This window comes from Trematomus bernacchii, unplaced genomic scaffold (assembly GCF_902827165.1).
Source record: "Trematomus bernacchii unplaced genomic scaffold, fTreBer1.1, whole genome shotgun sequence".
In the NCBI taxonomy this organism is placed as follows: domain Eukaryota; kingdom Metazoa; phylum Chordata; class Actinopteri; order Perciformes; family Nototheniidae; genus Trematomus; species Trematomus bernacchii.
In genome coordinates this window covers 2,274,035-2,418,213 of record NW_022987513.1, presented here as the reverse complement: position 1 = coordinate 2,418,213, position 144,179 = coordinate 2,274,035, and the positions used below count along the sequence as shown (strand labels likewise).

Sequence of the window (144,179 nt, the reverse complement as noted above, 5' to 3'; positions counted from 1 at the left end):
CCAGGTTATCATTTAACTGGGAGTGGAATTGAACTCAGCCCGCATGAGAGTGCGACTCTCACAGCGGAGAGGGGAGAAAGTGACAGCTCTCCTCCGGCGCGTCACACCCCGCGGGGCGGTGACAGCCCTCTCCGTGATACAGTTTTTAGACATGATGTCAGCTGGTCACGTGGTGATCGCCCTGGGTCTCCTTCACTTGAGGAGACTCCAGAGGTGGTTTATTCGCCTGCGCATCGACCCTGTGCGTCAGAGGAGACGCATGGTGTACATTCCTCCTTCCGTGGGTTTGGTTTTAACCTATTGGAAAAATCTCCACGTCTTGTCAGTGGGGGTGCCCCTGAGCAGAGTGACGTCACACACCGCAGTGTTCACAGACGCATCTCTCGCAGGCTGAGGAACGTGCATGTCGCAGGCAGGGGGGGGACAGTGGCCGGTTCATATGTCTCTCCATATAAACGTGCTGGAATTACTCTCCGTATGGAGAGTAATCCAGCATTTTTTCGCCCCGTTGCGGTACAATCAACATGCGTTGATTCGAACAGACAACAAAGCAGCGGCGGCCTACATAAATCGCCAGGGAGGTGTACGATCAGCGCAGCTGCTTCACACACCAGAGCATCCTACACAGCCAAATGGACAGCGTTCCGTTTGACATGTAGGGAAAAGCCTGGACCCCGTTACGGTCACCCTGCCTCACGTGCTGTCGTTCCTCCAGCTGTTGCTGGACAGGAACTGGCTTATAGCACGGTCAAAACATATGCTGCTGCCATTTCATTTTGCCACGTAGGTTTGGTGTCAGCACGGTGTTAGTCACCCTCTGACAAAACGTTTTCTACGGGGAGTACAGAGACTCCGACCTGTGTCACGCGCTTTGGCGCCTCAATGGGATTTGGCTTCAGTGTTACGCGCACTGAGAGAAGCTCCATTTGAACCTTTAGATCAGGTCCCCCTAAAAGTTCTTGTCAGCCAAAGTAGCTCTGCTCTTGGCTCTGACATCAGCTAAAAGCGGTGAGTGATTTGTCTGCTCTCTCTGTGGCTCCGTCATGTCTCCAGATCCAAGGAGATGGCAGCTTAGCTGTTTTGCGCCCTAGCCTGGTTTTTATGCCAAAAATTATCACAGCTCTCTTTTTAGATCAAGAGTGATAACTTTGGAGGGTTTTTTTCCTCCTCCTCACACATCAGAGGAGGAAGCCACATCTCATCTCCTCCGTGCCGTGCGCGCGCTGTCATGCTATACGGCATGCGCGGCTGTGTTGCGCAGTTTCCAGCGTCTGTTTGTGCATTACAGAGAGCGCTCAATGGGGCAGCCTCTGTCTGCACAACGCCTGTCACACTGGCTGTGTGAGGCTGTGTCACAGGCGTATGTCTCCTCTGGGGCGGATCCTCCGGAGAACATCATGCGCACGGCACCAGAGGAATTGTATCAACCTCTATGGTGTTGCACGGAGGACCGACAGTGGAAGACATTTGCACTGCTGCTTCTTGGTCTTCCCCCTGTTCTTTTATTCGTTTTTATTTGAGGGATGTCTCCCATTCCTCTCTGACACACTCAGTACTGAATGTCCTGTCAGAGTGAGTAATGTCAGGGACACAACTGTGTGCCCTCTCTCCTGCCTGTCGGCACTCAGAGAGCTGCCCTGTTTCCTCTCTTTTTTCGTTGTAACAAGTGGGACTTTGGTCTCTACTTTTTATAACGACAGGTATTCACCTTCATTCCCTCATGGAGAATATTCATTTTAAATGCTACATTTCCAGGGACTGTGATGCTCCATTACGCATGGCGCAATGGACATGGGTTATTAAATTGAGTAGGTGTGTTTTTTGTGCTCCTGGTAACGGACGGACCAGTGGGGCGTGGACTACATCCTGCTTCGCCCTTAACCCAATAGCGATAGCCTTAGAGGGCGAAGCCTTATACGAAATAGAACTGGGGTTACGTATTGTAACCCAGCTTCTATGAGTATAGGCGCAGCCCTCTAAGGTTCGGGCCCCACTGGCTCCGTGAATAGCTGAAGAAAAGCTGTTGGCGTGGGAGCAGATGGTCGGGCCTACTTCCTATTTATACGGAAGTGAGGCCGTAGGTGAGGCCCACGTCATAGGTGGGCGTGGATTAAGTCTGTCAGTGCTGCACACGTGCAGTGGGATTACCCAATAGCGATAGGCTTATGGCGCAGTTCCACTGCAGCGCGGAGCTCGCTTTAAGCGTGCCGTGTCGTGCCGTCCCCTTTTTTGGTTGTGCTTCCACTAGGCCTAGTTCCGGCGCGGCACGGCGCGGGGCCACTTTTTCACCTCTTTTCTGGCCCTAGAAAATTGTGGTTCTATCGGGGCCAACAAACAGTGCTGAGTCGGGCTGAGTATGCTAAACTAGAGAGAGGAGCGCTGGCAAGAGGGCTAGAACTACAACAAGATGGACATATTTGACCGTGATTTAATTGTAATACACGTTTCAAAATGATGCCGAAGTAACAACATACTGATACCGGTTAGTAAAAACCATGAATTAATGCTTTGTCAAGTCTGCAGACAGACGGCAGGCGAAAAACCTTTTAAAATTCGTGTTTTTCTAGATGGAGATTGGCTAAGCTAACGCAGTATATGCCCCGACCGTCCACACTCACAACAACGGCCTATACAGACATAAATAAAGCAGCGACTGTATTCACCATGACACAGGCAGTCTGTGGTGTGTACTTGTTTAACTTTTGTCGAGTTTCTGAACATATATAAGGAGCTGTGAGCTCTGAGTGCTAACAGCTAACGGCGGTGTTGTGTTTCTGGATTTCTCATTGAAGATGACGTCACGGCTCCGCCTACACTGCGTTACTATAGTAACTACCCCAGTTCCTAAACTGTAATGGAAGCGCAGCATGAAGTGAGTCGGCCCTGTTAAGGCCCAACGCGGCCAAGCCGTACCGAGCCGTACCGAGTGTGGCCGAGGCCGACCGTATAGTGGAAATGCGCCATTAGAGGGCTGCGCCTATACTCATAGAAGCTGGGTTACAATACGTAACCCCAGTTGCCGCTTGTAATTATGCCTTTACAAGCTTCAAAGTTGTATTTATCATCTGAATTTGGAGAAACAAGTTTAATATTCTAAAAGCCAAGACTTTGTTTATTTGAAATCAGATGAAAACAAACTGTCACGGACCCTGCCGTGTTATCTATGATTACTATACGCTTTTCATTCATAATTTCATCGGGAGGGAGGGGGAGCGGTGCTGAGGAACAGCAGAGTGCGGGTTGACAGGTGTCTGTGTTGACATTCCCCTTATTGTGGAATAAGGGGAATGCAGAGACAGGCTACAAGTGTCTTAGGTTCAAGTTAGACAACTAATGTCTGGGTTAGTGTTCATGACTTCATGTTTATGTCATCTTAATGGTTAATCTCAATGCACACACATTTTCCGTGCTTTCCAATAGTTTAAAATAGTTTTATTCCACTGTTAAATAACCTGTTCAATACAAACATGCCACTTGTAAAAATTAAATAACATTTCTGTGAACTGATATTTGTTTAGTGAGCTTATTAGAGGATGTTCCCTGAAAGATTGTAAAATGTCAATGAAGATGTCAGACTTAGTATATTTGTTAATAATTACATACAACACATGGAATTTGTGTGTGTGTGTGTTCCAAGTGAATCTGCGGCCCCCTAGTGGCCAGTACATCAATTATGTGGCCCCCACCACCATCAAAGTTGCCCATCCCTGCTGTAGCGAGTAAAACTCTAACACAGAAAAGACCTGTCTATGCTGCCCCAAAACGCCTCGTTGGAGATTTCTCATTTTCCATTGTTTGCTTCCTGGGTTCTGTGACGTGTGAACACCCAAATCAACAACAAATTACCGGATTGGCCCAAATGGACCAATCCGCGGAGCACCTCACACACCAGGATCCCTTGGCTAACTAACAGGGAGTCCCAATTGACTTGCATAGAGCTCCCTGAACGCTGGTAATAGACGAGTTGGGATCGCTGAGAAATGCTCTCCGTAGAGCCATTCTCACAGCGTTATAAACCTTTTTCTTACTCAATATCAAGCCACACTTATTGTTTTTACTTCGGCTGTGAGTGTTTGTGTGTGCTCAGGATGAGTTTAGCTTGTTCTCGCTGTATTGCCGACCCGGAAACCTGTCCGCTCCTCGCAGCAGTTCGCAGCAGCAACGAGCAGCAACGAGCAGCAACGAGCAGCAACGAGCAGCAACGAGCCTCGCAACGTCCCGACCAATCAGAGCACACTGGGCTCATAGGGAGGGGGGGGCAGGAGCTCCAACAAGCCGTTTAGGACAGAGAGTGAATACCTGGTGAATACACATACTATACAGAGATGCTGTATGAGAAACCAATGTGATTTTGGAAAATTGCACAATTTAAATCTATTCTAGTAGACCTCAACAATGGAAATATGATCAGTAGAAATGGCCATGACATGGGACCTTTAAGATCATACCTGCAGTTCTGCACTGAGCCACAAGATGGCAGTTCACCCTCAGTCTTCTGGGAGGATTGAGACATCAATTTGAAAGTTTATTCTCATCAGTGAACATGATGCAAGGATTTTCACAAATATAAACCTCCTGTTACTGGATAGTGAACTACGCTGTAGTTTAAAAAGTTATATTATGCGACTTTTAGGTTAATTTCCTCCAGCAAATTCTCAGAATAGAATTTCAGATTGATCATCAGATTAGAGAATGGCTGTACATGACCAAAAATTATCGCACAATATTAAATATAGTGATCAGTATGCACTAAAATGTGTAAAATTGCCTAAATCCTACCGGCCCACATTTGTAAGTGTTCCGGCCACTCCCTGGAGGGGTGATGGATAAACAAGCTCCAAAGCGTAAAGGCGTTTTTGTATAGTTTGTGTATAGAGAACCGCAGTGACGCGTCCTAAAACGGATAATCTCCACATGTCTACCCTTCTTTTATAATTTTCTAATCATAAATCTAATCGATAGATTTATGATTAGAAAATTATAAGAGATGGGTAGACATGTGGAGATTATCCGTTTTAGGACGCGTCACTGCGGTTCTCTATATGAGAGGCCCCGCCTTACATTTTCCGTCACAGATTTGGGGAAATTGGTCCGTGCGCAAAGCATTGTGGGGATTTTAAGACCGCGGAGTCTACTCATGTGCAGCCTCGATATTTCTCCAAACGGAGTACGCCGGGCTCGGTAGATTTCCAAGTATGCTGGAGATTGGAACAGTACTTCGGCGGCACTCGATGACGTAGTATGCTTGAAATAGTGGCTCTGGAGCAGCTTTACTCGCGATTGAGAAACACCCACTGTCTCCTAAAAATTACGTTCCCACAGAACTAAACTGCATTCTCAATTACGTTTAGCTAGAAACGTATTTTCTCCCACATTACGTTTGTTATGAACGTATCTCAAATACGTTTATTTTCTACATATCTTCTAGAAACAAATTTTCTCCCACGTTACGTTTGTTATGAACGTATCTTAAATACGTTTATTTTCTACATATCTTTGCCATTTATTGTCTTGCTTATAATAATGATAATAGTCATTTATAAATATCATTTTAGAGCACACATTTGAAATCGACGATCGGGCTCGATATATGGTTAAATTAAAATCAGTAGGCGAGGCTGTAATTTCGCCAGCTGTTACTCTCATGAGCGAGGCAGAAAATAATAGTTTTAACATGCCAAAAAGCTGCTGTGTCGTTTATTGCACCTCAAACATTAAAACAAATCCAGAGTTACGTGTTTCTGTAAGAAAGGACAGTAACAGAAGAGCTCTGTGGCTTCAGGCTCGATCGCCGTTCAAATGACAGCGTTGGTTTCCCCAAAAGTGGGCGGGGCTGTAAAGTGACGTAGATTTTACTCTCATCTATTATTCAAAACCATTCTTTTTATTCTAACGTAAATTACATGCCAGTGTTTTATCTTTTTATTTAGCGATTTGTTTTTGCACTGGGAATGTTTTCACATTGAACCGGAAGTATGTCACTTCACTTTGTCTTCTTCGTCCCTTTTACGTTCCAGACAATGCATGGCTCAGCGTAACAGACTGAACAGCGACCCCATGTGTGTCTACATTGGAATTACATCTTCATTACTGAAGGAAAAATACTTTACCTAGTGTTTGTTAACTGGGTTTTTAATGCAGTTGGCTTTTCTTAATGGTTACAATATTGCTATGAGTTACAGTATATCTGAAGCAAATTATGTTTCTGAAGATGTGTAGTCAATTCCACCCTTCAATGTAGCATAAATGTGAACTCTCATTACAGGAACAATACCGGAAACAGATGTAGGAAAGATCCTCAGCTTGCTGATTGGATGTTTTAGCCGCAATGCACGTTGGGAGATGGTGTTTATGCGATGTGAAATCCGAAAACAATAAAATAATACTTTATTCCAGTGTTCTTGCTTTTCTCTTTGGAAGTCATCACATAACGGCATTGTAATACACGGTTCGGCTGCATTAAATATTACACATCTGCCGTAGTTCTTTATTCATAGAGCCCTGATGAGAAGCAGGCGCGCCGGATTCATTTTAGAAGTGGGGGGGCCAAAAAAGTGCGTGTGTATGGCCCAATCCCAAACCACGCCCTACACCCTACACACTTCCCCTCCGTGACGGAGTGAACTCCGTGGAGTGACACATGAGGCTCCCTCCTGTCAGATGGAGGGAGTAAATACAGCGGCAAGCTTTGGGACAAACTCCCCTCTCTCCGGCAGATACAGGAAATGCCGTAACTGTATGTAACAACGGTTTCAAATCAGCATCTCTTTGACAAAAAATGTAAATTAATAACTAAAATAAAACTCCAAACATCTTTAATTGTCTCTTTTAGTTTTAAACCTGATGTTTATAAGCTTCTTAGTTTTTGCAACAGTCTGTAAATATACACAACTTTATAAAATGCACACATTTACCTTTTTCTAGACTAAACACAGGTATACGATCCTAAGTTAAAAAAAATATTAGGTTGGATGTCGGGTTAGAAACTGCAGACAGCGCAGTTGCTCCATCATTCCACTTCCCTTTTCCTGCTCAATACGCTGTTGTTTGACAAGCTGTATGTTGACTGGTGTTTGACTGAAGAAAGCGCACTTTTTTTTAATACACTCTCTGTGGAAATGAGACTTTTCGTGGCTGTCCAGGAGGCTTGGGCACTTTTTCCAGTTATTAACTCAGGTATTAACAAAGCTATCATCTCCACATTTTGAGAAAGTTACAAGCCGTTTGACAGCAGCAAATCTGCATATTTCACAGAAGGCCCGTTTAGTGGTTTTGCAAAGAATTAACCACTCTCTGTTTTTGTACCATTCTGCGTTGAAGTACCTTTCTCTTTGCCCAAATAATCTAGCGGTCTCCTTTTTGTCAACAGTTAGCTGTACAGCTTTACCCGTCTCAATGTCCCGACAACAAACCTCCATGCAGTCGGAACCAGCCTGTTTCGGTTCAACGATGGCGGTGGCGGCGGTTTTGACAGACTCTGCGGCCGCAGAGCTGCTGCTTTTGGGTTTATCTGGCTTCGCTGGTTCTATGATTGAAGAAGGTCCAGGCTCCGTTGATGTGGATGTCAGGGATGTGACCTTCCAGTTGTTAAATTTAAGTTTAGATTGACTGTATTTAGTTTTCTTCTGCGCTGGTTCTTCTGACATGTTTGCAAGTGTACAGTATATATTATTTATATCTAGGTTAACGGCTGACACACACAGAACAACGTAACAAATAAAGTAAACAACGTAAGAAATAAACAAATCTAAGCTTTTTTATTGGTTGTAATTTACATGGATACATTTGAATGGTGTGACAATGTCCTATTTGATTGGGTTAAAATGTACATATACTTCCTGTTATGTCTGCCTGCTTTATTTTACCTAATGCAAAGTGACCTGCTCCATCGAAATCAGTCGCATTGACCCGAAGACACATTTTGAGTTGTATACACTGTTGGAAAGAGGAGATTCCTAGCTTTCTAATAATATCAGGATTGTTGTTGTACTCCAAATATTAAGCAAAATATGTCACATTATATAATGACTGTTACAGAGTCATTATTTTGAGAAAAAGGCCTTTAAAGTTTCCTCTTCTCTGGATCGATCTGATCAGTGGCGAGCCGTCAGGGCCCTCTAGGCCCTCTGTGAGGGCCTAAGATATTTAAAAAAAAAATATTTAAAAACATAAAAAAAAAAAAAAAAAATTTAAAATATATATTTTTTTAATATTATTTTTGTTATATTTTTCATTAGTTTTACCGAAAAAAAACTTCATTTAATTGTATTTAAAATAACATTTCCAAAGAAATAAATCCTTCGAATCTGCCTGTTCAGTCTCTGTTTGAATGTGAAGGGTTACATGAAAGAAGCTCGTCTGGCCCTCTCTGCGATTCACAGAGGGCCCGCTATAGTAACTGAACGAGAGAGTAATGTCAAATGACAGTACAATTGACCAATCATATCTTCCCTCTAAATGGGTGGGTTTTATTATCGCGGACTTTATGACAAGTTCCGCCCGCTGTGAAACGTTTCTTGTTTCCATAGCAACAACAACTTCCTGTCAACAGCGTGAACTCGCCTTCAAAATAAAAGCATGCCAAATTACACTTAAGACATACAACTGCAACGAAAGTAACAAACACAATGCAATATCATTTTCAATGTCAAAGAACACAAATTGGGTTCACAGGTGTTGTTTTGTGTGGTAGAGGGTCGCTGTCATTGATGCGTTTTGCACCCTAGGCCGTTGTTTTGATATTCCGCTGAAGTATACGCTGTGACGTAATAACTATTTTTTTTTCTTTTTTTCGAGGGAAGGAGTGGGGGTCAGAGGGCCTAGGTATAAAGCTCACGGCTCGCCACTGGATCTGATTGATTATTAGCGGAGCAAATGATCAAAATACTACGGAGGGAAGATATTTTCGTTTGGATTACTGGTCTGGGGGAAGCCCGTGAGTGTGTGTGTATACGTGTGTGTGTTTGTGTATTTTTGCGTTTGTGTGTATTGTGTTTGTTTCCCGGGGAAAACACTCACGAGAAACACCGGCTGTTGTTATGCCTGCTGTGACGTTAAGTTACTCCGTTCTCCACTTGTAATTATGCCGTTACAAGCTTCAAAGTTGTATTTATCATCTGAATTTGCCGAAACAAGTTTAATATTCTGAAAGCCAAGACTTTGTTTATTTGAAATCAGATAAAAACAAACTGTAACGGACCCTGCCGTGTTATCTATGATTAGCCTACTATACGCCTTACATTAATAATTTCAGCGGAGGGAGGGGAAGCGGCGCTGTGGAAGAACAGAGTGGCGAGTGAGAGGCGAGCTGTCATCTTCCCTTTACAAGCTTAAAAAATGCCTGTAGCTAATGAGATTGAATATAACAATAACAAATAACAAAATATACACAGCTATATCAGATTTTAGATGCGACTTAGAGTAGAGGGGAATTATTGAAACGGGATTTGTACAGTGTTCCGCGGCATCCGCCACTGCGGAAATGTGGGGCAGGGCTGAAAAGTGGGGAGGCCAATGGCCCTCTGGCCCCCCCGCTTCCGGCGCCCTTGATGAGAAGACTTCTGGACAAACAGGAAGAAGTGCCGCCGAAACTGAATACGTGACGTGGATCATAAATATATCAACAATTACACAATATCTTACATTTATTTTCACAAAATACGTCTCCTTGCAGTATCAATAGTAATTTGGCTGACTTTTATATTTGATCCAATTGGTAGATAGGTTATATTTACACCATAACGGTGCACAGCTGATAGAAAAGGACTTGTAGTTTTTAAAGATATTACTGATTTTCTTTGAATATAAGAATGTAAATACTGAGTTGAGAGAATAGTCAGGGGTTTTAGGTGATGGGAGACACATCTATGGAATCAGAATTTCAATAGCTTACCATTAAATGACGGATATACCTTTCTGTCTGTGATGTTTTACAAATCAGATATTAATGTGTAGAAGTAAAATATGAGAAATAGTATAGCAATATCCTGTAAAATTATGTAAAAACATGAATAAAACTACACATCTTCAGATGTTATACATACATAAATGTCCTACACTAATAATACAAAGTTATTATTAGTATGCTGTGTGTATCTTGTGTGCACCGCCTAGTGGTTAAAGCACGTTATTGAATTATTTTTGTTGAATAATGTTATTTTTGTTGAATAATGTTATTTGATGAAAAAAATATTAAGAGTACATACTTTCATAGGGGGAAAGTAGAAGGTCAATGATAGAAATATAGAACATAAAAAATCAAGAAGATACTGTAAGTGATCTCTACAATAAAACAGTTTAGTGCCGGATGTAAAAAGATATTAATATGAGGATGTGCAAAACAGACAAACTAATTAACCTTTATTAACACATTAAAGAATGCTTTAGGTTAAGGTCTTCTTTTAAATAAGAAAACAGCTTTGGGGGTATCTACAGATAAATATTAAGCCTGACAAAGTAGCCTACTTAAAGGTAGGGTAGGTAAGTTTGAGAAACCGGCTCGAGATACACTTTTTGTTATATTCCACGGAATTCTCTTAACATCCCGATAGCAATGAATATCTTAAGTGCTTTGACAAAAAATCCATAAAAAAATGTCATCTGTGGAAGCCGTAGTACTGTAAAAAGCACGACCAATCATTTTAGCCGGCCCGGCTAAATAACTGGATGGCCTACCTGCCTGTCAGCCTTCCATCTGTGCACAAACTTATCTCGTGCCCTCATTGGTCATGTGCGCGTTCGTGTGTGTTGGAGGAGGGGCTCTATAAGGAAGTGGCAGATTTTCTCCGGTTGTGTATTTTCAAATTCTAGCGATCTCGAGCCGGTTTCTCAAACTTACCTACCCTACCTTTAACGTCTAATATATTGCTTTCCTGCAATGTTAACTATGTTGAAGCACTTATTTTAACTGATATTATACACATTAATTATACTCTTATGTATGTAGATACTAGATAGTATAAGAAATGTGCAGAATTTGACAGTTTAATGGTGGAGGTACACACATATTGATAGATGTCTTGTAATGCACTGTTGAGGAACCTGTGACCCAAGTTTTTCATTCATTGCATAACTACACCGTAGTTGTGTATATGATATGTCAATAAACCTTAGAAAATCATGAAATCTTGAAAGGGATGTGCAAAATAGCCATTATATACAGTTTTTAATTAACTATTAGTAGAGAATAACGAGTAATGAATATACTTTATAGAGATCTGCAGATAAAGGTTTAGTCTTCTCAAGCACCAACTATCAAATATCTCTCCTGATTGTTTGCACTTGACAATCACCTTTCCCTGAATTTTACTCAGGTGTAACTAAAGTCTGATTTAAGGGTTGTTTATATTTCACATCATTAATCAGAATCTGCAAAGTAACTAAAATAAATGTAGTAAAAATACCAGGTTAACCTTAAAGAAAGCCCTCAGGATTATAAAAGACCCCCATCACCCCAGCCACAAACTGTTCTGTCTGCTGCCGTCTGGCAGGCGGTACCGCAGCATCCGGACTAAAACCACCAGACTCAGGGACAGCTTCATCCCACAGGCCAGAAGACTATTAAACACCTGAACTTTGAAACAACATCCATAACATTCATCTGGCTGATACTTAGAAATTATTTGTCTAATATATCATATTCCAATCACTTGTATATAGACTCGTATTGCACTATTTCACTTTTTACTATTTTACTATTTTTCTTTTTGTATTTACTTGCACTATTTTTTCTGTGTATCTGTTTTATTGTGTTGCACTGTTGGAGGAGCCTGTGATTTTTTGTATAAAAAATATTTGTTTCTCCGAATCGAAGGGGAAAAATACAAAAGTATTGTACACAATTTAAACCAATCAATGTTGTGTAATTAACAAGGATAATTTGGTGTTTTTGAGTTGATGAGTAGTGCAGATATCACTGTCAAATCAATCGACAGTAAAGAGAATACTTACTTCCGGGTGTAAAATCCTCCGTTATCCAATGGGAATGGACGCTCACATTGCCTTTGAGACTGTGTTGAAATTACACCCTCGCCTACTGATTTTAATTTAACCATATATCGAGCCCGATCGTCGATTTCAAATGTGTGCTCTAAAATGATATTTATAAATGACTATTATCATTATTATAAGCAAGACAATAAATGGCAAAGATATGTAGAAAATAACCGTATTTAAGATACGTTCATAACAAACGTAACGTGGGAGAAAATACGTTTCTAGCTAAATGTAATTGAGAATGCAGTTTAGTTCTGTGGGAACGTAATTTGTAGGAGACAGGGTTGGCAGCTGTGGAGAAGAACGTGTTACCCACATTCTGTTACTGAGTTTAGGCTAGTTAGCTAGCAGGTTTATTGTTTTGGGTGCAGTCACTTTTGCCTCCACTTGCTGTTCAAATAAATGTTGAAAGAAAAAGTAAATCTGTTTACAGTTCTGTTTCATATGGGTGTTGAGAGATGTATCCATAGATTTAGTCCCTAATTTTGCTCTCAAAGTGCACCAGATTGATGCATTTAACTTCAACATTTAAAAAAAGATCTTCCTGGGGGAGCATGCCCCCGGACCCCCCTAGAGGAGGTGAGGTCCACCACCTGCCCACACCCCCTGTTAAATGGTCTCACCCACATTGAGGATGCTTCCTACGCCCATGTTTTATTCCATGTGTCAAGTCAGGCAAATTGGGTCCAAATGTTATTGCATCAATGATCTGTTAACATTAAAATCACTAAATATATGCTGTAACTATTTTGCTCGGCAACTCAAGGGCTCAGGTAATGTGATTACTATATGAATAATGGTCCAAAATAACATAAAATGCATAGGTTTTTTTGTTAAGTAACATACGTTCCTCACCGGCCGGCCGATACATGCCACGCATTAAGGGCCTGTCTGTCAATTAATCCCCGGGCCACTTTTTCCCCCCAGTCCGCCCCTGCATGCAGCTCTCAGTTTGTCACAGTATATCACTTTAGTTTTGCAGTACACTTCATACTGCATTTCTACTTGTGGTAACTAAATTACAAATGTTTGAATGCAAGTATTTTTGGTCATTAGATAGTGCAAGGTAACTTGGCTGTAGCAAATTCAGTTAATTCTTGTTAAACAATCGGACCATCTCTTTCTCAACAACAGGGTGGTGGTGTTTTCTCATCTCCCACTTCCCCTATATGTGTGGTATTATGGCCGGAGAAGGGTGTTGAAATGGTTCACACTTTGAACTGCCACTCAGAGATAAGCTGCCATGAGTCTCACTGTCTGAACACAGAATGACTCAGGACTTCTGTAAATATCTGTCCTCTCTTCTTCTTCAGTTTGTCAGCACTCTGAATTTATCCCTCGACCTTCAAGACCTTTCATTTATATTATTCTTAAAATGCCAAATAGTGTTCTAAACCTCACGGGTTTTGTCTAATGAATTCTCAAACATGTCACATATCACTATATCAGATTTACTACATAATTATTATGTCCATTAGAATCTAAGATTGCTATCTTGTATTTTGTCTTATTTTAAATGGTGGTTATCATCAATACCAGTATATTGCAACACCCCTCACTTGTTGCTCACAAAATGGCATGAAAAATGCAAACTGTGCGCAGTCTAAGCGGGTAATAGTATTTTTAAAAGGTAATCTCCCTAAATTCAGTTTGAAAGGCTCAGGCCTCAATATTTAACTTAATAAATATGACCATAAGACTATCTGTGCAACTTTAACTTGTTGCACAGTATGTGAACTTTAAAATATCAAGACAAAGGTGTGCCACATAATAACCGAAAGTTATTTCACAAAATATCTGATCACCCACATGCAAGACTGATTATCCTATTTTAAAATAGCACAATAGTGCCGCTCCACTGGTTCCCAACCTTGGAGCCAGGAGCCAACACCCCAATTTAGGGTTGCTAATGCTACACATGGGTTGTGGGGCCTTCTTTTTTTTGATAAAAGGTATTGGACAACTTTAAAGAAAAATGCACACAGTAAGCCCATATCTCAGGATTTTATTTATTTCGGTGAAAACATTTTTTAAAAACATTTTGAAGATTTAGGATCAGTGCACAGTGAAAAGCTGCAACACACGATGCTGTGCTGCAACACACAGCTCAACATGATGCAACATCCACAGGAGTTCATCCTGAGAGATCGCTTTACACAACAACCTGCAGAACTACATTCACTATTCAGGTCAATCGTATAGTTCTAGTATAGTTTTTTTATAAAATATGTCACTTACTAAAGGGTAGTAGTAAGCTTACTCAATTTTAGAGAAAGGTTGGGAATTATTAGTGTGCTACTACAGTAACTATTGTATATTATACTGTATACAAAGTAAAGCAAGGCAAAACACAAACTCGTACGAACCAAAATCCATTCAACAACGTCAAGAATCTCACAAAAACTAACAGAAAAAGTAGAACCTAAATGCACACAGGACTAATCAAACAAACAAGACACACAAGGTCAACACAATCGGGTAATCAGGCAGGAGGGAACACAGAGACAGGAAGCAACAGACAAGACGAGGGGTGAACACTTTTCAAACTAAAACAGGAAAACAAAGACAGATCTAGACAGGACAAAATAAAACACAGACAGATCGTGACACATACTATACTATACTATGCTATTCTACACTTTACTATATAATTAACTATACTGTAAACTAGAATATACAATACACAACAATACTATAACATACTTTACTTTACTATAATAATAATAATAATAATAATAAATTCAATTTATAAAGCACCTTTCATTGCTAACAGCAATCCCAAGGTGCCAACTATACTATACTATGCTATACAATTCTACACTGTACTGTACTGTACTATACTATACTATACTATACTGTATTATACACTATACTATTCTATACCCTTGTATTATATACTATACTATTCTGCACTGTACTGTATTATACTATACTATTCTATAGTAAACTATAAATAATATACTATACGTTTTTATATAATACTATACTATACTATACTACACTAGAATATAATATACTATAGGTTGTGAACTCAAATATACAATACACAACAATACTTTACTATACTATACTATTCTATAATATACTGTACTGTACTTTACTGTTCTGTAAAATACTGAAGGCAAGGCAAGTTTATTTTTACAGAACATTTCAACTTTGAAACCTTCAAAAACAACCACTATAGAGGCAATCAAATCCAAATGAAACAGACACAGCTTTCAAATACAAGGATACAAGTAACAGTGCTGTGTAAACTGTACAAACAGTTAGCATACAGTATATCCAGTATACAGAATGTTCAGTATACAGTATATCGAGTCCCTCTGTGTTAGAGAACCTAACCTACAGCAGGGTGGTGTCTGCAAGGGGAAGTCCAGAGAGGGGAAGTTACAGTGTGCAGCACATTCTGGCTGTTGCAAAAAGTACAACGGTGAGGCAAGAAAAAGTGACTTTGATAGAGTTTTACTTGGAAAAACAAGAGTCCAGACATCATAAAATAATTGCATGGACTGAGTCCTGGTTGGGCTTAATACGTAGGCTATTAGGAAATGATGTTGTGTCCAATAAAAAAAAATGAGTTTGAACATGTGGAACTAGTTTTCATCGCCCTGATGCGTGTAGCTTTGCTGCACAGGGGGGCAAACTGACAGATGGACCATCAATCAGCAGGCCAGACGCTGATGCTTTTCTTTGAAGCAGGAAGTAGCCGATGATGGCCAGAGACGGCTGATAGCGCAGGAGGAAACATGGCCTAAAATTTGAAAAAGTATGGCTAACATTGCCGTTAATGGAGGTGCAATACCAAGAATAGACCAGTTAATTTGAGCTCATACTGTAGTTTTAACACAAATCTTAAGATGAAGATTTCAAGGGCTTTATTGTCATAGCTACAGTGTAGTTTTGGCAATGAAAGTCATTGGCTTAAGACACACACACACAACAAGAAGTAAGTTGTGCAAGAAGAAATAGAAATAAAAATAGTGCAAGAGAATGTAAAATGAAATACTGAACATTGGAATATATTTAAATTAAATGAACTGTAAAATGCCATTAAAACTCTACACCATCTGATCTGAAAGGTTCATTCTCATGTGACTCTATACAGTTCCTTCAGCACATTCTGTACACAAATAGTGAAAACACATCAAATGCCACAAAAGACGAATGTGTCTCAGCAAACCATTATCTCCAAAACTGTGAGCCACAAACGGCATTTCACAATCATGACATGTTGACACTTCATTTCAACATATTTCCTGAGCTCTAGCTTCGCAGTTATCTTCCTTGTTTTGACTTCCTCTTTGCAGCGCTCAATGGTCAAACGAGGTGTTTGTGCACAGTGTCAACAGTATGAACTCCTGAGGGAGGAAGAAGCACACGGACTCTTCTGCTTCAAACACTCAGGTAACACATCTGAATCTTCTCTCTAAAAGACATTAGAGCTTTGTGTAAAATATAAACATGCTTTTTGACTTCTTTAATGTTTGTTTGCTGCAGGTTGTTTACTCCACAGAGCCAGTCTTCCCCGGATCAGGCCCCCCACTTAGTGTATTTGACAAGCTGAGTTTGACACTCTTGTTTCGCTGAGTGTCAGTTTGTCAAATACCCCAAGTGAGGTGTCACTTTTCTCCAAATGTGACCAGTCCTAGGACCCTCCACAGCGGGGGCTACCACACCAAGGAAACTGAAAACACCACGGAACCCTTTTCTTGTGAAATTTGAGGATCTGGAAAAGGAACGAGGTAATAGGTTCTGATAGTGGGGACACGCAGAGTCACCGTATCATCTGTTTAACTATTAGTTATTTAGTAAATAATGCAAATGACTCATTGTTTTTAATTGTATCCCTTGAGAATCCTAAAAGGTTCAGTTGATGAAGCAATGAAAGCTTCATACAGATGTTTGAGTAAATTAAAGCCTAACCTTTAAACCCAATTTTGTTTTTTCAGCCATTTTATTTCTAGGCTTTAAGCAGAGTCACTAGAAGTCTCAGTTGAACACGGCACGTATTGTTATTCTCAGGACATGTAGGCTGCTTTTTAATGCCATCATTTGTATGTTTGTTATGCATTCTCAGATGTTTTTCATTTTTAAGTGTTCTGAAACAATGTTCATCTAGAGAGGTTAAAGTTGGGTTGTAACTATGTTGCTAAAAACTAATGAAAACATTCTGGGTTTGATAGTGATCTGTGGCCAGTGATGCAAACATGGAACTAAATGTCTTGTATTAATCACACACGTGTCTTGTGTTAGGAGAAATCCATGTACTAGAGACATGACCCACCTTAAAAATATGATTGCCCATCTGTAAAGACTGGCAGGCTTTTTCTCTTACGAATCGTTGAATGAGGATACTTTTATATTTGAGGTATTTGCTTAATTTATTTTTTGGTTTTGCTAAATGTTTTTGGTTCAGCCTTGATGGAAGTTTTCTTTCCCTGCCAAAATGTGAGAGCAACTGTCTTTTCAATTTCACGGGGAGCATGCATAAGGGAAGAGAACAGCCAAATCAAATATACAGTGCCTCGTGTTTCTGCTGAAAAATACTCATAGATAACTCAAAAAAGCCAGGTTTAAGTTTGTTGTTCCTTCAGCAAATAAACGTTTTATTTTGAAACGCTGTTAAAAAAATTGTATTTGATGGCAAACTGGTTTTTCTCTGGAAAACGAGAGACTCATCTCAATTACACTGCCCGATTAAATAAAGATTTAATACAATAATAACAAATAATTCAAGGCTATGTGAATTGGTGATTGTAATGCAACACTTGTGTGTGTGTGTGTGTGTGTGTGTGTGTGTGTGTGTGTGTGTGTGTGTGTGTGTGTGTGTGTGTGTGTGTGTGTGTGTGTGTGTGTGTGTGTGTGTGTGTGTGTGTGTGTGTGTGTGCGTGCGTGCGTGCGTGCGTGCGTGCGTGCGTGTGTGTGTGTGTGTGTGTGTGTGTGTGTGTGTGTGTGTGTGTGTGTGTGGGAGACTGCATATTGTATATTAGTCTAATATATGTATATACAAATATATTATTGATCTTAATTGCACTTTGACAACCTCTGTTCCAATATTTGGTATAGTGATGTTTACCTTGAACTTGAATCTAAAGTTTAATGTAGGCTATGTATGATCAGCCACAATGCGTCTACAGTGTATAATAAAGATGAATGAGGTGCTATTTTTAGGCCAATCTGTGATCTCTCAAGGGTTATAACGTGTCCTAAAGCTTGCAGACAGAAGCTTATCATCCAATCTTACAATCTTACGCTTTGCATTTCCTGTTCCTGTGAGGCTGTTTTGTAGCCATGGACTGTTTATAGCTCCCAATGAAGCTTTTTAGTCATAAATGCTTTTAAAGGCATAACATCCCATGACACATACCACTAATATCGATCACTGTGTTCATGCCAACTATTCATTTTGTTTAGATAGGCTGCTAGTAGTGGTGCAAGTCATGTGCACGATGTCATGGTTGCAGAAATAAAAGCATTCTTCCTCTGCTCTGTCATGCATGTTAGGTTTGTGATGTTATATTTTATTTTCCAGATTGTTGTGTGTAGCAGGTACAGGGTTAGTCGTTAAGGCAATCAAGTTCAAGTTTGGTGCAATACATCTCCCTATATCTGCAACTTCTGACAGAACGGCACATAACGTCAGTGCAAATAAAGGACAAACGTCGACAAATAAATAAATGGGGCGAACCCTGCGAGCTAGTTCAGGCAGTCAACTCGAGCACTTACGCTGCATTCATACATAACGCCCCTTGCCACTCTACAACCAACCAAACAGAGTCTCCTTAATATGCCGCTCTATTTAACCTGCCAGATATCTCTCCATGCATTGCTTGCTGCTGCTATTGCTGCAGCTACTTCCACGTCGCTGCTGCTTGCCTGCACCACCACCACCCCAGCTTCCACCCCAGCTTCCACCTGTAGGCTCGGGGGGTTAGTTATTTAATCATCACTCATCGTGCTATGTATATCTGTGGAGTGATGAGGCCCGAGCCTAGACGCCAAACTCAACTATATGCTGCTTCTAATAAACATGTTAAAGAAACACGTGAGTTGTCTGACTGAATTGTAACTGTTGTGAATTCCCCTGTGCTGCTTCAAACACGGCCCCCTGGAGGACTGATAAACATGACCTGCCTGTTGCACAAGGCTCCTGGTTGGACAGTGACAGCAGGTGTGATCAGGTCAGAGGATCAGATAGAGACTGACAGAGCAGACAGACTGACAGCAAAGTGTCTCCAGTCCTGCTCCCCTCATGTGTCTCTGACAATGTGAGTTTCCTTTTGGTCTTTATTGTTTAATGTATGCTACAACCTTTTATTTTAATGTATTTCACTTCATCTATGACTTGATTGATTTGCTGTATTATTTGTATTATATATTGACATATATGTATTCCTTTGTTTCTTTGCCCCACTGCAGAACTCTTTTATTTGAGGCTCTTAAAACCAGCACAATATTAGTTTAAATCATTTCATTAACACTTTTTACAACACCAATGTCTTTAATGCATTATGAACTCTTAGAATGCATTCATATAATATTCTTATTGCACTTTATAATTATATTAATAAGCACTCAAAAATATAATGCTTTTTCACTTTACACTTTATTTATAAAAATGATAGCAATCATATAACACATACGAAGGATTATAATGACCTATAAGTATCAAAAAACGTCATAATTGCTGATGTCTTTATTACTTATAATTAGAAAATATGTTACTTTCAGCTATTTTTAAAGTAAATTAAAATATATTTTAAGTTAAAGAAAACAATGACCACTTAGAGTAAATTATAATCCCACATGAGTACATTATTACAGTGATAAGGAATTAAAAAATATGTTTTTGTTGATTTATTAATTATTCTTTTAATGCTTGTGAATGTGTAAGCATGCTATAATCATACAGTGCTCTAGGTATGTTTTAATGTATGTCGTATCCTTTTCTTACATGGGGTCATATAAAGTGTTACTGAAACAACATATAGTACATTTCCATATAGCATAAGAATTAGGCTGACCTTTTAGTATTTACAGTATAAGCTGCACAGCTTTCTCCCAAGACTCCTGCCTCCTAGTGACCTTTAGTGGCTGCCAGGTGGAGATGTTCAAAGATGGTGGTCGGGGGGAAGAGGGTCATCAGTCATCGCCATTGATCGTGAGAGCGTGCGTTTAGTCATGGATTAAAGTGTGGGGAGTTTTCAGCCTCTGATCTTTGAGGTTTTAGTCAATAATTATTTCCATTTCCTTTGCCGTGAGCATAGTTTTTATCCCGACAGTTATCAATGGTGACAAGATGCCCTGAATAAATGAAACCAGTCACTGTCTGCTTTGTGACTCACATTGGTTAATTTAGCACAGACTCAAGAGTTATATGTGTATCTCCTCTATTCACTCCATGCTTATTTTCAGATATATTTAGTGATCTAATTCAGGAATGTGGCCAATTTGGCCCACAGCTGGGTGCAGGAAACCATAGTCATTTATTTTAAACTGCCACTGTTTACAGCTTCTTCTTCTTCCTGTCTTCTTCCTGTCTTGCTGTAACTCTACCAGTAAGTGGTGGTAGAGCTCCATTCTTTCATGTGATCCTACTGTATCATGAGGCCAGTTTCACATTTCAGACTCTGATATTGAACACCTTACACACATCTATACTATTGAGTTTTTGGAGACATTTATTTTTTAAGATAAATTCAAATCTACAACTTATAGTAGAGCAACACTACCACAGCACAGGCTCTATTACACAATTCATCTCTCATAGCAACAAAGTAAGTGTTAGTGTGGGAGCAATGTACATGTTTGTGTTAAATGATTCATTTACTATGATTTAATCATCTTTTGTTCTTGCTGTTGTTATAATGTATAATGTCTGAATGATTGGTAACAGTGACACACAGGATAAAGTTAGTTGAGATACTGCAAGAAATATTCTAAAATGAATTTGAGTGAGGAGCTAAAGCAGGGGTGCCCAACCTTTTTTGAACCGAGAGCTACTTTTAAAGTTGCCAGTCTGCCGAGATCTACCAGTCCAAATAGAGAGGTGTAGCCATTACTGACAGCCTACTACCAGGTAAATACACACTTCTACTTGTATAAAACTGACCTTTGTACGATTACTACTTCATAAAATACTGCAGATCCTTTATTTTACCTATTTCTAATCTACACACATACAAGTATTTAACTGAAGTTACACAACAGTGTTGTTGATACAGAGTTGGAGTTTATTCACACGTCACAAACTACAGTGGGTAATGTTTTCAAGAAACATTGAACAGTGCTGCCACATATGACACAGGAAAAAAAGAATAGACTCTGAACCCTTTCTTTGCCATTATATAAAAATAGTGCACTACAAAAGTATAAATTAGGCTTACTAATAAGACAACGCAGATCTGAAGCTACACAGGAATCTGCTGCCGAAGTGCAATAAAAAAGACAAAATTAATAGAATCAAACATAGATAGATGGACTTTGAATTGGAATAGATACAAAAATAATCATCCTCCCAATCGGAGTGAAAATTATATATTTTGGGCTTTTTTGCTTCTGCCATAATTGCGGTCTTGTGTGTGTGCGGACTGTCACTCCTGTTGACACGGACAACGTCAGCGAACTAGTGCCCACTGCCCACCAGCCACGCCCCGACACATGGGGTCACGCCGGCCAATCACAAAGCTTTGATGCGTTCAAGTGCATTATTCTGGCACAGGAAGATTATGTTATAGGATATTAACGATAAAACAGAATATTGTTGTTCTATTTTTAGACACATCTCGCGATCGACTGGGAATCTCCCCGCGATCGACCGGTCATCGCGATCGACTGGTTGGGCACCCCTGAGCTAAAGGGATGTCCAAACATAAAACTATTCAAAAAAAGGTATAAAGACACAATTCTCACAAGGTACAGGGATGAAATTGCTAAACCATAACTGTTTATATTCTTGTTTTGTATTCTATTTATGAATTTGTGTTTGTATGTACATATGTATATATATAAATATATAGAGACCATTCTCCTAATTTGCCTGTATATATTATATGAATGATTATATAAATTATTCAAGATTATAAGTATACATTTATATTGTATGTTAACATATATTAAGATGTAAAAAAAAAAGGGAGAAGGGGTCGGATTAAATAAGTGTAAACTTCTTCCGACCCCTTTTCGGACGTGTAATTAGCGAAAGCTTTGTTGTTTATTAATATCAGACAATGATACTACAGATTATTCAATTATTAATTAAATGTTTCGTTTTGTTATTGCATTCATTTGTATAGTACTGTATCATGTCTGTATCACCTTTTGTTTCATTTGTATTTTCTTTAGTTTTACACGCTCGAAAAAAATAAAATAAACTAAACTAAACTAAGGTAATTGCGTTGTGTTAGCATGTGGTATCCAGTGTACAATAAGAAATGATGCAATGCATTTGACTGTTTATCACATTTTCAGACAGTGCTTTTTTTCAATGCCTCATAAGGACTCCAGGTTTCAACACTGGGGTACAAGCATTTGGAAAAAGATCACATAACACAGAATTAACTTTGGAATAATTAACAATAGGAATTTGTAATACACTGCTCTGTTTTTTATTTTATTTTTCTACCGTGTTAAATTAATGTACAACCATAACCACAAACATATAAAATAAATCTATGCATCGCAATATGAAGACATAAACTGTGTCTAACTATTGGCAACTTGCATGTTATTTACGTTTTTACACATACATTTGCTTTGGCAGCAGGAGCATTTGCTATGCTCTTTTTAGTTTCCTCTTCTTGTTCTATTGTCTTCTCTACAGTCTTCTGTTTCCACAATACTTTCCATTAAGCATCACAATGGACAGTGATTTAGTCTACGTAACACTTACATTTACTGTACTTACTACAAAAGACTGAAAGAGCACGCTCCAAAATAGATCCCTATCTTAAAAAACATTGTCTGTTTTTCTGCCGAGGTAAAGTTTGCCACAGTTTTCTGAGATGTCAGAGACAGTTGTTGGGAGTGAATCCTAGAAATGGCCTTGGTAACAGGAGATTTACATGTGTTGAAGTGGCCTTCAGCCCCATGCAAACTCAACACCCTGAGTGACTGCAGGGTAGCCCTGTGCTCTGTTCTGCTGCTGCCTCCCTGATCATGCTAACAAACACACAAGAGGTTTATTAATAATAAGGCAACGGCAAGGCATTGTGTGGCACTTTATGCTTATACTCTCAGTCTCACTAGATCACATCACAATGTGTCTGTCAGAAAGTGTGAAAGGGGTTACTACCATATCATCAAAGAACTATAAAGACTATGGTAGCTCTTCCCTATTATATTTAATGTAAGGATGTGATCAAAGTCAAAGTCAACTTTATTGTCATTCTTTCAGTTTGTGAGTACAGACAGAGAGATCGAAATACTGTTTCCCACAATTCCAGAGGAATAAAATATAAAAATATGTATATACATAATATATATACACAAGCAAAAGACGCATTTATACATATACACATTAAAGACACAGCAATCAATAGATACAAAATAACAGTCACTTCAAAATCTGTGAAAAATGTACATTAGTGCAAGACTGTCCATAGCAGCGTAAAAAGTGTCTGGTGATATGATACTGCATCCTCTACTAAGAGAATATCTTTTTTTTGGCCAATTACACTTGATTAGTCTTCTAATTGTATATACATTTATAGATAGTCTCCCCATTATTTTAAGTGGTGATCAGGAAAAGGCAAGAGCTTGGTATCTGTGACATTTTTTTTGCAGAACCAATCATTTATTTTAGTATGAGCAGTCAGTAACGATGGAGGAGTTCCCCACCCTGCCCCTCTCCGCCTGCACGAGGAGCCTACATGCTCTTTATTGTAATGGTACCCACACCTCCACCCCTTTCCTGCTGCTGAGCCTGGCAAAGAGCTGCTGATTCAGTTTTACAGTGAACATTGAAGTCTGGTTTGGATCAGCCTTCAAACAGGGACAGAAACAGGCTGCAACAAACAGAGAGGTCTGCAGACCACCATTAGCACCAGCCTGCTCACCCTGCAGACGTCCTTCTGGATGGAGGGGTAAAAGAACACTTCCTTGTGAAGCAAGGGCAGGGGAAAGTCTTTTATTTGCAATGTCAAGTAAAAGTAAGAAGCAACCTTGAAATTCAATAGGTTATTTGATCCAGTGCCCTTTGAACTCTGTAGTATTCCACTATTGTCTTGTAGTTAAGAAATGAATGCTGTAGTCGGAAATGATAATCATATCTCTCCATAGCAAATGTAATGATAAATGAACTGAGAGGTCTAACACTCTGGCAGATGTTGAACCTATTATCAGGCATTGCAACCTTAAGAAAAAGTGTAAGACAGTCCAGGTGTTTAAAAGGGTATTAGGAAATTGGTTGCGATTGTTTAAAACTTAATTTCTTTCTTTCTATGGATTAATCAATATTCAGATTATATATCGCTATGATTCTACACATACTGATACAGTTGGTTATGAACCTTTAAAAGTTAGTTTACAATCCGCCAAAAACACAAAATAACATAAAGGGATGCTTCTGACTCCTGTAACTTTAAATAGCCACATTGACATTTGATATGACATTTGTATCATGTTAACTGCTGGCTCAGGAAACTCTGATGTTCTGGTGCTGTAAGACTGCTCTCTTTAACACTGTGGAGGCCTTTTGACTGTTTTTCCCATTATGAACAAATCTGTACAATTTGCCTATAAAAACAAATAGTTCATAATTTATTCAGCCTTTGCTGAGCTGATTAAATTATATCAAAACTTGGATGGATTTAAACGTTATCAATCTTGATTAAATTAAGATTGTGGTTGTAGTTATTGGACCACCTGACATGTTTTTATTGCTGGCATTTATCTTTTCTTAATTATCCTGGCGGGTTTATTGTCTGCTCCTTCAAATTGGATATGCATATCAGTTCAGTTTTCAAAATCAGATTTTTTTCAGTTAAGGATTTAGCCAAGTTAAAATGTGTTACAACATATCATTTAATTAAATCATAGTTGTGCTTTGTGAAACATGAAGAGGTTTTATAAATGTAATGGAGCTGAGCTAACCAAGAATTATTACATTTTTACATTTGTATGTGTTTTTTAAAATATTTTTCTAGTTATTGTGCTTTTTATCATGTTTTTAATTATTGTTTTATTATTGTACTCCCATTGTGTTATTTAATATGTATTGCCTGTACTGCACTTTGGTCAACTGAAGGTTGTTTTAAATGTGCTATACAGTATAAATAAAGAAAGATTGAGATTGAGATTGAGATAAGAGGTACACTTTTTCTTAAAGATAACTAATTATTTAGATTTTTAGTGAATCAAAGTGATTTCCAGATATTGTTCGTCTACACATTTTTATCGCTGCTAATTAATTTAACCTCTGAACAGAAAGTGAGCAGATGATGTCCCTGTTTGTCCAGTACTGTGGGTTTTTGTCCATGCTATGTTTGTTGTTCCTCACTGATAAAAACCAGTTAGATAAGAAAGGAGCTTCAGCACATACACTGCTGTACCTGTCACTACGCCCTACTGTACCCATCTCTACGCCCAAAGTGAGTCAAGCCTATAAGGCCTGCCTATAAACCAATAAACTGAAACTGTCTTTGCATGCACCACCTCGCCCTGTTATGTTGACAAGTGGATAGCTAATAGATGTCCCTTTTTAAAAACTACATTTGAATGAAACTCTCTTCAGTTAATTCTTGGAAGTTTCCTCAAGTTTCCTCAAGTGACCCCATGTGGTCTACATGTGTGACTTTAAAATGTATATAAATATCTGGACAGATTACCATTCAATTTAGTTCATATAATCATCCTCCTCAGGATGAATTGCAAATAACTTTGATGATGCCTTAACCTTCAACTTAGAGTGATCCTCAGGTCAAACAAATATGTATGTCCAATACTTTGGTTTTCAATACGATATGGAATGATACGATACGATAATACTTTATTGTCAGATAATGTCTGTGATGTTTCTTGCATGACAGCAGCTTCAATTGCAACATTAACAAGGACACATACCAAGACAAAAAACAAGGAAACATACAATTACATGTTACTTGTTAGATGCTTTTATCCAAACCAAATAACATACTCAATACTGTGGGCAATCCCCACAGGAGCAATTTGGGGTGAAGTGTCTTGCCCAGGGACACAACAACATGTTGACTGCAGTGGGGTTTGAACCTGTGCTCCCCTGATCTGAACACCAATGCACTAATCCACTGCGCCACACGCCTCCCTCACTGAAGTGAACTTGCTCAAGACCCTCTTAATCGTAGCATCCTGTATCTTCGATTTGATGGTAACAACTTGTAGTAACTGGTCAAGACATGGTCTGGGTCAGAGATGATGTTGTGGGCCAGCCTCACAATGTTATTCATTTATTCGACGAAACACAGCATACTGATCCGCAGTGTGCAGCCGAGCAGCACACTTCAAGATGAACGCCTTTGCCTCTTTGACCATATATTAGCAAACCTAACTTAACTCAACCGAGGCTGTACTATGTGTTTAGGGATTGTTGAACATTTCATCAGCTTATTGATATTTGAATTGTGAACATTAGTATTAGCAACTGTAAATACTGTATGTATACATGTTAACTAAACATTTTTCGTATTATACTTGTAAGAACTCTTATCTGTTGCTGCTTCCTTCAAAATCAAACTCAAAACAAATCTCTTCGCATCTGTCTTCCTTATCACCTCGTTTCCATTTTCATTAGCATCACTTCTGTCTGGTTTTACATCCACATCTTGTATCATATGGCACTACTTATGTTGATGTTCATAATGTTTTTATCATTTTTGTGCTATGATATTTGTATTTTGTTTTAGTTTTTGCTTTTGTTGCTTTTGTGATCTGTAATACATTTTGATTTGATTTGCTTTAACACCTGAGTTTCCCTGGGGATCAATAAAGGTGTACCTTATCTTATTTTACCTTATCACAGCCGACTACACAAAGCTGCCATCGTTGGTTGCAGTCTTCTATAAAAAAGGTAGTCATTTTCAAAACAACTGGTCACTGTAGTATTCAACAAACACTAATCATACGTGTAATGAGTCATGAGCTAGTGAGTATTTATGCAAATATTTATGGTATCTTGACTATGTATTGGATTGAGTCCAAATTAACTACAGTTTCACTCACAGCCAAGAAGGAACAAGTCATGTAACTTCTGCTTTAATCGTTTTTGAAAACAATACCTTTTATCAGGCTTTCATGAAAAACGGAGAAGTTGACGGGGTGGGTGGAGCTAGTGGTGCTAGTGGAGCCTCGCAGCGGCGATACCACACTAATTGCGCCGCATAAGCACATAGGCATTTGAGACGCATTTGCGGCTCAGTTGAGGCTACCCCCGCAAGATGAGGCCCCCTCCGCAAGGTGAGGCCCCACGCAGTCTGCATGATCAGCCTGTAGGGAGGGATGGCCCTGTGTCAACACATTTCACGTAATTGTATTAGGTTAGTTGAAAGCAATAATATTAAGTTGAACCTAATATTTGTTATTTAAACCTAATATTATTGCTTTCAACTAACCTAATACAGTTATGTGAACTCTGTTGACAAAATACATTGAATTAAAGTCAGCGTTTCATCTTTTGTGTTAACAATAGGAAACATATATCTGCAGGGGAAGCAATCTTTACACAGATACACCATAATGTTTTTGTGAATCATGTTAGTTGAATGTGAAAGCTCAAAGAGAGACACATTTCTAAGCAGCACTTATTTAAGTGTTAACATGTTATATTGCAAACTTAGTGAGGCAATGTTGCATGGATTAACTCATGCTCCTGTAAAATGTGTTGAATGTGCTGGAGTGATACATTTTCTTTTCCCCTCATTGTCTTGTGTTGGCAATAGTAGAATGCAACACATACAATTTGCCAAATAGGTTGATGTTTCAGGGAAGGAAACCTAAGCACTGCCTTTCCTACTCAGTGGTTCAGCGTGACCCAGTTCATTGTGGATGTTGCACTCTCAATGTCACTCTGACTTGTGCTTGGAGGAGCCCAGCATCCTTTTGGAGGAGACTGATGATTGAGGTAGAAACATGGTTGAAGGAGGATTACTTGTTCCCTGTCTGTTACTAAAAAAGTTATTCAAATAAAAACATAATTGAGCTCACATAATTACTTTTTCAGTGGCAGGCTGAACATCATTAATACGTTCAGTTACAGTATAGCTCTTGCATTGATACTTAACTGAGGAAAATAATTGTTTCAGGAGATGATATTGGATAGGTATGTCTGAAAGCTTAACCATTGCCAGGTAAGAAGAACAGTTATATCTCAACAACTCTTCCTTGAAATGCCGACAATATTCATTCAATTTCCTTTTTAAACCGAATATTGTAGGCATTGTGAGTACCAGGGTTGTATTTGAGGTCATGAGACTTGCCAAGCAAAGTTTGGGAAAGATGAAGTTGTTTATATAGCTGTCAAATGGAGAAAGCTTGGCAGGAAACCGGCTGTCTTTTTCTGGGCTACTGCAGAAATATGGCGTTCCTCCATGGAGAGGACCCGCACCCTAGATATAAAGGGGTCCTTACACACCAATCCTGAACATCACACATGTGTGAGCTCTATCATGGTTAGGAGTTCCCTTCATTTTGTATGTTATGTTTATTAAAGTCAAATTAAATATCCCATATCAAGATATCATAATAATAATATCTGTTATCTGTTAATGTTAGCTGTTTTATTTAGAGAATGAGGACCATGCTGCGACAGCTAACATTAACTAGCTCTTCTCCTGTCAATTCCAACAGGGATCTGTTGTTCTCTATAAGTAGCTCTATCAGAGACCAGTGCATGCCTCCCTGCTGTCGGGCCTCCCTGACCTTGGTAACAGAAGCCCATAACAAAAGCTTATTATGGGCTCCAAAACAATACTAATATTTACTGTACACATCAAATGAATGCAGTTTTGTTCAGTTAATGACTCAAATGAAAGGGTGGGGGCAGGGGCGCTGCAAAACACTCTGGGGGCCCCAGGCAGAAGAGACTTCTTTGTGTGTGTCCTTCCTGATCCGACTTTAACCCTCTTTTAAACCAGACCTTGGTGTTAAAAAATGTTTACCTATGAACCACTTCAAATTATGAATGTTTTTCCAGAGTGAAAATAATAGCCTCAGGTGAAGGGATGCAGGCCTACAGAAAAAAGGTGATACAGCTGTTGCTAATGTACGTTTTTTGTAGTTTTCCATATGATCCCTGTTAAATCAAAACGGACTTCTACTACTAGAGATAGTTGATTAACTCCCAATATGTAAAAATAAGATAATCGGAGGGAGAGTGTAACCCTATATTTTGCTTTAAATGAACTTATTCTTATTAAAAGGATAATGTTAAAAATCATTATTCCTGAAAAAAATCACAATTACCTAATTTCAAACTCCTTTGAGAATGACACTTAATAGAGGACTGGATTAAACTTTTAGACTCATTACATTACATTACATTTAGCTGACGCTTTTATCCAAAGCGACTTACAATAAGTGCATTCGACCAAGAAGATACAAACTAGAAGAAAACAGAATCATATAAGTACATCAGGTTTCATAGAGCCAAAACATTTCAAGTGCTACTCAACTAGCTTTAGATAAGCCAGTCCTTTGTTAGTATATAAGTGCTTTGTTAGCAATTCTATCGCTGGAAGTGGAGTCGAAAGAGATGAGTTTTCAGTCTGCGCCGGAAGATGTGTAAGCTATCTGCTGTCCTGATGTCAATGGGGAGCTCATTCCACCATTTTGGAGCCAGGATATCAAACCGACGTGTTTTTGCTGATGGGAACTTGGGTCCCCCTCGTAGTGCTGGTGCAGCGAGCCGTTTGGCTGATGCAGAGCAGAGTGCACGTGCTGGGGTGTATGGTTTAACCATGTCCTGGATGTAGGAAGGGCCAGATCCATTCACAGCATGGTACGCAAGTACCAGTGTCTTGAAGTGGATTCTAGCAGTTACTGGAAGCCAGTGAAGGGAGCGGAGGAGCGGTGTGGTGTGGGAGAATTTAGGAAGGTTGAAGACCAGACGAGCCGCTGCATTCTGGATGAGCTGCAGAGGTCGGATGGCACCAAAGGTCGCGTTAACCGAAAGGAGATGATATTGTTTCCAAACCTAACTTTGCCGTACAAATCATTGAAATGTCTGTGAGTGCTTTACGCTGTGCTCTTCCCCCCCCCCCCCTGTGAGATGACGAGAGCCTGGACCAGAAGTTGTGTCGCTTTCTGGGTCAGGAGGGGACGTATCCTCCTGATGTTGTAAAGAGTGTATCTGCAGCAGCGGGTTGTGGCAGCGATGTTTGCTGTGAAGGACAGGTTGTTATCTAGGGTCACACCCAGATTCCTTGCAGTCTGAGTCGGGGAAACAATAGAGGTCGAATGCAGCAGACAGGTCCAACAGGTCCAACAGGATGATGACAGAGGAGAGGGAGGCTGCTTTAGCCGTGTGCAGTTCCTCAGAGACAGCGAGGAGAGCAGTTTCTGTGGAGTGACCTGCCTTGAAACCAGACTGGTGCGGATCCAGAAGGTTGTTCTGATGGAGATAACAGGAGAGTTGTTTAAAGACAGCGCGTTCAAGTGTTTTAGACAGGAATGGGAGGAGAGAGACAGGCCTGTAGTTTATAACATCGGACGGGTTGAGAGTGGGTTTCTTTAGGAGAGGGTTTACTCTTGCCTCCTTGAGACTGTTTGGAAAGTGACCAGAAGTTAGAGAAGTATTGATGAAATGGGTGAGAAACAGTAGAATATCAGGAGCGATAGTCTGAAGGAGGTTTGAGGGGATAGGGTCCAGAGGACAGGTGTTAGGACGGGCAGAAGTAATGAGGGTAAGAACCTCACTTGCAGAGAGAGGGGAAAAGGAGGTTAGTGTGTGGGTGAACGGTGGGACTGGAGACCCAGCCGTGAGTAAAGGTGAGTCAGAAAAAGAAGAGCGAATATCATCAACCTTTTTTTCAAAGTAGTTAACAAAGTCGCTTGGAAGAAGGGAGGAGGGGGAAGGGGCTTTGGGGGGTTCTAAGAGGGTGGAAAAGATGGAAAATAGTTTTTCGGGATTGGAATAGGAAGATTGGATCTTATCTTGAAAGAAAGTGCTTTTTGCCTGAGAGATCGAAGATGAGAAAGAGGAGAGGAGAGATTGATAGAGTAGGAGGTTGTCAGGGTGTTTGGATTTCCACCATTTCCGCTCAGCTGCCCGAAGGATGGTTCTATTAGCACCCAGTGCATCATTTAGCCAGGGAGCAGGAGGGGACTGACGAGCCTGCCGAGATGTGAGAGGACAGAGAGAGTCCAGAGAGGATGAAAGAGTCGAGAGGGGAGTTTCTGCAGCAGAGTTTGGAGGCAGGAGTTGGAACGAGTCAGACGAAGGGAGGGCTGAGAGCACCGATGAGGTAAGAGTAGAGGGGGAGAGGGAACGAAGGTTACGGCGGACAGGTGCAGAGTTAGAAGAGATTAGTTTGTTATGTTTGGAAAGGGGTAGAGAGAATGATATGAAAAAGTGATCCGAGGTGTGGAGCGGGTTTACAGAGGTTGAAGTCTCCGAGAAGTACAGTGGGAGGGCCAGTTTCAGGGATGTGTGAGAGGAGATGATCTAATTCCTCCAAGAAGTCTCCCAAGGCGCCTGGTGGACGGTAGAGAACAACAATGGTTAATTGTATAGGATGAGTTACAGTAACGGCATGGAATTCAAAGGTGGAAGGAGTGAAGTTAGGCAGTTGGTAGAGGGAAAAGCTCCATTTGGGAGAGAGCAGGAGACCAGTGCCACCTCCTCTGCCAGTGGGTCTGGGTGTATGGGTGAAGGAATATGCTGTGGAGAGAGCTGCTGGGGTGGCTGTGTTGGATGGAGTAATCCAGGTCTCAGTGAGAGCAAGGAAATCCAGAGACTGCAGGGAAGCGTAGCCAGAAATGAAGTCAGCCTTAGGAACAGCTGACTGGCAGTTCCACAGGCCACCTGTAACTAGATGTTGGATATCAGTGGAGCATGTGGGATAGACGAGAGCAGGCCGGTTATAGCGATTAGGAGATGCCCAGGGCCAGTAATAATTGCGAGAAGACATATGAACAGGAATGGAGAATATACACATGTTTTTAGCAAGAGTGGATAGAAACACCAGCAATACTTAGCTAATTTAAAGTAGGATTTACCTCCTCTTTGACTCCCTCGTGGCTCCAATAGGACTCTATTGTCTTTGTCAGTCTTCGTCTGTCTGACGCTGAAGCTGACGCTCCTGGAAAGTGCTACACAATTCTAGAAGTCACCAGTTGTTATCCTGTCAAAATCGAGTTGCACACTGGGAATTTAGTGATCAGACTGAGAATTAAATACAGTTTCCAGGGGGAAATGGCCGCAGATCAGAGCTGATGGGCCTCAATCGAAACTGGCTCACTCCTGAGTTGTTAATGAAATGAAATGTTTAAATCAAAGTTAACCCTAGCAGCCAGTTAGTTCAGTTTTAAGGTTTCTGTCAAACTAATTGTCCCAAATTTCTGCCTGAACAATACTATAGCGGTTTTGAGATTAAAATCACAATTTCAATCAGATCAACTACAGAGCATTTATACAGATACACACACTTAAACAGAGAAGTCTAAACAGAATGTTACTCACACAATTCTAGAAGTCACCAGTTGTTAACCTGTCAAGATCGAGTTGCACACTGTAATTTCTCCTTACATACGTCCAAACTAACTGAATTCATTTAACAGAAGTCAACATCTCCTTTGCTCGTTAACAATTTTCATAATACATGATACAAAACATTCAGTTTATTGGAAATATGTTTAGGATGTCAAAGCAGGAAGGCAGTAGCCATTAGGTCAACCAGGAATATGATTTTAATATCCTGATGAATTGACTTTTATTTTTATATTTTAGTCATGCAGTTCAAGTTGATTTTTTAAAGTATGAACCGTGTGTTAGATGACAAAACAGTAGACTTTCTAATGCTTTCTTTTTCAGACCAAATTTATATTATATTTGACTTTGGTACAACATAGACCTTTTTTGATATGTTTAGGTGTTAAGAGTTATTAGCTCATATCCCGTGCTAAAAAAAAATTGAATTACTTATTAAAAAGTAATGAAAAAGTTCAGCTTGCTTTAGTTGGAGAATTTATTAACTGTATAATTTTCAGATGACTAAAAGAAAAAACTAAATTTCCCTGACAAAATTGCTCATGTTGGCATGTGTTTGTAAAAAAAACGGTACTTTTTTTTTTACTGTACTTACCGTTAGCATTGTTTGACAGGTTTGCATGTAACATCCAGGGGTCGTAAATTACATTTAGAATGTTTTGCATGCTAGGGCTTTCCCTGACATTCAACAAATGTGAAACAGATGATGGACCTTTTTGTTTTAGATGTTTTATAGTGCTGTAGTTTACTTGCCTTGCCTTAAAGATTTAATGTTGTGATTTTTTGTATGCACAGGTATAGATTTTGAGTTGGAAGAACAATGACACAGAGACATTTAGGTGTGACTAAAGCTTAAGTTACTGGGGTTCTTTTTTTTTTGATGATCAATTATGTTACACATTTTGTGTGAACTTCAAATGATATTTTCCTTTTAATAGATACATAAATGAAAATGCATCATTTCCTGTTAAAATTATTGCTGATTTGCTCTTGGATTTGGGGTTAACAAGGCCTTTAAACTGCAATTGTTTGAATAAACCAAAAGCTATAGTGTACTGTTAAGATCTGATACCCTCCATTTGATTTGACAAGGAAAAGTAGATCATCTCAAAAATCTCTCTGTGTAAGTGTATGAATTATGTTTAATCTTTAACATTGAAACCATATTTTAAATGTTTTTTACAGGTAAGATCAAAATGGAAATCTAGTCGTATTTTTCCTTATGTCTGCCAATAATACAATTGTTTAGGTAAACTTGGAGGCTTTCAAAATTACAAAACATATGGTACAGTACTTTGACTGTTTATATGGCAATTAACAACCTACTCCTTTCTATTTATCCATTTCCCCCCCTTCTTTGGTCAAATGGGCAAGAAGAGCTTTGTGTCTCAGAGTACACAGCTGAGACATGGCACATTTCTGACAACCATCATCACGACTGAGATTCAAATAAGACTGAAACTGTAAAATGTTTATTGATGAAGGTTGTATCGTCTGCTGTGAAGGATTTCTGTGTTATTGGAGTAGAGCGACCGGATTAAGATAAAATAATTTCCAAGAAAAATGAAACTCTTAGAAAAATGGAAATCATAATATTTATTAAATGATACTAGAATGAGAATAAATACGCTTTTTGATCATTATCTGACTGCCGCACAGGTGCTCCCATGGGATGTTGGAATAACAGTTACTGCAGAGTTGATGCCTGTTATGTAATACATTTCACATTGATATAGTAATTAACATTTATGATAACACTACAAATATATAAAGTCTAATTTTAACACCCAGTAACATGTGCTTACTTACAAAAATATTATGTTTATTCAGATATTTAAATAGATGTTTCTGAATCAACTTTCCTTCTATGCATTACAGTATTTTTTCGGTTTTCGAACAAGAACCTTCCTTGGCTTGCCCAGTATGATCATGTTAATCTGAAATATGTTGTTTTGTTTAAGAATTCCAGCAACCTGTTAACAGAAAAAAGTAAGTAGAAGTGGGACTTCAAATCAATCAGTTAATATGGATCAAGATAAAACTACATGTCAGCAACTGGGTGTAAGGAAATGTATTGATACTATTGAATATGATATAATGATTAGTCCTCCGACGCCCAGGTGATGATAGATAGCCTACACAAGGTCAGAAGAAAAGACAATAAGTTGTATACATTTTTCTATTCATTATTTTAGAGTTACAGTGCATCAATACAAAAAGTAACTTTACTGCAAAGTCACAAAATGATTCAATATGGCAAGAAACCATCTGGGAATTTGTGTCAGTATTGGTGGAAAATGTAAACTGTCAAGATCAAAAAGAGGGAACGAGGAATTCTTGACAGGACAACTGAGGCATAAAACCCTAAAAAAACAACATCAGATATGAGGCTTCTAAAAGCTTCCATTGCAATCTGATCCAATCTTTTTTGACTTGATGTAAGATCATAACAAAATAACATGTATTTATGTTTCAACAAACGGCATCATGTTACTGGCAGTATCCACTACTTTGGCCATTATTTTCCAAAATGGCAACATATTGAGCAACATCAGTGCATCCTCCATATCCTTTCTTCTCATCCATAATGTTGAATGTAGGCAGAGGTTGGAGAAGTACTCAGATCTTGTACTTGAGTAAATGTAGAAGTACCAGAGTGTATGAATACCCTGTTACAAGTAAAAGTCCTGCAATCAAAATATACTTACCAAAAGTAAAGTAGTGATTGTGCAGATTGGTCCATTTCAGAATAATATATATGATATGTTTTATAATGATTGATCATTAAAGTGTTCTCAAACCTGGTAAAGGTGCAGCTAGTTTGAATGACTTTGTATACTGCAGGGTAGCTTGTGAATTTACTCCAGGTGGAACTAAAGTCTGATTTAACACTTGATTATATTTCACATCATTAATCCCAATCTGTAAAGTAACTAAAGGTATTATATACATGTAGTGGAGTAAAAGTACACCATTTACCTCTGAATTGTAGTGGAGTAGAAGTACAGCAACAAATGAAAATACTCAAGTAAAGTACAAATCTCTCAAAAATGTTACTTTAGTAAAGTACTTGAATAAATGTACTTAGTTACTTCCCACCTCTGATGAAAAGTAATTACTGTAATGACATTTTCAAAACATGCTATTAGCTTTAGTAGATAATCTAGACAGAATACACACAAATACAAATAAAATACCCAACAAAAACGAATAGTTAAATTGATACATTCAAGCTGAGGAACATTGACAGTGGTTATCTAATGAAAATACATTATCCAGAGTGCTACAGCAATTAGTCCAAAAACTAAAAAATGAGTCAGCATGTGTGCACATCTGGTTCCCTCGTCTTGAAGTCAATGGGTTTTCTGAATGGGTTTTTAGTTAGTGCCTGAAATAAGTTATCAGGTTAACACAAGACTTATTTATGTTGTGTTTTACCATTTGATTTATGGCAGTTAATACCCTAAGTGAATTTAGTGAAATCATAGCTCTTATGTGTTTTTAAAAAGTGGCTAATTGAAAACACACTTATATTTTCTGGGATGACAATGCACACGGGAGAGCAGCAGAAATGGAATTTTTGGCATCCGGGAGGTGTTAAGTGTTACAAGCCACATTTTTGGTAAAAGAGTTCAACATTTCATAGGAGTCACACAAATGTGTTACTAATAAATGTACTTAGTTACTTTACACCACTCCATTTAGGCAATTACAGTACATACTGTGTACTTGAGATTAATATTGAGCAGGTTTGACATATATGTGCCTGGACAGTATAGCATGAGTTTCAACCAAGCTGTCAGGTCATTCCCTTGTTGTTGTCCACTCTTGAAGGACTGCAAGCACTATGAAGGTCATGAATGACTGCCAGACAGAAATATCCCAGATAAGAAAGCCCACTGCAACATTTAACACCAGCATTTTGTACTTTTTTCTTTCTTGCCAGATGTACTGCCTTGCTTAAGCCTGTTGCAATGACAGTCTCAAGATAGATTTCATAAGCTGTGCTAAGTGAAATGAACTTCTTAACCTGCCTCCTGATGTTAGTTCAGTAAATTGTAGACATTTTGCATGAATGGTAAAATGGCAATATTCCAATGCATGACATTCTAATGTTCCTTTTCTTCTGGCTTGAGCCTTGGCAAGACTTCACAATACTGTTGCTATTAGTTTTTTCTGATAGTATAAAAGGGCTTAATATTACCCTCATCCTCGAGCTGAAGGAGGGTGGAGATAAAGGCGGGAATGTGTGGGAGGGCTGAGAGAAGAAAGCAAGGTTCCTGAGAGGCAAAATGCCAAGGCTGAGACATTAGACTGTATCCTGGTGAAAAACAGGAAAATCTGTGAAAGTGAAAATCCAAGGTTACAACAGCATGGGGGGTTCCCAGTTTGGACTGACTTCACTGGGGAAACCTCAGACATCTTTAGCAAAGTGTTACATGATTAAGTTGTTACACAAACATTTTATTTATCCAGATGTCCCTTCATTCAACTGAAGGTAATGCACCTTAGAGAAACGAAACGAACATTGCTTTATCACAGCAAAATAAGGTTTTTCAAGTTTCACCTCCTTAAACTGGCCTGTATAGGGCCTCGTCTCTCGTCCTCAGGCTTAATGAGCTGATCCGACAGGCTGCACTGCAGAGATGGTTGTCCCGGACAACATCAAGGTGCATTTGGATCAAAAGGAAGGATCCTTGGCCTACATGTACTGCTTGGTAACCAGCCAAGGCTTGGTCACTTTAGGGATTTTAATGCGGTAACACCCTGAAACAAAGTGGCCCCAGGTTGCTGATATTATAATCTTATAAACAGCATCATATTGGAATAACGCTACCATGTGCAATGCGTAATGTATAGTATTTACTCATATTATTATTTCTCAGAAATACTGTCACATAACATCCATATATTTCAGTGATAGGTTGATGCTTAGCTAAGCTAACTATGAAACACTTTAACTGACAGGACTCAGGATCAACTGTGTACTGTAAGCAGGGCCGCATCTAGACAATTTGCCCCCAGCCAGAGAATCGTACAGTAGAAAAGATAAAGATCAATAGAGTATCCAAGGAATACACAATAGAATGGGGGATGGACACCACATCCTATAGGGGGGTCCGGGGGTATGCCCCCCCGGGAAGAAATGTTTGAAAATGTTAAAGTAAAATGCATCAATCTGGTGCACTTTGAGCATAATTACTACTAGACCTAGGGGGTACAACTCTAAAACACCCATATGAAAAAGATCGGTTTACATTTTAATAACCAAATAAGTATGTGAACATAACCAATAACCTACCATAGCCAATAACAAATAAATGTAACTCATTTTATTTTTGTTGTTCATCATATCTTATTTTACCTTAACATTTATTTATTTATGCATATTTCTTTATCTCTCCAGTTTTAAACGATATTTTTGGTTTACTGTGTCCTATAGTGTACATTGAAATGATTTCAAACCTGTTTATCCCAATAATTATAAAGGAGTGCCTTGGAAATATGTGTTTACATAAATTGTGATTGTGAAAAACCCACTGAGATAACTTAGACTAAAGTGAACTAGCCTATCTAAACACTCAGAGTCCTTTACCTCACTGAGCTGTAGTTATCAGCCTCTCAGTCTGACTGGAGAGGACTCTCCCTCCACATTATTGTAGAAACATCTTCTTCTTATATCCGCAGCTAGCACCAGATTATAATAACAACAGCGCCGGTACCGGTGCGCCCTTCTCTCTCTCCCTCGCTCGCTCCCACGCTCACTCGTCCTTTGGCTGTGAGCTGTGGGCGCCTGATAAGCCAACATCCCCCATTTTCATCACTTACAGCGCCCATCGTACAGGGCAAATGAAAAGTGTAACCGGGGTGAAAAGGGTGTTACATTTACTTAATTATGAATATTGTTACATCAAGGCCGAAAATTAGGATGAGCACCAACGGTCAACAAAATGTGTTTCCCTCCCAGAGCTACCAGCGCAGCGCCTCCCCAGATCTGGCGCCCTAGGCGAACATCTATAACGCCAGTGCTACGGGCTGGCCCTGCGTGTGTGGGTTTTTTGAGACTCCCCTGACGGTCACCCGATTCGTACTTGTAATCTTTTCTATCTATAGCCAATTAGATGTCTCCTTCATTCTAAGCCAATCACATGAGCGTGCCCCCACGAGGGTATGATTTATTGCGTTCATGACACTTCATATGTATAGAGTGGCGAAGTCCCTCCCCTTCCGGTGGACCTCCATGGGACCTTATTTCGGAAAAATTATGTATTGAAGTCAATGGAGAGAGAAAGATTATCTTTCGATCCCGTTTGAATTGTGCCACGAATTACACATATGATGTTTGTCAATTTAAAAGATAATTTTGCAAGTCAAAAAAAATAAAATGTGTCGTAAAACTGTGAAGTAACACATTTGTTTGTGTGAAACGCTCAATGAACTACATCTCTGGTCTCACAGAACAACACACGTCACCAAGATGGCCGTCACTACTGTCTTGTCAACAAAACGATTGACTACCCTCACTATCACCACAATGAAACACGTCCTGAAGAATGTCATGCAAAGCTGCCTGCCTGCCTTCCTTTGATTCTCTCTGAACTGCCTGGTCTTAATGTTTAATGTCAACCATTTGTGCAGATAGCATGAAGTAGAGAAGATCGCCGATGCTAGCGTTAGCGTTAGCATTTCTCCCCCGGGCATAAATTGTGTATTATAGAATGATCACACCGGTGACAGTACTATTCAAAGGGTTCACGAAATATGACTACTACTCTTACTGTTTAACATTTTGGGTTACTTAATGTCACTTCATGTTAAGGCTAATAAAAATGACAAGGCTGTAATGCTAACTAACGTGCTAGCTACTAGCTAGCTTGATCCAGACACTCCTGGTCCTTTCATCAGACGGGAAGCGAAAGAACGAGCAAGACCCATTGCTGGTATGATAACAACCTGGTACTAAGCACACAGGCATCTTGTTAAAGTTATCTTATCTTAGCCAGCGCCATATAGATAGATTATATCTATATGGCGCTGATCATCTCTTAGTGGAGGAAAACAATTGTGACATCACTTACGCGACTCTGGGATTTGTAGTCTTTCTAGTTGCGTATTTTTCATAGTCTTATATTTCAACAGTTTTACGACAAACTGTGACTTTTTTGACATGGAAATGATTTTTTAAGATTGACAAACATCATATGTGTAATTCATGGCACAATTCAAACGGGATCGAAAGATACGTTTTCTCTCTCCATTGACTTCAATACATTATTTTTCCGAAATAAGGTCCCATGGACCGGAAGTAGATGGGCGTGACTTCGCCACTCTATACACATTTTGCGCTGTCCGGAGCTGACAGGTCCATGGAGCCTGCCTGCAGGCGCTAATCTCAGGACCGAAGGACCTTAGTATAGTCGTCTTTATTTTTACGGTATTATTATTCAAAGATAAATAAGGAAGTGTGTGTTATATGAGATGGCAGAGAGGTTTCAGCTCCGATTATTAAATCAAAGAGGCTTAATGTTTTCGATTATATTATTTCACTATAGCTATGTGGACGGTATCAAGGTCCAATGTTGACTAAATTAATCAATAGGGGGTGTAACTCAAATACATGATGTTTTTATTTATATATATATTATTATTAATAATAATAATAATATAAAATATTGTATTTGCATGCATTACCTGTTCGGAAAGTGGCGCTGTACTGAGAGTGGCGATTTTATTTTGTAATTATATAATTATATAACACTTGTAATAATGGTGCGTTCACACCGGACGCGATGCGAATAATCGCTCGAGTTTCACGCCGGCTGTCAGCTGTGTTTACTCGCCTCATTCATCTGAGTCAGCTTCTCGAGCCGTATCTGGCCGTGCAACACTTATACTGTATGCTTACTGAAGCAGTGGCGGACTCCGGACTGGCCATCAGTACCGGCAGGGGCGGACTGGACATCTGAAGTTGCTTTGACAGGCGACAGTCAGAGGTCCACCGTTTCCCCGCAGCGAGGCTCCCCCCGTTGACAGTTCACTGTCTAGCACTGGCTTCGTAGAACAGGCCACTGATCGATTAGGCTAAGCTAACCTGTAGCTGCTCCCTCCACACTCACAACAACTTCATACAGACATAAATAAAGCAGCTGTACTGCCATACAGGAAACACACATTTAAAACGGTTTTGCCTGCCGTTTTTGTGTACACAACCATTCATTAATGGTTCAGAAAGTGGCACTGTACCTTAATAATATAAAGGCTTGTATTTGCATGTATTTCCTGTTCGGAAAGTGGCAATGTACTGAGAGTGGAAGTGTCCTGAGATTAGCGCCTGCAGGCAGGCTCCATGGACCTGTCAGCTCCGGACAGCGCACAATACGTACATGAAGTGCTACGTCATGAACGCAAGAAATCATACCCTTGTGGGGGCGCGCTCATGTGATTGGCTTAGAATTGAGGAGACATCTGATTGGCTATAGATAGAAAAAATTACGAATCGGGTGACCATCAGGGGAGTCTCAAAAAACCCACACACGAATGCACAGCGATCCATGCACAGAAAGCGGTTTGTGTTTGGAACATTTAGATTGTAAGACAAAGTGTTTATTTAATATCTCTGGCTAGCTATAGCTACTTGCTAACGGTTTAGCTTACCCCCGCGATTCAAAGTAACGTCAACGTAGCTGTAATTTATGCTTTGCTTACATGTTCGCATAACTTGGAAGTTTACTGACATTTACATACCTTGTTTACCTGGCTCAAGTGGTGGCTCTGGGGTTGTTGTGTGAGCCACCACTTGAGAATTGTTGTCTTTTTTAAGAAAAGATGTTCTGATGTCCATCTTCAAAAACTCTGAGTCCGACTGACAGTTTATTTTAAACATTGTCACAGCTCACAGGATAGTACCTGTCAGCCAATAAGACAGATGTTTATTTCCATTCAACTCTCTGGTTGGTCTGGTGTCTTGCCTCTGTTGCATTCACTGAACACGGGAAATTACAATCCTGCCGTCCTCATTGAGAGAGGACTCCTCTCTAGTGTCATGATGAGGTTCAGGTAAAGCACGGTTAATGTATTATATTATTGACTCAATAATATGTGACCTGCTCTATCGAAATCAGTCGCATTGACCCGAAGACACATTTTGAGTTGTATACACTGTTGGAAAGAGGAGATTCCTAGCTTTCTAATGATATCCAGATTGTTTTTGTACTCCAAATAGTAAGCGATTTCGCTTACTATTTGTCACATTATATAATGACTGTTACCGAGTCATCATTTTGAGAAAAAGGCCTTTAAAGTTTCCTCTTCTCTGGAATCCATCGATCTGATTGATTATTAGCGGAGCAAATGATCAAAATACTACGGAGGGAAGATATTTTCGTTTGGATTACTGCTCTGGGGGAAGCTCGCGAGTGTTTGTGTGTGTATACCATAGACTGTATATATAAATGGACGTAGGGTCCGTGACGTCACCCATAGAATTCTGCAGAGTTGCCGAGAAGCCCTTAGTAGGCGGAGTCGGCCACTAACGGCTCGACAGTGACGTCAGAGTCTAACTCCCGCCTGCTCCAAATAAGGGCAAAGAGGCGGAGCCGAGGCGGGACCTGCTGCCTCCAGCTGGGAAGTAACAAAGCTGTGAGGCCTCCTCCAAACAGCATTATAACCAGACTGTATCATTAAAACTATAAGTACCAGTTCTAGATCCTTGACTTTAGACAAACAATTCAAAAGACAAAATGTATTTAAAGACCAATCTTTATTTGAAGGTGCCTCTTAACCTGAGATATTAGTTATACAGTAATAGTATTGACAATCTAAAAAAACTGAGCAACTCAACAGTCAACTTTATATTTCTTATTGTCTAAAGCATTTATTATTTTCATTTTCCCCCACTCATATTCAGTGTGGACGGATTGAGACAGCGTGGTGTCCAGAGAGCTGCAGAGACTTCAGGGAGAAACCTCCGTGTGATGGACGTCCTGTCTGTTGGTTTGGAGAGGACTGAGGGTCTTTCCTCTGCGAGGAGGACCAGGCCTGATGGAGGAGCCCATGCTGGGCATAGCTGATACCAACTGCACAGGCCTTGTCTGTCACTTTATTTGACTAAATGTGTTTACTTATACATTTAATAGGTTTACACCTTCTGTCCATATGTGCTTTTTTATTTAAAACATGTTTGATTAACTTTTGGTTCACATTTCAATAAATTGGATTTGTATTTGCACTCCTTTTGTCCATTATTCTTACTGAAAATGTTAGATTACACATTCACATCTGACTGAAGATTGGCCCCATTTATTTGTGACGTTGCAAACTCTGCGGTACAAGGTACAGGTGTTGTGAAGCTCATAAAGTGAGGCAAATAGAATTAATCAGCTGATGGAGTGTAGATGTGGAAATAGGTGCATTCGATCAGCTGACTTCACAATAAAAGTAGTTTCTTATACCCCTTTCACACCAACGCAACTCCGGTTCAAGCTCCGTGCTAGAGCTTTTCAGGTTCGGAACCGGTACTTCGGTTTAGCTCCGGCTCTTTTCACACCGCTCAGAGACCGAGTGGTGCTGCCGCTGCTGCGTCATGACGTCACAGTTTACGTCGCTGATTTTCTCCCCAACGGAGCTCACCTCACAACAACAACGGGCCGGGGACTGCGTTGCTTTTAATCATACGAAGCCAGATTAAATTAAATAACGACTTCTCCAACCTTATACTTTTCTCCAGAGTGCCGTGGTTCATTGTTTATTAATGTGTTTCAGCGGCATTTACCGACCGCTGCAGTGCTGCTGCTCTTCCACGAGTGTATTCTCCCGTTAGCTCCGGGTTAGCTCACACGGCTCTAAAGTATTCACTGTCTGACTGTCACACAAGCAGCTGATACATATCCCCAGTTCCCCTTAAGTGAATGTGTATTTTTCATTATGATTCTACTTGTGATAGTCGGACATGACAACCTGTGCAGCCCATGTATTGATTCCATCCGATAGCTGCTATAATAACAAACAAAACGTCTGCCTGCTCTCCACAATGATCAATAACAGCGAACGGATGGTCAAAGTAAGGTACAAATAAACAGAATCAGACGAAGCCTGGTTAGTGTTGCCTGACTTTATAAAGCGTGTTTCTTTTTTACAAGTGTGTGGTTGCGTTCTAGTCACTTTGCTCAGCACTACTGCTGGTTACAACTTTTATTTGCCGTACTCGCCTTAACTGTTAGCTCAGGTTAATCTCGCCCCCCTCCGACGTAAGCGTGACGTATGCGGTTCTTGCTTCTACACGGACAACTTTTTGGTGCTCGAAACGAACCGGATTCCGGAGTTTAGAGGCTGCTCCGCTGCGGTGTGAACAGGAAAACCCGGTGCTTTTCAAGCACCAGCACCGAACCGGCCCCGAAACACCGTTGGTGTGAATGGGGTATTAGTGAATGTCCTGTACTGGTCTTAAAATCTCATAACATCAGCTTTTAATTTCCCTCTTGGATGTTCTTCTTGACCCTCAGAGAAGGAGAAAATGTTGAGTCGTGTCTTTCAGGCATGTCCTTTCCTAACAAAAATTACAGGAAACATAAAACATATTATTGCAGAACAAGTGTGTTATTTATGAAAGAGGTGTGCTTGTGTTTAGGGGCTGTAGATATAATTATTTTGTAATTGTAATGTTTTATTTTATTTCAACAGTGAGCTACAAAGACAATCAGATTATGAATGAACAGTATGAAATTCATCAACATTGAAATGTATTTTATTATCAAAATAATATTTAACTGTTATCAAAACTTAGTGCAACTGTAGAAGCTTGCTCTGTTCTCTCACTGAAATCATAACTTTTACCATGTTTTTTACAGACAATATTGAGAGATAAATAGTAGCAGTTCTCACTAATAGCTTTGCCTTCAATACCTTAAATTAGAAAGCTGACAAAGTAATATTGCTTGTTAACATGTAACCCTTTGCATGGAAAAAACCCTCAACTTCACTGATGTGTAGGCAGTGGCGGCGCCAGGGTATGGCTGGGGTAGGCTACAGCCATACCAAGAAATGGCTTAGCCCCACCATAGCCCCACCATGAAAAGTGATGCAAATTCAATTAAATAATAAGCGAAATGCTAAATGTTGAGAACACGGATTGCGAAAATATACGGGTCGTGTCCACAGCACACAAACTGATCCTGCTGTAACAACAAGTGCACCTTACTGATGCAATATGGTTGAGACCATTCGGGCTTATGCTATAAGAGGGGTGCAAGGAATAGTCTAAGTAGTGGGGGAGTTTTATACACTAAAGGTGTGGAAATTCTCTGGCGTTATAATATCAGCGCGGCCGCGGTCAGATCAAAATGCCTCCGAATGCAATTTGAATAGACCTACAGCCAATCAGAGCAACGCAACGTTGGATCTGCGTCATGCCTTATTGATTGAGATCAATCGAAACCGCCATTCAGTATCCCCATTGGATCTTCAACGTGTACTATCATACGTCACGTTCACAGTGATCCCTTTTTATTTACTACAAGACAAATGTGCCGTTTTATTTCATACAGTTCCATTTTGATTGAGACAGGGAAATAATCTAAACCTCACGCGTGGCGTTTCACTGTCAAGGGGGGTAATATAGCGTGTATGTAATTACATTGCAAATACTGACTTGAGCACCACCACTGTATGGGTTAGCCCTACCATAGATTACCCAACAAAAATGCTCTGGCGCCGCCACTGTGTGTAGGTGATCTAGTATTTAGTATTGTTTAATGGAATGTATATCAGTGTATTAAAGTCAATACTTCATTTATTTAAACCAATATCTTTCTTGATTCTTTGTACAGTATGAAAAAAGAGTATTTGTACCTGTGCTGAACAGTAGCGTGGCGTGGGGAAAAATGTAGGGGGGGGGGTGGTCAATAACGTAACCAGATGAGTGATTACAGCGCCCGGTATCATTTTACACACATTTGTATCACACAGATGCAGGACTTGCACACGCCTGTTATCTAACCGACAGGTCCGCACGCACTCTCCAGCCGAAACTCTCGTTTTATTAATTTAAGCATTTTCTTATTAATTTATGCAGACACACCCCCCCCCCCCCCCCCCCCAAATGCAATACCAGCCGCTCAATGCGCAGTGCAGATTCGGTAATGATGAAAAAAGAAGCATTCATTCACAAAGTAAATCAGGAGACCTTTAAAGTTTTATGTACACATCAAAGTATCAGTAGGCGTGTATGAAACAGATGAATTCAAAAACAATTATGTACAGAAACATTTGCATGCGATAGTCCACCTTCTCTTCCCTTCCCTTTCTAACACACGGCAAGTGCAGCAACAGTCCTCGTCTCTGTAATTAGCTCAGTCCGTAGTCCAAAAGTAACTAAAAAATATAAACAATCTCATCTATTCAGGTGAAATCGCCAGCCGCCTCTGAAGGGAAGCCAGAGACAGCTGGCTTCCCTTGGCATGGCCCTGACCAATCACAGGTTGGCAGGGGCATCACGTGGGCACACAGCAAAGGAGAATTATCGAAACAAAACAAAGTGTTTTTATTTATTTATTTAAATTATAACTACAATCCGAAAAAACAGGGGAAGCCTGGCTTCCCTTGGCCTCCGGGAGAAAACGCCACTGGTGCTGAAGTTCACTGCTGTGAGGAGTCCAGTTCTGTCTCTCACTCTCTGGTCCAGCCTGTCTGCATCACCTGGAAACTTTAAACAAACAGATATATATGTAAAGAACCATGTGTACAAACATTATAACTTATTCTCTTCTGTTGAACATGTTGGATTGTGTATTGTCCGAGTCAGGGTCCTTTTTATTTTACTGTAACTTTGGAAGTTGTGTTACCAATGCTTACTGTTTATTTGATACCAATTTGGTAATGCAATTAATAAAAACAACAAGGTTTGGGTTCGTTCTTCAGATGACTGTGACGTTAACGTGTAAGCTCAATAATGAACTCCAGCTCAACCAACCATATTGTAATATCTAAGTAATCATCTTGAAATATGACATTAATAATTGTAATATACACACATCTTATTGTGAGGTTGATTTCACATACACTACTTCGACGTTAGCTTGTCTACATACTTGAGCATAGCCAATTTAAATTAACCTTAGCGATGCATACAGTTCCTACCTACATAATAAAATATCTCTCTAAGTTACAAGGATGACCTTATTTTATCAACCTCAAACAGAAGCCTTTTGTTCTACAGTACTATCTCACTTAACGCTTAACACTTGTCTATTTCATTTTAACCTTTATATATACAGTCTATGGTTTTAAGTTAACTTGGAGGATACGATTAGCATCGTTAGCACTGATGTAGGTACCACTCGCTTACACGCTAACCCAAGCCTTAACATTCATTACGTAGCTGATTAAAATCATAAACACATAAATAAAGTACTCGAATTTCACTTACCGCAAAACCGCATTCATGCACCGTCTGTTTTAACCGCAGAGCGAGTCACAATAGTCCGATATATAAGCATGAAGAACAAACAAACACGGCCGGGGTCAAGTTGTGTTCCCTGGATGAACTGAGCAGGCAGAGTCCCTGTAGCTTCACGGAGACGGAGCAGCTAGCAGAGAGACAAGAAGCTAACAGCAGCAGTCACTTGACAGAGCTGTCACTCAATGTGACCACGCCCTAATTTATGCAAAAAACTTTAAGACCTAATATAAATAAAAGGGTCATGTTAGAAAACAATTTACTCACAGATCCATAATCATGAAGGTGGAATCTAACTATATCTATAATAATATTTATTGGATCCATGGGTAGAAACATGTTTTTTTAGGCTGTAAAATTGGGCATTTTAACATGGGGGTCTGTGTGTATTGTGTTTGTTTCCCGGGGAAAACACTCACGAGAAACACCGGCTGTTGTTATGCCTGCTGTGACGTTTAAGGGGACCTATCATGCAAAATGCACTTTTGTACGTCTTTTATACATGAATATGTGTCCCCGGTGTTCCAGGGAACTCACCAAGTGTCAGAAAACACAACCCTCTCTATTTTCCTCCATACCCAAATCTCTAAAAAAGGGGCTGCAACGGATCTGATAAAAACTGATCCAGATTTGAACACTGTCCTGACGTCAGGACGGTGGCGCTACGGCTATTGGGCCAACTCCACCAATCAGGAGGAGACAGCCACTGCCATTGCCGTTCGAAAGCGCTGGAGACGCTGTAGTACATATGCCAGGCCTGTAAGTGGTGCTGTAGTCTGCCACAAAAGCAGCGAAGAAGACTTGGTTACCATGGTTACCCTTCTGTTTATTCTCCGCTGTGGCTTTCTTTCTCCCTCCCCGAGGCAAGCGTTTGCTCCCGCTGCAATGCAATCCCTCCCCGTCGAGGCAAGCACTGTAATTCTCTCCGGTTAGTCCACCAGCAGATGACAAACACCCACCTCTCCGCCTCTTCCAAGGAACGAGGGGACCATGCGGCAGAGTTTCAGTTTCAGTTTGTTTCGCAGGTCAAGATGTCCGTTAAAGTTTAAATCTTCCGGACAAAATTAGAAAAGTGCCGGTCAAAGGTCTTCTTTGTTATTTATTGAGCTTTAAAACAAATGAATAACGACTCTATATAATAAAACACGAGGACGGAGATCTCTTTTTCTCCCCCCTCTTCCGTATTTAACATATATTGCATCTTTTTATGCATTTTTCAGAAAAAGTGGTATGGTAGTGGTAGTGGAAATGGAACCCCAGTAATTACATGTATAAGCCATGTATTTAACATATATTGCATCATTTTATGCATTTTTCAGAAAAAGTGGTAGTTTGGTAAACAGTGACATCAACGACATGTTTGGTCTGTAAAATGCCCGAAAAGTAAAAGAATGGGAGATAAATATCCCAAAGTCTCCACATTTTATTATATTTGTAATGTGTTTCTGGTCCTCTTTCAGTTGAGACAGTGTAGATGAAGGATGTGTCAGGATGTAGAACTCTTGTGTGAACATTGGATAAAGCCAGGTTCATATTCTTGTTTCATGTTGTTGACATATTAGAGTCAAAGGTTTGCACAGAGCGAAATATCTTTGTGTTGCGCCATAAATCAGAAAATACTGCATTAAAAAAGTCATTTCCTGCATGTTCTATTGATAAAGTGTGATATAAATAATGTACAGGCTTTCAGATTGCTGTAGTTCACTAAACAGAGACATTAATGACATGTTTGGTGTTGAAAATGTCAGAAAAAGTGAAAGAATGGGAGATAAATATCCCCAAATCTCAAAATTGTATTATATTTTTTGTGTGTTTGTGGTCCTCTTTCAGTTGAGACACTGTAGGTGAAGGATGCTTCAGGAAAAGACTAAACACTGGATGTCTTTCAGTCGCCAACATGTGTTTTCGAGACACTGATATTAACGGGAAAACCCTGCAGGACTCAAATGCTTCGTCTCTGTTCCCTTAAACTCATTTGGGAGTGATTACCCCCGGTCTGCACGTTGTTTCTCTTTCAGAAACACAGGACTGTTTGTATGATGGGATCGCAGACACACTTTAAACGGTGTCCGCCAAAAGTTGAGTCCAGTGTCTATGTAGTGTCATTTTTATTTGTTATAGTTTGGGAAGATTGAAAATCGGTAGGGAAAGTCAGCTAAGTCAGTAGGCGGTAGAAACATGTCAAAAGCGGTAGACTACCGCCCATATCGGTAGGGTTGGCAGGTATGTATTTATCGTGTGATTTTGGAAATAAAAGTTTCATATTCTGAAAGCCAAGACTTTGTTTGTTTAAAATAAAAATAAAACACCCGAACCCCGAAAAACTATTTTTTTACACAAATCCACGTTTATTTTGAAATGAGCTGTTGCGACTTCCGACTGATTTCGATAGAGCGGGTCACATATAATACATGACTTTGAGAGTAGGCAATCTAGGCATATTAACAACATTAATTAAACATACTTATCACGGCGATGGTGTACTGAGATTATTTATTTTCATTTATTTTTTGCTAGGGGGCCCTTAGTGGCTGCGGGGCCCTAAGCGGCCGCTTATCTCGCTTAATGGGTCGGGCCGGCTCTGCGTTTATCGATTCACCATGTCCGTTAACATCCAGTACATCAGCAGAATAACAACCTAAAGCAGCATACATTTTACTTATCACATAATTGCCCAAATACAGTGTGAGTGTGGGTGTGCATGCACTCTGTCATAACTTAAGAAGTTCTAAAAATAATAATATTTTTTTTATATAACACTTGTTTTAAAGGTTCTGTTTGGTGTTGTTTAAATCTGTATCACTGTGAGGTCTAGTTAGTTTAATTTACTCCTGGGTACTATACACATTCATAAATGTATAGAATTTACAAGTAAAACCATGTCTCCAAGATAAACATTTGTGAAACTTTATATAAGGACCCTAACATGTTTGGTTACTTGTTTGGCCCTAAGCTATTTTATTTTATTTATGTTCACCCCATCATTTGCTTTGGTTTATATTGATCTATGTATCTTTTTCATTTAAAGTTGAATTGTTATTTGTAGAATTGCAACTGATTGAGATACTTTAGGTCAATGTGTTCATCATGTGCTTGTTTTGCCTGCGTGCTAATATAATTGTTTCTAGCGCGTTGGTCCCTCATGGCCACCGTAGTTTAGTGAGTTTGTTGCAGCATACAGACAACACGTAAATAGTCAACGTGGAAGCACCTTTATATATACAGCTATGGGAAGCACATCTCTCGTTGGCTGAAGCATCTAAGAATCTTACATTTGACAAATGAATGAATCAACGCCCTGCTCGCCTCTTATCAAATCTGCTGTGAGCGCCTCTGACTACGAGGATCTCACTTCAGGAGGAGTTAGTGACTCCTGTAGCTCCCCTGGGACCTTTCACCAAAACGTGTTTTTCACAAGGTGATAGTTGCAGAGACATTTGTCGTTCAAAGTCCAGTCTGTTGGAAGAGTACACACTTTAAGGGAAATTAGCCAAACTAACGGACAGTTTGCACATCACTTGGGGTGGATAGAACACACACGGGCGGTGAGCGCACCCAGCATGGCGCTACAAACTGAAGAAAGTCGGGGGTATGTAACTACAAACTCAACAGGAAACGATCTGGGCAGCCTGGAAGAAGCCGACAATGCAGACGCTAACATGTACGGCTCCGGACACGTTAATCCGCTAGCGGCCTGTGACATGGAGCAGTTCCGTCAGACAGCTGCTGCTCCTCGGGAGGAGCGGTCAGACGCAGACAGCCGTGTGGATGACAGCACCTCTTCTGCCTGCGCCACAATCTCAGAAACAGCCAGGGAGCTGTGCAAAGCTGTGTCCGTTTCTCTGGGACTGGCCATGGAGTCCGCTGACACAGGAGACATGGACGCTGCTCTCCATGACCAAATGCGAGGAGAGTATTTGTTCGGATCCCTGCCTCTGAACTGTCCCGGAGCTCAGGGGGCAGTGGCGGAGTACGCGCGCCATGACCGGCACTCTCTGCACGGCCAGAAGCAACTGGTGGAAATGTTCAAAAGTTCGGAGACTGACTCGCGCCTGCAACACCTCACCTCCACTCGGACATCTGCGGAGGAGCCACACTTCGTGCTGTGCGAGGCTGATGGCATTACTTCAGAGGAGATAGATCATCTGGACACGATGAGTGCAGCCTCTTGTCCTTATGCCACAACTGCGCCAAACAACTTGGCACACTTCGGACACGCAGCCGTGGAGCGACCGTGCCGAGGCTACAAGCCCCCCGACGAGGAGAGAGACTTCGGGGAAGCTATGGAGAACAAGTTCGGGGGTTATCAGCCAGACCAATACAGCGTCAAAGTGAAATGTGAGGACGGGGAAGTTGGCCGGGCTCTGTGGGACAGTAATTACACTTTTAATGAGAAGTACAACTCGCAGTGTTGGGGCTCCAGGCCGTGCATGAACGCGCACAGCACAGGGGCCAACACCGCGTTCATATGTCATCCATACGACAGGAGCGCCGTGCGTCCGGAGCCAACACCCGAGCAGTGGCAACCGGGCGGGATGATGAGGCCGCCGTATCCCAACTCCAACTACATGAAGCCGGAAGTCGGTGAGTGGCTGGATGTCGCCTACAATGACACAAGGTGAGCTATAACAATGAACATAAAAAAGACGATATTAATAGGTTTATATTACATTGTCTTTCTTATTAAGTGTGACTTTATGCCATTATTAATGGAGCAGAGACGGGTGAGTTTCTCTGACTTCTAGAACATATTGCACTCTGATCTTAATTCATTCATGCAGGTGTCCAATGTGAACCGTATGTGTGACCTTAATCTGATCCCAGACATGGGCATCTTGAGTGTCTCCTGTTAAGTAATCCCTACATACATTATAACAAAATAGAATATTTACTCTATCATCATCTTAACCCAACTTTAGCACAAATTAAAAATAATGTAGTCTCTCCTCGTGCATTCTTATTTTATTTCTTCCTGACAGATATTTAAGGTCTTCAATTTTTTTGTTTAATTTAACAACCAAATGTCAAATGTAACAGCAGGGGGGCTAGGGGAATCATGTTTTCTACTGCACCGACAGCAGAGGTATTTTATGACATTATCAGGTTGCTTTTATTAAATATATTGCCAACTAAGTTCTGCTGCATTTTGAAAACACATATTTGTTGTCTTGCTAGTTCCAATCTTTGCAGTTTAGATGCATATGCCCCCAATACATTATATATTTTTATTTTTTATATTACTAAATGAAGTTCTTTCATATGATTACTGGATGAAATACATTTTCCACTTAGATGTTCCTTTAGTTTGAGTTATTCTCAAAGCCATTTTAACGATGTGCTTTATCAATTTTATCTTTCAGTTAAACATAACATCTATAAAGTTACTTTCAACAATTATTTAATTTGGCCTTCATCAAACATAAAATACCTTTCAGTGTTTGGTGATTATAATTTTTAATAACTAAATGGCTCCCATGAAAGAAATGTCTCTGGAATGTGTTCTCTGTCTTCTAATACACGCCAGCTTTGCTTGCCAGGTCAAATGTAGTTTTCTTGTGAGAGAAAAAGCTTGTTGAATTTATTGGGTGATTTCATGAATAGACCAGATATGACTCCACAGAATACACTCCGAATGGACCTAAAGCCATGTTTGGCTACAATCGGTTTTAAAGAGCATTTGAGTTTTAGTGTTTGGTTTGACCATTTATTTGAAAATGATGCCCTCAATCATATGTTGACTGACTTCCACAAAGGACCATGTGTACCCTAGACACAGTGTACTGCAGCTGACCCTTATCACGCATTTGACCTATAGTTTACCTAGAGGCAATAGACACATGCCCGTTTATTTCTAGGTATTGTTGATGAGTCGGTCCTCATCATGTGGATTTACATATTATATAGTTGTTTGGACTTTTATAGCTACCATCAGTTCTCCTAGGATTTAAGACAGATAAACAATTTCATTTAGCTGCGGTTTTTATCCAAAGCGCTCAAACACATCAGTATCATAGACATACCTAATCATTTGTTGTTAAGCTTATTTCCCATGCTCTGCTGTTACCAGTGGCGACTGGTCATTAGGGGCAGGTGGGGCACAGCAGTGACACACAGTGTCAGCAGAAAGTATTACAAATAATGATTACAAAAAATGCAAAAAATAAATAAATATATATATATATATATTTTAAGATCATGTTTAATCATCTGATTCGTCTGTACATTGCTGTTTTAGTCTGTGTTCTTCTAATTAGTGTCTACAGTCACAGTGTGTGCCTATTGAGCTGTTTAGAGCCATGTGGGACAAAACCTGATCATGCCCCTCCCTCTCACTGTCTAACTGAATGGTGACTGTAAAAACTACACTGCGCATGCTCAGAGTATTTTCCTATTTAATGTGTGTGGCAAAAAAATAATGACCATAGGGGCACTGAGCTGCCATCCCCACCATACGTCATCTCACATAATTCAGAGCTGATTGGCTGTAAGTACGTGTGCCGCGAAAAGTGTGGTGTGTGAAGAGGAGACGAGAGAGGTGCAGTGACGCGTCCTAAAACCAGGAAGTAAGCTGCGCATGGCATGTAGCTAATTCCCTCCAGTATTATACTTTCATTTTATTCAACTTATTGCTGATTACCACTTTCATTGAATTTTGGATGATTTAGTCAACTTTGTAACACCCATGGTGTTCCCGGTCAAAAATGACCGCCATAAAGAAATGGAATTAGTAACCATCCGGATCAGATAAAACAGTTTTTCATGTATACCAGTAGTCTGATACAATATGTACAGTTTGAAAGGGTGTTAAATGAAATTTGGTGATGATTCATGTTTTTTGTGTTCATGTAATAGCAGTTAAAACAGGACCGGTCAAATTTGACCGTGAACACCAAAGTAAGGGGGGGGGGGGGGGAAACGAACACAACAGGAGGGTTAAGTAAATACTTATTTTCCCAATGCATCTGGCAATAAATCGCACAGCTGGCTGAGGTCATGACATGGCCGTTGAGTTTAGTGACTCATATCTGTCTTTCACCACATCATTGATTCCAGTCTTGGACAGAGATTTCATTTCCTGGAATTTTGATTGCTTTGGATGGTCTGTGCTTTATTAAAACTGCTACACAAACAGACAGAAGTCATTCATTTTATTTTTAACCAGTTTGAAGACTAACAGGGGCAAAGAGCAGAGTGAAAAGGGGTGTGTGTACGCTCCTATCATCTGTGTGTGAAGTCAGGTGAATTATATCCAGAGTGGAGTGGGAGCACTTACCCATGAACAGCGAGCTCACATTTCCGCGAGAGAAAAGTACTGTAGAGTGATTCAGTAAAGAAAGCTAGTCAGTGATACTACTGGTGCAGAATATGATGGATAACCCTGTCCTCTGACCAAAGAGGAACTGCATCCAATGAGTCAAATAAGAAAACAGATGTTACTTAAACTATTTAGCTCCATCAAACAACGCTTAGCGTCCAGGCTCACTACTCACTCTAATTACAACATTTTAATCGATGTATATGGTTGCTCAATTAATAGAAATACTAACTTAATCGCAATATGGACAAGTGCCATTTTAAAATCGCAGGAAGCACAATTAATGTAAAAGGATAAATATGTCTTAAAATACAGTTTTAAAAGTGAAGCTGCAGAGATCAGAGATTCAGATCTTCTTAAAAAGGACTTATAATGCTTGTTTTCAGGTTCATATTAGTGTTTAGTGTTTTTACGGTTTCCATGCTTTAATGTTAAAAAAAACCTTGATTTTTTTCATACTGTCTGTATGCGAAAAATACTGACCGCTCTGATGTGATTGGTCAACCGCTTAGAGATGTCCAGCTCCTTAATGTGCAATGTGTTGGAGGCGGTTCAGGCAGGGGAGGAGAAACTTCCTCTGGAGGGAACACAATGATTTTAGCCTTTGAAGATCATTCACATCACATGCACATAAACCTATTCAAACACACTACAGAGAAGCGAGAACCCCCCAAAAATTAAAAATGCCCCCTATTATTTTTTAATTCTGATGACAATATTGTTGCACAATGATCATTTAGTCCAATATTTTATTAATCAATTGCGATATCAGTCGAAAATTATCCCACTAAGTTATTCTTTCCCAAATTGTGCAGAAGTAGTGCATACTGCTTAAGCAAATTTAACAAAATTAGGGAAACAAATTAAAATCAAACAACCTGAAGCAAATGGAAGGAAGGAAGTGTTTGAAGCGGCTCTCTGAGAGTAACAATCATGGGAGTGTCTCCTCCTCCAGCCATCGGATCCTTAGGCAGCGCTCTGCTGCTGATCCTGGCTCAACGTGTTCCAAAGAGACGCTGCTTCTTCTTTCGAGGCCTCTCAGCTCTGAGCTCCCTGCCTGAAGATCTGAATCAGAGAAATATTTTCCTTCTTAACCCTTTCATTGTCCAAAAAATATGTATTTTCTGCAGTTAAAGTGCAGTCAATCTGATATTCTTTTCTTTTGATTATTTACGGTGAAAAGCAAAAATCAATACTGATATATTTAATTAAATGTACAGCAAAATAACATTACATTGATCATACAGACAACAGTTTATAATGAATAGACTATGCATCAATGTCAATATTCCGTCTTTGAAAATAAACGTTGACCATTAAAGGACCTTTCCACTGAATGGTAGAACATTATTTGAAAAATTGAAGGTGTAACAGAATAGAACATATTTTCAAAATGCTGATTCTAACATCCACCAGATATTAAAGCTCAAAATGGTCTCAAGTTTCTTAGTATTTCAAACATACTGTTATACTGCCAACCCTTTTTCTTGTTCCTTTTTTTGCCCATTTTGTTTTGGGTTTTAAATGTCAGATTGAAGACCTGAAATATTTAATACAATTTTGACTGGTTTGGTGTAAAGCAGTTATTGCACTCTATATGGTTCATAAGTATGAAGTGAATTAAAATAATGCTGTTGCATAGAAGGACACACATAAGTGGTAGCACTACTCTGCTGCTTTGATAAAACACCATTAAATTAGATTTTACTGACTTTTACAGTTTTCACAAAATGGTTCAGTCTAGAATAGAAAACATTTATCTGTTTCTCTCTGTTTTTCACATGCTTATCCTCGCATGTAAATCTGTAATTACAGTGCTGGTATAGATTTATTTTCACACTTTTCCTGCCTTTGATGAAACCCCCTGATTAAATGATGCATTTAATTTTGATCAACACTAAAAGACATGTCTGTGTACAGTGCTATAGCACACTGCATCCTCTGGACTGGACTCAAGTCTTTTAGGCCTTCACTTCCCACGCTGACTTTGCTGAATTTTACCATAACCATTCTATCAGGCTATATCAAAAATAACTCAAGTCAGTAAAAATGTTTTACTACCGTATTCTGGCATAAGCCTCTCAATATTGGCAACAGATCTTCACATGCAGATTTTCTAAATTGTTATGGTGATGGTCCCAGACCACAAACACATCTGATCGCACAACAAACTCTCTAGTCTGAATCAGATCTCCATTGTTTTATAATACTGTAGGGGTGGAAACGGCAAGACCTAAACCTGGCAAAATAATTATTCATTATGTAACATCAGTTGCTTCATTTATCCAAATCGTTTTGGCCTACTGTTCTCTGTCAGCGGGACACAGTGGAGCTTCACCCCTTGACTCTATGTCGGTGAACATTGATATCTGAGTCGCACGTCACTGAGGCAACGTTGTGTCTGAACCTTTTCCATTCTCTCTGTGTTCAAGGCTGAACATGTGCTCCCCCCCCCCCCTCCCCCTCCCGTACACCCTGTTGGCTGCTGTGTTGCTGCTGAAATCTTTCTCCTCTCACAACCACACTCTGTCTCGCTTTCAGCAGCAGGGTTCTGGGGGTAGATTTTGTATTTAATACATGAAAAGCAGAGGTAGGAGAAGTACTCAGATCTTGTACTTGGGTAAAAGTAGAAGTACCAGAGTTTAGGAATACTCTGTTACAAGTAAAAGTCCTGCAATCAAAATGTTACTCAAGTAAAAGTACAAGAGTATTATCATCAAAGTATACTTAAAGTACCAAAGTAAAAGTAGTCATTGTGCAGATTGGTCCATTTCAGAATAATATGATATGTTTTATAATTATTGATCATTGATCATGCGTTTCAGGAGGAGATTAGAGCAATGTTTAGGAGAGCCAACCTCGAATCCTGCTCCTCCACTTCTTTCAAGCATACCGGCATACCTGCGCCGCCAGGTATATGCCATCCCCCAGAGGAAGCACCCAAGACGCAGGGGAAAGCGGGCGGAGAAGCCGTAAGGATCAGGGGCCTCATTTATAAAGGGATATACGCTCAAAAAATGGCGTACGCCAGTTTCTACGCAATGTTTGCGATTTATACAATTCTAACTTGACGGGAAAATGTGCGGTCCTCCACGCAAACTCTAACCCATGCGTACGCACTAAGCACAACAACGGGAGAGACGAGAAACCGCGACACCGTTGGCAGAAGGAAGAATGGAGAGAAATATGTGGAAATAATACCATAAATAAAATGTTACCTCTCATTTATCAAATATGAAGAATTCATTTTCAAACATTGATTAAAGCCAATCTTAAAATGATTAAACACACGCCTGTTTGAGACTCCTCAGTGCACACAAAAACATAACTTGGATAAATAAATAAATACGGATATGTTATTTAAAACCACCTCGAATATGTTGTGTTAATGTTATGAAATGTTTTCTCATAAATGATGCGGTAAGCAGGAGGACAGAATTACGTCTAAACTGACGCCGTTTTGCATTTCTATAGGTTGTAGATACGAGCATGGTTTTATATACTATCACGTTTAATCGTGTTTTATGCCGTTTGCCAAGACTTGATAAGTCGCTCGTAAAACACAGGAGGTATGGAAACTAAGAACACCATATGTGGTAAATTGTACAGCTAATATAACATAACACATTAGTTGTATTTCCTTTAACTGGTGGATTATGGATATATAGTTGCTGATCGACAGCTGGAACAAAAACCACCAAATACAAAAAAATAATTCAGATCCAGTCGTTATGACTCCGGAGGGATTCCCCGATCATTTCTTAGAGTTTCTCATCAAGGGGGTGTCTCCTGTCCCCGGTACAAACACACTGCCTGAGGAAGGTTATGTGTATTTGTTTTGTAATTAACTTTTTTCGGACCACTTATTTATTTATTTTGGTGACGATCCGACCTCCATGCTGCTACTCTTGTTCAAACTGCATCCACCAAACAATATGATTTATCTCGACCTCCCCACAATAACCAAAATCTGACACGGTGTGAGATGTCTTTTTTAGCTGTTCTGTCCTCATTTCCTGCGATCTTCTTCATGCAGTCAGTCAAAATGAATGAATGAATGGGCGTTTCTTTGACTATTTATAGGCAAATATGGGCGTTACGAGTCGATTGTGATTTATAAAGGGAAACAGGCGTAGGAAGTGCCATACGCACTTCCCTCGCCGGTACGCAATGTTTTGTGAATCAGAAAGACTTTCCTGCTTAATGACTTTTTTAAATCCCGGGATTTGGACTTTATGTTTCTGACGGAGTCGTGGATTCATGCTGGTGAGTTAACAGCTTTTTCGGAACTTCTACCACCTGACTGTTCATTCATCAGCACCCCGCGGACCACCGGTAGAGGTGGAGGGCTGGCGTCGGTCTTTAAATCCAGCTTTAATTGCCGTCAAACTCCGTCGAACAGCTTCTCCAGCTTTGAGCTGCAACTTTTCGAACTACACTTAACACTTCCAGTGCTCTGTGCTTTGATCTATCGCCCTCCGAAGTTCAATAAGGATTTTATTCAGGAATTCTCAGACTTTGTAGCGGGGGTTATCTTGAACTTTGATCGATTTTTAATCATTGGCGATTTTAATATTCATGTGTGCTGTGATTCCCGACCCCTCGTCAAAGATTTTATGAATCTCATTGACTCTTTTAATCTTACACAGTCGGTTAATGGCCCGACACATGAGAAGGGACACACACTGGACCTTGTGTTGTCTCATGGTTTAGATGTTTGTATCAGGGAAATGTGTGACACTGGTATTTCGGACCATTTGCCTGTGTTATTTACTATGATGCTGCCTTGCTCTCAAGTTGACTCGTGCGTTCCGGAGCGCCGCCAACGTATGCTGAATCCTCTGACAGCGTCACAGTTTTCCGTTGCCTTTAATGACTCTGTGCTTTCCACATTAATTGACTCTTGTGAAGCCAGTGCTGAGGAGATTCTCAGCCTTTTTAATTCTACTTGCACGGATATTCTGGACCTGATCGCTCCATTCACGGCCAGACGCCCTAAACCTGTGACTGAACCGTGGATGACTGACTCTACCCGCGCCCTGAGACGCGCATGTAGACGAGCAGAGAGGAGATGGAAGAAGGATAAACTTCACGTTTCCTTGGGAATTCTAAGAGACGGTTTAAGCGAATATCAGAGGGCTGTTAAATGTGCAAAAACACATTTTATTTCAAATCTTGTGTCCAAAAACCGAAATAGGCCCCAGTTCCTTTTTACCACTCTTAATTGTCTTTTAAATCCCTGTAACTCTCCCTGTGTTGTGCCATTACCTACTCTATGTGAAAAGTTCCTTTCATTTTTTAATGATAAAGTCTTGGCCATCAGATCTTCACCTCCTCCTCTCACCTTAGACCCAGCAGTGTCTCCTGTGTGCTCAGCTGTCTTCGGGCAATTTGACCTGGTTTCACTGCCCGAGTTATCTGATGTGGTTAAAAAATTGAAACCTTCACAATACCCCTTAGACAGTATTCCTCCGAGACTACTGAAAGATGTTTTTACTACAATTGGGTCATATATTTTAACTTTGATAAATATCTCTCTCACCTCAGGCTGCGTTCCAACCTTTTTTAAACACGCTGTAGTGCAGCCTCTTATCAAAAAACAGAACCTTGATCATTCTGTTCTCTCCAACTCTAGACCTATTTCTAAGCTGCCCTTCCTGTCTAAAGTCCAAGAGAAAGTGGTGTTAGCGCAACTGCAGTCGCACCTTGTTTCAAACAAGCATATCAGAGAAGTTTCAGTCTGGTTTTAAATCACGCCACAGTACAGAAACTGCTCTCCTAAGAGTTTTGAATGATCTTCTTTTAACTGCTGATTCTGGGAATTCTGCTGTGCTTGTGCTTTTAGATTTGTTTGCTGCTTTTGACACCGTGACATTTTTTTATCACGCCTTGAACTGTGTGTTGGAATTAAAGGTAATGTCCTAAAATGGTTTCAATCCTATCTGTCAGAAAGGACCTTTTCTGTGCATCTTGGCCAGTATTCTTCAGCTGCAGCCCCACTAGCATATGGGGTCCTTCAAGGTTCTATCCTAGGCCCCATTTTGTTCAGTCTGTATTTACTACCTCTGGGGTCAATTTTTAAAAAGCATAACATTTCTTACCATTGCTTTGCAGATGATCTGCAGGTATACCTGCCTATAAAAGCAAATAAGGAATCTAGGATTGCCTTGCTTAGCTGTCTGAAAGACATAAAATCATGGATGGAAATCAACTTCTTGACTCTCAACGAAAACAAGACAGAGATTATAATATTTGGACAGTCTGAACTCCTGGATGGCTTTAATAGTGTACTCGGCCCCTTAGCCTCCTACAGCCGTCCCTCTGTCAGAAATCTTGGAGTCATCTTTGACAACTGTTTTAAATTCGACAAACAAATAAGCTCAGTTGTCAAGACAAGCTTCTTCCAGCTGCGGCTTCTGGGGAAGGTAAAGGCCTATCTTCCTAGTAAGGAATTTGAACAGCTAATCCAACTATTTACTGTATAATGTCTCGTTTAGACTATTGTAACTCCCTGTATATTGGTGTTGATAAGTGTTTGATCCGTCGCCTGCAGCTGGTCCAAAATGCGGCTGCACGCCTTCTTACTGGGAAGAGACGTTATGATCACATCTGTTTTGGCAGACCTTCATTGGCTTCCTGTCAGTTACAGGATCCAGTTCAAGTACTTACTTGTTGTTTTTAAATCATTGCATGGACTGGCGCCACATTACCTGTCTGAGTTATTGCACCGCCATGCTCCAGCTAGGGCATTGCGATCAGCTCAGCAAAATATGTTGGTGGTTCCTCGGTGCAGGAAAAAAACCCGAGGTGACAGGGCTTTCAGTGTTGCAGCTCCCAGACTGTGGAACAGCCTCCCAGTACATATCCGGACTGCTGAGTCTATTGAACTTTTTAAATCTCAGCTAAAAACTCACCTCTTTGCACTGGCTTTTAATACTAGTTGAACATTACATTTTTACATTTGTATGTGTTTTTTTTAATATGTTTTTAGTTATTGTGCTTTTTATCATGTTTTTAATTATTGTTTTATTATTGTACTCCCATTGTGTTATTTAATATTTATTGCCTGTACAGCACTTTGGTCAACTGAAGGTTGTTTTAAATGTGCTATATAAATAAATAAAGATTGAGATTGATTGAGATCATTAAAGTGTTATCAAAGCTGGTAAAGGTGCAGCTAGTTTTAAAGGTCCTATGTCATGCTTTTCCGGTTATTACCCATCCCCTATTGTGTTATGAAGGTTTTTATGCATGTCAACTCTTGCTTCAGGCCTAATCACTCCACAACAACTGCCGTACTTACATTTTCGAACGACTTGTACTCTGCTGCAGATGATGGTGAACTCACAGGCGCGATTTTTATTGACTTGACAAAAGCCTTTGATTTTGTTGATCGATATCTGCTCTTGGATAAACTTCATGGCATTGGCCTTTCTAATAATACAGTGTTATGGTTTAACTCGTACCTTCACAATAGAAAGCAATGTGTGGTTGTTAATGGAAAACAATCTGACCTGTTGATCCAACAAAAGGGTGTACCCCAAGGATCAACTCTGGGCCCACTTCTGTTTTCTATTTACATAAATGATTTATCTTCTCGTCTCATTAATTGTCGTACTCAGCTTTATGCTGATGACACTGTCATATATACATCCAAATCTGACTTTTCACAAATTCAGATCTCTCTTCAATCGGATTTTAATATCTTACAGGACTGGCTATCACACAATAAACTACTGCTCAACAAAACAAAATCTTATACTATGGTCTTTGGTACCAGGCAGAAGCTCAAATCTAAACCTAACGTAGTAATAAAATGTAAGTATGGCACTTCTCTGCATAAAGTTGATAGCTTTAAATATCTTGGTGTATGGCTAGACTCTGAACTTTCATTTAAACTACATATAAATCATGTAATACAAAAAGTCAATTACGGAATTGGTGTCTTACACCGCTCTCGCAATTGTTTTACGCTCAGTGTCCGAAAGAGAATTGCTTCTCAACTTATTCTTCCGATTATGGACTATTGTGATGTTGTCTACCAAAATGCACATACATCAGATCTTGCTCCACTCAACAATACAATAGACTATGCAGATTTGTTCTTGGTTGTCCTTTTCGTACACATCACTGCACAATGTATAACCAACTTAAATGGCCTTCATTAAATGTAAGAAGACACACGCATTGGCTTCAGCTGATATTTAAATGCATTTATCTTAACTATCCCCCTTATTTAAAGCAGTATTTTGTACCCTACTCGCCAAATCATCAAGTTAGACACTTGATTTATTTCTCTGTCCTGTCTGCAAAAGAATCTATTGGCAGAAGAGCGTTCATGTTCAAAGCCCCAACAGACTGGAATACTTTACCTGCTGCTATCAGATCTCTTGCATCATTGGGTATGTTTAAACATGCATTATCATCTCACTTTCAACTGGTCTGCACTTCTTATTGATGAAACTGATATTGATGAAACTGATCTGCTCGACTGTCTCTCAAATTGTAATGATTGTAATGATTGTACTTGAATTTTACTTAACAGACTGTACGTGGTTTGTCTTGTTTGTCATGTTTTGCTTTTTGTCTTTTTGTTTATGTATGTCTGTAAGTTGTTGCTATTGTCGGGACCCCCTTGAAAACGAGATGGTGCATCTCAAGGGGTTTATCCCAATAAATACAATTTCTATATAAACGGTCTGCAAAGTCACAAACCCTCAAAGTACACCCTGTAGCGAGTAAAACTCTAACACAGAAAAGACCGGTCTATGCTGCCCCAGAACGCCTCGTTGGAGATTTCTCTTTTTCCATTGTTTTCTTCCTGGGTACAGTGACGTGCCCATACCCAAATGGACCAATCCGTGGAGCTCCTCACACACACACACTCTCTCAGCGGCGAAACTGTGGCACGCTGGGGGAAATTAATCCAGCTCACACTGTCTGCTCCTCGCAGCAGCGAGCCGCGCAACGTCCCGCCAACACGGCACCCAGACCCCACGCAGCATTCTCATCTGTTTGTCATTACTGGTGTCATTTTCTGGTTGCTAACGCCATTGTAACACATAATCACTGATGTTCCGCTGTAATGGTGGTAGACCATAGTGGTAGACTCATCAGAACAGAGTGGGCGAGCTGACCAATCAGAGCACAGTGGGCTCACAGGGAGGGGGGGGCAGGAGCTCCAACAAGCCGTTTAGGACAGAGAGTGAATACACATACTATACAGAGATGCTGTATGAGAAACCAATGTGAGTTTGGAAAATTGCACAATATAAATCTATTCTAGTAGACCTCAACAATGGAATTATGATCAGTAGAAATGGCCATGACATGGGACCTTTAATGACTTTGTATACTGCAGGGTAGCTTGTGAATTTACTCCAGGTGTAACTAAAGTCTGATTTAAGTGTTGATTATATTTCACATCATTAAACTAAATATGTAAAGTAACTAAAGGTATTAAATAAATGTAGGGGAGTAAAAGTACACGATTAACCTCTGAATTATATAGGAGTAGAAGGACAAAGTAGTGTAAAATGGAAATACTCAAATAAAGTACAAATCTCTCAAAATGTTATTTTAGTAAAGTACTTGAGTAAATGTACTTGGTTACTTCCCACCTCTGATGAAAAGTAAGTACTATATGGACATGAGCTTTTTCCTAAAACATGCTATTAGCTTTAGTAGATAATCTAGACAGAATACACACAAATAAAATACCTAACCAAAATGCATAATTCAATTGATACATTCAAGCTGAGGAACATTGACAGTGGTTATCTAATGAAAATACATTATCCAGAGTGCTACAGCAATTAGTCCAAAAACAAAAAATTGAGTCAGCATTTGTGCACATCTGGTTCCCTCGTCTTGACGTTAATGGGTTTTCTGAATGGGTTTTTGGTTAGATGGTTAGAATAAGTTATTAGACTTACAAGACTTATTCATGTTGTGTTTTACCATTTGATTTATGGCAGTAAATACCCAAAAGTAAATACCCTACAAGTGTATTATGTGTTTTTAGTCACTTAATGAAAATACAGATATTTTCTGACACACAATAGCTTTTTTTGTCAAAGAGTTCAATATTTCACAGGAGTCACAAAAATATGCTTGCTGATTGGCTGTGGGTACTCTGGCCGAGTAACATTTTAAAAACTACCAACCTTAAAGAGGCTCTATTATGCTTTTTGGGGTTTTCCCTTTCCTGTGGTGTGTTTTTGTGCATGTAAATGGTCTGCAAAGTCAAAATTCCCAAATTTCCCTCCCGAGGGTTTTTCTCTCCCACACACTGCCTGAAACACCTCCATTAGACTCCTTTGTTTACTTCCGCAACATAATGACATCACTATGTATCACTGGCGCTTCTATTGGCTAGCGCTCCAACACATTGTACGTGATACGCTTATGGGCGGTACATCTCTAAGCGGTTGACCAATCAAAACAGAGCCGGCCAGCTAACCAATCAGAGCAGACTGGGCTCTTGTTTCAGACAGAGGGTGAAAAGAGGTGCTGCAGCACAGGCAGTATGAGAAAAATAAAGAGCTTTCTGTACATTAAAGCATGGAGACATGTTGCAGTAGAGACACTAAATACAATAACGTTATAAAACCTGAAAATGTGCAAAACAGGGCCCCTTTAAGTTTGGCTGCAATGCACAGATTGCATGTCAGTGTAAGCAGTACTTCACTCGTCCCCTGAGGTAATGCGGTGTAAACTTCATCCTATCAAATACTGTGACAGAACACTTCTCCTCCCTTAGCTTAGCGGCGGTGACGTCATGTTGTGTAATTTACAACCCAACTGACGCTTTTTACTCCTGGCAAAAGCCTTTTGATCTAAAAACCATAAAAGTATTTGATCATTTGTGAAGATTATCTTGCTGAACAAAACCTGAGAGGGTCATTAACTGTTTTATACCACAGCGTTTACTCTCTAGGATAATAAGAAATCCAATGGAAAAAATCAGATTGGGTTTTTTGTCAAAGGAATTTTGGGTTGACCTACAAAATAACTTAATCCCACTCTATTAGCGGATATAATACCATAGGGCAGTGTTTCTCAAACTTTTTCATACCAAGGACCACCTAACTCCCCAAATATCCAAAACAAAAGGCCTGCTTACCACTCCAACAGTATATAACAAATTACAGCCTAATAATGACAGCTTAACCTTCTCTATATCGCCTCGTTCATCAACAATACAAATACAACTACGGATTATATAAGCATTTCGTTCAAATGCGATTTAAAATGCTGACAGGTTTTACACCACTTATGAAATGTAGACTACATTTATTACGGAGTTTATGTCCGAGCCAACAGACTCACAGATCGTTGGCTACTGAGAGAAATGCAAAAATACACAGCATGTAGTACGACACAAACCTCCGCTGTGGATTTTCAAAACAAAATACAGTAAAACTATGGTTGCAGGCCCAAGTTTAACTCTCTGAGGTCTAAGCAATTTTTTCACATGTTAGGCTCGCCTGGGCTTTTTTTGTAAAATGTACTATTAAAACATGAACCTTGGTGACCATTGGGCTGGCCTGCATGGTCTGCCTACAAAACAAAAATAAAAAAACGTTGTTGCAGCCACAACAACAGCCTCTGATCATCAACAGACTTCATGCAATGCTTCATTGGATGCATATATTAGATAATAATCTCTATCTAACTCCTAACACATCTATATCTACTTCCATGGATAAATGTTCATAAAAGACATCCATTGTTTGTTTTATACGCTTCTTGAAATCTAAAAGAAAACACATCGTTTTTCTAGAACAGATTACAAATCGCCTGAAAATGGTACAAACAAGTGGCAACATGTGTGATCACTGATGAAGGTGTGGCGCTGGGCTATATAATGCCCGCTCCATTGCGGAGATATTCCCGCGAGAGTGCGGAAAACTTAAATGTATTTATTTATTTCAAATGTGAAATGTTACCAATATACTCACGGACCACTAGGGTGCGCTCATGGGTGTGGCGCTGGGCTATATAATGCCTGCTCCATTGCGGAGATATTCCCGCGAGAGTGCGGAAAACTTAAATGTATTTATTTATTTCAAATGTGAAATGTTACCAATATACCACCAGTGGTCCGCGGACCACACTTTGAGAAACACTGCCATAGGGTACAACATGTCACACATAAACACAGGATGAGCAACTTGTTGTTTATCATACACAAGTGTCTTGTAGTTGTGTTCATGGTTTATTAAAGTCATGTTTCATATGTTTGACTGCAGGGTTGAGCCTGGCAGAGAGCACATGTTCCCCATGGAGTTCTTCTTCCCGCCACAGAGGACGTGCCTCATCTGTTCAGACGAGGCCTCTGGCTGCCATTACGGTGCGCTCACCTGTGGAAGCTGCAAGGTGTTCTTCAAAAGAGCAGCAGAAGGTAAAACCCAAACACCTGTGTTTTCAACCTGTTGCATTTTATTTCAACTTCCAACTTATTTCAACCTTCAACAGAATATTTACCAGCATCCTCTGTTTTCTCTGTCCAAGTAGGCAAACAGAAATACCTGTGCGCCAGCAAAAACGACTGCACCATTGATAAGCTCAGAAGGAAGAACTGTCCGTCCTGTCGGCTGAAGAAGTGTTTCGAGGCTGGGATGACTCTCGGAGGTAGGATAGAGACACATACTAAAATCAGCTTTTATTTTATTGCAGGTTTATTATAACGCTGACATTTTTATTTGTATTACCTGGTATTAGTCACTTCAGAAATAGGATGTGTTCCAGACGAATGTGCATTTAAAACCCATTCACATCTCTGCAGTACGATAAACTCTGTGCACTACATACTGTATGAACAAATCACACTCTGGAGAAAGTCCTTGAAGTGAAACTAGTAATGGCTTCCCCAGACAGAGTACTTTATTCACTCTTCACTGCACATCGTCGCTGGATCTCTTCAATTGCAGCATCATCACAGGGGATCAGTAACAGGGGGTGTTACTGATAATCAAGCCCCTGACTGAGCTGCCATGCAATTTAGACATCTTCCATTCACTTCTCCTTACTGTCACCCAGACCTGTTCGTCAGGCTTTAAAGATTGACATGTGTTCAATTTTCACTCTCTTCCATTTTTCTCATTCTGTGGACGGTGGAAATTGTACTGGAAGCACAAAGCTGACATGAGACATGTGAATTAAAGCAGCAGACATGCTGGTAATTTTGCCACCAGTCACCGTAAAACCCATGGAGGGAAAGTGTGTTCTAATGATGATGATTGTAAGTAAAAAGGCACACCTTTTCTAGTTGTGCCTAAGAAGAGCCTCTTTCACTCATGTTCTCATCCTGGACATGTAATTTACTTGCGGCATTTCACAGGAAAAATTTACCACAATCATTTGCAGAAGTGGTGCAATTAGATGTATTATACATTTGGTCTATTATCCCAGTAGGTTTTCACTCAAAATACTGAAATTAAAGGAAGTTTCTAGTTCAAATAATTTCACTTTTATTGACTTATTACACATTTGCTTATGTATTTGAAGATATATAAATTAAATGATAAATAAATATTATCATTGACATTTGTTTTACTCTTTGTATTTCACGCAAAGCAATGAAATCGTCTGATTCTTGCGTTTGGCATCTGTTCAAGACTTGAAGTTATTATAAATTGCTCAAAGCTTCACATTTTATAATTAGAATTCCATATTTTTCCTGGAATGTTAATTACATCCACAAATAGAAGCCAAGTAGGGAGGCTGCCGTTGCCTTACCATGATCGCTCAGTCATTTAGCAGAAACCTGAAGAGGCCCGCTGCACATCTGCACTTAATGCATAAATATCTCGAAGATGTTATCATACTAAAAACCTTTTTTCAATTTTTGACATCAGCCCTGTCTTACACAATGGTTCCAAATTGTGTTCCCAACCCAGAGTGTACACTTGTGTGAGACATCGTCCTAAGCTGCTGGAGCTTCTGTTTCAGCAGCAGCCGGAGAGGGTTACTTAATGATTTACTCGAGCTGCTATTCTTCCAGAGCCTCCTAATGGAAAAAGCAGTAAGTGATGTGGGACGGTCCTGGCACCAACCCACTGTCAGTTCAAATATATAACTTATCCAAAAAACGTTTTATTTCATGTGGCAATGAGGAGTTCTTCATGAAATGGTGACTGAATGTCTAATGCTTTTTAAGCCTGTGCCCAGTCGATCTTTTTATGGAGACCTGGTTTAAAAAAAACGTTTGTGATGAGCAAGCTTTATTTTGATTTGATTTTACACATTTAAAAGTTACAGGAACAGTTCACATTAATATACATTGTTTAGCAAGCTAGAGCTACACAGCTACACAAAACCACAACATATATGGCTGTTCAACCTTTAAAAAAATCAAAAAAATCAATGAAAAATAACCTGTAATATAGGGTTTTAGCTCATATGAAACTAATGCAACAGGCCTTACAATAGTTTGGCCTGTTTGTAACTACCTGCATGTTTATTGCTGTTCTGAGTTTGTATCTTCATGGTTTATTGCACTTATTAAATATAATGTAAAATACATTGTAACAGGAATAGCAATACTGTATAAAATTCAAATACATTTGTATAATTTCCCATAAAATACTTCAAAACAAGGAAAACAATTAACTTAAAACAAAAGATTTATCTTCATACATTACAGAATAGGGTAACACACTCGATTGCCTTTAACCATGATTGTAAATTCATTTTAAATTGGCAGTGTGTGCCTCTGGTAAGTGTTGGCAGACAGTTCCATGTGTGAGCTGCTCTCACCTCAGTCTGTATTATACAAGAGCTGGAGGAGCCTTACGGCCCGTCCACACGGCAGCGTTAAAAAAATCTTAGAGGTGGGCGTATCTGAAGCTTGGGGATTTTTTGCGAGCAAGGCACCAACAACCAATCACATGAATCTCCCGCCCCCGACATACGAAGCAAAAAAGCCCGAAGTAAACTGGATATAAACTCCCCAAACAGGCGAAAACATACCACTGTCTCTGCCACCTCCCTCCATGCCTGGCTCCTCCGGTTTGTATCCCGGTAGGTAAAGAGGGACTGGTCATAAAGCACCGGGTGATTCCCTACCGCTAATTTCTCCTCCATTTTTTGGAATATGAGGAAATGACCTGCGGTATGTCTCTCCCAGCATACACGCGGTTTGATTGGCTAGCGCTTGAACTGTCAGATTTGCATACACGGGATTTGATTGGCTGACGCTTCCACCTCAGCTTCAAAAGTTGAACATTGCTCAACTTTGAATCCTGAAAATCCTGAAAATCTCCGCTCTGCTGCCCACAATGCAGTTCGGCAAAAAGTGAGGCAAAGTGACGTCACCCCATTCAAAGTGAATGGGCAGAAGCGTTCCAAGATTTTTTTGCTGTGTGGACGGTCCGTTATAGAGACAAGGCTTTGTGAATGGATAAAGCTGTCTCCACTCAGGCAGTAACAATGGTAATGGGTGTGATGCTTCCTTTCCACTACCCTAAGACCCTGGTGGTGGCATATAGACGATTTAGCTAGGCGATTGACAAAAAAATGATATCCAATTGTTTTGATGATCCATCCAACCCTTGCAGGAATTCTTTAATGCAAATATGTCAGCCGAAAGTCCTCACATCAGAGAAGCTGGAACCAAAAATAATCAGAATTTCTTTACTAGTCTCATAGAGGGGATTTGTACAGTGTTACAGCAAAAGTTAGATGGGAAATACTAAATAAGAGACATGCATAAAATATTAAGTGGAGGTAGAAATTACGCAAATTCAAATTCAGTACCGATCCAACAATTAGTACAGTAACAGTATAGACGTGGCATGTAGAGGTAGTGTTATAGCAGCCAGATAACAGAAGTGAAAGTATAATGTATTACAGTAATTGAATAGTCTAACTAAGACATAGCAGCCAGTAAGAATAATAATTATAAAGCGATATATATATATTGCATATAAGTGATATGTGATACATGAAAGATCTTTAGTATTTATTCTAAGGAAATAACTGGATAAAAAAAAATAAACATCAAATGATTTGCCAATTAGTGTTTTGTCCGCTAACATCATTACATTTAAAGATTGATCTATTCTTCTTTGGCATAATAACAGGGTATTGATAATCAGTCAGTGTGATATTAGTGTACACATTTTTTTTGTAGTAATAATGGGGAGAGCTTGTTGAATATAAAGTGTAACCATAGAGTAATATCCTTATACTCATTATATTACATAACATTTTTAATAAAGATTTAAGGGGATATTGTAAGAATTCTACTTTAAAAACCATCATGTCTCATGTAAAAACTCTTACCGTATACAGATTAGTGGTTTTATGCATATTTCTTTAAATAATAACAATAACTCAGGGCTGGGAAAATTCAATATCAACTGTTTGTCCTACAGTAGTTAACTTATTTTGTTATGTTTAGTGCTATGTTGAATAAAGAACCGTAATTAAGACTTAATGGCCCTAGCTTTCCAAAGATATGTCACTGGAGAAACAAGTGTTTTGCATTTTTCAGAGAAACTACAATTATTGGTTCCAAGTAAATATTCTTGCATTTCATATTTACTTTGAGGTGAAAATTCAACAAATAACCTATCCTTGAAGTCGGCATTAAAAGTATTAGCATGAATATAACCACCACATTAAGAAAAGAGAGATCATTTATGAACAATGAAGTGACAGGTGACTCTCTCTCTCCAGCCTCTCTGCTCCCTCACACCCAGAAACACTCCTCACATCTGTGCTAATGATGTAATGACAGTGACAGCCTGGACACCAAAGTGAGAGTAAAGTGGGATCTGCAGAGGCACATATTACAAAGGCGTCTCAAGAAGTGAGGAAAAAAATACTAAACTGACTTTCGAGACAATCAAGTCCCTCCTGGCACCTAAAAATAAGGTAGGATAAAGATGGTGATTATAATGGTGATGAGACGGGTAATGACATATCGGGAACGAGGCCAGAAATGTGAGAGTATAGAGAAAAAAATGTCCATTCAATTTCAAACGTGTGATTTGATTGAAAATGGGCTTATTATGGATGCTTCTGCAGCGTATTCACTGGAGGTCAGTGTTTGGTGGAAACCATCAAAGATACTAACGCCACAGTGGACATTACCTTTGAATTAATTAGTCTGAATGTAATTTGTGATTGCAACAAATGCCGTGCTTGAATCGTTTGAATGTCAATCTCCCGTTTGTATTGGCTTCAACTCAAGCCTGGGGATTTTAAGGTGAGCTCAACCCAATCTATTTACTCTGCACTCTACAAAGATCAGGAACCTGTCTGTGTCACAGTTAAGAATCTCAGGCAGGAGTTTTTAATTAACCATTTTTATTTCAAATGTTTGTCGTTGGCTCAGACTTGGAAAATGTGAGACTTGCCAATTATCTTTCATATATAATCTGCAATTGTCTTTCAACCCGGCTGTTTATGAGAAAGACTTACGTTGTTTCTATAACTGGCAATATTTAATATTTATCCAACTGAACTGCAAAGCCAGGCTGCAGTTTTAATGAAACATTCTCTACACAGAAGCTGTGAGAGGAAAGTGCACTGCTTTTTACGGTCACTCAACGTTTATATAATTGATAAGAAATTAAGAGTGAAACTTCCTCTGGAGGAAACTTTAGATTTTAGCCTTTGCAGACCATTTACATGCACAAAATATAAAACACACTACATGAAAGGGAACACCACAGAAAGCACATGGCCTCTTTAAAGATGTATTATGTCTGTGGAGACTGTCACAAAGTTAAAAGCTAGTGACCAGAATACATGTTAGTTCTTCAATGCGTTGGGCAAAAAGACACATTTATATTTGTCTGTTACTCAATCTCTGGTAGAGCCGTAATAAAAAAAAAACACGCTTAGTTAAAGTTTAACTGTTGGCAACTCTATAACTTGTACCTTGTATCTGTATAAAAGTGTACTCGGTAGAGAGCAGATTCACCTTCCAAACAAAAGAGCATTAGGTCTTTGAGCATACAATCATAAATATGCACAAAGAGATTTGGCTGAAGGGTCCCGTACTATGTGAGGTCAACTAAGGCAAACAGACGGATAACACACACACTGACCGGACACACGAACCACCCTCCACCACTTAAAGATAATAAAACAGTTATTTGTTGGTCTTAGTCCAAACTTTTAAGAACCAAATATATTTGGGTGCTGTTCAATTATTATTTTCTGATTCAGTACCTAATGTACATGACACTCTACTCCTCTAATACCTTGCTCCCATTGCTTCCAGGAGAGACTTAAAGGTCCCCTATTATGCAAAATGCACTTTTTGATGTCTTTTATACATAAATGTGTGTCCCCGGTGTGAAAGGAGACTCACAAAGTGTCAGAAAATACAACCCTCTCTCTTTTTTTCCTTACCCACATCTCTAAAAATGGGGGTACAACGGACCTGATCCAGATTTGCTACGGTCATGACGACATTACTAAAATATTGGCTGGCTTTACGCCCACGGCCCTATCAGAAACGTCGCTATCAGAAACAATGCGCGACGTGTTTTGGAATTAATATGGTCTGTGTTTACATTAGCAAGCATCGCTAACACTCAGAGCTAACCTGTACTGGAGAGAGTATGTGTAAAAAAGCCGGATATAAAAAGGTACTGTCCTTGTGGTAAACCTGCAAGAAAAAAAGCATTTGAGCTCCATACTGTTTCAGAAGTAATCCTTGATTAGGTTTGGAACATCATATGGCGTTTCATCACGGCAGCATTTTCTACGTAACATTAAGTTTGGCTCTTTTTCTGCTGTAACAACGTACATTTCCCCTCTGGGACTAATAAAGGTATTCTGATTTAGCTGAGAATTCTCCTGCATAAACATGCATGAGCTCTCATCTCTTTTTTTTTTTTTAAAGCTACAGACCCAGAATCAGCACTTCTCTAACAGGGCTGAAATAGAGGGGTATGGTGCATGGCTAGAATGGGTGATCTGTTTGGTATTTTGAGCAAAACCCCTATAATATATGACTAAAAATAGTATAATAGGAGACCTTTAATTTAACAGTGAAATGAAGGTGTTGACATGATGGTGCACAATGAAGTTTTAAAATGTGAACAGACGTTTTGACCCCATCGTGTAGTTATCAGCGTAGTCCAGAACTGCTCACTATGTAAGGGATAATGTACAACACGTACTGTGATACGTACTCGAGGTGAATGGGGTAGCAATGAAAGAAAATCTGTCAGCCTCAGAGAGAACCGTTTAAGAGTTAGACAACAATGATGTTATACGTTTACAGAGATATTGGCATAATCCAATGGTTTAACCAAAATATGTAAACGCCAATGGTTTGTGGGTTCTAACATTGAGCAGCTTCCTTAAGACTGATCGCATTTGTGGGGTTATAAATTACAGATGTATCATTACTCAAGGGGGCAGCAGATTTGTTTCAGTATTTGGCATTTGTTTTCTCTTGATACCTATTTGCTCTGCAGTGCATAAGGAATACAAATGTAATGTTAATATGCATGATTATTGAGATGAATGGTTCAAGAAAAAAACTGTATTTTTAAAACTGCAAAACCTCCCATGGCGACGATGTAATAAGAGGGGCTAATTTCCAAGTATACATCAACAGCGAGCTCTCATTCATGAGCACAGGCCTTTCCTCCAGATGAGACTCATCTGTTCGGAGAGTTCTCTTTCAAATGGAATATGATTCAATATATTTGACGCTATTAGTATATCAGTCTGGCTATTGTTGGGTAAAATTGATATTTCTCTTGAAGGTTACTTAAAACCTGCAGATGCATTATGAGACATTTCCAACAGATGATTGGAAGGTGGAATTACATGAAACCTCAGCACAGTATTTTTTGCTTTTTTTGGCTTGTCATTGTACAAACAACATTTAGCTGTAATTGTTCCAGTTAGGCAGTATGGATTTTTTTACAGTCAATGGCATAAAAAGCCATTCTGGCTTCAGGCAGTCTATACAGTTACAACAGCTGGATTTAAATTCAATCAAATGTGTAATTTGTTACATTTTCATTTGCAAAACACCTTGTGAATTGGAGTTTAAAGACCAGGTCACATTGCTTGTGAGCTAATTGTTTGACAAAGTAGCATATACCTGATAATAATAACTTAACTGCTTCTTGATCGATTTCGTGATTTTGTTTGTAGTACGTAAACTAAAGAAGATTGGACAACAGAAAAACCAAGAAGAGGATCATCCTCTTCCGGAACACTCAGAGGTCATCCAGAACCCCGCTCCTACTTCAGGCCTGAGCTACAACCCCCAGATGGTCTTCCTCAACATCCTGGAGTCCATCGAACCGGAGGTGGTGAACGCAGGGCACGACTATGGGCAGCCAGACTCCGCTGCCACCCTGCTCACCAGCCTCAACGAGCTGGGAGAGAGGCAGCTGGTCAAAGTGGTCAAATGGGCAAAAGGGTTGCCAGGTAGGATGCTACTTACATTTTTTGAAACAATGTTTTTTTTAGCTTCTTAATGCTTATCTTTGTTCACCAGCTGCTCGCTCACGCAGAACTGCAGAGTCAGGTGAAAACTCTGTGTGCCCCGCTTTACGTACAAGTACATTTTTGATTTATTGGGCTTGGCTCAGGGTGTGATTGGTCATCTATCAATTGAAGGGTCAGTGGTTCAATCCCCAGCCCCTGCAGTCAACATGTAGTGTCCTTAGCAAGCTACTGAACCCCCCAAATTACTCTCAGTTATTTTTCAGTCGCTTTGGATAAAAGCAGCTAAATATAATGTAATGTAATGTACTGATTATATCTTTTGAAGTACTTTGAGTCAGGAAATGTGTCCCTGTATAATAACAATTATTGAGTATGTTTTTGCATGGATGAATAAATAGAACCTGATACAGTGTTGGAGGCGGTACCCCCGTTGTTGCTCAGTGGCGCATGAAGCCAAAATGGCCAGACTGAAGAGCAAAATAACCCGTATCTGGGCCCATGGAGCATGCGCACTTGAGTTTTCCTTAAGCCCCGCCTCCAATCTCCCGCTCTCAGCTCAGTGAACTGAATGGATAGGCAACATAACTCTTGATTCAGCTTTTAGACCCTTATGATTTAAATAAGGGCTATAAAGGTGTCCGTACTGGGTAGTTGATTTAGTTCAAAAAAAAATTGAGGGACCTGGGCAATTCCTGGCAGATGTCATGCTTCTATTTCCAGCTTATTGATCGAATAGTGCTCACTGGGATATTCAAAGGCTTGGATAATATTGTGTCGCTTTTTCCTAATGTGCATATCTATGACTTTATCTCTAACTTCCTTGCTTTCTCTGGTCTGGTCAGCTGTTCTTGAGAGTCACTGACCAACATTAGTTAGACTTAGGAGGTTAGGAATCAATTGTTTGTGTAATTTACAAGCCAACTGAAAGATGTGTGTCCTCTGCATAGGTATGGAAAGAGATGGTGGGCCTCCTGAGGACACTGCCAAGTTGATATAATATTGAGATCAAAAAGTAGCGGCCCTAAAGTCTATCCTTGGGGAACTCCACAAGTCGGACTGTCAAGATAAATACGTTATCGACTTATTTTACATGACCTTGATCCTTTCTGGTGACCTCGAAATTGCCCGTTGTGTGCCCGTTGCGTGTTTGTGTAACTAAGAATATAATACCTATTCAAGCCAACATGATGCAATGATTAACAGTTTCAGGAACATTCTGAATGTTCTCACATCTCAATTCCAATGTTAAACTCTTATTTAAAAGTATAGACTTTGAAAGGATGTATTTGCATCATAATGTTATTATACAATCATTATATATTAGTGGCATAAAATGCTCTTAAAATAACAATAATTGTTATTATTTCTGGTACAATATATGCTCCAGCAAAAGTAGGTGTAACTAGCAAGCACACAAGTTGTCATCTACATCTTCTAAACAGACAAAGAGCTGTCCAACAGAGACAAATAGAAGAAGGAAAACCAATTACAAACTGTTATAGAAAAGCTAAAGTGGAGGTTATTATCAAAGTGTTTTGACACTCAAGCAATATTGATTAATTACACTTTAAACTGTACAAGAGTTTGTGTCTTTTTTATAAAAAAATAACCCATACAGTATTGTATTTGAATCTTTCTCCTTAGGTTTTAGAAAACTCCATGTGGACGACCAAATGACTGTCATTCAGCATTCTTGGATGGGGGTGATGGTGTTTGCCCTGGGATGGAGGTCCTATAAGAACGTCAACGGCAGGATGCTTTACTTCGCCCCGGATCTCGTGTTCAATGAGTATGTACACGTCTGATTTATTCAATTAAATTACGGTGTCTGAATTTTTTTTTTTTTTTAATCTGGTTGTGAGTAACATGCTGCGCTCCTGATCATATGAAGACATCCCCTTCAGTGAGTGAGCCTGTGCCTTCGTACCGCCACTGTGGTACACAATAGAGTTCTTCACCACTTTCTCTCCCCCATCTTCCTCTCATTTGCTTTCCTCATGCTCAAAGACATCTCTTGAATTTTCTAAATGTGAAGTAGAAATTGTTGCAGGCTTTTTAGGACCCTGTTCATCCAATTTCCTCCTTAGGTGTTATTCTGTTACAGTGAGATTAAAGGAAGGAACATTAGTCTCCAGCAGTCAAACTCTCACAGCGCTGGTGAAGCTGATTCCAACAGTGGTCAGGTCTGACTGAGTGTAAGTGAGGAATATTAATGGATAGCAGCCAGTCTTTAGTTTGGACTTAGTTGTAATGAATCTAAAAGGCAGAAAAATATTCAGACATAATCATCAAGATGCAATTATTTTCTCTTTTTAAATGACAACTTATATAGTTACCATATGTATGACTTAGTTACCTTAATGTTTGTGTAAATATACTGTAACAGAGGAGGAAGAAATAGTGTTTTTTAGTATAATTTTAGTTTTGCTTAGTTCAGTACCATCTCACTGATATGCTTATTTTGAATTAAATTGTGATTCAAGTGATTTAGTATGGTACTCCCATAAAGTTGGCAGACGCTAAGACACAGCAGCAGAGACGGAGTTCTCCTGGCTTTCAATCCTCGCATCCAAACCCTGAACCTCAAATTATTTCCCACAAACCCCCGATATGGTATTTTCCATGAAACCCTTTAGTCAAAGACGGCAGTGGCTCAGTCAGTAGGGGCTATTAAAGAGGGTTTCATCCTCAAATTCTATCTCTGATCACATTATTTATGCACATGTTTGACTGAAGTACACTTAGCAATACTAAATTGTAAAAATACTATATACTACTATATAACAAGTAAAAGTACAAAAGTATTGGCATCAAAATATACTTAGGTGCCACAAGTAAAAGTACTCATTATGCACTATGACCCATTTCAGAATATCATTTATTTAATAACTGGTTTATGATTATTAATGTTTTAGAGTGTTTTTCCCACAGCTGGTTAATTTAGAGCTAATTTGAATTGCTTGGTATTATGCTGCTGGTTGTTTTCACTTTCTCAAAGTCATTTAATAATTGATTAATATTTTGTATTAGTTTATAATCTAACATACGTCTCCAAACCCAAAAACACAGATGAAATCACTGTGACATCATCATGGTTATTGTGCCAGACCTTTTAAAGCTCTTTCCACATTCATTACTCTCTGTGGTCAGTAGACTTAACGTGCTGATGTATTCAGTGAAGTGTGCCTTTAATCATTTATTTAATCATATTTCATAAGTGTTATATTTTGCTAATCAACTAATTCCATTGCATCTTTATAGTATAAATCAAGCATATTAATATAAATAAAAACGCCATTTTGCAAAAGCACTGATCACGCAGCTCTCAATGACGCATGATTATTTGCTGACTGTCGCACTAAACTCGATTTTAACAGATTATGTTGTATAATTTAATTTAGACTGAAGGTTTAACATTTCTACATATTAAGAGGAATAAATAAATACAATTAAAGAAACAGAAAAGAGAATTCAAACAGTTGATGACAAATAATATTGCATCCTGACTCATACAAGCGTGTAAAAACTCAACAACATATTAACAGGTTATATTGATTATTGTATACACTGATTTATGCACACTTACCTTGCTTCACACTTCTGGCCGCACCCATTTCAGTGATGCAGGTGTGTATCATCGTTGAGCTGTCTGTGTGTTCGCACTGGGCATACAGCGGGTGGAATACATCATGGAATCTCTAACAGATTCAAGTTGGGAGCTTGGAAACTAACAAGAACAAGTTTCATACAAAGAAAGAAGTGAATTTATATTAAGTGAAGTGGATTAGAAGCTCAGATGTGGAGGATGGAATTAGGGCTGGCGGAGGCCATATAAATCAGAAAGGTGGATAATTGTAGGTATTTAAATGAAATGTGGGCATGAAGTGTTAATGGACTGAAGGGCTCCTTGTAATCTTTTAGTTGTGCTGCTTACCATCTCCTGCCAAGTCTAAGAGGGGCAAATACCCAGACACATCTTCGTAATTGGAGACTGAATTAAGGAGAAATTGAAAGAAATTGAAGGCTTTTTCATTCAACTTAAATTGCCGGTGTACTTAATGTATACACCTCATATTTAGAAAATCCTATGCATACAGTTCTATGATTTACTTTAATTGTCTTTTAGTTTAAATATTTGTTTCATGTGATAGAAGAGACATGCTGTGAGAAATTGAGTCTAGGTTTGTATACAGAAGCAGGTTGTCATACAGACAGGTTTAGCTGTCGGTGAACTTAAAGGAAATAGCTACATGAGAACTATTGATTATATCATCACTATAGATCCCTTAATTAATTCAGGTGCTACTAAAATATTAACAATGAATACAGACTGCATCTTTAAAAGACATCATAAGAGACACTAATGGCACCATTTGGTTACTAGAAGATGGAATAGATATATTTCTGTTTCTGTGGGAACACATCTTTTTTTTTTAAATTCTTTAAACATTCTGTAATCTAGGGGTTGTGTATAATTTGGTAGTGTTTATAGTATGTTATAGACTGATGTAAACTATCCCCTTTGCTCACGTCATAGCTATTACAATTCTTGAACATTAACAATCTCAGTATTGTACTGTAGATCCAGACTTCATTCGTGACACATAAACAAGAAATAAACAGTGCTCCTGGTGCAGGAATAGTTGATTTGGTGTGGAATCATCAAACACGATATGAAATGTGCTATGTTATTTATAATAAGTGGGCGTTATAATTTGATTTTGTGCTCGTAGGATGAAGCCCGGCTAGCTGTCTTTCTGCTAATCTAATCTCAGCTAACAAGCAGCTGGCATTGGCTGAATATTTACCAGACAGACAGGACAGTGGTATCGGATCTCATATAAAATCAAATCTTCAGCAAATCAGCCAATATTTCCCAACATGTTGAGGAGACCCTGAAAGGAAAACAGGAAGTAAATAAAATCGCGGTACCCATTTTCTAAGTTGGATCTTGGAGGTTCAAATAGTTTGCATATACGCTGGTCTGAGTTTGTTATAAAATCTATAAAACCACATATCTGAAACTCTGCCTCCATTTCCAGAGAGATGGAGAACATTCATTTCTTTCTTCACAGCCTTAGAATATGATGAAAACTCTTATTCATTGGTCATAATAAAGCAGAATCATTTCATTAGACTGAACAGAGAAAGCGCACCTTGATCACGATGTCTATTCTCGTCTTCTCCCGAGCTTATTGAAATAACTGAAGATTGTTCAGGCAAGATGAACATGAAATATCCCTTCTTATAATATTGCACTTTAATGACTAAAACACTACTGAACTTTATAGCCAATTATAGAGTACTAGATTCTAGTGTTACAGAGTTGTGTGTTTTCAACATCTTGCTCCAAATGTCAAAGATCACCCAGCAGAGATCTGTATTTTCATAAATGTTCCCATTACACCATTAAAGGATGCGGAGCCCACCTCTGACATTTTTAGCTCTGCAGAAGTTACTCATTACAGAATAAATGTCCGAGGTGTAAGGCAATTTGTTCCTCCGCCTCTCATGGTTGGAACATTTACTTTATTTCACATTTGTCACCCTGACCTTTTCACACCCGCAGGAATCGGATGCACACTTCCAGCATGTATGAGCACTGCATACGGATGAGACATCTCTCCCAGGAGCTGCTGCTGCTGCAGATCACTCACGAAGAGTTCCTCTGCATGAAGGCCCTGCTACTCTTCAGCATCCGTAAGCTCTGTGTCCTGGGCATCAACATGTAACTTACCCCAAACAAATGTCAAGGTTTTAGTCTTAACCATTACTGTCTTTTTCTCCAGTTCCTGTTGAGGGTCTGAAGAGTCAGAAGTACTTTGATGAGCTGCGCCTCACCTACATCAACGAGCTCGATCGCCTCATTAATTATGGGATGGCCAACAATCGTTCTCAGAGGTTCTACCAGATCACCCGACTCCTGGACTCTCTCCAGATGGTGAGACACTGCTTTAATTCACAATATGTCATTTTTAAAGCGAACTGTCAGTTTTTTGAATTTCAAATGTCTTGGTATGCTTGTTGTAGTTGTATATACAAAGTGGTGTATATTACATGAGTCTTTATTTATTAAAATGTTTACATTTTCTAAGATTACTTCATGTTGTCATCGAAGCGGTCCTCATCACTTGATGCACTCTATATCTAATTGTGTAGAGGTATTCTCTGCATCGTATTAATGGGCCCTATTGTGCTTTTTTGGGTCTTCCCTTTCCTGTGTGTTATGTTTTAGTGCATGTAAATGGTCTGCCAAGGCTCAAATCCCTGTGTTCCCTCCAGAGGGAGTTTCTATCACACAATCTCCCCCCCTGCCTGAAACGCCTCCAATGGACTCCTTTGTTTACTTCCATTAAATAGTGACATCACTACGTAACACTTATGCTTCTATTGGCTTAGCGCTCCAACACATAGTATGCCTAAGGGGCGGGACATCTCTCAGCAGTTGACCAATCACAACAGAGCCGACCAGCTAACCAATCAGAATGACATCACCTTGTTACACTCACTGTGCTATTGGTTAGTGCTCCAGCACATTGCACGTGACATGGTAAGGGGCGGGACATCTTTAAGCGATTGACCAATCACAACAGAGCCGGCCAGCTAACCAATCAGAGCAGACTGGGCTCTGGTTTCAGACAGAGGGTGAAAAGAGGTGCTGCAGCACAGGCAGGATGAGAAAGATAAAGAGCTTTTTGAACATTAAAGCGTGGAGACATGTCACAGGAGAGGGACTCAATTGTAGTTAGGGATCATGGGAGTTGTTGTCTTCACCACCATTGCATTTAGATTCTCCTGGTTCAGATTTCTTCAGTTTTCATAAATCAGTAGATTTTCAATAGGAGCAGAATTTCCTGCATGACTCTCTCCGCCCCCAAACATGTAATCGGTGATTAAAGCTGGTGACAACAGTGAGTGTTTAACATGACCTAAAAGTTTAATATTAAAATGTGAAAAAACTGGAGCTAAAGTCAATTCATGACAGCTTCTGGGACACATTCACAATCAATGATCTGTGTTTGAGTTGGAAGGGATGTTGTGTGATTTATTAGGACACTGAAAAGGGATTTAAGTTAGTACAAGGGGAATCTGACAACTGAAATCTAAAAACTTCTTCCCTTTAATCAGTGTTTTAAAAAGACTAATGGATGAGGCGAATATGATTCAGATCTCTAATCCTCAATTTCCTATTGCTTTAGATGGGTGTACAATTTATTTTAATGAGTCATGTTTCTGAGTCATTGTCAAAACACTGCTTGTAGTGAATCTCTAAAATATGTCATTTGTTGTTCTGTTTCAGACGGTAAAGAAGCTCCACCAGTTTACATTCGACCTTTTTGTCCAGGCTCAGTCTCTCCACACGAAGGTCAGCTTTCCGGAGATGATCGGAGAGATCATCTCCGTCCACGTACCAAAGATCCTGGCAGGTTTGGCTAAACCGATCTTGTTTCACCAGTAGAAGGATTTTTTTATTTATCAAAAAGTGACTCATCTTTACGTAAACCTTAACGAAGGTTCTGTTTCCCCACATCGTCAGTTTAAAGCCCTGTCCTGTAATCATTATTTTGTTGTTCAAGTTGTTTGTATTCCTTTTAGCCATAATTGTGATTGTTTGTTCAGAACTGTTAAAGCTTTTATCTGAAGCGCTGCGAGGCCTCGTCTGTTGACAGCTCCGCTTTCAGAGATGTTACTTTATATAAGTCTGTGTTTCATGATTACAGGACACTAAAAGTAGCAGGGTTAAAAACTTTTTTCGCATGTGACATTAAAACACTAGACAAGGTATTAACTTTACCAAAAGAACAAGAGATGGCACAAATAGCAGATGAGAATTGGATAAGGAAACAAACAAATACTTATAGCCCTTTTACTTTCCAAAATCTGTGCTTAAAATTGCACACTGATAACGATTCATGCCGAATCAAGAATATATCTTCTGAGTATGTAGATGTTGTGAACGTGAGAAATACTCTTTCTCGTAAATAAGCAAGACCTTTTGAGGATGATTTGACTGGACATACCCAGGCATCCCAAAATGCATTGCAGCTCTTCAAACTGTTCATTAACAGAAGGCGGTGCAGACAGTTAAAATAAATAACCATGAGTAAAATATTCAAAAAATGCACATCTTAACTTAAATGAAATATCAAAACATTGAAATTGCCTTCAAATAATACTGGAAAATATTCAATTGGGTGGATTTGTATTCAACTGTAACTGGGGCGGTCACACTGACAAACTGATACATTGACTTTAATTAAATGTATTCTATCAACAGATTCCACATGACTGTATTTGGTTAGTTGAAAGCAATAATATTAAGTTTAAATAAAAAGTATTAGGTTCAACTTAATATTATTGCTTTCAACTAACCTAATACAGTTAAGTGAAATGTATTTACATAATACATTAAGTTAAAGTCAACGTTTCAGTTTTTCAGTGTAGTTGTTGATATATGCACCTATTTGATGCAGAGAAGAAGAATTGCTGCACTTTTCTACAGTGGGAACAATCTGCTGGTAATGGCATACCTAATTGTTTATTTGTCAAACAGTATGCACTACATAAGGAGTGAGTATGTAGCGTGCAGTACGTAGGTTTGGAGTTTGAACACAGCTCCAATGCTGCCTTCAGGTGCATCTACTCATTTCCTGCTTATGAATATGAAAGTAGTTAGTACAATTTGGTGGGCATTTAAGTATGTTGGCGTATTAGGACTACTAAGGTAACAAAATAAATAAATGACATTACGAGCTGGGGGAGAGAGAGATATGTCGACAGTGGATGACCTAATCAAATATACTTGTATATTACAAATGTACTGCATGTTTATTAAAAACATAGTGTAATTTGATACATCAATAATGAAATACTTGTGATTTAAGCCCAGAATCACCATATTATCATAGCAGTTGAGCTCAATAGCAATTGGCCCTGTACAGAAGAAAGAAACATACTGATTTGAGTTTGGTTCAGTTTCTCAGCATCAGGATCAACGACACAACGGACAAATGAAAGATGTTGCCATGTTCCATTATGTTGCAGCTCCTCACCAACTCATGTTGATCAAAGTGACGTTTTGGTTCCTTAACCAAAAAAAACCCCCGTAATCTCAAGTTTTCTTCTCATAAATATGTGAATTACATTTGTAGAGAATATCCAAGTCTCTCAGAATATTACCCCCTCCCATGGCTCAGTCATTTATTAATGTTTACCTTCAGAGGCCCTAATACGCTGTCGTTTGTAAGAGCTAAAGTGCCTTAAACACAGAAATGAAGATGTACCTTTAAGATAACTGTTATCAAGCTTTCTAATTAATGGACACAATCCACTGCTGAGACAATCAAAGATAAGGAAGTCAAGCATTACAAAACAAACTTGATGTCCTGCATCATACTTTAAAATGTATGTCAACCATCATATTGTCCTGCTGTGAGAATGTACTGTAGTTTTAGTTCAACAGGTGTTAATCCAGGATAAATCTACTGAGGACAGTTGATGTCTTAATGAGAAACTCAAAAGTGAAATTGAAAGTTAAGGAAAACTAGGTATGTAATGATACATTACATTATTATTGCCACCACTTTGACTCACATTTTCACATCTCACATCTAAACATAATAACTGAAGATTAAAGTCCCCTGCAGCAATCGCACAACCCAGATGACATTTATTTTAACAATCAACACTTGAAATGATTGAGACACTTTTAAATGATGGGTTGGTATGTAAACCATACTTTGGTGTTTAATAAACACCTTTATACTTGTTTTCTTTAAACACCTTTATTTATATCAAAAGTATAAAGAGAATACATATGGAACAACATTAAGTTATTCCCTCTAAACAATAAAGAAACAATGTTTGAATTAAAATAAAAAACTAAACTAAGCTTAGCAAGATTTTTCAATTCTGGTAACATTATTATTCACCCATGTCTATGATGCATTGATAACATACTTGTACTGTATGATTATAGCTATGAGCATTCCTAAATATAACAACTATGTAAATAATTCATTATAACAACAATCACAACGCATAAAGCATGATCGTATAAGCGTAATGACTTATGAGGTCAACTATCATAAAACGTTATTATTGCTTGTCACTCATAAATCTTTGTGTTCGGGTCTCCCGTGACCCGTTTCAAGTTAAAATTATATAATAACTACGCTGTAGTTTTTTTTATCTCAACAAGGCTTCATGATATCCTCCACAACAGCTATATAAACACTAAAAAACTGATTTTGACCATTTTAGCCAAGTCTGAAGGTCTCTAAAAAATGTGGCCCAATCAAGATTCATCTTTGACTTCAGACAGACCACTTAACAAGTTACATGTTACATTTTAAATGGTACGTTGCCATTGTTGCACTGTATCCCCTGAACACACCGCGTGCTTACTGTCGCTTATCCTAAAAGCTTTTCTTCTCACACTGGCAGCACATGTGTAGAGCTGTTTGCTGACGTTAGAGCATTAACTTATAAATATGTAGAGGGTAAACTTGTTCTGGCGGACACTGTAAGCTGCTTTTATACTTTATTCCTCCACTGCACAGCTACAATAAAATAAGCAATTTTGCAGATCTGGCCAAAAAGATATCATGCCTTTTTGGTTTTAATTGTGCATTGAATAGGTATCAAACCTCCATTCAGACTCTTTTGCAGCTTCTTTAAAGCTCATTAAGGCAAAGGACTAAAGTTGTGTCCACTCAGTCAGCGGACAGAGCTATCCTTAACTGACAGCACGGAGTGACGCGTCCTGCTGTGTGTAGCAGCAGAGACTTGCAGACACACAATGAGAAGTGGATTCAAAGTGCCTGCGATATTAGATTAGGGCAGTCATTTTCCAACAGGACAACAAATAGAAACGTGCAGCCAAAGTAGAACTGGAAGGGCTTCTGATGCACAATCTGAAAGGTCCTTGAATAGCCCTGCCAACGCTTGGAGTTCAGAACCAAGGGAAACAATCTGTGGAATGCCTTGAAGATAACTCAAAAACACTTGAGTAAAACTGTTGAAAAGCATTCAGTCATGGAGCCGAAGCATTCAGTCATGGAGCCGAAGCATTCAGTCATGGAGCCGAAGCATTCAGTCATGGAGCCGAATTCACTTTTAGTTTTTTATTTAAAGTGGACCTATCATGCTATATTTGAATAATATAGTGTAGGACCATACCTATATAAGGCATATTTATACTTTTTTTTTTCAAAATACCAAACAGATCATGCATTTTAGCCATGCCTCATTTTGCTCAATTTGACATTTTTTAGATCTGTTTTAGCAAGGGTTGATTCTGTGAGAACAGCACCATCTAGAGGCCTGGCATATGTACTACAACGTCTCCAGCGCTTTCGAACGGCAATGCCGTGGCTGTCTCCTCCTGATTGGTGGAGTTGGCCTAATAGCCGTAGCGCCACCGTCCTGACGTCAGGACAGTGTTCAAATCTGGATCAGTTTTTATCAGATCCGTTGCAGCCCCTTTTTTAGAGATTTGGGTATGGAGGAAAATAGAGAGGGTTGTGTTTTCTGACACTTGGTGAGTTTCCTGGAACACCGGGGACACATATTCATGTATAAAAGATGTACAAAACTGCATTTTGCATGATAGGTCCCCTTTAAAGAACACAAATTTAGCGTATTATGTCACTTTGTACATACAGCAGAGCGGGAATCACACTGAAATAGTATCTTGTCAGTAAATGAATCAAACGTGGAGCAGATAAGCGTATTTATCATCAGAACAAATAAAACTTCAACATAACTTCAGCTCACGTCCTGCAGCAATGCTTTATAACTCTGTAAATGCAACACTTTTAACAATTCTACACTTCTTTCACTAGCTTGTAGATGCATGCATTGTGTGTGTGTAGAACTGTATTCATAATTTTTAGCTTTACACAAAGCAATGCATGGACATCCGCGGAAGTCTCTCCTGTGTATTCTGTCGTCGTTCAATGCATGAGCCATCTGTCAGGAAGCATGATGCCATCTTGTTGTACAGTAACAAGCTGGCAATAATCGCCAGCTTCAGTGTTTTGTTTCGGACCCATTCGCTAACTTCAGCTGTGCGTCAAAAGTACTTTTCTTCATCTGCAAGTTAATATCTTCATATTGTCTTTTTATACAATATTTACTAAATGAAAATGAACGGAGGGGTGGACCAATCCAGGTGATCCATGAACATTGATCCCACAACTTAAATAAATGTGTCTACCGTTGTTTAAGGAAGCAGTAATGGAGTGTGATATTAAACATACAGAAATGTCATTCAAACTTGTTCCGTATATCATATATAAATCTAAACATGTAAAAGAACTGGAAAACGACTCATCCTGTGTTACCCTTGAAGACTGTTCAATACTCTTTTTGTATGCATGCAACACATTAAAGGTAGCACTGGGTGAGTCATTTATATTCAAATGGTCATTTTCTTGGTGATATTCCTTTAAGTAACAACATAATGGTAAACTTTTGATTAAATTGAAATATTCAGAAATATTCTCACAATTCCCAAATGCACTATATGGTAAGACTATTGTTGCCGATAACACTTTGTAATCCTTGAAATGAACACTGGTTTTAAATAATGTTGTAATTTGTAATGCTGTGTTAGCTTTATTCGAAGGCATTGCCAGTCAATGAGCCACCCAGTTGCTCTGTTCATTTTGAATATGATTGAGTCACAGTAGGCTACAGTGTGTGTATAATGTTGATGGACATTAGTTGGTACACTGTGTGCCCAATGTACTGCATATTAACCTGGTTCTTTGTACATGCTTGTACATGTATCTCTTTAATGTCTGTTTTGGTGTCCCAGTTCTTAACTTTTAAAGACATCTCTTCTAGGATTTATACCTTTTGTGACTTTGTGTTTTTCAATATGTGTTTTTATCAAAGGTGTACATTTGCATCGTCTTTTAAAGGCAATTAAAATAATTCTGACTCTTTGTTTGAAGTCATTGTACTTGATGTGAAGTGGATATTTAGTGCAGTTTCAAAAAAGGAATTTTAATTAATCTCAGACTTTAGTAATGAATAGGCTTTTTTCCTTTTTAATTATTTGGATTCCAACATGCACGAAAGCTGGGCAAATGGGGGGATTTAACAAGGATAAGACCCATTAATAACACTCGTAAATGGATAAAAGTGCCATACGATGCCATTATCTTAAAATCAAAAAAATATTTAACAAGTGTCAGATGGTACTTTGTGCATTTCCAAAGTGAAGCAATATGGGAAAAACTTTGCACTAAATACATGTTTAATTCATCTTGGACATCCAGTAAACAGTGTGCTTGCTTCAGTGAGAACACACACTGTTTTGTTCTTGTGTGGATGCTCCTCTCATCAAGAGTCTCGCACTTGGCCGCATATTAATTTGCAGCTCAAGGTTATTTGAATTGGCACGAATATGGCAAGGGAGTTTCCGCCGGTGATTTGTGTGGGAAAAGAAGTCCAAGTCTTTATACTGGGGCTGCACATTAGCAAGACATTCTGAAAAATTGAGGAACAAGCCGAATGTGGAATGGAAAGTTTTGAGGTGGGGTGGCGAGGCTCTAACAGGTGGTGAAGGTTGGAATGTGGAGGAGGCAAAGAAATTGCTGAGTGAGTTTAAAAAGGGTTTATTAAACAGATGGAGTTATCTGACTGAGTGCATAATGCAAGGCCGTAACCAGTCAACATTGGGGGCGACCAAAAATTAAATCAAAATTTGAATACTAATTTCCTGCTATTCTAAAGGAAAATATATACAAATTCACTAACACATGGGATACTTTAAAACCTGTTAAACCCCATGCCTCCGCCCGTGGGGGCAAAAAACAACAATATTCACGAAACTGTGTCTCAGGCATGGGCGTAGGAAGCATCCTCAATGTGGGTGGGACAATTTGACGGGGGGTGTGGGCAGGTGGTGGACCTCGGTAGGGGGGTCCGGGGGCAACTTTAATGTTGAAGTTAAATGTATCAATCTGGTGCACTTTGAGAGCAACATTAGGGACTAAATCTATGGATACATCTCTCTATGAAACAGAACTGTAAACAGATTGACTTTTTCTTTATGCATATTTTACAAATCACTCCCCTAGCTACTATTCCTGAAAAGTTCGGTTTTAACATCAGAACTACAAGTTACTTACACAAAGAAGCTAAACCGGAGGGTTCATTAACATTACCATTACGAAATAAAATAATATAGATTACTTTAGAGCTAACTAGAAAAATATACTAGAACTGATGGAGGGCAAATTAAAACATGACTGACCTGCTTGGAGCATCAACGCTAACTGAAGCTGGACTCGGACGTGTCACAGCGAAATACACCCCCCAGGTATAAAATAAAGATATGCATAAACAAACAAAGGCGGAACCAATTTACATATGAAAAGAATATATCATTTTGGTGAAGTTCACAATAACAGAAAATAAAGATTTTCAAGTATACAAATAGCCAAAATAAAATAAAATAAAAAAGTCATAGAATAGCAATTTTATTTTAATTCTTTTATATCAGTTAGGCTATATATTGGGGGGGGGGGGGACATTTTGAGCGTATCTGAATATTGGGGGGGATGTGTGTGTCCCCAATGTATATGGTGAATTCGGCCCTGGCATACTGCAAGGTACTGCTGCGTTTTTCATTTGGTTTTAAGCGTGAACGTTTACCATCTTATCTTTTTCCTTAAATTATGAATTAATTTCCTGTTGTACAAGATATTTGAATGGAAGTGAATAAAGGCCAAACATAATGGAAACCCACCAGATAAATCATGTCCCTGGAGCCAATGTGGTTGGGTTTCACAGTCACGATGTTTTTCAAGTTTTAAACACTGCAGGGGATGACCATAGAGACACACAGAGACTTCAAAGTAAAAGTTTTGGATTGTAAGGCCAACATTATTCTTATATTATTATACATGTTTGCAGCATTGCTTTGGGTGTTTTAGGCTGCGCCAAATTCATGGTTATTCATGGTACCCTCAGAATAAAGCCATCGGGGATTCTCTGACGTTTAGTTTGGTCCAGTCGGGAGTCCAAACTAAACGTCCTAAATGACCTTGGTAATCCCGTTTTATCTGGCACTTTCAACACATCGTAATTTACTTATTGGGAGGCAGCTGACTGTTTTGCTCAAAAGCTGCAAAACTAATTAAAGCCATTTCCTCCCACATTCTTTGCCCAATTGCCACCAAACTTGCTTCAGTGCGTCTTCGGACTGTCCTCACAAACTGTCCTGCCAAGGTTTTATATCAAAAAGTTTTACTGAAAATAGCTAAAGCAGACTCTCACTAATTAAATATCCAAACATCATGAAAATAAATGTCTGCCATAGTAAAAACATTTTGGTTAATTAAAAACAAACCTCAAAAGTGATTTTAAGACAGTATTTTGAATTATATCCTCATTTATTTGTGTAGTTATGTTTACATGTTTACATGCACTGGATATAGAGCATCATTACTCATCAGTTCGTCAATTATGCTCATCAATAAATAAATACAAATACATTTCCTCATTTCTCTCTTGTTTGGATGGAGTACACAAAACTCATAGATGTGAACATTTTGACACTATAGTTGACATCACCGCTGGTGATTTGCTCAGTCATATTGTAAAACCATCTGTTCCTCACTTAAATTGGCAGGTAGAAAGCTTGGACTTGTCTCAATTCAAACATTTCCAGAAAACATTGAGTGGGAAACAGTTTATTCTTTACATTAAACATTTTGTTTGGGATACCACAGGGCTCATTGTTGGGCCGTCATATTTGATTTTTACTACACAATTATAATGGCCAAAAATAATTCCTAATAACTATGTTAATAAGGGCTAAAATGCATGTGTTCCATCCAGAGGGAGTTAAGCACTTGGAAAAGCGCTAAAATAAATACCATGACTTATTAGTGTATGGTGACAGACCTCCAGGGCACCATCATATGTTTCTCAAATCGAGCTGAACTGAGACAGTACTTACATTTTCTTAAGGTTGTAACTTTGCAAACTCTTCATGCACTCTTAGTTTGTACACAACACATTTATTAGCTGTCTCACTTTAAATGGCGAAAAAATGGGTCTGAGAGCAATTAACACCACATAAAGATGGGATTGTTCTCCAAAGAAAATGTATTATGTGTTAATGTGCTCTTCAAACACCCCAAAGAGAACACAAACACACAAATAAATGGTAATAAAGTTGAAATGTGAAATATAAGCTGTGGAATTGATTTCAATGTAAAAACAGCATGCAATAACACAGCTTTGAGCAATAATATTCACGAGTCATGTTACAACTTTTCATGTTTATTTTCCAAGGTGAAAAAAAAACTATCCAGACAACAACCAGAGTTTCAAGTGTGGTTATAAAAAAAACAGTAAAATTAACATTATAATTTCGGAAACAGAAATAAAACTATGGAGTGTTATTTTGTACATATTGTAACAATCAATTGTAACAAATTCTTAATTTACATTTTTTGTTTCTCCAACAATTGATTTGAGTTGCAACAGAAGAAGGTAAACTCCCCTGAGAGTCAGAATTAAGGGAATGTACACTAGTTTATGTTCCCTTTTTAACTTACGCTATCGTAATATTCATGGTGTAAATTCAAACTACACTCACAGTGTGTAGCAAAATACTTTTTGTAATGCCTCTTAAAAAGTGACTTATGGCTGAATGAAACACACTGTCTGAACTGACATACATAATTAAATCTAAATATTATTTTAAAAAGACTAAAATAGCTTTGAAAGGAGTAATTACTCCATTGCTTCACCCAGCTCCTTGACAGATCACTACATGGTCAATATTCATAACATCTCAAAATTAATATTAAGAATAACTTTCGCATTTTCAAATTAATTTCAAATTAAACTTACTTAATCATATAGTCTAAGTAAGCTGTAAACATTAGTTTCCTTCCATTAACATTTTAACACTGTAAAATAACAAAAAACGGTAATGTTATTTGACACAATTGTAAAGTGGCATGAAACGTGGGGAAAACAATAATATTACTCCATCCTAACTTTGGAATAATAATCAAACACTGAGAGGATTACTTTGCAAGCTCATTCTAAATTCCCTTTGCTTCTTTGTTGCATTACACACCACTCTCAGTTCCTTAAGAGCCACTTCCTCAGAGTGCTGGCTCCATCCAGCTGGATCAGCACCCAGCAGCACATGCAGAAGTCACATGATGTGGTCCGAGTCTCGTCAACTTTAATTCTGAGGAAAAAAAGCCAAAAGTTTGTGTCAAGTACGAAAAAATACATTAAAACAGATGCCTTTTATACACAGGTACACTGTTTGCATTTCATCGCTTTAATGCTGTTAGATCTGACACAATGCCAGAAACATCTCACCTCTATTTCCCATTTGAACTTGTTGATGAGGATGGAGAAGCCGGCGGACTAAATTAGAAAACAGAAAACAAGTCAATTATAAATTCAACTTTTGGTTTCAGCTCAACCACCTGACAGCCCGGGACCCGCCTAAAGGTCCAAAGATATCCAATTGCAAAAAGGTCAGACTGTGTGACCAATGCCTGAGTCATTGCAGTACTGTGATATTAAAAGAAAGAAAATCGTATTGCCATTTGGTTTATTTATTTGTAAAAAAACTGTAATTTGTCTTCAGAGGGCTGACACCTATCCAAATTTGTCTACCCAATGTCCGTATTACACAGTTGTAAAATAATGAATCTGTAATATTGTTTAACTGAGACAAAGATAAACCAGGGTTCTTACGGTCTTTAAAAACCTGGAAAAGTCATGGAAATTCAAAATGCAAATTCCAGGCCCTGGAAAAGTTATGGAAAACAATATCTTTCCTAAAGTTTTGGAGAAGTCATGGAAATGTAACTAAAGTTGCATCAAATATCATTTATATTTTATCTAATCGCCAAAATAGTAATACTATAATGATAATAAATACTGTATCGTATAGTAATGAAACGTAAAATGGCATTTAACTGTTGAGGTATTTTGCTGGTGAGAGATTTTAGTTGCTTTAGCGTGTAGAAGCTAGTAAGCCTACTATTTGATTTGTTTTAGATAGGCACAACATGTTTCATATGCAGACCTTTTCCTGTTCTATGTTGAAATAAGCCATTTTCAGTGGTACCGCTGAGAAAGAGTAATTTTTTTGGTCATGGAAAATTAGGTAAAGGTCATGGAGAAGTCATGGAAAATCATTTGATAAACTCTCTTTGATGAAACTCCCTCACATTCTTCCCACTCATTTCCATCACTGTGTGTGCAGGGAGTGCAACAGGGATCCTAAATTGGACCATCCAAGCAAATCATAAAAGATGACGTGTGTGTTTCTATCTCCAGAATGACGTCATTGTGAGTCTGACTCTTTTGTTGAGTTATTATCAACTGTACTGTTGTCCTGACCCAAAGAAAAGGACAAACTAGAGTAAAGACAAACTGTTACAGTGGCTGTTACATACCTGGCGCCATGCCTGGAGGCATTCTCAAAAAACTTGGTTTTAGAGGCAACACTGCGGAAAAAGAAGCAGACATGTTTGTAGTATTGCATGTTTATAATTCAACTTATATGTGAGTATCTTTGTTAAATTCATTGACTTGTTATTTTAAACATCATTTGTTTTTAGGGTGACCTGAACATCTGTCCAGGGACTACAGATGAAAAATAGCCTCTTGGCTAACTGTGGGGCATTGACAGGAATGTATTATAATGTACACTGTACTTGTTAAAAAAAAAAAACAATACAAAAAAACTAATAAAAATAACAATTGAACCAAAAGAAAAATATAAGGAAAAACATTTGTTTTTATTTTTGTAATAAATATAACGATATTAACGGTATAAAAAATGTAATCAAATATATTTATATATATATATGTTATTTAAAAATACATATGTATTATTTGAGATTATTATTATTATATTAGAATATTATATCAAAGAGCCAGTAGTTTACTTTGCAGGGTTGTGTACAGTGTTTGTTTTAGAGCTTTTAACACAGAGCCCAGCAGCTTGGTGTGTTTGAATATGATGTTGAACCAGAACTTAAAGGTCCCCTATTTTACTGTTTTTCATCAATATATTATAGTTCTCAGATATATACAAAACATGTCTCTGAAGTGTTTGCCTCAAAATACCAAACAGATCACCCATTGTAGCATCCCATAATCCCCTCTGTTTCAGCCCTGTTTCCAAAGTGCTGATTCTCTGTCTGTTACTTTAGATGAAAATAAGGAGCCACTCCCCACGCCCCCTTTTGAGAAAGGTCCCTTCAAAACTCATGTTCTCTAGACAGAGGAGATGATGCATGCACCTCACTAGCATTCTCTGAGTATAGATCAAAGCAAGGGGTTGATAAGAGAGCTTTAACTGAGCTGATCAGCAGCTTTTGTGGGTGAAGGGAGTGAAGGGAGTGAAGGGAGTGAAGGCTGCTCTGTAGAGATTTGAAGAACTGCCGTATCAGGTGATAACTCTCTTTATATTCATCACTACAAGAGACCGCTTTCATTCACAACTAGTCCATTCTAAATGGAATAAAATAGATAAAGGGTCTTGTCAGAAAGTTTGGAATGATAGAAGTGAATAAGAACGTAACATTCTCGGATGGGATCCTTGAGGACAGGTTCGGGCTCAAATAGGGACCTTGAGTAGACAGCTCAGGTGGAGACTTTAGGATGTAAGGAGCACTTACTAGGATGGGGCCTCGCTGCTGGCTGCACTCGGGATCTTTAGTGAAGCAGGGAATCTGGAGGGGGGCTCAGGAGGCCTAACAGGGGGTCTGCAAATGGCACCCCCTGCGGACCTTGTCCTGATCAGACCATCGAAATCTGCTGAAAGAAACAATATTTGTTCAGATTACATTGTCCCCATTATGCTTCTGGGGTTTTCTCTTTCCTGTAGTGTGTGATATATGTTTGTGTGCATGTAAATGGTCTTCAAATGTCTGTGTTCCCTCCAGAGGGAGTTTGTCTCCCACACAACCCCCCCCCCCCCAGACTTTATTCATTTGAAAATAAATGAAAAGGAAGAAAACCAACGGCAGATCACTTCCCACTGAAAGCAAGGGTGAACAAGTGGGACAGCCACACAACTGAGACCACTATTTCTATCTTATCCCTATGTTTTCCATCTCTTGTTGTATTTAGGTATTTCTTTGTGATGTTATTTTCCCCAGATTGTACTATGACACTTTATATGATGCAATGTATATAAAGTATTATAAACCCACTTAAATGTGTTATAGTCGGCTTGTAGCACTAAATAAATGAAAACATCTATAAATCTTAATAATTCTTTATAACAATCATCCTTAAACAGCATTTTATAATGACTTTTAAGGTCAAGTATCTTAAAATGTGAAACATTGACTTGTTGTTGTTGCAAGGATCATAGTGTGTCATAGCTCCCATCATTTGAGTTATAATGCTTTATAAATGATGTTATATTGCATTATAATGTGATACATTCATTCTGTGGTTGGGAAAAACACATGTGAGCATTCATTTTTACTTAATTTAAAGGAAACAATGGCCACCCAGTTACTCATAGCCGCTATAATTAGTTATAAATGATTATATAAAAACGCCATAATGCATTATGGGGATGACAAAACGCCATAATGCTTGCTAAAACAGTCAGTGAGGGGACAGCAACTATGTGGTGGTTGTGCATACAATTATTGAACATAACTACAGCTACACAGTGCTATAAGCAGATTACAACTCATTAGAAGTATCAGTTCATAATGCATTATAGACATGACTCAATCAGGACTCCCTGGCAGAAGATGTATCACAATGGAACTACTTGCTCAAATGAAATGAAAAAGATCAGAATGACTTTAAATGACTTTAAAGGACTGGATGAATCCACATGACAAACAAGCAGACACAAGTTCTCAGTTTGCTGACAACATTTCATGTTCATGTCTTGGCAAACCAAAAGACAGAAGGCTTTATTCCTAAATCCTACCTTCTCTGTTGGCTGGCGTGCCTTTGGGAGGTAGTTTTCTGCCCTGGAACGAGGGTACTCTGCTCACATAGACCCCAGACTCCCCATTTGCCGCCGCAGAAGAATCGGGCCTTTGTCTCGTGTCGTCTATCCTGCCAGCGTCGGGCTCTGAGTGTTTGTCCTGACGGCTGCCTGGCCTGGGCATCAGCGCCAGTCTGGGAGGGGGGTCTCTGGGGAGCTGCGGAGCACAGCCCAGGGGTCTCGTCCTCTGCAGGGGGACGGGGTTGGTGGAGACCTCCACAGCTGCAATAGGGCTGTCATTCTGGCCATCTGTTGTAAAGTAAACACACTCATTAATGCAAGGTGGACAGCCAAACATTGAGATAGAGAATGGGATGTTCTTGTTATAACAGTTCAGTAACTTTCAGCCAAATGTTAATGTTTTCCTTTATGAATGAATTCAAATGATGTTCAATGTGTGAGAAAAGAAACAGGTAGAATACACTGAAGGTCAGATTCATCCAGCATTAAATTGGTAACACATGCACATGTTTGGATCTAGTTGAATGTTTTGGTTAACTTAAGTAGAAAACAAAGATATGCCAATTCCAAATGTGTAACCAATGCAAAAAGGACAAGCTAATGGTCCCAAATGTTTCAGCGACAGGGTATGAGAGGAAGGAGACACACCCACTTAATGAGGGGTTCAGACAGACATAAAATGATATGATTTAGTCAGAAGCCTTGAAAGAAAAATACTAATGTAGGATCAAAATGACCGCCTCACAGTATTATGCCAACGCTTCACATTCAAGAGGCAGTTTACATCCACGTCTGTCAAGGTCATCACTTTATCAAATAGTCTTAAATACATCCGTGTATAATTGTTGGTATTTTTTATGATTATGTTATGGCCAAAAACTCGTTTTGTGATCTTGAACCACCATATGAGCTTCTTGTTTCCAGGTGAAATGGAACAGACACACAAATGAATTTTAAAAAAGTAGAGTTGATACGTTTATTTGTACTTGAAATAAAAGCACCAAATCCATAAACAATAAATGAAAAATTAAGACAGAATAAATTGGATTTTGATTTGACAAAGTACTTCATGTTTAGAAATATGTGACTTTTTTTTTTGAATGGCATTTGATGGACACAGACAAACACTACAGTACATTTAAAATGTTCAGAAAATGTTAAGAATAACAAGATAAACAGTAAATATAATTACTGTACACTTATCACAGACAGGGTGGGTCAATGATGAGGATGATGATGACAGTGAAGGCAGGGGAGGCTAATAATTACTCTCTGTGTGAAAATGGTCGTGACTAAGAGCTTGAAGAACACGAGGTGGCCGCTTCGAGATGGTGATGGGTTGCCGCTTCCTCGGGGTGATGCGTGGGGGAGGGACCGGGGGGGCAGTGCTGTCCTCCGGCACATAGCTGAAGATCTGTAATCACAAAAATAAAATTGTTGCTGTGAGACGTGTTTAGTGGCTACTGAAATAACCAAAGTAAAACAAGTTTATACATTAGAAGGAGCAGAAAACACAGACTCCGTACAAATACCAAATGAGTTACCTAGTGACCGGGCTAACACATGCTTAGTATACATTTTTGTACAATTTGGGAAATAGACTGATTAAACAATTTTAGTCAGGAGGAATGTAAACAGAAGCAATATTGTCCTACTTACCCATAGTTATATCATAACATTGTCACTATTTCTAACATTTCTCTGTGTGTAAGTAGTAGTAGTACAGCCAGCAGCTAGCTTAGCTTAGCATACAGACTGGAAACAGCTAGCCTGGCTCAGACCATTGATGTCATTGTATTTTGTTTGTATAGTGCGTTACAAAAGTGTAAAACATCAATTTGGAATTTTACTGGGGTTATGTGATAGACCTTTTCTTGGCCGGGAACAATTATCTATGGCCTCAAAATGTATCAACTTCCTATTTTGCATGCAATAACCAAAAAAGTACAAAATATGTTGATAAGTGAGCTTTAGAGGAGCTGGATGTGGATTAAAACATTTTGACAGAGCTAAGATAGCTGTTTACATCTGTTTTCAGTCCTTGTGCTAAGTGAGTTAGCTTCTGCCATTATTTACAGACATGAATGCTATCAATCTTCTTATTTTACTGTCAGCAGGTAGGCAAATAAACACATTTCCTAAAATAGTCAACAATTCCCTTTAAGTAGTACAAAATGTCAACACACACAAGGGTTTTACTCTTTTTGTCTCAGACCGAACAAAAGTTGCATTCTCTTTAAGTCAGTGTATGTTTTGGTCATTGGATTTTCTTTTCACAAATGGATATTCAAAAACAAAAAACGACAGGATATTTGATTTTCGTTTTAAAATTGAAAAACCAAAATTTAAATACAAGGCGTTTTTCTTTATCATGGTCAAAAAGGGATTTACTAAACTTAAAAAACGGGATGATTTTCATTTTCTACTTCTCGTAAACAAAAAATTAAAATCACTAGAAAACAGAAACAAAAAAACTACAGTTTTTTCATATTCTGTTACCTTACAAAATAAGAGCACAGATGAGGACGGTCAATCCGTGTATATAGGGTCCATTTGTTTTCACAACGAAAACAGCCAAGACGCATATTGAGCCCAGAAAATGAATGTTATTAAGGGCTGTAAATATAATAGGCCTATTTCTAAAATGGACAACATTGTTAGGAGATTTCAACTATACAGCGATTCTGCACTGCGGTCAACTCAGCCATCTCTCCAGTTTGTTATTATTTTTTCTACCATTAGTCAGTAGGCAGCAGCATTTTACACCTTGGAAAGTCTTGCCTGCTATTTAAATTGACTTTGGTTGAAGTTAATAACAATATTGATATTATATAGATATAGCATATCATTGATGCAGTCTTTCTGAACACTTTTAAAATAAAATACTGCAAATTAAGAATATTTGTAATGTTCTGAAGAGATAGTGCATTAACTTGAATTTAAAAACACGTGGCAACTTTATTAATACAGCAGATGAAAAGATTTGTGGAAGGATAAATTCTTCATGGGCTTCAATGGCTCTCTAGATAAAGGGTGTTTTATGGTTGCTTGTATTATCCTCAGATAGTGGTTTGTTTAAATAACTAGTGACATTTTAATAAATATTGAAAAAAAGGGCTCCAAAAAAGGCATATATATATATATATATATATATATATATATATATATATATATATATATATATATAACCTGGCCGGCTCAGCCAGTCTGTATTTCTTCAAGCACCACAAGATTCAGAGTTTATAAAGTACAATTCTGGGCCATTGATTGTGTCATTTCTCCAAACACATACAGTAAAAATGCCTGTTTTTGAAGCCTTCAAATGGTGCAGGAAAAGGACTTTACATTGTATTATACTTAAAGACAGGACTATTCAGTTAAGAGAAGAGAAAAAAGGAAAGAAAACTGTTATAATGGGTGATGTAACATTAATGACAGACATAATATAAGGTCCTTGGCACTCAGACTTTAGAGGGATCATTTTGTGATCATGGGGCATCACCCTTACAGCATCAGGACAATATCATATGGAGTCAGATACTGGAAGTGGGCTGGAGGCTGATGCGTTGACTGGGACTGATGGAAGGATGAGGCTGATGAGACTGAAGAATCTGTGAGGAACGAACTAGCGGCTGAGGAATAATTATATATTAAAAGACAGCAGCCCCATAAGAGGCCAACCATGTGACAGAGTGTGTTACTTTGCTGAAGAATATTTGTGACCAGCTCTAAAGTCTAGTCCAGGCCAGACTCTAAAGACTTTCAAAAGTGTAAAATGCTGCTGCCGGAGTACTGACTGGAAGTATTGCTGATATCATGTCTACCATCCTCTTAAAATACTCTGTCCAACAATATCAGTCTCAGGAAGAAAGGTGTTTTAACGCTTATTAAAAGAAAAACATGCATTCTTACTCGGGAGGGGACATTGACAGAGGATTACTGGAAAAGTACACAGTAAGTACTTCATAGTACTTGTGGGGGTAGTTTCAATAGTACTGAGTCCAACAGGATCAGTCTCACGAAGAACTAATGGCAACAAAAAATAATTCCCTCATCAAACTTAGCAGAAGTGGCTTGATTGTGTTCTCAGCAGGGGACTTTGACAGAGGATTTCTCAAAAAGTACACAGTAGAAGTACTTCAATGTATTATAGTAGTAGGCTTACTAATACAAAGTCAAACAGTATCAATTTAATTAAGAACTAATGGTAAAATTGTCTTTTTATCACTCATCAAAGATAGCAGAAAACATGCATTATGTAGCCTACTATGGAGGGGACTCTGACAGAGGATTACTCACAAAGTACACAGTAAAAGTACTTCATTTTATTTATGGTAGCAGTCAAACTAATACGGAGTCCAACAGTGTCAGTTTTATTAAGAACTGTCAACGGGGGGGGTGGAGAGACACTATGGACGCTCGTGAACTGTCAGCGCGGGGGGGGGGGGGTACTGTCAGCGCAACTTAGCCTACATGATGCCGTTTAAAACATAATAATAAAGGGTGGTGCCGGTGTTCCGGATTAACTGGTTCCCCGATCAACTGGGGCACAGATGTGAGGGGCGTGGCCTTCGACTGAAATACACATTTCGATCGCTTCTTCTGTCGTTTACATAAATGTTTTGGTATATTTGGCTCGGTAGGAAGACTTTGATGCACATTCAGTACCAGTGTGTGAGGTTGTGGTTACGATGGCGATATCCGGACGCGAACAGCGAGGACTACAAAAAAAGAAACGAGTTGACTGGGGATGTCTGTTCAAAACATTGCGAGCTCCAATAAATCATTTAAACCAGCTATTGTTGCCAGAGTTATTACTGATTATCGTTCTTAATGTGATACCAAGTCCATCTGAGACCTGTGTACACCTTCAGATAGCCTCCAAGTGAAGCGTACGTTGTTTACTCACAGTTTGAAAGCAGCGTGGAGAACTCCTCAGCTGTGGTAAGCTGTGATCCGCTCCAATAAATCATTAAAACCAGCTATTGTTGCCCGATTTATCACTGAATATCGTTCCTAATGTGATACTAAGTCCATCTGAGACCTGTGTACACCTTCAGACAGCCTCCAAGTGAAGCACACGGTGTTTACTCACAGTTTGAAAGCAGCGTGCTGGAGAACACTTCATCTGTGTTAAACTGTGACCCGCTCAGGTAAACGGCGATCCGCCCAGGGAACTGGGACCCGCCCATGTTAAACTGTTATCCACCCAGGTTAAACTGTGTTAAGACTTATGTGGCTATCTACCAGCGATCAAGTTTAATATGAAAGACTACACACACATTTATCCCTTATAAAAACAGTATTCTGCAGCACTCATCCAGATAAGATGTGACTGTTAACTCGTTTTACAAAGATAGCAGCAGAAATGTCATTGCTGCATGTGCAGGGATACTTAGACTTTAAAATGCTGATGGGTCATTAATGTTGGTCTCGGCAAACAATAGTAGGAGTCCTCTATTCAAACGTAATATTCAGTGTGTAGCGACATGAAAATAACAAAAAAGTTCATGCTGGACTCAAACCCGAATCCCAACAGCAAATTTCACTCCAGCCCTACGCGTTATGAGTGCGCCACGGACCCAACACGATACCTTCTGGAGAATCATAAACTAAATCATTGTGTTGAAAACACTGACGTCAATTACATTGCATTTACCAGACGCTTTTATCCAAAGTGTTTCTAGCGCAACAGCTTTGATCCAGGTTTACATCCTATCAGCTTCTGCATTAGCAGACATAGCAACAGGAAATGGGGGGCCTATTTAAAAAGTTTGTGTTTAAAAATGTCTATATTGTGAGGCTAAATATTATATTATAGCATAATGTTGCATGGCAAATGTAACAACACACATGGCCTGATTTGCATATTGGAACTTTATGTGTGCACTAGAACACATTTATATGTACAATTAAAAGTTATCACAACATAATGTGGGCTCGCAGGCTGATAAACTAGGATATCTGATCTCGGTGGGTCTTAATGAGGCTTGATACAGACCTCAGTCAGTAGCCTATACTATTTCTAAGCAAATGCCTACTATAATATGTATATTATAAGTGTAGATACATTCGCTCACATAATAAATGATGGTCGGGTTGCATCTTTCTGGAACTTTTTAACAAGGTTATAATGCAATATATTAAAGTCTAGTGGTGTAACACTTTGAGTAGATCAGTGGCGCACTAGTAAAGCGCAGGGCCCGAGTGATTTTTGCTATTGGGATTCGGGTTTGAGTCCAGCATGAACTTTTTTGTTATTTTCATGTCGCTACACACTGAATATTACGTTTGAATAGAGGACTCCTACTATTGTTTGCCGAGACCAACATTAATGACCCATCAGCATTTTAAAGTCTAAGTATCCCTGCACATGCAGCAATGACATTTCTGCTGCTATCTTTGTAAAACGAGTTAACAGTCACATCTTATCTGGATGAGTGCTGCAGAATACTGTTTTTATAAGGGATAAATGTGTGTGTAGTCTTTCATATTAAACTTGATCGCTGGTAGATAGCCACATAAGTCTTAACACAGTTTAACCTGGGTGGATAACAGTTTAACATGGGCGGGTCCCAGTTCCCTGGGCGGATCGCCGTTTACCTGAGCGGGTCACAGTTTAACACAGATGAAGTGTTCTCCAGCACGCTGCTTTCAAACTGTGAGTAAACACCGTGTGCTTCACTTGGAGGCTGTCTGAAGGTGTACACAGGTCTCAGATGGACTTAGTATCACATTAGGAACGATATTCAGTGATAAATCGGGCAACAATAGCTGGTTTTAATGATTTATTGGAGCGGATCACAGCTTACCACAGCTGAGGAGTTCTCCACGCTGCTTTCAAACTGTGAGTAAACAACGTACGCTTCACTTGGAGGCTATCTGAAGGTGTACACAGGTCTCAGATGGACTTGGTATCACATTAAGAACGATAATCAGTAATAACTCTGGCAACAATAGCTGGTTTAAATGATTTATTGGAGCTCGCAATGTTTTGAACAGACATCCCCAGTCAACTCGTTTCTTTTTTTGTAGTCCTCGCTGTTCACGTCCGGATATCGTCATCGTAACCACAACCTCACACACTGGTACTGAATGTGCATCAAAGTCTTCCTACCGAGCCAAATATACCAAAACATTTATGTAAACGACAGAAGAAGCGATCGAAATGTGTATTTCAGTCGAAGGCCACGCCCCTCACATCTGTGCCCCAGTTGATCGGGGAACCAGTTAATCCGGAACACCGGCAGTCAGCGAACCGAGCCGGCCTTTCTCCGCATCTGATTTATGTCATAAATCAGATTTTAGAAAAGCGTTTTAGCCAATCAAAATGAAATATGCGGGACATCGTCTCAATTTGCGGGACGCACCAAAAGTCGTGAAAATGCTGTGCAGTATACCTACCACACAAAGCGGGACATCTGGTCGTCCTAGAGACGGCTGAGTTTACCGCAGTGCAGAATCGCTGTAGGCCTATAGTTTAAATCTCCTAACAATGTTGTCCATTTTAGACATAGGCCTATTATATTTACAGCCCTTAATAACATTCATTTGCTGGGCTCAATATGTGTCTTGGCTGTTTTCATTGTGAAAACAAATGGACCGTAGCGTAGATACACGGATTGACCGTCCTCATCTGCGCTCTTATTTTGTACGGTAACTTCCGGTAGCAGAATATGAAAAAACTGTAATTTTTTTGTTTCTGTTTTCTAGTGATTTTATTTTTTGTTTTGAGAAGTAGAAAATGAAAATCATCCCGTTTTTTTAATTTAGTAAATCCCTTGTTGACCATGATAAAGAAAAACGCCTTGTATTTCAATTTTGGTTTTTCAATTTTAAAACGAAAATTAAATATCCTGTCGTTTTTTGTTTTTGAATATCCATTTGTGAAAAGAAAATCCAATGACCAAAACATACACTGACCTCTTCAAAGTACCTTTTTGCAGTTTTCAATCAGGATTTCAACGACGATATTTTGGAACTTGATATCCAACATGGCCGCCACAGTCTCCTCCTGTGCTCTCATCAGCGTGGGGCCGAAGATAACCGCCATGTTTGAAGGGGTCATCCGATTCTCGTCACTGTGACTGCACACACTGTGGACAAACATTATTTTGTTGAATAAAAGGTAACCAAACTCTGGAGTAAGGCAGTGTCACATCATCCTAGATCCTTTCAGAAAGCCAGCAAAAGGTCCTATTGGGGTAGTAAACATTTTTTTAAACTAGCACTTACTTGATCAAGTGTTTGATAAGCATCTCCACCATCTCCCGATTCTTCTCTGGCAGTTTGTAGGAAAGAGAATGAATCTCACTCAGCCGAGTATCAAGATTATCGGACTCTGTGTTACAAAGACAAAACACAATTACTTAATAAAAGAACAGCATATACAAATCATAACATTTTAAAGTGTACCTGCATTACCCCTAAATCATAAACATGTACAAAATGTATGTAGTAAAGAACGTCATTTATATAATGGTTCTTTTAATAAAATGTCTGGATTATAAAGAATATTTGAACAGAAATGATTCAGTTATATATAAAAACATCTGATTTAAAAAAGATATGGATAAGGGCACAGCGATGAATTGCAAAGGCATGACAGAGGAAACAAATGAAGTCTCCAAATCAACCTCAGGCCCGGATAATAAACCATAAAATGAGGAGGCCCTATTCAACTTTCTTAGGAAACGCAAGCCAACATTTGTTTCAGAACATCCTGACGGAATGAGGCTGAGGCTAATAAAATCATCGTGTTCTGTTTAACAGCGACTTTGTGAGACGGATTTAGAGGAGCAGAGGACTCCGATTTCTTTTAGTGACTTCCAGTCTGATATAGATTTAGTTCGAATTTTGAAATAGTACTTCAAAAATTATATATCAGTCAACTGATATGTCAAAAGCTGTCAATAGCTGTCAAAATAAGTAAACATTCTTTGACTACAGCTTTTAAACGTCAGTATTTTCTGGTTTCTTTACTCATCTATGATTTTAAACAAAACATTTTTTTTATAGGGTGTTAAAACAAGATCATTGATGAAGTTTTCTTCTGTTTGGGAAATATTGTTTTGACTGTTTTCAGGCATTTTATAGATCGGACAAGTAATTGATTAAACTATAAACAATAATCATTATTGCAACCATGATATAAAATCGAAATCTGCATCTATCAAATAATAATAATCCCAAAACAGTGTGATCAATGCATATATAACTTGATCTTCTTTTATTTTTTGCAAAACATGAATGAGCATGCACTTAATAGGGAACGATTTTCCCTGTTCCTGTTGCATGCTATCAAGGTTTATTGGTTGGTCCCAGAGGAGTGTTGAAAATGGAGACCAATAAAACATGAACACGCAAACCAAGCTGCCTAATCTTAGGGCCAACATGTGTCTTACTTGCAGCACAAATGAGGTCTCTGTGCAGACTGTAGGTCATCAGAGGTTCAGACAAGCTCCTGCAGAAAGAATACACCACTCGTAAAACAGTGCAAGGCCACAATTAAATATAAGTCACTACTTCAAACACCAAGAAAAACATCAAGATTCACCTTTTGCACTACTACCACAGAAAGGACAGAGTTCAGCACGCATTTGCTATATTAAGAACAAAAGATTGGTCTTCATCTGGATTAAGATCGGCATTAAAAAATGTAATTAAAATGTATTAATAACCATAACTATAGTCTGATTTAATATATCTTATAGAAAAAAAACTACATCGGTAGAGCACAACCATACACCTGGAACTATACAGCATTTTTCACACATTGACTTTGTGTCTCCTACCCGCATGCATCTTCTCACACACAAACGTACCTGAGATAAAACTTCAGTGCACTTGTGATTGTTTTAACATCCATTTCGCTGCTGTGGAAATCCACATCTCCTGTGTGTGTGGGGTCTGTGAAGGAGCAAATCAAAACAAACAAGCAGAAAAACCTTGCAAGTTAAACTATAAAATGTTGTAGAAAACACTGAAAACCAGTTTAACAATAAGCCACGTGAGGCCATGAATTCAGTACACATACAGTAATTGCAGTTTAAAGAAATAAAAGGAAAAGCCATGTCAAAATAGGAAAATCGGGGGTAAATTATAACATTAACAATGGCTAAATTCCATTAAGGTGCAGAAGAATACTTGAAACTAGCAATTTACACAGAAACGCATTTAGAAATATTTACTGAGGTAATTAATCAAGCGAGAAGTAGAGTCATTTTCTCATACACTTCTACACAATCTGGCTTCTTTATGCAACGTGTGGAGTCGCCCCCTGCTGGCCACTGGAACGACTGACGGTTTGAACCACTTTGACATCAATTTTCAGACCCCTTCCGTCCACTTCTTTTATCCACTATGTTCACCAGGGAGCTAGCTGCTCAAACAGCTGCTGTTTACTGAAAATAGAGAACAGCTGCCTGTTGGGGCTGAATACATGTCATGAAAGAGGAGGAGTTGCGAATCAAAATGATGTTTGGGAAAATTAAAGCAATGATTACAAATCTCTATAAGGCAATGTTGAGCTGAAATGAACAAAGACATGAGTGATTTTTCTTCTACAATTGGCACCTTTCATCGACTGGCTGATAATTCCTTGTCATTAATAAAGACAAGCTTTACAAAGTGGCAGAACCTGATCTGTTTAACGGAGAAATACGAGCCCAAGGGAAGGCACACAGTGAATGGACAGACGTAAAAGGCATTTCAACTTTACAAGCTTATTCTCTTACCAAAGAAGGCATTTAAAAGCTTCTGCACTTGGATGTTGCTGCCAACTGTTCGGTACACTCCTTCTTGTGAGATGCCTAGAAAGAGGAGAGGGGGAGGTAAAAAGAAACAACAGCCATTATTATGATACAGATGTTCCTGCCTGATTGAGAATGCCCTCATCTGATAATGTAGTTTGAGACTGAATATGGTGTCATATGTGGATCATGAGGCAAATTCCATGTTTAGGACTTGGATAGTCCACTTCATTCTTATGAGATTAATCACTCCACTGAACATGCAGATACGGACTGTAGAATTATACGTCATGGTAGAATTAAGTTATTGGGATTTAAATTGTGTTAGCATGCATGGAGAGAGGGGCTTTTTTAAAGATGTGATCATAAAAAATCTGTACAATGTGAAATACACTATTATTTTAAACTTTGAGTATTGTAAGAGAGGACATTTATCCCCTGAGTTTAGCCTGCTGGCTTGGCATCAAGACTATGCAACTATGACTTAACTGCGCCCCCTTCAGGGCATGTAGGCACACTAACAGAGTTAAAGAACACTGGGATTAATGTCAAAAAGGAGAATTCACCTTTTGTTTCAATGTAGTTGATGCACTTTCGCACAAACTTGAATCCTGTTTCATTCAGTTCCACTGTGGAAGTAAGAGAAGGATAAAGCAGCTTTAACAGCAGACATCTTTTATTTGACATGAGATTAAACGCGAGACATTAATGTATCACTGTGTACATTCATCAACATCACAGCGTAATACAGGGAGTGATGACTGACTCACTTTCAGCTTGATTGTGAATTGGGGAATTATAGATCTGAAATGGAAAAAAAACAAAAGATGTCAAAACAAAATGAAGTCTGAGAAACATCTGGAAAATATCTATGCTGGTCTTCAGCTTGATTAATGAACACGTTTGTCTTCAGACTAAAAATGAGAGAAACATTTCATGCTGGCAGGAGGAAACTGTAAACCACTCTAAATAGCTTCCCAGATAATGAATGGCAGGGATTCTCAGTGGGGACACCAGCATACTGTCAGGAGGTTAATCAAATCATTTGCTATAAATTTAAAAGATTTGGAAAGTGATTGTCTACAGATAGGGACTATTTCAGCCAATAAAAAAAAGTATCTCATGTCCATTACTCCCACCAATGTTAGCTTTTGGCAAATAGAAACTCTGATATGATTGTAAGTTTCTTTCTTTTTAAAGTTAGCTTTTATCTAAATCGATGGGGACTTTGAAAGCCTAGCTACTGTTGTTTGCAGAAAGCTTGAATGATCAAATAATAGAAAAATACAAATCTGTCTAGTTGAGTCCAAATGCAATTTTAATAAAATGACCCAGAGTTAAAAAGAGTGGTATTAACATGATTCAAATTAAAGTGTGTTCCCATTATCACTTTGTAACATGTCTAAAGTATTTAAGTTAATATGTTTTATAAACCGTTTACATGTAATTCCAATGGCATCTAAAAGTAAACGTTAAACAAATTCAAATTGCATAAAAAATAATAATGAAGAGAAAAAATATGCAGGTGGAGGAAAAATAAAAGGTTATTCCGGAGTCAAAAACATCAAACAAATGAAAGGAATTGACCAGTACATGACTTCGGGCATACTGCTAACACAGTCAGGACGTGCAACATGTTTATATCAAAGCATTGTCTTATTCTTCCCCCAACACGGCTGAAACTGTTTTGGTTTTGTTCCTCCCCTCTGATGGGTGTCTGAGGTCAGGCCCGCTCAGAGCAGCTGGGACAGGACAGTAGAGGCTTGTTCGAGGACTCTAACACCCGGGATGAGTGCTTGTTGTCACAGGTTTAATCATCAACATCACACCCTGTTATTCACCCGAAAATAGGACAGCTACCACAGTCCGTGATTTGTTTAGGGATAAAATCACTCTCTATCTTTTAAATCTATCTAATGTGTTCTGTTTTAGCATTTTCACTTGGCAATTAGTAACTTTTAATAAACAAAAAAGATCACATGGAAGGTATGATGAAAAACTGACTAATATGACCTATTTATGCAAAAATGATGAAGCTAGATCAGATCATTTATTTACCCACCGTCAAAACTGTATAAAGCCGTCACTCAGAATAGAGTTAAGAAAACCTTTTTTTTTTCTTTCCTTTTGGCACTTTTATCTTATTACATTCCATTGGAAAGTGCACAAAGTGGGTCCAAGTGATCTATCTGTATGTGACGTATTGTGTTTGTCATATTGGCGCACGGTTCATACATTGCGACCACTCCTTGACTTGGAAATGTCTTCAGAGGCCAGCGTCAGCCTGCTGCTGCCGCCAGAGCTCCTCTCTGGGATGTTCAAAATGTATGGCCAATGTGGGTCTGTTAAATATTATTCTTTGTTTTGGATAACTTTTCACAATATCATCAAATTACTTTTTTTGGGCTATTATTCTTAAAGAGGAAATATTCTGCTCATTTTCATATTTGTATGTAGTGTCTCTACTGTGACATGTCTCCATGCTTTCATGTTCAAAAAGCTCTTTATGTTTCTCATACTGCCTGTGCTGCAGCACCTCTTTTCACCCTCTGTCTGAAACCAGAGCCCAGTCTGCTCTGATTGGTTGAACTGTTGTGATTGGTTAACTACTAAGACCCCATTTACACGGGAACGTTTGCGTTTACGCACCGTATGCGTTTTCAAAAAAGTCTTCCGTTCACACGCATTCGATTCATTTAACGTGTCCGTTCACACGAGACCCCTGGAAACGCTGGAAACGCTGTAGTACATATGCCAGGCCTGTAAGTGGCGCTGCTGCCGCCACAAAATACACCAACAGCAGCGAAGAAGACCCCGGAGCATGGTTGCCATGGTTGCCCTTCTGTTTATTCTCCGCGGTGGACGGCGTGTGCTCCTGCTGTAATTCTCTCCGGTAGTCCACCAGCAGATGAAAAACACCCACCTCTCCGCCTCTTCCAAGGGACGAGGGGATCGTGCGGCAGAGTTTCCGTTAAAAAAAAATTCGCCGTTCAACATGTCCGTTAAAGTTTAAATCTTTAGAAAAGTGCCGGTCAGAGGTCTTCTTTGTTATTTATTGAGCTTTAAAACAAATTGTTAACGACTCTATATAATAATATAAGAATAAAAAACGGAGCCTCTCTTTTCCTCCCCCTCTTCTGACAGCCCAGCAGCTGATCTCTGAGCAGGAGAGGTGGGGAGAGGGAGGCGGGGCTATTTCATCGTTATCAGAAAATGATCGTATAGAGGCGTACAGACGGATCCGTTTGACCCCCCAGAGCGTTCCGTTTGCAGATCTATCCACCTTGGGACCCGTTATCGTTTGCGGGGTCCATTTCTATCGTTTTGTTACGGCCTCGTGTAAACGAAAGGGCTCTACGCAAGAGAAACTATGCGGATACAACCCGTTTCGTCCTCGTGTAAACGGGGTCTAAGTGATGTCCCACCCCTTAGCCTATCACCCCATTACAAGGTGTTGAGGTGCAAGTGTTACATATTGATGTCACCATGTTGCAGAAGAACACGCGAGTGGGAGAGAAACTCCCTCTGGAAGGAACTTTGGGATTTTAGCCTTTGCAAACCATTAACATGCACACAAAAAAAGCCTATATAACACACTACAGCAAAGTGAAAACCCAGAAAAGCACAATAGGGCCCCTTTAAAGCCACAAATAGTATCACACATAACAAAGAACTGCAGGAAGCAGTGAATATTTTGATTTTTTTCTAACAGAATTACTACAATTGATTTATTTTTGAATACCCTTCCTGTTAAATAGTTTCGTTGCTAGCGTGCAAGTCAATAAGTGTAAGATGGAAAAAAGTAAAAGAAGAGCAAAATGCTTTCAGAGCAGGGCGAAAACGATTAACTAAAGGCAGCAGAGTATGAGGACGTTTCAAGGGATGGGTTGAAACAAATAACAGTAAGCATGGAAATGCTGCACCTCCAGGCCAAAGAGAGTGCCCAAGTATATTTCAGCTTTTCAAAATGCTAGAGGCATCCAAAGTATAATTAAGATGTAAAAGAGTGTGTGTGGCAGTGGAGATTACTCCAACTGCAGAGATGATCTTTGTATAGACCTGGCAGCAGAGCACTGGATCTTTCTGCTTGACAATATCTGGGCAGGGTGAATGGAAAGCGCCTTGTGAAACTTAAGAAGAAGTCAATAGGGAAGTTGCACAGGAACCGAAAAGTGTGCCTTCTGTTATTTTCACATCCTCTGGCAGTGACTGGTCTAAAGGTTTTGCCTACATGACAACCCTCAATAAACCTAAACCATCCAATATGACAGAAGCAACCAATAAACAAAAGAGTTTGAAGCTGCAACCAAAAGAGGAACTGACAACGTCTTGTTTCTTCACTGCTGAATACAGAAAGGAATGTGGGAGCAGCAGGGTTTGTCTGATCATTTGGCGGTTTTTACTTTCACAGGAGGTTTCCATTAACACCTGAAAATAATTAGGAGAGCAGCAAGGAAAGAGGAAGCCTTGCTGTGGGGTGCCATTATTGAGCAGTACACAAAAGGCAAAATGTGCCATTTCACACATCTGTTATAGACAATTCATAATGACATCACCTGTGCCTACATCCTGCTGTGAGAAACAAATTGCACATGTAAGCTGTCATTTCTAAATTCAGTAGATTAGCTTCACTACACAACTGCCTGCCTGTATGAGATAAAAAGTTGGATGTCCCAAAACTTTATTCATTGCATTCTCCTCTCTATTAGCAAGATGCTAAATTCAGAATACATGTACTCGGCTTCCTTCTTAGTTTCCATCAAGCCATTCAAGCCCCATTTCGGACAAAAAACATGTTGTGTGGACTGGTAGTTGGAGAGGTGCCGGTTAACCATGATCATCTTAATGTCCTCAGAACAATATTTATAGCTGTAGCTGCCTTAAAGGTAGGGTACAGTAGGTAAGTTTGAGAAACCAGCTCGAGATCGCTAGAATTTGAAAATACACAACCGGAGAAAATCTGCCACTTCCTTATAGAGCCCCTCCTCCAACACACACGAACGCGCACATGACCAATGAGGGCACGAGATAAGTTTGTGCACAGATGGAAGGCTGACAGGCAGGTAGGCCATCCAGTTACTTTAGCCGGGCCGGCTAAAATGATTGGTCGTGCTTTTTACAGTACTACGGCTTCCACAGATGACATTTTAATGGATTTTTTGTCAAAGCACTTAAGATATTCATTGCTATCAGGATGTTAAGAGCATTCCATGGAATATAACAAAAAGTGTATCTCGAGCCGGTTTCTCAAACTTACCTACCCTACCTTTAAGGACTCTATTTATCGCCTTGCTTGTGTGTATAAGGTTTGTATGCATTTTAAGGGAAACATTATTACAATATACTTTATGTACTGCGAATCAACACAAACCATAACAAAAGTTAATACGGTGTGTATAAGGTGTCTTAATAAGATGTCCTTGAGCAAGGCACTGAATCCCCAACTGCAGGGCAACAGAACAATGGAAACCCCTGACAACCCCTCCATAGAATGCATGCAATTTGGTTCTATTTGCAGGTGTGTATTTGTATTTATGAAAATTGAAAACGTTCCTTGAGAGATTAATAATGTACGTGTTCTTTTCTTTTCATTCTGTTTATGTACTTTGAGGTGATAGCTTGTGAAATAAATGAAAAGGTCTCTATATATACAAATATTTTACTCTGACAAGACAGAAGATCTCCTCTTTGCCCTGATCATGTCTCTAAACAGTCACAGCAGATCTTGGTGTTACCCTGGATAGTAATTTGCAGCAACATGTAAATAATTGAGTCTATACTGTACGTGTTTGTATTCACTGAGGAATATCTCTAAAATAACTGTCCGGCTCATAAACTGTAATACCTTGTTTACGTGTCTTAACAATTGAGCTTCAGAGCTTCTCCACTTTGTTCAAAATCAGCAGCTACAAATAAAAACAAAACCATTCTCTCCCATCCCACTGATCTTGGCGTCTCTGAATGGGCTTCCAGTCTCTCTCAGAATCCAATTCCAACTCTGATGTCCCCACAGGCCCCTGCAGTCTGCCAGTCTGTCAGTCTTCAAACTGATCCAGAGTCAGGGTTACAAACAGAAGCTCTGGATCACTGAGCATCAGAGCACCTCACACTGTTACCGCTTTTAAATCTCGTCTTAAAAATCTCTTTTATAGAACGGCAATCCTCATAACTGACATTGGGAGTTTATTCAGTGTGTGTGCGTATGTGTTTGCAAATGAATATGTGTCCATAGTGGAGCAAATGCATCACAATTATTCAATTTAATTTTGGTACCCGACTATTTAAAAAAATAAAATAAACGTATCATCCAGTCCCTGCAATCCGGTTATTTAGTGGGAATGCTGATAACAGCATTCCAACTATATGTTATGCTACGGACAAAAAGTTTATTATTCCGCCGGCTTATATTGGCCCTCTTCTCCTCCCACATTCAACATCGCAGAAACTCCGTTCAAACATCAAAACGTTCAGCTCGGTCGGGAACCGATGGCTATTACTTTTATCATTCATAACTTTCATAATTCCAGAGATACATCCCATAATACATCACATTTTTAACCATTGAAGTCAATGGAGAAATTCTTCAGACTTCAACAAATCTTCATACGACTTCAGCTGCTAACTGTTCATTCATACTTTCACTCAGAAACCTCATTCCAACTTTAAAATGTTACACATCTTTCTGACATTATTCGTGTAAGACAACTTTTAAATCTGATTCTTACTTTTATTAAACATTGTTCAGACCTTGGTAAAGAGGCTTTCTTCAGATTTTAACATTAACTTGAGTGCGTGATGTCACAGCTAAAGTGGAGGAAATCTTGAAATGTGCCTTCATATTTTTTTTTAAAACTGCCATAATTCCCAAACCCTACATTCCTGAGACATCATTTTTCATGACAAACGTAGGAAAACATCTCGTAGCTTGAGAAATGACAAATAATTAAGCAAAATAATTAAACAAAATGCCTCTTGAGGGCATGAAGTGACAAAAACATTCAACATGCCTCCATTAAAGCCCATTGTAATTTCAGGCTGATATTTCCTCACAGCAGCAGCCGCACACCTTTAGTTAAACTGCCAAAAAGGCCACATTATTAACCCGAAAGTACACAAAAATTACACTTCAGATACTCAACTTCCTTGACATGCTTCACGTTTTGAAATTTCACAGATATCTGTTACGGTTCTTCGACAAAGCGTTCACATGTAAGAGGTTTATCTCTCATTCAGAACAATGGAAACCTTTGATCTCTGCACACCTCGTTAGCTCAAATATAAACACCTGTGTCATGGAACACGATGATGTCATAACACACAGGTGTTCGTGTTTGAGCTAACGACGTGGTCACTGGAGTTTAACAGACTGTCTGAGCCTATTATTTTCTGTCTGATGAAGACTTCATACTGACTTCAACATGTTCCACCTATTTTATACATTATTGGTGACACACAGCTGTCGTCGTTAGCTCAAATATAAACACCTGTGTCATGGAACACGATGATGTCACATTGACAGGTTTGGTAACGATGCAGCCATCAACGCATCTAAGCGTATTATGGGGTGTCATCAAATGCCGTTGCCATGGCGACAGACCACTCGCCATGAAGCACGATGTCGCTGTAAATCCAATGGACACGGTCCGATCGTCCCCCAAACTTCGCTTGTAGATCACAGGTCCAGCCCTCAACAGCTCTACGTCAATTATGGGGTTTCTTCAAATGCCGTTGCCATGGCAACACAATGCTCGCCATGAAACACGGTTCTCTCATAACTTCAGTGAAAATGCTCCAAACGGCCCAAAACTTCACAGGTTTGGTTACGATGCAGCCATTAACGCATCTAAGCGTATTATGGGGTGTCAACAAATGTCGTTGCCATGGCGACAGCTCATTCACCATCAAGTTAGTTCAAAGGTTTGCAGTTCAAATATTCTGCTGCTTTTCCAAGCCTTTTTACTTTCTTTTCTTCACTCATCACACATTCAAGCCCCCAGTGTTCATGTATAATTTCAATCTAAATTCTTCACTTTCTTCTTACACATTACATTTCAGCATAGCAGTTTAGCGTCAGATTTTCAGCATAAAGCATTCCCACTAGCAATTTCTTCAGGAATTGCATTCTCTAGTTGCATTTAAACTGCCTTTTATAAGTATTTTCTCTTTTTTTCTTAACCACCATTTGAGTTGGTTTAGTAGATCCCAATCAAATCTATCATAGTCAAACTGTTATGGTTGTTCGTATCAGTCCATAATTCAGCATTGCATGAATATTGGTGTTCTTTTGAGAGGGGTCTGCCTGCAGGCCTCCACTCTCAGGACAGTTCCGGTGCAGGCTCCACTCTCAGGACACCTCCACTTTCAGTACAGGAAGTGACGAATCCCCGCCCCCCGAAGGACTCGTCTGATGGAAGTCTTCAAATCACAATGGAGACTCATCACGGAGGTGATGAGTCTCCATGCACTTTGGGTCGGCCTTGGTCAAGCCCTTTTGACCCCCCCAGCCTGGTTCTCGTAAAAGTTGACTTAGCCATTTTTCGCACAAATGACACCATGGAGGAATGTAACGGGAGTTGACAAGGGACTCTGCCCGCCTCACGAGTGCCTATTTTCGGCACTCCCTCCCGGCCATCAGAGTCGAACCCGCAGTTCGGAGGAACCGACCGCCAGACCACCGGCACTAGGCCAGGCCGGTGGAGGCCCTCCGATGGTGGGTCGCGTTTGCCATTCGATCAGTGAGAAGAGAGGAGAAAAATGCAACAGAAATGGTCAAAATCCGTAATATGTGGATGAGTGGGGGGGGAAACGGCTGGACACAGGCCGTGGGGGGGACACCTGAGACCGGGCAGTGTCCAGCCTTCGGGGGGCGGGGAAAAAAACGTGTTCGTCAGAATCGTCACTTCCTGTCCTGAGAGTGGAGCCTACACCGGAACTGTGGAGTGGAGGCCTGCAGGCAGGCTCCCATGGTTCTTTTCGGCTAAAATCTCAGCTAAGAAAAGCATGTAAATCAAATATTCAACCCTGTTTTCTTTTCCTCAGAAACGTTCCAAGACAGGCCATTAATTTATCCCAAAAATGTGGGAATTGTTATACACGCCATCATCACCAGTTGACTCTGTGGCAAAAAAATCCCTCTTCCTCCTCCAGCTCATCCCAAACTCTGCTGCTAGGATTTTAACTCGGCCTCGGAAATGCGACAACAAAACAAGTTAATTTAAAGATAGTATTTATTACTTTGAAAGATTTGAGAGGCCTCGCCAAAATCTGACCTCTTATGTCAATTCCTCTACATACCCACTTTTTAGAATTGCTTTTATGTTTTACTTTCTGTTTGTTTTACTCTGTTTTGTATTGTGTTCTGGGTTGCTAGTTCCTTTGCTGTGTGCTTTAAATGTTTTCTGTTTTATTGGTTTTTAAATCAACACTTAAAACTCACTTCTTCTCTCTGGCCTTCACTTAAATCCTAAAAACTTGGATCTTATATTGAAAAATAAGGTTATTACTACTACTCATTCTTCTAAATCTTGTCTCTCTCTACTTCTCATACTCTCTACTCCTGTAATCGATTCTTTCTATCCTCTCTTTATCCAAAAACCTTTTCCCTCTCTAACCTCTCGAGGTTTTATTAGAGGGAAACAGGTTTGCAGAGAAGCTTATCCAGGCAGGGGAGTGTTATGACCGTATCCACAGCTTCCTCCCTACCTCTGCTAAATTCCAACTAAGGCTCCAGTGGGGCCTTTGTTCCCTGCGTGTGCCTCTCCACCTCTGTTGTCTTACTCTCTTACTTGCTACCCTTTCCCCTCAACCTATTCTAAGGGAGTGCTTGTTCTTCCTTCTGTCTGTGTCTGTGTCTGTGTACTCTCATGTTCCGATTAACCCAGCCAAATTTTTCTTCTTTTGTGTCTATATCTACGCCGGGATCCGGAGTCGAGGCTGATCCTCTTGCTGTGGTCCTGTGCCCTGGATCCTCTATCCTGAGTTCTGGATTAAGTCGTGGACTTCGGGTCGTGGCTGGGCCTGTCTCTGCGGTCCTGCCTGGCTCTCGTCATGCTGCTTCCCTGATGGCTCCCACAGGATTGTTGTTGACATCTTCGTGGATTCAACTTCTTATAGACACATGCATTTCCAAACATTCGGTCTACCTACCTACGCTGTAAAATGTATTATCTATTGCATGTCTGACCTCGTAATCTGCCTGAGAAGCTAAGGGTTTGATTGAGGGGATATGATCTTTGCTAGCCGTAAGGACATGTTATGCTGGAGGAATCACTGTATCTGACCTCGTAGTCGTGAATTCTGCCTGAGAAGATCCTAATGATTGTCTTAAGGTTCAGATATTCATTTGGCTGAGGGGATATGATTTGCTTTGCGAGCCAAGTGCACATCCGGTCCGTTCGGTAATTAAGAGATTAATAAGCCCGATCTGAGTTCAGGGAGTTAAAAGTATAAAACTTGCCTGGCGACTCTGTGAATTCACTACATACAAAAGTGGAGTTTTCTATGTTTTGTCAGACCGTAATGTAGAGTCTGTGATAAAGCGCTAAATGTTTTGGTATACCATAGTTTGTTGTTTTAATTTCTTATTGGTCAAAGAAGCTGCAGTTTGAAATATGTCCCCCATTCTCCTGAAAAGGCTGAGAGCTCCAGCCGGGGTGTGTCTGTATTTGTCTGTGAAAGTATCTCCCCCCCTTCTCCTGATTCTGCTCTAATTGTCGAGCAGCAGCTCGGAGTGTGTCTGCTTGTTTTTTTCTCTAATGCCTGAAAGAAGGCTGCATTGTGTTTCTCTGTTTAAAACAAGGAGTGAAAGATCAACGAGTGATCTGAAGTTGGAGTGAATACATTGAAAATGAATAGATCAATGTGTGATTTGAAGTAGTAGATATATTGAAATAAATAAGAAACAATGATTTGTTGCTATTTAAACATAGTCTTTGAGAACTGATTGTTACCATTGCATTGCATTGTGAATTTCATGGTATTTGTCATTTGACTAAGAATTGTTACTTATATTTCAAAGGAACTTAATTACATACAGTAACGTTAAGGCAAAGTAAGAAGAGGTTTACTGAGTATATGAAGTACATTAAGGTAAAGGTTTTATTCAAATGAAATATAAGAGTGGATTTGTCCACCTAGTATAAGACATAGAAGGAGAATTGTTAAACATGAAATAACAAACTTACTGTAAGAAATATATATTGTAATGTTATTTAGGAGTTGTATTTATCATACAATAGTAACTCTCATTTGATGGTTGTTTAAAGTAGATAGGAAACTTAAAACGCAAACGATTCACCACAATTGTATTTTTAAAGTTTATGAAGAAAGAGTAGTAAGTAATAAGCAGGAGGTTTTTATAAGTTTGTCAGTCAGAAGGAAGCTGTTAATGTTTAAGCATGACAGAGGCTCTGTACGATGCTTGCTCAAGCCCTTTCACACTGTTGGATAACATAAGAGGTCAAGTGTGATTGATGAGAGAAGCTTGTGGACAGGAGCAGCTGCAGGGCACAGTGAGGAAAGAGAGAGACAGGAGAATTAAGATGTTTTGAAGAGTCTAGAGAGAGTAAATGTTATATAAAGTTAACTACTATTCTGGAAAATGTTCCTATGGTTTACTGTTTTATGAGTAACATAAAATAAAATATAAATATATATATATTACTAGATATAAGCATATACAACATGCTTATCTAGGTTAACAGAAAATTGCTATTAACCAGTTTCAGCTGCAACTATCCTATCTTTGTTCTAAAGAGAACATACGTTGAATTTACAATTAATGTTAAGAAAGTTCACAATTGATATCACTAAAGACCGTTTTGGATTAATAGATTGTTCTTTAGGGCCCAGAGATATTTATTCTTGGAATATATGGCGTGTCTGTCATAAACATTCGTGCTTAGATGGAATAAAGTGTTGAGATGTTGAGATGCTTTTTTGTTTTTATTGAAACAATTGAGTGATAAGGAAAGAAAACTGTTCCGTGATGATTTCTTTAGGTTTCAGTTTTAGTAATGAAGATTACATTTTGTGAGGAAACTTTTCCACCAATAATTCCTTTAAGTGTTCCAAAAATATATTCATTAACTATAATCAGATTACTTGGGTTTTTCAAATATAGCGCGGATTGAATACAGTTACTTGATGTTTTGTATTGTTACAACCTAACCCTGCTTGTAACACAACTTAGATAAACAATTTGAAAATGAATAGAATAAGCAAGTAGATAAAAGATGAATCTATAGTATTTAAATGAAGGTAAAGTAAAAGTAAAGAAGTAAAGGAGAATGGTGTTTTATGAAAACTGTCATTCCTCATGGTTTTTAAAGATAAATCATCAGTTTGTATGAACTTTGATGTTGAAATGGATCATAGTGGAGAAGGAATACCTTTTTGGTTTCAAATTTAAGAAGATTTTAAAGCTTATGTGTATGTTCTTTTCCTGACTAGAATTTAAAAGCAGGACCTCAACTAGACAAAAGAGATTTTACAATGTAGTTGTACTACTTTTGATGAATTAAAGAATCTGGGTAAACTACCACCATTAGTTTGTTTTAACATTCACATGTTTCAGCATTCCTGACCATATAGACACTCAGCCATTTCATTTTATAACCCGTTGGGGGAGAGATTTAAATTGAGTTTTTCTCTAGTAGCTGATTGGCTGTGATTACAGCAACACTGGATAGTTATGCGCCACCTTTGGGTTGTACTCTGAATCAGTGTGTTGGTGAAATGTTGCTCACTACAGAAACAGAAGAAGTGTGCAAAGAATGCACCTCTGAGGAGGTTTTGACATTTTGCTTGTGATGGACATGAACCCTTGTTGTCAAGGCAACAGTGGTGTGAAGAGGAAGTGCAATTTTTGGGGATTTCTACTGTCCAGAGGACAACGCGTGTCTGCTGATTGTACCACATTGATCCAAGAGTTTCCTTCCCTCCAGATGCCAGAGAGAGTTTCCTTGAGCCCACTGACCAGGGCCGTTTCTAGCTTTTTGGGGACCCTGCCACTGACTACAGCTGCAGAGGACAACAAATCACTGACTGTTCTCATTATGACAAGATCTTGAGACAGGCTTGTCTCAGACTGTTCAGACCCTGAAGAAATTATGCAATGATTTTACGGCATAACTGTGCAAGAGTTTTCCAGAGGGTGGTGTAGAAGATTATGCTTAGTGTTTAAGAAGAGAGGCTGCTTGTTTAACGATGGTCTGGAATACTGAAAAGATTAATACTATTAATATCCTTTATTTTGCATACAAGAAATCTGATTATTATATCACACAGAATCATCTTGAAATATAAACTAGTTATGGGTAAAACGTGTGGTTGTTATACCATTGTTATAATGAACTGAAAGTAAATAGGGAAATAGTATCTGGTTAAAGATGAACTGATTTGATATCCTAGAGAGGGTTAGTTATATTGTGAATACTTCACAAAGTATTTACTAATGTATTTTGAAGAATGAATAAAAAAAACATGAGTCCAGTTTTGTTTTTTAGAATTAAATTGTCTATTAAAAAAACTGTTCACCTTAGGTCTAGCTTTAGACTTTGATAGTAAAGGAGTATTTAGGTTTATTTTTTAAATATGTTGGCTATTCACTAGATAGAGATTTATTGAGGACATTTCTGAAGATTGAATATTTGTTCCATTTCTAATATTCCCATTTAAAACGTAATTTTAGAGTAACGAAGGCTGATGCTGAACTTGGAAAAATGTGTTAGTGGTTTGCACGTCGTAAACAAAGAGGCTTTGGTTTGTTCAATCACCAGTTAAATCTGATACAGTAATAATGATCTACTTCAGTACCTGGTACTGTAAAATGGTTTGGTATGATTGATTTGGCTAACACTTTGTTTAACATCCTGATGTAACATTATGAGATATGTTCACTTCTAAGGGTAAACAAATTAATAAAAAGGACTATTATTATTATTAATTAATTGAAATATTAATTAAAAAGGCCGATGTCTGCAGGTTCGCTTAGGGATGCCTTGCAAGAACATTTGTCAGGCTTTGTGTTTCCCAGGGGCAGTACATTAATGAAGTGTATTGATAATTTGTTTGTTTAACATCTGAAACAAATTGTGCTGCGACCACGGGAAAAACTTTGTTGCATTGTTTGACATCAACACAATGATGTCACTGATTAAAAACTCCAGCTGGTAGAATATCAAAGTGCACTACTATAGGACATGAGATCTCGAGACTGACTTAGACTTTGCAAAGACTGAATGAATGTGAATTGATTTGTCAATTCCTGACTGTTACAGTAACACTGACCCACCGACAGAGTGATTTTATTTTGGGATGTACACAATGCTTTTGGCAATGGATTTCTGACTATGCCATATTAGTTGAACCATTGTGAGACATGACGCATGAACTTTGTCTGACTATGCATGATCCCTGCATGACTTGATGACTATGTAACTTGATATTTAACATTGTTGATTCTTTTTGACAGGAGAAAGTTTTCCTGATGATGAGTCATAGGACTTTGAAATAACAATGTATGAGCAGATGGGTACTCTGAGGTATCTTACTTGGGGAAACATGGTCTCTATGGTTTGGAGGACGATGTTTCCAGGAGGGGTATAATGGGTTTATTGTTCTTGTTCACGTGAATTTTTTAACCCTCACATGATCCAGAGGGCAAATGAAACAACTTTTTGCCTAAACAACTTTTGTCCTACATGGTTAAGCTCCTGATTGGGTTCTGCTAAAGATAGGTATGATTAAATGTATTGTTCGAAGTTGAGATCTGATTGGCTTCAGCACCGTGGCTGAACAATTTTGCAGAATATGTTTGTTGTGTGCTTAGGAAATTGTGGGTAAGTAAAAACACAACACAAACAACATTTCATGGTTTCAAGAAGTTTAAAAATTATAGGTAAGACTCTAAGGCCTAGTGGTCGACTGTAGGCTGTTAACCCAGAATGCAAGTGCTATTTTCTACCCAGGTCAAAGCTGTCTTTCCCTTGCAATCTTGAGGAAGGAAGATGGATCATTCTGAGGCAGATGTTTAAAGAGCTGCGTCTGGAGGCAAACTGGAGTGTCAATGAAGGCAGCTGGATGACTACCTTCAGTTCCAGCTATTCTTCCACTGCTATTGTCTTATGGGTTTGGGTCAACACGAAGAACAAAACCCTACATGTCTGAGATGATTTACAGCCAAGTATATTAGTAATCTCAAACTCCAGAGAAGAAGATCTACCGTAAAACTGTTCTGTTAAAGAAGTCTCAGTTTTCTGACTACAGTTCCGTCCAATTCAAATGGTAATGATGTTGCTTCAGATGTCATCAAGGGATGTTGCTATGAGATGGGACATCACAGCATGAAGGCTAAGATAAATATTCCATCTAAAGGCTACGCATGGAGATCGGAACGTGCACCACCTGAAGAAGCGTTCACTGGACAATATAACAGAAGCAGAAAGAGTGTACGCCAGTTACATCTTGCTATAAGTGTTTTGGAAGATTTTTTATTATGTATAAATCAAGTATTAAATTGAATGTTACTTTGTTAGTAGGTTATGTATGTAAGTTTGTTAAACTTGAATGGGACAAATTGATTTTTTCCTCTTAAGCATACTGAGGTTTTTAAATGATTTTCCATTTAAGTAGAGTAGATTAGCGCAAATTGTCTTTTCTTCCACTTTTTGTGTTATAATCAAAAAGGTGGTTTTTTTGGCTATTTGTGAGTAGTACAGGTAACCCTGTGATTTCTGCCTTGAGTAAAATGATTATTCATTGGTAAATATTTTTTAGAAAGTCATTTTGGACTTTCCAGGGCGGATCTCAAAAGGTTATTTGTAAGAGTTTTTTTTGTATGATCTGGAAACTTAAATTAATAAAAGCAGGGAATGTTATGTCAAGTCTTGGACCTTCTCAATATAACTATGATTTAATTACAGTTTCCAGATATTGGAAGAGGCCCATGAGTCTCTTTGCTAATTATCAATGGTCTTTGCAATTAACAGCAGATGTACCCATGTTAAGTAAATTGGCAAAGGTCAGAGGAACTCCAAGAGAGGTCTTCCTCAGATATAATACAGTTAAAGTCTTGTTAGTTAGTGGTTCATATCCAGCATGCATTAGCTAAGAAACGATAAGGATGTTGGTGTGTGACATCTGGAACTTACATGTTGCTCTGATGTTGGTGCGTCCAAGTTTAGGAGACCTGACAATGTGTGTGCGTTAAACATGATTAGGGAACATGTTCGTGTGTCATTTAGGAAACCTATAAGTGTCCTGTGTTTCTGAATATTTGTGGGACCATTTCTGCGATTGGTTGCTGTTGAAGCAAGGTAATGTTTCCCCATTGTTGTTTGGTGGTGCGCAACTAAATAATAATGATTAATCTCAACTATTTCTGTGTTTGTGTTTCATTGATTCCTCTCTGTTTCATTCTTTCCTGTTGTGTGAGTACTGGATCTCCACAACAATCGTGTTTGGAGCCAAACAGTGGTCACTTAAAAAAAATGCAACCTATGAATATTTTGCATCTCACTTAATGCAGGAGGTTAGGCAATGTAGAAATGCAGGAACATGTGTTTATTTTCCTTGTTTACTCTTCTATTGCTTTTGTTTTGAATTTCCTTTGACGGTGATGTATGCATATTACTGAAAAGTTCTATATGAATAAGAATGAATATTGTTATAGGATGAATATAACTACAAAACAACTTTTCTCATTTGTTCCAGTTTTCCCTCCAGGCTTCAAAAGAAGCTGTTATTGTGAATACAAAAACATATTTTTATGGGAAATCCAATTTAGAATCAGCAAGTGAGGTTAATCTTGATAATTGTAGCAAAAAAGGTGTAATTACAGATTTAACTAGCAGAAACATAGAAGCTAATTTATTTAAAACATGGATTTGGATAGACTCTGCTCCACTGATTGGAAATGGAAACTGGCGGTGGTAGATGTGTGCACAACAGCCAGTAGCCATGCCTCTGTCATTAGAGCAGACTCCACACTGCAGATCTCACTGGCAGCAGTAAGTAATCCAAACTGAGAAGAAACGAGAAGTTAACTCACAGGCTCTTTTCCGTCCATGGCCTCCATCCACAACTTCCTGTCTCCCTCCGTAAGAGCTTGGAAAGTGACGGGGAGGGGTCTATGGAAACAGTAACAAATGCCATTAAAAAGAGACAAAGGCCGTGATTAATTGTTCAATCACACTGCTGCAGTATCTGAGCATTGTGAACATTTAGTTTCAAGTCTTACACTTATTTCTCAAGCACAAAAACAGGCTAGGCAAAATAACACGAACACCAGTAACTGATTACATCCCATGTGTTATTGATGGAGGCGGCGAATGGAGACGAATAGACGAGACGTGTGAAGAGATGATGAAAATCTATTGTTGCAATCTGTCTTCTGCGGAGCAAAAGATTTGGCTGCCAAGTTTTACAGCTTGTGGACTACTGAATCAATTGTTAACTCAGACAAATGTGCTTCAAGTTTGGAGCTCTTCCTGCCAAATGCACTGAAGTCCAAAAACTTTGATAAAATAACTCTTTCTCCTCCTGCGACAGTCGGATAGATAACCCTGATATCTGTAGGGGCCGTGTGGATATTTCCTGCTTTTCCTGATTTCTTTTTGAAAATCTTGGATGTCATTTCCCTGACTATGACATCTGGAACAGCCAATCAAAACGTATGCTTACATTGTGACAATTACATCAAACTAATAATGCCTAGTATTGAAAGCAAAGGATTAATATAAGCTCATTCTACGGGAGGTCAAAGGTCATGTAAAAGCATGAGGAGCCCTTCAGGGACCTCTGGAGCCGACAGCATTATCTACACTAGACAGCACTGCCACCTTCAGTTTATCAGCTAACTCCTCATTGACACAAATTAAGTTAATCAACACTCAGGAACACTTTGAAGCACTTTAAAAAAAAAAACGTAGAGTGTTTCCTCATGATAAGTCGGAGCAGCCTTTGGCGTAAGAATCTTTTAAAATGCACTTTGTACTGAACTGTCTGCTTATATTAATATGAGCTTGTTGTGTTGCTTCCCCTGAAATCACAGAGTTTGCCATCTGTTTGCAGCCCGTGCCCGTTGCTTAGAGATTGTTTGGGCTACGGTCCATTTAGCCCTCACACTCTGTCCTCGTGAGCCACCTGTTCAACTCGACGCCCCAACCTGTTTCTCCCACAAGGCCTCGGTGTTGCCTCATCTCTCAGCGTCTCGGATTTGTTAGCTCTTACCTCTCGATGGTTTCCACGTCGAAGCAGAAGCGCTTGTCTATGGACTCCGTCTTCCGGCGGATGCAGGATTTTAAAGTCAGCTGCATAGGACCCTGTAGAGAAAGAGAGAGGAAGATTACAGATGTAAATAAAAGCGCATGTACAGACCACATTGTATATAAAAGAGGTCAAACCAAAAATAAGATATTGTTGGGATTCTAGACGTTTTGCAATAATCACATTTTACCAATATTTATCGCCCTACTTGAGTTTATTATGTTAATAAGAAGTGAAATGGAGGGAGAGTTTCTTGGAGCCATTTTTTTCTCTCAGTCATAATTACCCTGAAAATGTAGGTGTGGCTCTTATTGAGAACTCCGGGGGTTTTACCAAGGTACAAAAAGCTAAAAGACAAGTCAGATTTCAGGTGTAGAATCTCTGAGATTCAATGGCCCACTCATTCCCAAAAGACTTGTGGACAAGACCAGAAATGTCCCCAAAACAAGGAGTACGTGGAAGTGGACTGGGTTTTTGTCAAGAAGTTGGTCAACTGTAGTTTATGCAAACCTAAAGGTTAGAAAAGATACGATGTAGTGAACAAAGATGACATACATAATATACATTTCCCCTTATTGGCTGATAATATATCGGGCATTTCAAACATAACGTGTGGTGATCATGGAAAGTGAATCTGAAAGAGCTGGGTAGGTCAGACAAAAAGAAAAGGTAGTGTACCTTTCTATAGATTTTTGTTAAAACAACTTTTACTTGTGTTTTACACCTTTAGAGTTATCCTTACTAGCATGTAAACATGAATCATGGTGGGAATGTGAGTGGGTAGATGCTGTGCTTTTGAGCATACACTTCCAATTATCGGCTGATCGTGCATCACATAATTGCTCATTTATTTTGTTTTCAGTTAATCACCTGTTTGGTCGTGGTTTTCTGTTCACACGGCACCATGAGAAGCTGTCTTCCCTCCTTGTAATATTTGCAGTAATATTTGACCCAGGACACACCCAGAGCCCCTGTTGGGACAGAAAACAACATGTCAGGCCTTGTCAGAGAGAATTCCAGCAGGAGCTTTTACAAGTATCACACTTGTGTAAAAACAGTGAGCACACGTACACTTCTCCTGACAGTACAGGTATCCCTCGATGGGCAGGGAGCTGTGCATCTTACGGATCTGGGACGGGTGTTTCATCCTCTTCATCAGGTCCTCCATCTCCTCACGAGTGCTCTCATAGTGGTTTCTCGTCTGCGGGAAAAGCCAGACAGCACTTTAGACTCTCATGGAGGTGATTAAAGGACATTAAGTCTCACTAATGGCAGCATTTTCTGCCAGTTACACCACTTACGTTCTGCAAGCTGAGCTGCAGCTCTTGTTTGTAAGGCATGAAGTCCTGAGTCATCTCCACGGTCAGGTTGTTGAGCGTGAGGACGCTGTGAAGAAACGCCAGCACCTGTGCAACCAAAGTATTAAAACACATACTTAATGCACAATATGTTGTTTCATGCCACCGTAAAAGACCATTAGTTTGTGTCTGTCTCTCAATCACAACGATAACTAAGATATTTGGCTTTGTGAAGAGCTGTTGCATTATAGTGTAGCTGCCAGCAGTGTGAACCCGGAAATGTTGAGTACAACAAAGTTTTATGTTAGAAATGTATAATACGGTTCCCCAGCACAGAGAAACTGCTGGATGCTAACTTGCATATGTTGGGCAATTTGCACAATTAGCATAAGTTGCATTAATTTGCATAATGCAAATAGCAAAGTATTGGCTTGGCCGATTTGGACCATTTTGGTGTGGTTTTGGTGGTTATTGATGATTTTGAATGAACTTCTGACTTTTTTAGGATCAAAAATGGCAATCCAAATAAATAAAATAGATCCAAAATTCATCATAATCAGCCCACCGGTGCTAAAAATATGGCCATTCTCTGGCTAAAAATGACATTGTTGATCCTGAAAATGTCAGAAATGGATTCTACTTCCTCAATAAGGTTGTTGAGGAAGTAGATGTCAATAAGGTTATTGAGGAAGTAGATACAGAACCCCTCCAAAATTGCCAAAATCAGCCAAGGCATTTGCTAACTATAGTCTGCATATGCTAATGAATGTAACTTGTGCTTATTGTGTAAATTGCCCAACACATTAAAGTTAGAATCCGGCAGTTTCTATGTGCTGTGGACCCTTACTATACATTTCTAACATAAAACTTTGGGGTACTCAACATTTCTGGGATCACAATAGGACTGAGTTGTTGTCTTCACCACCAATGTGGTTGTTGCTCTCAGATTATCACGGTTAGGATTCCTTCAGAGATTATCGTTAAGGAACCTTGAGCCGAAATAACCGCACAAGTCTCTCCTCTCCAAAACCAACGGTTAAGGGGCTTACAACAGGTAAAAACACTGAATGAAGAGTTTAAACTCAGTTTTTTTCCGAAGCAGCAGGAGGGGCTGAGATCTGAGGTTCCACTGATGTTTGCTCAGCTTGTTTCTCTGATAACTTAAGACGTTCAAGAGGTTTTCACCAGGAGCGGATCATTAAAACAGATGCCCTCCTCTCCAAAACAAATGAGTCCGCTGAGTAAAATCGGTTCAAACTGGTTATGAATCAGTTTCTCTGACACTATTAGGGGGACAAAGGATGTAAGTGTTGAAGCTAATCGCTAACTTTTACTCAGCTTTTTTATTTCTGACTTGAGATCCAGACTTTAGATGACTAAAATCAAGTGTAGGGACTAGGGAGTAATGGTATCACATAATAATAATAATAATAATAATAATAATAATAATAATAATAATAATAATATATTTTATTTAGAGGCGCCTCTCAAATCACGCAAGTACACCTTACAATTCAGAAAATATTCTTTAAAATGCTACAAAAGGACAGTAACATGGAACATGAAGGGAAACAGTGAGTAGGTGAGTAATTGTATCTCTTCTCTGTCAGCTGTTCTGTTCTGTAGGATAATACTTTAAGTGTGAATCTTTACACCTACTGCCTGAATCTGCGTTATACTTTTCACTTTCTTTGGGTCATTTGTTCTGTTTTTAATTCAGCAGGTGAACCTACATGTTCATAAGACAGTGTGTGTGAGCTTAACTGTATGTATGAAACTAAAACGGAGCATTTTCTGTCAGCTCAGACTTTATTTCTGCTTTTTTAACCTGTAGTATGTGCTCATGTGTTTCAGTGTTGGTGTAGAGGCTGCTGCCTGAATATGTTTAATGAAAGGCAGCTTTTCCTATGAGATCTCTGACAGAGGACACATTTTGATCCTAAATATTTTGATATTGATGTAATCCAAAAGTAACAGATATGGGAGAAAAATATAGCTTAAAGCTGGATAAAAAAGTAAAAAAAACATATAGTTACTTTAATTAAATAAATAAAATACAAATTCTAAGTTTCAGAGTTTTTTGAAACATTTAGGATAATGTAACCACACAACTCAACTACACAGTTCTATTCCTTTTTAGACATTTTAATGCAGACATATTAGTATACCACTTTTAAGAATGATGTGTTTCATTTTGGGCGTCAGTTCAAAGTGAGATTTAAAGAAGTGTTTGATATAGATATGCGTCTTAATCCAAATCATTTTGTTCTCTGATTAAACATATTTTCTGTATGCAAACCATAGACTATGCAAACACAGGCTCATTCTTGGAATTGCTTTGTAAGCTGCACGGCTCAAAATATTGTAGAAATGGTTGGATGAAGATCCGCCTGATATCTTATTATGGTTTGAAAATGCTGTCCATTTTGCCATTAGAGAGATTATCACATCTGTTAAGAGGAATTCTTGATCGAGTGTTATAACTATAGGCTTAAATATAACAGAATAAGTATTTACACTTGGTTTCCGCACCACAGTAGATTGTTACTGCTGCTGCTTTTCTTCATGTTTTGCTTTGTTGTCTGTTTTTGTTCTGTACGTTTGAATATATTCTTGAAAAAAAGAATGTTGATAAAGCAGTACCACCAAAATAAAGGCGGATGACCGCTGGGATTTTTTCTGTCATCATCTATCATCAAGTTCTCCTTTTTAAGGCCTAGGCTCCACGGGAACGAAAACGGGTTGAATCCGCATATTTCTCATGCGTATAGCCCTTTAAGCTAGACGACGCCGTAACGGAACGGTAGAAACGGACCCTGCAAATGACAACGGGTCCAAAGGTGGATAGATCTGGGAACGGAGCGCTCTGGGGGGTCCAACGGGGCCGTGTGGTTGCCTATACGGTCATCCGTTTCTGATAATGACGACGCAATAGCCCCGCCTCTCCCCACCTCTGCTGCTCACCCCCGCAAAAGTAAACTGCACACTGAATTCAGATTATTTATCTTTATCTCGATATGGACATAAACGCGAGTGAAGTCTAATCTGACAGGACGGAGACACGCAGCTCCTCCCGCTGTGATGCAGCGGGAGCAAAACACACACTTCAAGTCAGATCATCACCCTTAGCTATTTTAATTACCTCTCAAACTACCTAAACTAGTTATACATATGTTTATTTTTACTGTCGAGTCATCATTACTGGATCAGCTGCTGCATGAGACAGACACTGACGCTGTCAGAAGAGAGGAAAAAGAGATAGGCTCCGTGTATTTTATGATTATATATATCATTATATCGTCGTTATTCATTTGTTTTAAAGCTCAATAAATAACAATGAAGACCTTTGACCGGCACTTTTATAATTTTGTCCGGAAGATTTAAACTTTAACACACGTTGACCGGCGAAAAACTCTGCCCGGATCCCTCGGCCCCCACCGCGGAGAATACACAGAAGTGCAGCCATGACAACCATTCTTCTTCGCTGCTTTTGTGGAGGAAGTTGCTGCTTTTGTGGAGGAAGTTACAGCGCCACGTACAGGCTCGGCATATGTACTGCAGCTTTTCCAGCGGTTGGATATAAACGGAGCTGTCTCGTGTAGCAAGACACAATCCGGTGTATATTGCGTGTGGGCGGAAGCTTTTTGGCGTTTGCGTTTGCGTTACTCCTATGTGTTTTGCCGTATGCGTTCCCGTGGAGACGGGGCCTAAGTGTGTGGTCTGTGTCCTCCACCTCTATACCATGTGTGCAGCAGAGTGGAAGCGTGCCACTCACCGGCTCCACCACATCAAACTTCTTCCTGTCCTGCACCTGATGGATCTGGTACACATAATCCACCGAAGACTCGCAGAAGTTCACTCGCTCTTTGTCAAGGAGATCGTCAGCCTGTAGTTTAAAAGGAAAATAAATGCAAATATATTGATCACTTTCTTTCTACAGTTTGCTACCCAACTGATGAAATGTGTTGTACTGCACCTCTTGGAGTTGACTCTCTTTCTTCTTGGCAGACATATTCAGGTGTTTGTCTATCTGAGAGAGATATTTCTCACTGTCCTTCTCAAACCTCTTTTTCTTTTCCTGCAGGAAAAATAGAAATGAGCAAATACAAGTTTTAGTCAGGTTTTTTTTTTTATCTGGCAAATAGACTGAAAGACAAATACTATTAAGGTTCACCTCATATTCAAAGAATGAGCTGAAGCTAATACTAGCAAGATTATTTTGTGTGTATTTCTTTTTTACCAAAAGTGACATTTTCAGGCTGATTACCAATATTTGAGCGCTTATTCTGCTCATGTTCAGGTTCATATTTGTATTTGGTGCCTCTGTTGTGACATGTCTCTATGCTTTAATGTTCAAAAAGCTCTTTATTTTCAGTTTGGGATTCAGTTTTGGGATTTTAGCCTTCACAGACCATTTACATGCACACAAACCTATATAACACACTACAGGAAAGGGAAAACCCCAAAATGCATAATAGGGCCTCTTTAAACTTTTTAGATTGTCAGCCAATACCATTTTTCTTTACATTAACAACCCATGTAAAATTGAATTGTAAATGAAAAATGAGAATATGCTATAGATATATTGCTTTGGAGAATATGTTTACACGTGAGTAGAGGAGTCCAAACTGTTAGCCAAGAAAAGACTGCTGTTGAAATAACAACCTGAAATACCTTGATATCCTTTTTATCCTATTGTTTTTGGAACAAAATACATATAGGTGTGTATAATCTGCAGTGTTTTGCAACAGGTAGTTATTGGAACATTCACACGCATTGTAAGATGTTTCATGATCGTACATTTAACATTGTTTTTAACCCTCCTATTGTCTTCGTTTTCCCCCCCTTACTTTGGTGTTCGCGGTCCTGTTTTAACTGCTATTACATTAACACAAAAACCATTAATCATCACCAAATTTCATTGAACACCCTTTCAAACTGCAAATATTGTATCAGACTACTGGTATACATGAAAAACTGCAGTAAATATACAAAGAATAGACACTGAACATGTATTGCGTGTGCCAGGTGTGATCCATGTGGGGGGATGGGCACATAAGAGCGGGACATGTGTCAAATTGTTCTCTGTGTGTGTGTGTGTTTGTGTGTGCCAGGTGTGATTCACATGGGGGGATGGGCACATAAGGGGGGGGGGGACACATCTAGAGTGTGTGTGTGTGTGTGTGTGTGTGTGTGTGTGTGTGTGTGTGTGTGTGTGTGTTTTATCTGATCCGGATAGTTACTAATTCCTTTTCTTTATCGAATCTAAAACAAAAAAGTTATGATTGATGAAAGTAGTAAATCGGTCAGATTTGACCCGAAGACAACAGGAGGGTTAAAACAATGCATGTATTTTTCTTGTACAGTATATTTCAGTTTCACATGCTGATTAAGCAAACATCAACTCAGCAGCCAGAGGAAAAGAAAGCAGCTGGTTAATAAATACTGAGGGGGAAAAACAGTTTTAACCACTGGAGCACAACCAGAAAGAGACTGAAATGTCATGCTGAATAATCAAAGTGATATCCCACAGAGTCTCCTGGGGAGCAGAATAAAACGCTGGTGAAGCACACAGGGGGTCAGGTTAGAAAACCACCAGCGGTTCTCAACTACAAACTGCTTTCAGTCTTCACACATTAAAGACTTTCAAAGAGGAAGAAGCTCTTAAACGGGTACATGTTTCACACACACATTTGGGGAAGTGGCTCATAACAAGCTGTTTTTTTACATGGACGCACCTCAGAAATGTTTCATACATTGTATGAGAAACAGTGTTTATATGACGAGTCATGAAGGGACCACTTCATGAGAAAATTGTTCAGTGAAGAAAACTCACTTTTGTAACTCCAATTTGCTCCTTTCTGAACTTCTCCAGCGGCTTGATGAGCAGATCGGAGGCGTTCTGAACCTGGACAGGCAAACATGGAGCAGATGTTACTGTGGTGCTACTCTACATACACAAAACACACTTACACATACAGTACTGCCATATGTAGGACACACCCTTTACTCTGTATGTCCTTAGATAAACTGCTATCTGTGGGGTTCATGTTGAAATCAGCTTAAATATCTCAAGTGTGAGTGTAATAATGTATGTTTCGTTATAATGCCACTCTCCCATACCAACCCAGAAACAGCTCAAGAGATGACCTCAACTTTTTTTAAATCACACCTGTAACCAGAAAACCCAGTCTAACAGGAAATGCTACTGCACAGACTTCATTGTGCGAGGTGAAAAAGAAAGGAGAATATTTATGTCTGAGGTTGGTGAGAAAGAAAAGAAAATGTCGGCATACAAATAATATAGATTATGATTATAAAGAAAAAAGGTTTATGACAGAGGGGATTACATTGTGTGTTTTTACATGAAAGAAGTGTGTACACTAATAGCTTCAGAAGTAGTTCTGCAACCATTAGTCAGCGTGTTTATCCATTTAGTCTACCTACAGAAACATTATCAACAATCATTTTTACAATCAATTAGGCCTGGAGCTATCAATTGTTTTAGCAATTACGTTTTCTACCATTATTCCATTTATTAATAGAGTAATAAAAACATATTTTGCCTTTTAAACATGGGAAATAGTAAGAATTCAAAAGGGACCATCCCAAAATCAGTGTAAACTGTCATAAATTCTTAATGTATCATTTGACTTTGTTATTATCATCTTTAGCAGTTATTTGTATGAAAACAAACAATACAATAAACGGGAAATAAATGTTGTATCACCATTTGAATACCATCTCAAATTTAAAATAATCTTGGCATTAGAAGTTTATAATAAGTATCGTATGCTGCTTAAAGCTTTTGTTAGGACTTAAACCTGATCTTAATTCCCTCTACCCTTTCGATTTTATATGAATGTGATCACATAACTTGAGTATTTTGTGGAATGGTTTGAGCCCAAACCAATATTCGGTGTTCTGTTTCAGCCTCTCAAATACGTAGGTGTCCCGCTTTTCTCCGTTTTGTATCACATTATTATAAGTAGAAATGTATCACACTGGACTTGAGACAGTGTGTGAGTATGTGTGCACTGTCTCTGTCAGATTCATAGAAAATGAAAATGAGCGTTAGTGTCAGACCTAATGAGAAGTGATACAAACGTAACAACAGGCTTGGAACCAATAACAAAAAGGGAACAAAGAAACAAAAAGGGGAAATTATAACAAACATAATTAACAGTATTGCCCTAAAAAAAAAGGCCACACATCATCCAAGTGTGTGGATGTGTCTGGTGGTAACGTGTTTCAATTAACAGATACTACTTAACAAAAATTAGACTTGGTTATCTGCAACAGAATGTGCCAGGAGTTCATTTCTATTGAGCGTTTAAATAGGAAGCAGTGTCAGCGTGCAGGAAGTGGATAACCCACCAGCATCATCCTGTCGTGCTCCACTTCCTGCAGGAGGCCGGCAAACTCCTGGAAGGACTGAGCTGCGGATGAAAACAGAAAAATGATGAGGGGAATACACACATTCTTATCTTAAGTGTCTGAAGCAGGAAACATACAGAAAGATTATTTTAAAAACATGTGGCTCCAATTTGCATTAGAATATACATGAGTAGACTTGACAATGATCATATTTCTGTGTTATGCACATTCTGTATTAAGCTTTGAGTTCTCCAAACCATGTTGTTTGCGGAGGTTATCTGTATTTATCCATTGAGTGATAGTAATCAGAAAGAAACGTCATACATTGTTCTGAAAGTAGTGTAAAAGTGACTTCCCCATCTTGACTTTAAAGAGGAAATATGATGCTCATTTTCAGGTTCATATTTGGTTCCTCTACTGTGACATGTTTACATGCACTAATGTCTGCTCCGATTGGTTTTCTGGCCGGCTCTTTTGTGATTGGTCTACCGCTCAGAGATGTCCCGCCCCTTAGCCTATCACGTACAAAGTGTTGGAGCGCCAACCCAATAGAAGTGCGAGTGTTACATAGTGATGTCATTACGTTATAGATGTAAACAAAGGAGTCCAATGGAGGCGTTTCAGGCGGGGATGCAGAACATTTACCCATAGAACACACTGCAGGAAAGGGAAACCCCAAAAAGCATATTAAGGCCTGTTTAAAAGTCAGTTAATATAATCCTGTGTGCATTATCCTACCAATGTTAATCTCATCATCTGTCAGGGATTCACCGATGACGTCGAACTGGAACATGCTGAGAGTCTGAGAGAACTTCTGTATTGCCAAAGAATAGCCTGTAAGAAAAACAACATTTAGGCTTTAACAACATCTGAATGGAGTTCCAAATGCTTCAGCTACAGTACACAAGTATGTATCCTTTACAACCTACTCTACTCTCATAAACAGTGAGAGCAGTCCAGGATTATTTTTATTTTTTTATTTTTCTCTGTTAGGAAAGTTACCCTTGGCCGGTTGATCAGCACAACAGGAGCCAGTGTGCGGCTTGTGCAATGTATTATCACTGCTTTGTCAAGGATTTATAATCAAAACAAAAATCAGCCAGATTAATACTGTAAGGCTTTTAGAATTAGGAACTTGGCAACCATACCCAGTATTATATTCAACATCTTTCTATTTTTTGTAATGGGACAGTTTACAACTTTCCATCATTCCACATTGGTTTTCCCATACAAACTGTGTGTCTGTTAAATGTGTTTATTTTGGATTATTGTTCAAAGCAACTACAAATTGAATGACTTTTAAAAGAACCTGATAAATTAATACACTTTGCAACTTTGGCAATTAGCACGTCTCTTTAAATGCTTGTGTGTGTGTGTGTTTTTAAATTGTACGATTTCTGTGAAAATGCATGCGTTTTGGAAGTAGTGAGCATACCATTGGAAAAATTAGACAATTTGTGTGATATTTTGTAAATGTAGCTTTTTAAAATAGTTTCACTCTTTATACAAAGAGCCCTTTTACTTCCACTCATGAATACTTTTTTATTTTAGATGGTTTGCAGTTCACAAAAGGCGAGTAACTGATAAACATGTGATCCTATTGTGGGTGAAGTATTCCTTTAATAGAATAGTTTGACAAGGCTTTTATTGAAGACAAAGTGCACAACATATCCAACAATCGCCCAGCTGAAGTGTTTTAAAGTGTGAAAGTTATTCAGTAATGGAGCAGTGAGGCCTGAGGAAGTGCTTTCTTGCAGTGTACACCAACAATTGAAGAGCACTCGTGACCTCTGGCTATTCTCTGGACTGAATATACAGTGGACCCTCAGCACTGTGCAGCACTGCCACAGCACCTACAATGACACTTTCTGTTTCCGGGGTGGTGATTTAGATGGACAGAAGGCTATCTTGGGAATCAAAACAAACATTGTTATCTCATGGGTGACACACTGACCCAAATATACACATCTGCATCATGCTGTCACTGCTCTGTCTAGTCAACATCACACAGAGATGAGAGGGGAGCAGCAGCAGCAGAAGAAGAGAACAGCTGACCCTGCACATCTGCACCAGATCCATAACCTTTCAGAGCAGGCTGGTTGGTCCTCTCCCAGGGTAGCACTAGCACCTCCCTGAATGTGCCCTCCCACTCACATTGATCCAGGAGGCCCTTAAAAAAGGCCCTAATGATGCTCTCGATCATCACACCACAGTATCGACATGCAATTTTCAAAACAAGTGATTCCAAAACTATACAGGTCACATTGAAGTATCCTTACCTCTGATTGCAGTGATCACACTGTTGCCATCTTTTATCAACTCTTTGAGGAATTTGCTGGTCCTCTCCAGCTCCACTTCATAACTCTTGAGAGTCTCTCTGAATTCCGGGCTGTCCAGATAGCAGTCACTGAACTCCAGAGGAGGATGCCCCATCTTCAAGGGGAGTTTTTAGACAATAGAAACACTGAATTTGTTGCAGGGAGCCACGCAGCCTACGCTCGTCTACAGCACTCTGGTCATTGTAGCTCAGTCGTAGCGACTTTCATCAGAGGAACCATGGTGTCCGTGAGAGCCTGCGGCGGCAGCTGTTCACCAATGAAGTGCACTAAACAGTGAAGACGCACCGTATTTATTTCACTTCCCTCTTCCCCTCGTCTGACGCAGTGTTGGGACTGTAATTTATTTGTATCCTGGTCCTCCTTACCACTTTTTCCTTGTTGCGGTGTCGTGATTAAGAAGAGCGGCTAGAATCCATTTGGACGCGTCCCATTTCAAAATGTCAACACTTTCGCGCCACCTCCATTTGTCCTTTACTCTTGGTTGGAAATCATTCTTTTATTTTTCAAGTAAGCAGGATGCTATCAAACCACTGAATACGTGTTATCGTGTATAAATGTTTTCAAACTGGGATAATATTCACATCCCGAAGTCCCACATCTTAACAAAGAGCCTAACACAAATCGGAATGGGACGCGGACACTCCACAAACTTCCCTTTTCCACACCCAGGCAGGAGGTTCTTAAAGGGGCTGCTGCACAGTTGCTGTCATTGTGTTGACGATGCTGCTTTCAAGTGCTGTCGGACATATTGTAATAAAGGATTCTGAACTCATAAATTGGCACAATTAAATTGGTAAATACAACTAGGAAATGGGAGGAATATATATGTATAAGTACATTAAAAAATTAAAAATTAAATGTAAATAATATTGTTAATAAGAGTTGCAATAAATGTAGAACACACATCCGTTTCTATAAATGTCCTTAAATTGTGGGTGTCACCTTAAACAGAGTCCCCCATAAAGGGTTGCAACATTTAGTGGAAATAAGATACAAAATATTAAATTAAAAACATTCTTAATCCGTCACATAAAATCATGTCGATTTTTTCCACCTTTCTAGGAATACTTTATTCTTTCTCCGGTACTTACTTGATCAATATAACCATATTAAGTTATTAAATATACCTTTTGGTTGTGTTACACACTTTGTTGCGGGCATAGATAGTGAATGTGGACTTTGAAGTAATTCAATATGTAGCACTCTGTAAGTTTGAGGAAAACAATTTAAACTGCAAAGAAGCTCATGACACAGACACACCTGCACAAATATTAATGTGAGAGGCTCTGAACATATCACAAGAAAGGTATTATTCCACTGTGAGTCAGGTCACACCTGCATGTGACTGGGTGTGTTCATAATTTAGCTGGCCTTTGTGTTGAGGTGTATCATTTAAGGAATGTGGTGTTGGTTCACTGAACATATTGCTGGAAGTGAACTGTCACTTCCTCCTACACTGATTTGACTGATGCTGAGTAAGATCATAATTATTAAAATGTTGCAATGACTGTTTATGACCTGCAGATGTCATCATTCACACTGAACTGAAGCAGGGTGCAGCAGCACTGAAAATACACTAAAATGTTGCTGATTAATTTAAATCCACCGATTACATTGTAAGTAAAACAGCATTTTTTTCAGTTTCAATTGCATTTGTATTCTAGGTCATTGATATTTTAAAAAGGACCTGAGAAATCTTCAGGCCTTAATTTACAAAAAAACAAACTGAGTGATAGAAATGTTCCAGAACAGGTTCTACTGTAATTATAAATCAGCTTGGCATCCCATCACACAGTTCCTTTATTGAAGTAAAACAAGTATAAGAATCAAAGTTTACTTGAAGTACCAATAGTAAAAGTACTCATTATTCATCATTTATATCAATTATATTACTGGATCATAATTATTGATGCATCAATGTTCCTTAACTTTAATGCAGCAGCTGTTAAATGTGGTGCTTATTTTTAACACACTGCTTGGTAGCTTAATCTGTTATAATGTATGATCATTAGTTCATTTGTATGTTATTAAAATTATCAGTTATATGAAGTGGGGAAAAAAAGTTTCACAACATTTTTGGAACAAATATTGTGAAGTAGAAGTGTGAAGCATCAAGAAAGTACATGTACATCAAATTATACTATACTATAAGCACAGTACTTGAGTAAATGTGTTCTTACAATTCAGCATTGCCCTTACCAGCATTTCCACTTACGCAATGTTTGCTGCTTTTTGTAAGTGCATGGACATTGCGCTGATTTAAAATGTGTCTTGCCTTTGATACCATTTCATATAAAGAAATGGTGGTTTCCATTGATCTTCAGATGACATCTTTCTCGAAGGGTTTACACTGTTTTTGACAAAGCTTCCAATCAATTCTACTTGTTGATAACGGTGTCCCACAAGTATTATATTGGGCTCCCTACTACTCAACAGTGTGGCTGCTTTTGCTGCCTCGAGATAACAATGCCCCAACAATGCCTGTGACCACACCTCACTTCCATGGGGGAACATGGATGCAAGTGCATTTGTTTTAAAGACAGCTTGCGTGAAAATGACAAATCAGTCTGAAACCAGCAATGACATATGCGGCGGGTGTAAGATATGGCCCTTAGGGTTTGGCTACATATCAGAAATGGAGTTAGTTTCCCTCCATGCTGCTGCAGATGCTGTTTGAGATAAACGGTAGATGTGATTATGTTTATGACCATAAGAAAACATGTGGTCGTTGCTGACGCTTTGATTATGCCGTGTAATGACGCTGCTGGATCTGAACCCCTTTGATGTCTTGTATCGCCTGATAAAAGCAGCAAAGGTTCAAATCCCACAGTCCATTACATTCAGGTGGAGGTGGCTGAATGCTGTCAGAGATTTCTTAAAGGAAGAAACACAACTGAATGCATAAATAAAATGTTAAATCATGTCTCCTTTCTTTAGTATCTACAAAGCATTCTAGTGTATTAAACTGAACAATCACACTAACAAAAAAGAGAAGGGCATTCAAAACCTAATGCGAGGTAACCGTTATTCTACAGGTGACTCTGAAGATGTCCAACTCTGTCCAAATTCAAGTTTAAATTATCTTAAACCCCAACTTTGTATCGAGAGAGAGAGCAGGAAAATGCTCGTTATTGTACTTTGACCAATAATTAATAAACATTTTATCAAAATGGCTATAATTGAATGGTTTGATTCTGCAAACTGTCTTTTTAATTTTATTGAAAAAATGCTTGTGTGGATTTTGTATAAATGCATTAAACATATGTAGATTTACATTTAGTTTAGGTTATTGAAGGTAGTATTTGAAGTTGTAGCTGCTAGTGAACTACTTCTCATATTGTTGACCTCGCGTTGTTAAAAAAGGATTCCAAGGAAAATACGTCAAAGTGTGGCCTCATCGAGTTCACAGTGAGCAGGTTGAGTCAGTGGTTAGATGTTAGGCGGGCAACAATGTGAATGTAAAGGTTGAGGCGAAAAAGCTAGATAATAATTATGATAATACACCCTTGTTCTCTTATCTTTAGATGTTATGGGTCATTCTTTGTTTTAGACCTTTTATGCTTTACTCCTTATTGCGTCAAAAACTCCCATCACTTCCCATGCAGAACACAGCACAATGAGGACGGGAGGACAGACTGCAGTCCCCACACAGATTCCTCAGCTGAGCCCAAATTAAAGCGTTTGATCTGAACTCTGAAGCTGTTTGTTTGGTGTCTGTCAATGGGGCTATTGTATGCAAATATTGCGCACAGCAGCATATGACCTCTCCAGTGCAGGGCAGTGGCTAGTGTGAGGGAAATCATTAGCAATGCAAAGTCATGGTGCTATGATACTCTTGTTCACAGTAACGGATTGACAAACAAAAAAAATCTGCTAATGTCAACGTAAATGCTGCTGGATGTGCTTTATTCCAAAATACAGCTGAAGGTAAGTGTGCTCCATTTCTAACTCAGATCATACAGCTCAGGACAAGATAGACAGTTTGCATTCAGTGTGTTGGGATGGTTAAATCTGTGTCTTAACGTGGCTGAGGTGTTTGGAAAACTCTTTGGATGTTCAGTTAAAGTCACATTAAAAAACTGTTACTTGAGATATTTTAACCAAAGACAAATGTGCCATTGTTATAGTGACAATCATACGAAATAACATTTACTGCGGTCCCTGACTCACCAAGTTCAGAATCTCTGTATCATGAGTTTAGCACTAGAACATTTCTTATTTAATGCACAACACTTTTGGATCACAAACAATTTTCCAAGAATTGAGGGTAATACGGACACCGATACGTTGGGCACTGATGCCCTCTTTGATTGCTACAACATTGCGACTGGTGAAAGCATGTCACATGACGCATGGTGCCAGAATTCAGTGTTGCACTCTTAAGTGGCCTGCCAACTGCTGAGGGGGGCAGATAGGCTTCCTTCTCCTCTGGATTCACATCCATGCCACACCAGCAGCTCAACACTGTCCTCTACGCTGCCTCCTATGCCTCTTACACCTCCTGCTGAGCCGGGTAACAACTCTCACTTTTATACTCGTCTGGATATTCAGACATGTTGGGGACTCAGCACAATTAATAATGATCAGCACAGAGGAAATGAAAAACAATTTGATGCTTTATAGGTTAGAAATTATTTCTGGACTTGGAACATTTTACTAAGATGAAGAAAAAGTAAGAAAGGTATTATTTTGGAAGCATCCAAAGAACTATATTTAATGTTACGTGAACTTTTATCTAAAATAGTACTCTTAGGCTGAAGTTTTGTTTTCAGGTTTGCTTCTTAAAAATGTTAGCTTCTTTAATAATCTTTTAATGAAGCATCGATAAGACTGTTAAGAAGATTGGAAATTGAACTTGTGACTTTTTAACTGTGATGCTTCGGGGTTATTCTTACTATCTATTTATCTGCCAATTTCTTATACAGTTATTCTGTTAATTGCTTGAACTTTGATAAATATTTTAAAATGGTGATCACAAAATCCTGAGGTCCAAGGAGACCTCTTAAAATCACTTGTTTTGACGGACCGACGTCAAAAGCCCAAACATATTTAGTTTATCACGCAGAACAAGGAAAAATTGAGAACCTGGAACTATACAACACTTGGTATTTTGCTTGAAAGAAAAAATCTCCTAATAGTAGCTTGATTTAGCAATTGTTGATTGACATTTAATTTAAAAGTCAACTGTCAATGAACTAATTAAACATTCTTTTGTTTTCAGTGCCAATGCATTCTATTTTCAGCTTTTTAAAATCTTCTCTGAAAAAGGGGGCCAGATTGAAGCAGCTTGGAAACATATTTCAACTAAATATGTTAAGCTATCTGCGTTTAAGGAGATGCATAAAGGTTACAATGTATTTTCCTATTCTAATTTCCCCCGGAGTGCACGCCCCAGCTTCTATTTCCCTGAATATTTGATAAAAGTGTGGCTGTGGCAAAAGGAAACATTATTAGTTAAATATCTAATCACAAGGCCTCATAATTATCAAGGGAAGTGTGGTTCCATTTTTGTAGTTTTATAGAGTAAGACCCAAAACGAGGGAGATAATACAAATGTTAGTGTGGAAAACGTTTGTTTTTGTTGTAATATATTTGTATTGTTCTCTGTTTATTGGTGTGTGTTCTTTTGATCCTTTTCTTTGAGGATTTCATTTTTTCTTCTGTTCCTCAATGCCTTAGGCTTTTGTCTTGTGTTTCACTATATTCCTTTCGTCCTGGAAAAGCTTATTCGTCACAATGCTCTCTCAGCTGTTTGTCCTATGATGTGTTCTCCATCAGACCCGGAACTAAAGATGAACTGGGCATCGTTTTATGCTGTCATCAGCGGGGTGAACAGACACTCCACAGGCATCGGTCGCATCTGGCTCTCTGTCCTCTTCATTTTCCGCATCCTGGTCCTGGTGGTGGCGGCGGAGAGCGTGTGGGGCGACGAGAAGTCGGGCTTCACCTGCAACACCCAGCAGCCGGGCTGCAACAGCGTCTGCTACGACCACTTCTTCCCCATCTCCCACATCCGCCTCTGGGCGCTGCAGCTCATCCTGGTCTCCACCCCTGCCTTGTTGGTGGCCATGCACGTGGCCCACCGCCGCCACGTGGACAAGAGGATCTACAAACTGTCAGGGCGATCCAACCCCAAAGACCTGGAGATGATAAAGACCCAGAAGATGAAAATCTCAGGGGCTCTCTGGTGGACGTACGTCATCAGCCTGTTTTTCCGCATCGGCTTTGAGGTCACCTTTATGTATTTGTTTTACATGATCTACCCTGGGTACAAGATGATCCGGCTGGTGAAGTGTGACTCGTACCCCTGTCCCAACACCGTGGACTGCTTCGTGTCGAGGCCCACCGAGAAAACTGTGTTCACCGTGTTCATGCTGACTGTGTCGGGGGTTTGTATTATACTCAACATCGCAGAGGTGCTGTTCCTGGTGGGGAAGGCCTGCGGGAAGCATTTGCACACTGCTGGAGAATCGACTGTGGGGGCTTGGATCCAACAGAAACTCTGCTCGTAACACAGATCTCATACCCGTCCAAAGGGATTACACTGAAAAAACTGAAACGTTGACTTTAGTTAAATGTTTTATGTCAACAGATTACACATAACTGTATTAAGTTAGTTGAAAGCAATACTATCAAATTAAACTTGTTTTTATTGCTTTCAACTAACCTAAAACAGTTACAATACAATACATTTAATTAAAGTCAATGTTTCAGTGTTTCAGTGTAGATCCAAGTGACAGCCATTAATTCAACTTGAGTAAGGTGTATATAATGAACTGTACATCGCTGTTTCACATGCAAGTGATTTATCCAACGGTTTGGTATCTCAGAGACAAGGCATTCAACGACAAAGCGGGGAAGAATATTCTCAAATGTCCTCACCAGATTTAAGAATATATTTCAAATAATTCCCAAAGGAACTAGTTAGTATTCTGTCAAAATGTTCTGCCATGAACCCAAAGACTGCACACCACAGCACGTTACTGTAATGATGTAACATAATGGCTTGAGGTCAAACTGAAAAAACTGAAACGTTGAGTTGAATTAAATGTATTATGTCAACAAATTGCACATAATTGTATCAGGTTAGGTTAAAGAAATAATATTAAGTTGAACCTAATATGTTTTATTTAAACTTAATATCATTGCATTCAACTAACCTAATACAGTTATGTGTAATTTCTTGACATAATACATTTAATTAAAGCCAATATTTCATATTTCTTTATCCAAATAAAGATAAATCTACTATAGACAGCATTAGAGGATTTCTTTTGCAAGGTACTTTAATGCATACATTGGTGGACTTTCATTTTGATGAGGACTTTTGGTCTTGAAATGATTAAATTGTGATACATGCTATTTTAAATTATAACATTGTGTCTAAAAGTGTGCCGGATAAATATCTTGATCATTTAAATGTACAATAATCAGCATATATGATCACATTTGTCATGCTTTTGTCTAAATCACCGTGGATATAATATAATGGACTGTAGGATTGATGGATTTTCTTCAGCTGGCATGAACTAGATTTAGTACTAATCCATGAAAAACACGTGCAATGATTCAGTGTGTTTGATACCGATGCTTAACTTTGGTGGTTAAATTGCTTAGATACAAAAAAGCAATAACCTACAATATAAAAAAAACTTGAATTGCAAACTCTTTTTCTCTGAAATGTAATACTTATTGTTAAACCTGTTTAAATGTTTATTTATTGTCAATGCATTGCAAAATAAAGTCAACCAAAGTTTGTTTAACTGTCACTAAATCCTAAATGTAAGAAAAAATAGATTGAACATGCTGAAATGACTCTTGTGTATAGCATCTAAAATTGAACCCGTTTTACTCCAGTGTCGCAGCATACGGCAGATTGAAATTGTTGGTAGCGCATTTTTATTACCTATTACCAAAGTGAATGTAATACTTGAATACCAGACAGCAGCAGGAATAAATAATACACAGAGATGATCACATGAGTCACAGTGGTGCCCATTTCTGTGAACCTCAGCTGTCATCAGTGGAACTGGGACAAAAACAACCAAATGAAACATTTGATGAAACTGAGATCCCTGGAGCCGTGCTGCCACCTGTGAGGAATCGTCTACGGCTGATTAAGTTCTCCTTAAAAGCTCTTACAGGCCAGAGTGCAGAGTGTGGTGTTATCAATAGCCAGGCCACGTACGGGGTCAGTGTGTGGGTGACAATGGTCGACCCCCTGGACAGCTGGACCCACCGTGACCTCACATGAGGGCACTTCTCTTTTATGGAACACATC

At 39.1% G+C, this 144,179-nt stretch overlaps 3 protein-coding genes and 1 long non-coding RNA gene across 7 annotated transcripts; 3 read left to right on the top strand and 1 right to left on the bottom strand.

Annotated features, from left to right (window-relative positions):
• The first annotated feature begins 16,329 nt into the window (after nt 1–16,329).
• LOC117469195 lies at nt 16,330–17,725 on the top strand. Its single transcript, XR_004554570.1, has 2 exons — nt 16,330–16,398; nt 16,492–17,725. It is a non-coding gene; the product is annotated as an uncharacterized LOC117469195 (long non-coding RNA).
• Nucleotides 17,726–50,552: 32,827 nt separating this feature from the next.
• On the top strand, nt 50,553–86,066 carry ar (androgen receptor). 2 transcript variants are annotated; one of them, XM_034113380.1, is made up of 8 exons: nt 50,553–51,741; nt 66,693–66,844; nt 66,958–67,074; nt 74,578–74,856; nt 76,522–76,666; nt 80,447–80,577; nt 80,667–80,818; nt 82,178–82,336. In XM_034113380.1, exons 1-8 carry the CDS (start codon nt 50,684–50,686, stop codon nt 82,334–82,336), a joined length of 2,193 nt encoding a protein of 730 aa, XP_033969271.1. In that variant the 5' UTR covers nt 50,553–50,683. The 2 variants fall into 2 exon arrangements, with proteins under 2 accessions (XP_033969271.1, XP_033969265.1); XM_034113374.1 differs by having other exon boundaries at nt 50,684–51,741; nt 66,955–67,074; nt 82,178–86,066.
• A 5,095-nt stretch (nt 86,067–91,161) lies between these two features.
• LOC117468731 (oligophrenin-1-like) lies at nt 91,162–136,519 on the bottom strand. Of its 2 annotated transcripts, none has more exons than XM_034112974.1 (24): nt 135,839–136,519; nt 134,298–134,393; nt 133,560–133,621; nt 132,019–132,090; nt 130,159–130,260; nt 129,958–130,068; nt 126,186–126,290; nt 125,956–126,085; nt 125,755–125,855; nt 124,849–124,940; nt 123,668–123,746; nt 107,388–107,421; nt 107,184–107,246; nt 106,603–106,677; nt 105,691–105,775; nt 105,271–105,329; nt 104,102–104,207; nt 103,803–103,962; nt 97,136–97,280; nt 95,846–96,154; nt 94,566–94,704; nt 93,336–93,386; nt 92,245–92,292; nt 91,162–92,107 (listed from the first exon to the last, which is right to left on the bottom strand). In XM_034112974.1, exons 1-23 carry the CDS (start codon nt 135,990–135,992, stop codon nt 92,247–92,249), a joined length of 2,376 nt encoding a protein of 791 aa, XP_033968865.1. In that variant the 5' UTR covers nt 135,993–136,519; the 3' UTR covers nt 91,162–92,107; nt 92,245–92,246. The 2 variants fall into 2 exon arrangements, with proteins under 2 accessions (XP_033968865.1, XP_033968872.1); XM_034112981.1 differs by having other exon boundaries at nt 94,566–94,701.
• A 3,163-nt stretch (nt 136,520–139,682) lies between these two features.
• cx27.5 (connexin 27.5) lies at nt 139,683–142,564 on the top strand. 2 transcript variants are annotated; one of them, XM_034152944.1, is made up of 2 exons: nt 139,683–139,825; nt 141,677–142,564. In XM_034152944.1, exon 2 carries the CDS (start codon nt 141,691–141,693, stop codon nt 142,408–142,410), a length of 720 nt encoding a protein of 239 aa, XP_034008835.1. In that variant the 5' UTR covers nt 139,683–139,825; nt 141,677–141,690; the 3' UTR covers nt 142,411–142,564. The 2 variants fall into 2 exon arrangements, with proteins under 2 accessions (XP_034008835.1, XP_034008826.1); XM_034152935.1 differs by lacking the exon at nt 139,683–139,825 and adding an exon at nt 140,338–140,411.
• The last annotated feature ends 1,615 nt before the right edge of the window (nt 142,565–144,179 follow it).

What these genes read in the sequence shown, in the direction of transcription:
- ar (XM_034113374.1), top strand. Translation starts at nt 50,684, where the DNA reads ATGGCGCTACAAACTGAAGAAAGTCGGGGGTATGTAACTACAAACTCA. An exon ending in GGCTGGGATGACTCTCGGAG is followed by an intron (nt 67,075 to 74,577) that starts GTAGGATAGAGA and finishes TTTTGTTTGTAG; the next exon opens with TACGTAAACTAAAGAAGATT. An exon ending in CCTGCTACTCTTCAGCATCC is followed by an intron (nt 80,578 to 80,666) that starts GTAAGCTCTGTG and finishes CTTTTTCTCCAG; the next exon opens with TTCCTGTTGAGGGTCTGAAG.
- LOC117468731 (XM_034112974.1), bottom strand. Translation starts at nt 135,992, where the DNA reads ATGGGGCATCCTCCTCTGGAGTTCAGTGACTGCTATCTGGACAGCCCG. An exon ending in TGTGATCACTGCAATCAGAG is followed by an intron (nt 134,394 to 135,838) that starts GTAAGGATACTT and finishes TTTTTCTTACAG; the next exon opens with GCTATTCTTTGGCAATACAG. An exon ending in AGCAGCGAGGCCCCATCCTA is followed by an intron (nt 93,387 to 94,565) that starts GTAAGTGCTCCT and finishes CTTTTTCCGCAG; the next exon opens with TGTTGCCTCTAAAACCAAGT.
- cx27.5 (XM_034152935.1), top strand. Translation starts at nt 140,384, where the DNA reads ATGCCTCTTACACCTCCTGCTGAGCCGG. An exon ending in TACACCTCCTGCTGAGCCGG is followed by an intron (nt 140,412 to 141,676) that starts GTAACAACTCTC and finishes GTTCTCCATCAG; the next exon opens with ACCCGGAACTAAAGATGAAC.